Source organism: Salmo salar, unplaced genomic scaffold (assembly GCF_965601325.2).
Source record: "Salmo salar unplaced genomic scaffold, fSalSal1 ptg000691l, whole genome shotgun sequence".
Taxonomy (NCBI): Eukaryota; Metazoa; Chordata; class Actinopteri; order Salmoniformes; family Salmonidae; genus Salmo; species Salmo salar.
Genome location: NW_027675466.1, coordinates 1 through 144179, shown reverse-complemented (window position 1 = coordinate 144179; position 144179 = coordinate 1). Strand labels below are relative to the sequence as shown.

Here is a 144179-nt window from a genome sequence, read left to right as displayed (position 1 = left end):
CAACAGAGACAAACATTACATCTCTCATCTACTCTGATCTCAGATGGGAAACATAAGAAGAGTTCCAAAACGCAACATATCACTTTACAGAAATGAGCTTTTATTGTTTAAAGAAATTATGTATTAATTATTACATCTCTCACAGACAAGGATTTGTTTCAAATCTATCACTTGATGGTTTCATTTCAGAGAGACAAAAATCATGTTTTTTTATGCAAAATGCTATATATCTCCCTCACTCTCAAATGTGACCGACCGGCTCAATTTGGTAATTAACTAAATAACTACATATATAGTGATTTTGGTTTATGTCAGTTTAATTGTTTGTTATGGTATAAGTTGTTATTTTATGATTGTAAGTGATAAAATTAACTAGTAATTCTCAGTAATTACTACTTTAGTAAGGAATAACACATTTTTTCAGCACTACTGCAGTTGCTAAATAATTCCAATAGATGGGAACATAAGACCACAATGACATTTCAGAATATTAGTTTAGTTTTCTCCCTGGATACACCACCACTCCCCGCGCTTCCTGCAGAACCCCTGCAGTACCTCCGCAGACCCCGGATTGAGAACCCCTGATTTAGCAGATGCTCTTATCCAGAGAGATTTACAGTAACTGCATTCACCTTAAGATAGCTATTTATTTAGGAAATAAACTTAGTTAATTATTCATAAAATTGTCATCTTACCTCTTAGCTTTGGTGTTATGTCCGCCAGAGAGATGCATTTTGGAGGCAGGGCCCCCCTTCTCTCTCTCGCCAGAGAGACTCATTTTAGAGGCAGGGCCCCCCTCCTCTCTCTCCCCAGAGAGACTCATTTTAGAGGCAGGACCCCCCTCCTCTCTCTCCCCAGGGAGACTCATTTTAGAGAACTGACCCCTAAACAGAGATCCAGCATGTTGGTTGTGGTTAACACAGTAACAACTAAACAGAGATCCAGCATGTTGGTTGTGGTTAACACAGTGACGTCCTAAACAGAGATCCAGCATGTTGGTTGTGGTTAACACAGTGACAACTAAACAGAGATCCAGCATGTTGGTTGTGGTTAACACAGTAACAACTAAACAGAGATCCAGCATGTTGGTTGTGGTTAACACAGTGACAACTAAACAGAGATCCAGCATGTTGGTTGTGGTTAACACAGTGACAACTAAACAGAGATCCAGCATGTTGGTTGTGGTTAACACAGTGACTAATTCTTGAATGTCAATTGTTCTCATTCATTCATTATCTCTTTGAGAAATATATTTTTAACAACTTTCTCTTTTACTTCACTACATTCATGAAGAAAATGATGTACTTTTTACTCCATACATTTTCCCTGACACCCAAAAGTACTCGTTACATGTTGAATGCTTAGCAGGACAGAAAACGGTCCAATTTGAACACTTATCAAGAGAACATCCCTACTGCCTCTGATCTGGAGGACTCACTAAACAGAGAACATCCCTGGTCATCCCTACTGCCTCTGATCTGGAGGACTCACTAAACAGAGAACATCCCTGGTCATCCCTACTGCCTCTGATCTGGAGGACTCACTAAACAGAGAACATCCCTGGTCATTACTGCCTCTGACCTGGAGGACTCACTAAACACAAATGCTTCATTTTTAAATGATGTCTGAGTGTTGGAGTGTGACCCTGGCTATCCGTAAATTAAAATAACAAGAAAATTGTGCCGTCTGGTTTGCTTAATAAAATGATTTTTAAATGATCACTACTTTACTTTTACTTTTGATGCTTAAGTATATTTTAGCAATTACATTTACTTTTGATACTTAATTATATTTTAAACCAAATACTTTTAGACTTCTACTGAAGAAGTATTTTACTGGGTGACTTTCACTTTTAATTGAGTCATTTTCTATTAAGGTATCTTTACTTTAACTCCAGTATGAGAATTGAGTACTTTTTCCACCACTGTTCTAACGTTCTAGAGACATATGAGCCACAGTTTCAACAGACATTTTGTAACTGCGTGGGCTACAAAGTTACTTTCAGTTTCATATAAGGAAATAAAGTAACGGTCACTGGGTGAATTCGTTTTGCATTGCCCGGCTCCCCGGGTGCGCAGAGTTTACGCATTTTAGACCATTCCATTGTGCCTTAAAATAAAACTCCACTCACCTGTAGCACCGGGCCATGCAAAACGAACTTCCCACTGTCGCAGGGCACTGAGACACAGAGTTCTAAACCCAGAGGCATTTACAACAGTAACCAGAGGTAACAGTCAGTTGCATGCGACAGCAGCAAATCATGACATTGTACCGAATCTTGCTTCAGTTTTTTTATTATAGTCCTTCTTATGTTATTTTTGCTAAACATATAATTTACTCGTAACCAAGTTTAGCTGTGTTTTTTTCCTCCAAAATATGAATTACTGTAGGACTTTAATAATTGTAAACAGGCCTACAAACCCAAAAGGTTTTAATGATGCCTTAAATCTATCTTCAAATATATATTTGATGATTAGTTGAATCCGGTGTGTAAGTGCTGGTAAGAACAAAAGGATTGAGAAACCCTGAGATAAACATAAAACTATATAATGTAAAAGCTCCTCCACCATCTTTACCAGACGTTTTACTGATAACATGTAGACCTACTGATTAGTTTCCACTTTGAAAACTGCTGTCAGCAAGTCAGCTCAAGAAACAGTTCTACTAACTAGTAATATCTTATTCCAGGTATTTATTCTCTTACTCTGTCCAGTAGAATCAATTATTGTTCAGAAATTCTTACTTTATTATTTAATTTAATAATTTTTATTTTATACTTTACTTTACCCTCAAAACACCAGTCTCAACGTCAACAGTGAAGAGGCAACTCCGGGATGCTGGCCTTCTAGGCAGAGTTGTAAAGAAAAAGCCATATCTCAGACTTGCCAAAAAAATTTAAATATTAAGATGGGCAAAAGAACACAGACACTGGACAGAGGAACTCTGCCTAGAAGGCGAGACGTTGAGACTGGTGGTTTGTGGTTACTATTCAATGAAGCTACCAGTTGAGGACTTGTGAGGCGTCTGTTTCTCAAACTAGACACTCTGATGTACTTGTCCTCATGCTCAGTTGTGCATCGGGGCCTCCCACTCCTCTGTCTATTCTGGTTAGAGCCAGTTTGCGCTGTTCTGTGAAGGGAGTAGTACACAGTGTTGTATGAGATCTTCAGTTTCTTAGCAATTACTCGCATGGAATAGCCTTACTTTCTAAGAACAAGAATAGATTGATGAGTTTCAGAAGAAAGTACTTTGTTTCTGGCCATTTTGAGCCTGTAAACAAACCCACAAATACTAATGTTCTAGATACTCAATTAGTCTAAAGAAGGCCAGTTTTATTGCTTCTTTAATCAGAACAACAGTTTTCAGCTGTGCTAACATAATTGCAAAAGGATTTTCTAATGATCAATTACCCTTTTAAAATTATAAACTTGGATTAGCGAACACAACGTGCCATTGGAACACAGGAGTGATGGTTGCTGATAATGGGCCTCTGTACGCCTATGTAGATATTCCATAAAAAATCAGTGTTTTCCAGCTACAATAGTCATTAACCTCTTGGGTATGTGGGACGTGACTGTCCCAACTGCGGGACACACTATTCAACAGCCAGTGAAATAGCAGGGCGCCAAACTCAAAACAACAAAAATCTCATAATTCAAATTTCTCAAACATACAACTATTATATCCCATTTTAAAGATAAACTTCTCGTTAATCCAACCACAGTGTCCGATATCAAAAAGGCTTTACGGCGAAAGCATAGCATTAGATTATGTTAGGACAGCACCTAGACAAGAAAAACCACACAGCCATTTTCCAAGCAAGGGGAGGCGTCACAAAAACCAGAAATACAGCTAAAATTAATCACTAACCTTTGATGATCTTCATCAGATGGCACTCATAGGACTTCATGTTACACAATACATGTATGTTTTCCTCGATGAAGTTCATATTTATATCCAAAAACCCCATATTACATTGGCGTGTAATGTTCAGAAATGTCCCAAAACTTCTGGTGAATGAGCACATCAATTTACAGAAATACTCATCATAAACGTCGATAAAATATTAAACTGTTATTCAAAGAATTATAGATACACTTCTCCTTAATGCAACCACTGTGTCAGATTTCAAAAAAACTTTACAAGAAAACACACTTTGCAATAATCTGAGTACGGCGTTCAGACACGAAACCAAACCCGCCATTTTGTGGAGTCAATAAAACTCAGAAATAATATTATAAATATTCCCTTACCTTTGATGATCTTCATCAGAATGCACTCCCAGGAATCCCAGGTCCACAATAAATGTTTGTTTTGTTCGATAAAGTTCTTCATTTATGTGCAAATACCTCCTTTTTGTTCGCGCGTTCAGTCCACTCCTCCAAATGCAGGAAGCGCGCAAAAAAGTCACGAAGAAAAGTAAAAAGAAGTTCTATTTACGTTCGTAGAAATATGTCAAATGATGTATAGCATCAATCTTTAGGATGTTTTTAACATAAATCTTCAGTAATATTCCAACCGGACAATTCCAATGTCTTCAGAAAAGAAAAGGAACACAGCTCACACTCACGTGAGAGCGCACCTCTGAGCTCATGTCATTTCGTCACTCATCTGACTCAATATTCACAGTAGAAGCATGAAACAACGTTCTAAAGACTGATGACATCTAGTGGACGCCTTAGGAAGTGCAAAATTAACCCTAAGTCACTGTGTAGGCAATAGGCAATCACTTGAAAAAACTACAACCCTCAGATTTCCCACTTCCTGGGTGGATTTTTCTCAGGTTTTTGCCTGCCATATGAGTTCTGTTATACTCACTGACATCATTCAAACAGTTTTAGAAACTTCAGAGTGTTTTCTATCCAAATCTACTAATACTATGCATTTCCTACCTTCTGAGCCTGAGTAGCAGGCAGTTTAATTTGGGCATGCCTTTCATCCGGACGTCAAAATACTGCTCCCTACCCTAGAGAAGTTAACAATGTGTACACTGTATTTCTGATCAATTTGATGTTATTTTAATGGACACATTTTTTTACTTTTCTTTCGAAAATATGGACATTACTAAGTGACTCCAAACTTTTGAACGGTAGTGTACATGTAGGTAGGGGTAAAAGTGACTAGGCAATCAGGATAGAGATTACATCTCCTCATCCAGGGAGTGCACACACACACACACGGAGGGAATGTTGTGTTTGTTTAATATTGTTTAAGGACTATGAAAATGGAAAAAAAGATTAGCCTACGGATTATGAAAACAACAAAAAGAAATGGGAAAATGGGAGAGGAGAAATGACTAGAGACAGTGTTGTTTAACTCACTGACCATGACCCATGAGTTCTTCTTACCTTTGTTCAGTAGAAAAGTCTCCCTCTCTAAAGGATATAGGTAGATACATAGACTGGTCACTCTTCATGGACACACAGCTGGGAACAGGGGAGGCTGGTGTCTCCTGCTTGATTGGACTTCAACACAACAGAGACAAACATTTCATCTCTCATCTGCTCTGAGCTCAGATGGGAAACATAAGAAGAGTTTTATTCCAAAACGCTATATATAACTTTTCAGAAATGTTCGTAAATTAGCTTTTATTGTTTAAAGATATTATGAAAGAGATTGGTGTGATTTTTCACTATCTAATCATGGCATTGGATTATTCAATGACAGACATGTATTAGTTTAAAATCTATCACTTGATGGTTTCATTTCAGAGTCAAATGTTTTTTTTTGCAAAATGCTATATATCTGCCTCACTCTCAGAGAAATCGGTAGTACTGCTAGGTTTTACACAGTAATAATATATATCTGCCTCTCTCTCAGAGAAATCAGTAGTATTGCTAGGTTTAACACAGTAATAATATATATCTGCCTCACTTTCAGAGAAATCAGTAGTACTGCTAGGTTTTATACAGTAATACTATATATCTGCCTCACACTCAGAGAAATAAGTAGTACTGCTAAGTTTTACAAAGTGAAATGTAACAAATAACTACATTTTTAATAAAGAACTGTACAAATGATACACTTGTGACATCAATATTAAAACATTTAAATATAATAATCCAATACAGAAATATGAGATCAGTTTGTAAAACATTTACATTTGACATTTTAGTCATTTAGCAGATGTTTTTATTCAGGGTCTGGTTTCCCAAATGCATTTTAAGGAAAAGTTAATAATTTGAATATTCGCAGGAGCATTGTTAAATCTCTGAGCTGTTTAAAAAAAAACATTGTTATTAACGTTGAAAGCATCGTCGGAAAAGGAGGACCAATATGCAGCAGAATTGTTTTGGCTCATCTTGAACATTTATTAGACTCAAAATTAACATACAAAATAACAAAACAAACTCACGATATAGACAGTCTTCTCAGGCTCACATACGCTAGACAAGAAACAATCTCCCACAAATGACAAACACACCCTAATATATGGAACTCTCAATCAAAGGCAAAGAGAAAACACCTGCCTTCAATTGAGAGTCCCAACCCCAATTAACCAAACATAGAAACACACTCACTAGACTCCACATAGAAATATATAAACATAGACCATAAACCAAAAACCCGGAAATACTAAATCAAACGCCCTTTTACCAAAACACCACCCCGAACCACATAAAACAAATACCCTCTGCCACGTCCTGACCAAACTACAATGACAATTAACCCTTATACTGGCCAGGACGTGACAGTACCCCCCCCCCCCCCTAAAGGTGCTAACCCCGGAAGCACCTCAAGAAAAACAAAAACCCCAAACAACAACAAAAATCCCCCTAAAGTAAAGGGAGGGAAGGGAGGGTGGCTGCCGTCACTGATGGCACTTGTGCTACACCCCCCCTCCCCAACCCACCTATGCAAGTGGTGGTTCAGGCTCCGGCCTATTGTCCTCCAGAGTGCCGACCCCGATCAGCCTCGGACCGTAGGCAGACTCCCCTTGCTCTGGATCCTGGGCAGACCTCCTCCTCTCCACCCTGTATACAGACTCATTAATTGAACAGTTAATCATTTTAAGTTCTGGATTGTCAGGCTTACTCAGTTCAGGGTTGCTGCTCGACTCCCTTGGTTCTTCGTAATCGGCAGACTCTGGGCCGATGGGGCAGTCTGGCAGCTCCGGGCAGTCTGGCCACTCTGGCAGCTCCGGGCAGTCTGGCCACTCTGGCATCTCTGGGCAGTCTGGCCACTCTGGCATCTCCGGGCAGTCTGGCCACTCTGGCAGCTCCGGGCAGTCTGGCCACTCTGGCATCTCTGGGCAGTCTGGCCACTCTGGCATCTCCGGGCAGTCTGGCCACTCTGGCATCGCCGGGCAGTCTGGCCACTCTGGCATCTCCGGGCAGTCTGGCCACTCTGGCATCTCCGGGCAGTCTGGCCACTGGCATCTCTGGGCAGTCTGGCCACTCTGGCATCTCCGGGCAGTCTGGCCACTCTGGCATCTCCGGCCACTCTGGCAGCTCCTGACTAGTGGGTGGCTCTGGTGGCTCTTGACTGGCGGGCGGTCTGGCGACTCTTGACTGACGGGCAGCTCTGGCGACTCCGGACTGACGGGCAGCTCTGGCGACTCTTGACTGACGGGCGGCTCTGGCGACTCTTGACTGACGGGCAGCTCTGGCGACTCCTGACTGACGGGCGGCTCTGGCGACTCTTGACTGACGGGCAGCTCTGGCGACTCTTGACTGACGGGCAGCTCTGGCGACTCTTGACTGACGGGCAGCCCTGGCGACGTCGGACTGGGATGACGCACTTGAAGCCTGGTGCGTGGTGCTGGTACTGGACTTACCAGACTGGGAACACGTACCTCCAGGCTAGTGCGGGGAGCGGGAACAGGACGAGTCGGACTGGGCTGACGCACTTCCGGGTCCGCACGAGAGACAGGAACTGGAAACACCGGGCTATGGAGGCGCACAGGCGGTCTTGATCTTACCTCCTGCACAACCTGTCCTGGCTGGATGGAACTAGTAGCCCTGTATGAGCGGGGTGCTTGTACAGGGCGGACTGGGCTGTGCAGGGGCCTGATGGTAGCCGTGCGTAGAGCGGGAGTTGGGTAGCCTGGTCCTCGGAGGCGTACCGGCGACCAGATGCGCTGCGCAGGCATCCTCCTACCAGGCTGGATGCTCACTCTAGCACGGCACCTGCGAGGGGCTGGAATAACGCGCACCGGACTGTGCGTGCGTATGGGTGAGATATTGCGCTCTTCAGCGAAACATGGCGCCCTCCACCTCATACGCTCCTCCATATAACCACGGGTAGCTAGCTTCCGGCTCTTCCTAGGCCTAGCCAAACTACCCGTGTGCCCCCCCCCAAAAAAATTATTGGGGGTGCCTCTCGTGCTTCAACGCCAGTCGTGTTCCTCGGAAACGTTCCCGGTCCTTACCAGCCATTCTCCATGGGCCCTCTCCGGCCATAACTTGCTCCCATGTCCATCTCTCCCGTTTGTCCAATTCAAAATCCCTCTGCTCCTTCCTCTGCTGCTTGGTCCTGGTTTGGTGGGAGATTCTGTCAGGGATTTCGTCGTCGTCAGACGATATGGCGAAATCATCGTCGGAAAAGGAGGACCAATATGCAGCAGAATTGTTTTGGCTCATCTTGAACATTTATTAGACTCAAAATGAACATACAAAATAACAAAACAAACTCACGATATAGACAGTCTTCTCAGGCTCACATACGCTAGACAAGAAACAATCTCCCACAAATGACAAACACACCCTAATATATGGGACTCTCAATCAAAGGCAAAGAGAAAACACCTGCCTTCAATTGAGAGTCCCAACCCCAATTAATCAACCATAGAAACACACTCACTAGACTCCACATAGAAATATATAAACATAGACCATAAACCAAAAACCCGGAAATACTAAATCAAACGCCCTTTTACCAAAACACCACCCCGAACCACATAAAACAAATACCCTCTGCCACGTCCTGACCAAACTACAATGACAATTAACCCTTATACTGGCCAGGACATGACAGCAAGATGCAGTAGATGGTATAGAGTACAGTATATACATATGAGATGAGTAATGTAGGGTATGAAAACATATAAAGAGGCATTGTTGAAAGTGGCTAGTGCTAAATTACATCAAGATGGCAAGATGCAGTAGATGGTATAGCGTACAGTATATACATATGAGATGAGTAATGTAGGGTAAGTAAACATTATATAATATAAAGTGGCTAGTGATGAATTGAATACATCAATTTTTTATTATTAAAGTGGCTTGAGTTGAGTCAGTATGTTGGTAACAGCCACACACACAGACCTCACTTCCCTCTGGAGAGCCTTACGGTTATGGGCGGAGCAGCTGCCGGACCATTTCAGTTTGTCCGTGATGTGTACGCCTAGGAACTTAAAACTCTCCACCCTCTCCACTACTGTCCCATCAATGTAGATAGGGGGCTGCTCCCTCTGCTGTTTCCTGAAGTCCACGATCATCTCCTTGTTGACATTAAGTGCGAGGTTATTTTCCTGACACCACACTCCGAGGGCCCTCACCTCCTCCCTGTAGGCCGTCTTGTCGTTGTTGATAATCAAGCCTACCACTGTAGTGTCGTCTGCAAACTTGATGATTGAGTTGGAGGCGTGCATGGCCACGCAGTCGTGGGTGAACAGGGAGTACAGGAGAGGGCTGAGAACGCACCCTTGTGGTGCCCCAGTGTTGAGGGTCAGCGGGGTGGAGATGTTGTTACATACCTTCACCACCTGGGGGCGGCCCGTCAGGAAGTCCAGGACCCAGTTGCACAGGGCGGGGTCGAGACCCAGGGTCTCGAGCTTAATGACGAGTTTGTAGGGTACTATGGTGTTAAATGCTGAGCTGCAATCAATGAACAGCATTCTTACATAGGTATTCCTCTTGTCCAGATGGGTTAGGGCAGTGTGCAGTGTGATGGCGATTGCGTCGTCTGTGGACCTATTGGGTCGGTAAGCAAATTGGAGTGGGTCTAGGGTGACAGGTGATATGGTCCTTGACTAGTCTCTCAAAGCACTTCATGATGACAGAAGTGAGTGCTACAGGGCAGTAGTCATTTAGCTCAGTTACCTTAGCTTTCTTGGGAACAGGAATAATGGTGGCCCTCTTGAAGCATGTGGGGACAGCAGACTGGGATAGGGAGAGATTGAATATGTCCGTAAACACACCAGCCAGCTGGTCTGCGCATGCTCTGAGGACGTGGCCGGGAATGCCGTCTGGGCCTGCAGCCTTGCGAGGGTTAACACGTTTAAATGTTTTACTCACGTTGGCTACGATGAAGGAGAGCCCGCAGTTTTTGGTAGCGGGCCGTGTCAGTGGCGCTGTGTTGTCCTCAAGGTGAGTAAAAAAGCTGTTTAGTCTGTCTGGGAGCAAGGCATCGTGATCAGCGACGGGGCTGGTTTTTCTTTTGTAGTCCGTGATTGACTGTAGACCCTGCCACATACCTCTCGTGTCTGAGCCGTTGAATGAGGCTATAAGGAGTACCAGTACTGAGTCAATGTGCAGGGGTACCAGGTAGTTGAGGTAATAATGAGACTATAAGGAGTACCAGTACTGAGTCAATGTGCAGGGGTACCAGGTAGTTGACGTAATAATGAGACTATAAGGAGTACCAGTACTGAGTCAATGTGCAGGGGTACCAGGTAGTTGAGGTAATAATGAGACTATAAGGAGTACCAGTACTGAGTCAATGTGCAGGGGTACCAGGTAGTTGAGGTAATAATGAGACTATAAGGAGTACAGGTACTGAGTCAATGTGCAGGGGTACCAGGTAGTTGAGGTAATAATGAGACTATAATTGAGGTAATATGTACATGTAGGTAGTGGCAAAAGTGACTAGGCAATCAGGATAGAGATTTCATTTCCTTGTCCAGGGAGTGCAAACACACACACTTTCACACACACACACACACAGGGAGGGAACGTTGTGTTTGTTTAATATTGTTTTAGGACTATGAAAATGGACAGAAGGATTAGCCTACGGATTATGAAAACAACAAAAAGGAATGTGAAAATGGGAGAGGAGAAATGACTAGAGACAGTGGTGTTTAACTCACTGACCATGACCCATGAGTTCTTCTTACCTTTGTTCAGTAGAAAAGTCTCCCTCTCTAAAGTATATAAGAGGATCCATAGACTGGTCACTCTTCATGGACACACAGCTGGGAACAGGGGAGGCTGGTCTCTCCTGCTTGATTGGTCTTCAACACAACAGAGACAAACATTACATCTCTCATCTACTCTGATCTCAGATGGGAAACATAAGAAGAGTTTCATTCCAAAACGCAACATATCACTTTACAGAAATGTTGGTAAATGAGCTTTTATTGTTTAAAGAAATTATGAAAGAGATTGGTGTGTTTTTCACTATCTAATTATGACATGGTGTTGTTCAATGACAGACATGAATTTGTTTATAAACTATCACATGACGGTTTCATTTTAGAGAGTCAAATGTTTTCTTTGCTCAATGCTATATATCTGCCTCACTCTCAGAGAAATCAGTAGTACTGCTAGGTTTTACATAGTAATAATATATATCTGCCTCACTCTCAGAGAAATCAGTAGTACTGCTAGGTTTAATACAGTAATAATATATATCTGCCTCACTCTCAGAGAAATCAGTAGTACTGCTAGGTTTTACATAGTAATAATATATATCTGCCTCACTCTCAGAGAAATCAGTAGTACTGCTAGGTTTTACACAGTAATAATATATATCTGCCTCACTCTCAGAGAAATCAGTAGTACTGCTAGGTTTTATACAGTAATAATATATATCTGCCTCACTCTCAGAGAAATCAGTAGTACTGCTAGGTTTTACACAGTAATAATATATATCTGCCTCACTCTCAGAGAAATCAGTAGTACTGCTAGGTTTTATACAGTAATAATATATATCTGCCTCACTCTCAGAGAAATCAGTAGTACTGCTAGGTTTTATACAGTAATAATATATATCTGCCTCACTCTCAGAGAAATCAGTAGTACTGTGAGGTTTTATACAGTAATAATATATATCTGCCTCTCAGAGAAATCAGTAGTACTGCTAGGTTTAACACAGTAATAATATATATCTGCCTCTCTCTCAGAGAAATCAGTAGTACTGCTAGGTTTTATACAGTAATAATATATATCTGCCTCACTCTCAGAGAAATCAGTAGTACTGCTAGGTTTAACACAGTCAAATGTAACCGCCCGGCACGATTCGGTCTTATTTTAGAAACATTTTCAAATGTGTTTTTTACACTGGATAAAAGTAGAGACTCAGGGCTAGAAAATGGTATATCATACAAAACAGTTGATGAACAATGGGAAAGTAATTCTTCTTTGAACGTTGATGAACTTGTAACCTCACTTTTGAGAAAATGGCCTTTGAATGTTTTGGTACCTACTGGAGAGCTCTTCTTTGTCTACAGGGCTGTTACTTTGGCTGATAATGTCTCCCATCTAATAAATAGTTTTTCATATATATAATTAACTAAATATATTATGTTTTTGGTTTCGTCAGTTTCATTGTTTATTATGCAATAAATTGTTATTTTATGGTTGTAAGTTGTAAAATTAACTAGAAAATATTCAATTTTGCAATTCTGAGAAATTACTACTTTAGTAAGGAATTACACATTATTCAATATTACTGCAGTTTCTAAATCATTTCATTAGATGGCAGCATAACACCACGAATGACTTATCAGAAGATTAGTTTAGTTCTCCCTGGATACACCACCACTCCCCACGCTTCTTTCTGTCCCTTTCCACACTGCTAACACAAGAGGAAGGACTGAAAAAGCATTTAACAGATTACTGTTTAGTAATATAATGATGATTCATGTTTATTATTACCTGTTTTTATGCTCATGTTTGAAATTATACTTCATTAATATAACGATTATCAATAAGCCTGAACATTAATTCCGTCACCTCTAGTTGAGAAGAATGTATTTTCCCAGTACATTCATTGTCAAATTCATCAACCAGCATCAACCCGCGATGCCTTCTCGCGCATGAAGTCAGCTCAAGGAGATATATAGCTAACTAAAGTAATGAGTGACCATTTTAGAAAATCATGGGACATATAGTCTGTGGTTGCATGCTATTTTATGTCAATCATATTGCTGCTTGTAGCCTATAACTGATGCTTCGTGGTCTTATGCTGCCATCTATTGGAAATATTTACCAATTAAAAGTCAGTCATTCATAGACAGACATTAGTGAGACACCTGAGAAGAAAAAAAAACATTGTTAATTCCTTAGATTAGTCTCAAACCTGCCCTGTCTATCCCACGCCAATTGCTGGACATTCACAAAGAGGTTACTAGGTCTCCCAGTTCAAACCACATTTGAAAAATAAAAACACATGTGGCTTGTTGTGTGCCTTGCAATAATAGATATTAGAAAAAAACGAATAACAAAATAAAAACAGCAAAAGGCTTAGACAGGTTTGATTAACAAAATAATCAACATGCTGTTTGGTACTATACTTGTATTTACTAACATAATATTATTACTAAAATAGTTTCTAAAAGTGTTCTAGGCTACCCTACCCTAGAATTAGGGTTAGGGGTTAAGGCTAAAATAGGTAATACACAGGATTAGGGGTTAAGGCTAAAATAGGTAATACGTAGGGTTAGAATTTCTGTACAGCACTTTGTGACATCTGCTGATGTAAAAAGGGCTTCATAAATACATTAGATTGATTGTTAGGTTTAAGGGTTTTAAGGCTAAAAACGTTATGGGTTTATAGCTCTCTAGCTCCTCCCTGTGGTCTTCTGTGGGTACTACATAACTCATTCACCACACTTGCAAGGCTCAACTGCGTCAGATCTACAAATCAATGAGCTAGACCTATCCATTTGGGTTGTAACTCAGTGAACCTGTGCAGCATTTGCTCAATTCAATGCCTACAAACGAAGATTTCGATGCATATCAAATTACCCAGTAGCCATTCAGAAACAATAACTCCTCAAAAAAAGTGTTATATCTTAATTACATTTTTTATTATGTCTGTATAAATCGGCCACATCTTGAAAAAGAGGGCAGGGACATGTGTTCTGTTTAGGTTGTATACATTTTTCTGAAAACAAAATTGGTTAACTATGACCAGAAAATGCTTAACGTTTGATCGGTTTGCGCCAGCCATCACTAGTACTGTGGGTCACCACAACGTGTACCCAGGTGAAGTGTGCACCAAGTAGCTGTGATAATATTAGTAATAATACTAATAATAATACTTGAGGTCAGCCTACAATGTTAACGCAGGCAGGTCTCATTGATAACAATAGCGAAGCTGGCATTGTGACGCAGAACAATGGGCAATGGTATAGAACGTTCAGAATGTCAGGTGGTGCCACAGTGCTCAATTAAACTAATAGGAGCTGGAAGGGTGAAAAATGACCTAAAATAAGGCCGGTTTTTTCGCTATAACTTCATAACTAGGGACATAAGGTAATATTATGAAACTGAGCTCCATGGCGGATGCAATGAACTAGTTTTATCAGAAAAAAAAACATTGTTAAAAATGGAATGTGTCCAGACTACTTGAGGCGTCACAATTTTTTTTTTTAAACTTCGGTCATTGGACACAGAGGGGTTAAACACTAAAGTTACCGTCCATCTAGTGAAGAGAGGAGAACCGGACAGAGGTAGCCAGCATCCGTCAACGAGAGAGACGGAAGCCTTCCATGGGATTTAACTGGTGGATGAAACAACCAGGGAGCTCCATCGGTCCACAAGTAATGCGGGCAGCTAGTGATGATGTAGTGGTAGCTAGGAAAAATGAGGATGCTGCTGGTAGAGTAGCTAGCTTACCTAGCTGTACTGACTAGCTTGGCTAGCTAGCAGGTCGTTCGTCTGTCCCTCGTCTCGAGGATGAGGACGAATCCAGTGAACCACAAAATGAAACAAGGATAGAGAGTGAAAAGGATCTGGCTACACTCATACTGTCCCTGACCGTAAAGCAAAAAGCTAATTGAACAATAAACTTTGGCGTCTCAACAATGTAGCGAACTCCGTCGTTATTCCCCAAGATCACCTCAGCCCACTCTGCACGTAACCTGACAATATCCTTGGTGCCACACCGTACGTGGACGCGGGCAGTTCCAGAACGCAGACATGAGCAGTGCAACACAATCAACTAAACCCAGTCTTTACAGTGGGTTACATTAGTAATATTGTGTCCCATCTACTGGCAGATATTTAGGACCTCAGCAGGTATCTGGATAATAGCCTCATGAGCTGTCCTAACCAGTTAAGAGGTACCAGCAGGTATCTGGATAATAACCTCATGAGCTGTCCTAACCAGTTAAGAGGTACCAGCAGGTATCTGGATAATAACCTCATGAGCTGTCCTAACCAGTTAAGAGGTACCAGCAGGTATCTGGATAATAACCTCATGAGCTGTCCTAACCAGTTAAGAGGTACCAGCAGGTATCTGGATAATAACCTCATGAGCTGTCCTAACCAGTTAAGAGGTACCAGCAGGTATCTGGATAATAACCTCATGAGCTGTCCTAACCAGTTAAGAGGTACCAGCAGGTATCTGGATAATAGCCTCATGAGCTGTCCTAACCAGTTAAGAGGTACCAGCAGGTATCTGGATAATAGCCTCATGAGCTGTCCTAACCAGTTAAGAGGTACCAGCAGGTATCTGGATAATAACCTCATGAGCTGTCCTAACCAGTTAAGAGGAACCAGCAGGTATCTGGATAATAACCTCATGAGCTGTCCTAACCAGTTAAGAGGTACCAGCAGGTATCTGGATAATAACCTCATGAGCTGTCCTAACCAGTTAAGAGGAACCAGCAGGTATCTGGATAATAACCTCATGAGCTGTCCTAACCAGTTAAGAGTTACCAGCAGGTATCTGGATAATAACCTCATGAGCTGTCCTAACCAGTTAAGAGGTACCAGCAGGTATCTGGATAATAACCTCATGAGCTGTCCTAACCAGTTAAGAGGTACCAGCAGGTATCTGGATAATAGCCTCATGAGCTGTCCTAACCAGTTAAGAGGTACCAGCAGGTATCTGAATAATAGAAACATGCAGCCAGTCAGTGGTTCCTGTGCCACATGTAATTGCTTTGGAGCAGTGGCAACCTGTTATTCAAGGCAGATTTTTAAATTTTTTTAAATTTATTTCACCTTTGTTTAACCAGGTAGGCTAGTTGAGAACAAGTTCTCATTTACAACTGAGACCTGGCCAAGAAAAAGGCAAAGCAGTGTGACACAGACAACAACACAGATTTACACATGGAATAAACAAACATACAGTCAATAATACAGCATAAAAAGTATATATACAGTGTGTGCAAATGAGGTAAGATAAAGGAGGTAAGGCAATAAATAGACCATGGTGACGAAGTAATTATAATATACCAAATAAACACTGGAGTAATTGATGTGCAGAAGATGAATGTGCAAGTAGAGATTTACAGTGAGGGAAAAAAGTATTTGATCTCCTGCTGATTTTGTACGTTTGCCCAATGGCAAAGAAATTATCAGTCTATAATTGTAATGGAAGGTTTATTTGAACAGTGAGAGACAGAATAACAACAAAAAAATCCAGAAAAACGCATGTCAAAAATGTTGTATATTGATTTGCATTTTAATGAGGGAAATAAGTATTTGACCCCTCTGCAAAGCATGACTTAGTACTTGGTGGCAAAACCCTTGTTGGCAATCACAGAGGTCAGACGTTTCTTGTAGTTGGCCACCAGGTTTGCACACATCTCAGGAGGGATTTTGTCCCACTCCTCTTTGCAGATCTTCTCCAAGTCATTAAGGTTTGACGTTTGGCAACTCGAACTTTCAGCTCCATCCACAGATTTTATATGGGATTAAGGTCTGGAGACTGGCTAGGCCACTCCAGGACCTTAATGTGCTTCTTCTTGTGCCACTCCTTTGTTGCCTTGGCCATGTGTTTTGGGTCATTGTCATGCTGGAATACCCATCCACAACCCATTTTCAATGCCCTGGCTGAGGGAAGGAGGTTCTTACCCAAGATTTGACGGTACACGGCCCCGTCCATCGTCCCTTTGATGCGGTGAAGTTGTCCTGTCCCCTTAGCAGAAAAACACCCCCAAAGCATAATGTTTCCACCTTCATGTTTGACGGTGGGGATGGTGTTCTTGGGGTCATAAGCAGCATTCCTCCTCCTCCAAACACGGCGAGTTGAGTTGATGCCAAAGAGCTCCATTTTGGTCTCATCTGACCACAACACTTTCACCCAGTTGTCCTCTGAATCATTCAGATGTTCATTGGCAAACTTCAGACGGGCATGTATAGGTGCTTTCTTGAGCAGGGGGACCTTGCGGGCCCTGCAGGATTTCAGTCCTTCACGGTGTAGTGTGTTACCAATTGATTTCTTGGTGACTATGGTCCCAGCTGCCTTGAGATCATTGACAAGATCCTCCCATGTAGTTCTGGGCTGATTCCTCACCGTTCTCATGATCATTGCAACTCCACGAGGTGAGATCTTGCATGGAGCCCCAGGCCGAGGGATATTGACAGTTCTTTTGTGTTTCTTCCATTTACGAATAATCGCACCAACTGTTGTCACCTTCTCACCAAGCTGCTTGGCGATGGTCTTGTAGCCCATTCCAGTCTTGTGTAGGTCTACAATCTTGTCCCTGACATCCTTGGAGAGCTCTTTGGTCTTGGCCATGGTGGAGAGTTTGGAATCTGATTGATTGATTGCTTCTGTGGACAGGTGTCTTTTATACAGGTAACAAACTGAGATTAGGAGCACTCCCTTTAAGAGTGTGCTCCTAATCTCAGCTCGTTACCTGTATAAAAGACACCTGGGAGCCAGAAATCTTTCTGATTGAGACGGGGTCAAATACTTATTTCTCTCATTAATATGCAAATCAATTTATAACATTTTTGACATGCGTTTTTCTGGATTTTTTTTGTTGTTATATAAAAGATGACTGCTATGGTGTGTGGGCATCCACACCCCCTCCCAAAATGGCTGCTGTGCCATTTCTTCCCCATGCATTACTTGACTGTTCAAATAAACCTACCATTAAAATGATAGACTGATCATCTCTTTGTCAGTGGGCAAATGTACAAAATCAGCAGGGGATCAAATACTGTTTTCCCTCACTGTATGGAGTGTGCCACTCTCCTTATTTTTATAGCTTATAGTTTATTAGCCATTAGTCAGAACTTCCACATAAAAAAATAAAAATCTTTGGGTGTGCGCCAGCTCATGTGTTTTATTGGAAATACTATTGGAACCATTTCCCTGTTTGACCGCTAGGTGTTATGGGTATTATGACACCTCCACTGTGGGGCTCTATAAAACTATTGGATCCATTTCCCTGTTTGACCGCTAGGTGTTATGGGTATTAGGACACCTCCACTGTGGGGCTCTATCAAACTATTGGAACCATTTCCCTGTTTGACCGCTAGGTGTTATGGGTATTAGGACACCTCCACTGTGGGGCTCTATCAAACTATTGGAACCATTTCCCTGTTTGACCACAAGGTGTTATGGGTATTATGACACCTCCACTGTGGGGCTCTATAAAACTATTGGAACCATTTCCCTGTTTGACTGCTAGGTATTATGGGTATTATAACACCTCCACTGTGGGGCTCTATAAAACTATTGGAACCATTTCCCTGTTTGACCGCTAGGTGTTATGGGTATTATAACACCTCCACTGTGGGGCTCTATAAAACTATTGGAACCATTTCCCTGTTTGACCACTAGGTGTTATGGGTATTATGACACCTCCACTGTGGGGCTCTATAAAACTATTGGAACCATTTCCCTGTTTGACCGCTAGGTGTTATGGGTATTATAACACCTCCACTGTGGGGCTCTATAAAACTATTGGAACCATTTCCCTGTTTGACCGCTAGGTGTTATGGGTATTATAACACCTCCACTGTGGGGCTCTATAAAACTATTGGAACCATTTCCCTGTTTGACCACAAGGTGTTATGGGTACTATGACACCTCCACTGTGGGGCTCTATAAAACTATTGGAACCATTTCCCTGTTTGACCGCTAGGTGTTATGGGTATTATGACACCTCCACTGCGGGGCTCTATAAAACTATTGGATCCATTTCCCTGTTTGACCACTAGGTGTTATGGGTATTATGACACCTCCACTGTGGGGCTCTATAAAACTATTGGAACCATTTCCCTGTTTGACCGCTAGGTGTTATGGGTATTATGACACCTCCACTGTGAGGCTCTATAACACAAATGAAATGTGAGAATCTGGTGAATGCAGAATCTAGAGAATGCAACAATATTTGTTTCATCTTGCTGTGATGTTCTCAGTAAAATGTCATAAGCTAAAATCTATGAATTTAAAATCTTAGAACAGTAATATTTTACACACTCATAAGCCTCCATTTCTGATGAAAAAACACAAATGTGAAAAAATGGTGGATATAGCATTTTGTGTATAAACTCTTCATAAATTCTTTAAAAAATTGTCATCTCACCTCTTAGATTTGGTGCCATGTTCCCCAGAGACACTCCTTTTCGAGGCAGGGCCCCCCTCCTCTCTCTCCCCAGAGAGACTCATTTTAGAGACAGGACCCCTGTAAACAGAGATCCAGCATGTTGGTTGTGGTTAACACAGTGACAACTAAACAGAGATCCAGCATGTTGGTTGTGGTTAACTCAGTGACAACTAAACAGAGATCCAGCATGTTGGTTGTGGTTAACACAGTGACAACTAAACAGAGATCCAGCATGTTGGTTGTGGTTAACACAGTGACAACTAAACAGAGATCCAGCATGTTGGTTGTGGTTAACACAGTGACAACTAAACAGAGATCCAGCATGTTGGTTGTGGTTAACTCAGTGACAACTAAACAGAGATCCAGCATGTTGGTTGTGGTTAACACAGTGACAACTAAACAGAGATCCAGCATGTTGGTTGTGGTCAACACAGTAACAACTAAACAGAGATCCAGCATGTTGGTTGTGGTTAACAGTGACAACTAAACAGAGATCCAGCATGTTGGTTGTGGTTAACACAGTAACAACTAAACAGAGATCCAGCATGTTGGTTGTGGTTAACACAGTAACAACTAAACAGAGATCCAGCATGTTGGTTGTGGTCAACACAGTGACAACTAAACAGAGATCCAGCATGTTGGTTGTGGTTAACACAGTGACAACTAAACAGAGATCCAGCATGTTGGTTGTGGTTAACACAGTGACAACTAAACAGAGATCCAGCATGTTGGTTGTGATTAACACAGTGACAACTAAACAGAGATCCAGCATGTTGGTTGTGGTTAACAGTGACAACTAAACAGAGATCCAGCATGTTGGTTGTGGTTAACACAGTAACAACTAAACAGAGATCCAGCATGTTGGTTGTGGTTAACACAGTGACAACTAAACAGAGATCCAGCATGTTGGTTGTGGTTAACACAGTGACAACTAAACAGAGATCCAGCATGTTGGTTGTGGTTAACACAGTAACAACTAAACAGAGATCCAGCATGTTGTTTGTGGTTAACACAGTGACCCCTAAACAGAGATCCAGCATGTTGGTTGTGGTTAACACAGTGACAACTAAACAGAGATCCAGCATGTTGGTTGTGGTTAACACAGTGACAACTAAACAGAGATCCAGCATGTTGGTTGTGGTTAACACAGTGACAACTAAACAGAGATCCAGCATGTTGGTTGTGGTTAACACAGTGACAACTAAACAGAGATCCAGCATGTTGGTTGTGGTTAACTCAGTGACAACTAAACAGAGATCCAGCATGTTGGTTGTGGTTAACACAGTGACAACTAAACAGAGATCCAGCATGTTGGTTGTGGTCAACACAGTAACAACTAAACAGAGATCCAGCATGTTGGTTGTGGTTAACAGTGACAACTAAACAGAGATCCAGCATGTTGGTTGTGGTTAACACAGTAACAACTAAACAGAGATCCAGCATGTTGGTTGTGGTTAACACAGTAACAACTAAACAGAGATCCAGCATGTTGGTTGTGGTCAACACAGTGACAACTAAACAGAGATCCAGCATGTTGGTTGTGGTTAACACAGTGACAACTAAACAGAGATCCAGCATGTTGGTTGTGGTTAACACAGTGACAACTAAACAGAGATCCAGCATGTTGGTTGTGATTAACACAGTGACAACTAAACAGAGATCCAGCATGTTGGTTGTGGTTAACAGTGACAACTAAACAGAGATCCAGCATGTTGGTTGTGGTTAACACAGTAACAACTAAACAGAGATCCAGCATGTTGGTTGTGGTTAACACAGTGACAACTAAACAGAGATCCAGCATGTTGGTTGTGGTTAACACAGTGACAACTAAACAGAGATCCAGCATGTTGGTTGTGGTTAACACAGTAACAACTAAACAGAGATCCAGCATGTTGTTTGTGGTTAACACAGTGACCCCTAAACAGAGATCCAGCATGTTGGTTGTGGTTAACACAGTGACAACTAAACAGAGATCCAGCATGTTGGTTGTGGTTAACACAGTGACAACTAAACAGAGATCCAGCATGTTGGTTGTGGTTAACACAGTGACAACTAATTATTGACTGTCAATTGTTCTCATTTATTAATTATCTCTTAGAGAAATAAAACATTTACTAACAGACATAGAAACAGTCAGGTGATTTAAAGCATCACATGAACATGTAGTTGTGACATTTCATCTCCATGGTAACTGTCAATAATAATAATAAGTCACTGTTTGTTAAGGTAGTTATAGACAGAACAACAACAACAACAACAACAATAATAATAATAATAATAATAATAATAATAAGTCACTGTTTGTTAAGGTAGTTATAGACAGTACAACAACAATAACAACAATAATAATAATAATAACAATAATAATAATATTAATAATAATAAGTGACTGTTTGTTATGGTATTTCTACACAGTACAGCAACAATAATAATAACAATAATAATAATAATAATAATAATAAGTCACTGTTTGTTAAGGTAGTTATAGACAGTACAGCAACAATAATAATAATAATAATAATAAGTAGGACAGAGAATGTACTGTATATAACCTACATATCATAGATGACCAGTCTAAACCTGTTCAGATCAACATAATGTTATAGTCCTACCAGTAGCAGGACAGAGAATGTACTGTATATAACCTACATATCATAGATGACCAGTCTAAACCTGTTCAGATCAACATAATGTTATAGTCCAGTAGCAGGACAGAGAATGTACTGTATATAACCTACATATCATAGATGACCAGTCTAAACCTGTTCAGATCAACATAATGTTATAGTCCTACCAGTAGCAGGACAGAGAATGTACTGTATATAACCTACATATCATAGATGACCAGTCTAAACCTGTTCAGATCAGTTCACATAAACTATCAGTAGCAGGACTGACCACCTACAAATCAGTTTTCAGTCTAAATACCAGAGCATGTTGCCTAGACCTGATATGTTCACAACATTTCCTACAGAGACCTTCAGGTCAGTCAGCATGATAAAGGATCATATCTCAAGCTTTGTCTGACCACAACCTAACTTTATAATAGTTATATTTAGCCTACAGTAGACTTACCAGTCTGCCCGTCTTTCCTTCAAATCAACACATTTATCCCACTTCTAATGTTGTTGACAAATGTTTGCGATAGTTTCAACAGCCGTTTTGAAACTGCGTAGGCTTCAAACACGCTTTTAATTTCCTATGAGGAAATCACATAACTTCAGTCACGGGATGTGGACGACTGGTTTTCTTGCAGAGGAAGTAGCCTCTATTACAATCTCCAAAAGCCTTTTTAAATCTCAAATACAATACAAGTTTAAAATTAACTGCATTGCAGCAACGTTGTCCTGCAACAGGATGATCAAATTAAGATCCTACATTTGTACAGAGATTGTCTTTATCTGAATAAGGCAGTTTAAGTTATTAGCAATGATGGTACAACTGTCAGCTGCTGTAAACCTCTGTGATTGGATGTTATGACCCCCATCTAAACAGTTTCTTTCCTTATGCTGTGGCCCTCAATAACTGGCCCATAGAGACTAAAGGACTATGCTGCACACCGCAAAAAGCCATCTCTAAACTGGGGGAAGGAATTGGGAAGGCTGAAAGATAACAGTGAATATGACACATGGATGACGGTAGAAAGATAACAGTGAATATGAGACATGGAGGAAGGTAGAAAGATAACAGTGAATATGAGACATGGGGGAAGGTGGAAAGATAACAGTGAATATGAGACATGGGGGAAGGTAGAAAGATAACAGTGAATATGAGACATGGGGGAAGGTAGAAAGATAACAGTGAATATGAGACATGGGGAAGGTAGAAAGATAACAGTGAATATGAGACATGGAGGAAGGTAGAAAGATAACAGTGAATATGAGACATGGGGGAAGGTAGAAAGATAACAGTGAGACATGGAGGAAGGTAGAAAGATAACAGTGAATATGAGACATGGGGGAAGGTAGAAAGATAACAGTGAGACATGGAGGAAGGTAGAAAGATAACAGTGAATATGAGACATGGAGGAAGGTAGAAAGATAACAGTGAGACATGGAGGAAGGTAGAAAGATAACAGTGAATATGAGACATGGGGGAAGGTAGAAAGATAACAGTGAGACATGGGGGAAGGTAGAAAGATAACAGTGAATATGAGACATGGAGGAAGGTAGAAAGATAACAGTGAATATGAGACATGGGGGAAGGTAGAAAGATAACAGTGAATATGAGACATGGGGGAAGGTAGAAAGATAACAGTGAATTTGAGACATGGAGGAAGGTAGAAAGATAACAGTGAATATGAGACATGGGGGATGGTAGAAAGATAACAGTGAATTTGAGACATGGAGGAAGGTAGAAAGATAACAGTGAATATGAGACATGGAGGAAGGTAGAAAGATAACAGTGAATATGAGACATGGAGGAAGGTAGAAAGATAACAGTGAATTTGAGACATGGAGGAAGGTAGAAAGATAACAGTGAATATGAGACATGGAGGAAGGTAGAAAGATAACAGTGAATATGAGACATGGGGGAAGGTAGAAAGATAACAGTGAATATGAGACATGGAGGAAGGTAGAAAGATAACAGTGAGACATGGAGGAAGGTAGAAAGATAACAGTGAATATGAGACATGGGGGAAGGTAGAAAGATAACAGTGAATATGAGACATGGAGGAAGGTAGAAAGATAACAGTGAATTTGAGACATGGAGGAAGGTAGAAAGATAACAGTGAATATGAGACATGGAGGAAGGTAGAAAGATAACAGTGAATATGAGACATGGGGGAAGGTAGAAAGATAACAGTGAATATGAGACATGGGGGAAGGTAGAAAGATAACAGTGAATATGAGACATGGAGGAAGGTGGAAAGATAACAGTGAATATGAGACATGGGGGAAGGTAGAAAGATAACAGTGAATATGGGACATGGGGGAAGGTAGAAAGATAACAGTGAATATGAGACATGGGGGAAGGTAGAAAGATAACAGTGAATATGAGACATGGAGGAAGGTAGAAAGATAACAGTGAATATGAGACATGGAGGAAGGTAGAAAGATAACAGTGAATATGAGACATGGAGGAAGGTAGAAAGATAACAGTGAATATGAGACATGGAGGAAGGTAGAAAGATAACAGTGAATATGAGACATGGGGGAAGGTAGAAAGATAACAGTGAGACATGGAGGAAGGTAGAAAGATAACAGTGAATATGAGACATGGAGGAAGGTAGAAAGATAACAGTGAATATGAGACATGGAGGAAGGTAGAAAGATAACAGTGAGACATGGAGGAAGGTAGAAAGATAACAGTGAATATGAGACATGGGGGAAGGTAGAAAGATAACAGTGAATATGAGACATGGGGGAAGGTAGAAAGATAACAGTGAATATGAGACATGGAGGAAGGTAGAAAGATAACAGTGAATATGAGACATGGGGGAAGGTGGAAAGATAACAGTGAGACATGGAGGAAGGTAGAAAGATAACAGTGAATATGAGACATGGGGGAAGGTAGAAAGATAACAGTGAATATGAGACATGGAGGAAGGTAGAAAGATAACAGTGAATATGAGACATGGAGGAAGGTAGAAAGATAACAGTGAATATGAGACATGGAGGAAGGTAGAAAGATAACAGTGAATATGAGACATGGAGGAAGGTAGAAAGATAACAGTGAGACATGGGGGAAGGTGGAAAGATAACAGTGAGACATGGAGGAAGGTAGAAAGATAACAGTGAATATGAGACATGGGGGAAGGTAGAAAGATAACAGTGAATATGAGACATGGGGGAAGGTAGAAAGATAACAGTGAGACATGGAGGAAGGTAGAAAGATAACAGTGAATATGAGACATGGGGGATGGTAGAAAGATAACAGTGAATATGAGACATGGGGGAAGGTAGAAAGATAACAGTGAGACATGGAGGAAGGTAGAAAGATAACAGTGAATATGAGACATGGAGGAAGGTAGAAAGATAACAGTGAATATGAGACACGGGGGAAGGTAGAAAGATAACAGTGAATATGAGACATGGAGGAAGGTAGAAAGATAACAGTGAATTTGAGACATGGAGGAAGGTAGAAAGATAACAGTGAATATGAGACATGGGGGAAGGTAGAAAGATAACAGTGAATATGAGACATGGGGGAAGGTAGAAAGATAACAGTGAATATGAGACATGGGGGAAGGTAGAAAGATAACAGTGAATATGAGACATGGGGGAAGGTAGAAAGATAACAGTGAATATGAGACATGGAGGAAGGTAGAAAGATAACAGTGAATATGAGACATGGGGGAAGGTAGAAAGATAACAGTGAATATGAGACATGGAGGAAGGTAGAAAGATAACAGTGAATATGAGACATGGGGAAGGTAGAAAGATAACAGTGAATATGAGACATGGGGGAAGGTAGAAAGATAACAGTGAATATGAGACATGGGGGAAGGTAGAAAGATAACAGTGAATTTGAGACATGGGGGAAGGTAGAAAGATAACAGTGAATATGAGACATGGGGGAAGGTAGAAAGATAACAGTGAATATGAGACATGGGGAAGGTAGAAAGATAACAGTGCATTTGACTGCAACACAAAGCTGTGTTCTGTGGTTTATCAGCTGGTTTACTGAAACTGTCACGTCTCCTCCAGCTCCCCCCCCCCCCCCCCCCCCCCCCGGCGCGTGCATCACTCCTATCATCCATTACGCACGCCTGCTTTCCCTCGTCACGCACATCAGCGTTATTGGACTCACCTGGACTCCCTCATCACCTGTTTATTTCCTCCCCTGTATTTGTCAGTTCCCTGCTCTGTTCCCCGCTGCTGTATTCATTGTTTTTGTCTGTTGCTCGTTTTCTGACGCTGTTCCTGTCTCGTTCCATATTAAGTGTTTGACTCCCCGTACCTGCTTTTGTCTCTCCAGCGTCATCCCATGTGACAGAAACTCTGGTTAGTAGAAGGTGAAGACAATGAATGATCTCAGTTCCTTAAACTATTCAGCTTTAACCAGTATTGCCCATGTTGCCATGGAGACAAATGATGTGCCCAAAAAACGAATAACTTTCAGTCAACAGTCTCTTCTGTGTAGCTTCACTCCGTAGCCCACATTCTAGTCTGTATAACACAGTGAAGTAGAGGTGGGATAGGGTCAGAAAGGTCAGTATGTTTGATATGCTTGTTATGTCACCTCTGTCCATTATAACACAGTGAAGTAGAGGTGGGCGCTAAAAGCAGACATGGACAGTGAGACGGTGTGAGGAGGTCAGGGGTCAAACACTAGATCAGGACAGGTAGAAATGGCAGGGCTGGAAATAGACAGAGACACATTCTGATCATGGCAAGACACATCTCCTTCGCATAGAGAGGATCAGGCTGTTGATTGTGGCCTGTGGAATGTTGTCCCACTCCTCTTCAATAGCTGTGAGAAGTTGCTTGATATTGGTGGGAATTGGAACACGCTGTCGTACTCGTCGATCCAGAGCATCCCAAACATGCTCAATGGGTGACATGTCTGGTGAGTACTCAGGCCATGGAAGAACTGTTTTTTTTCAGATTCCAGGAATTGTGTTCAGCGACATCGGGCCCGTGCATTATCATACTTAAACATGAGGTGATTGGTGTGGATGAATGGCACGACAATGGGATCTCATCACGGTATCTCTGTGCATTCAAATTGCCCTCGATTAAATGCACTTGTTTTTTGTTGTCCGAAGCTTATGCCCATTCCATAACCTCACCACCACCATAGGGCACTCTGTTCACAAAGTTGACATCAGCAAACCGCTCGCCCACATGATGCCGTACATGTGGTCTGCTTTTTTTAGGCCGGTTGGACGTACTGCCAAATTCTATAAACCAACGTTCAAGGTGATTTAGAGAAATTAGCTTTCAATTTTCTAGCAACATCTCTGTTGGACATTCCTGCAGTCAACATGCCAACTGCACACTCCCTCAAAACAGAGACATCTCTGGTATTGTGTTATGTGAAAAAACTGCACATTTTAGAGTGGCCTTTTATTGCCCTCAGCACAAGGTGCACCTGTGTAATGATCACGCTGTTTAATCAGATTGTTGATATGCCACAGCCTGTCAGGTGGTGGATTATCTTGGCAAAGGAGAAATGCTCACTAACAGGGATGTAAAGAAATTTGTGCACAACATTTGACAGAAATAAGCTTTTGTGTGTATGGAACATTTCTGGGATCTTTTATTTCAGCTCATGAAACATGGGACCAACACTTTACATGTTGCCTTTATATTTTAATTCAGTGTATTTACAGGAATAAGCTGGTCCAAACTGGTGTGTGTGTGTCATGTGTGTGTTGGTCCAGTGTGTGTGTGTGTGTGTCCAGTGTGTTGGTGTGTGTGTGTGTGTGTGTGTGGGTCCAGTGTGTGTGTGTGTCCAGTATGTGTGTGTGTGTGTGTGTGTGTGTGGGTCCAGTGTGTGTTTGTGGGTCCAGTGTATGTGGGTCCAGTGTGTGTGTGTGTGTGTGTGTGAGAGTGTGCGTCCTGTGTGTGTGTGTGTGTGTGTGTGTCCAGTTTGTGTGTCCAGTGTGTGTGTCCAGTGTGTGTGCCTGTCCGTGTGTGTGTGTGTGTGTGTGTGTGTGTGTGTGTGTGTGTGTGTGTGTGTGTGTGTTTGTCCAGTGTGTGTGTCGAGTTTGTGTGTGTTTTTCTGTCCAGTGTGTGTGTGTGTGTGTGTCTGTCCAGTGTGTGTGTGTGTGTGTGTGTGTGTGTGTCCTGTGTGTGTGTACTGTGTGTGTGACCAGTGTGTGTGTGTGTGTGTGTGTGTGTGTGTGTGTGTCCTGTTTGTCCGGTGTGTGTGTGTGTGTGTCAAGAATGTGTGTGTCAGTGTGTGTGTGTGTGTGTGTTTCCAGTGTGTGCGTGTGTGCCCTGTTTGTCCGGTGTGTGTGTGTGTGTGTTTGTCAAGAATGTGTGTGTGTCAGTGTGTGTGTGTGTGTGTGTGTGTGTTTTTCTGTCCAGTGAGTGTGTGTGTGTCTGTCCAGTGTGCATGTGTGCCCTGTGTGTGTGTGTGTGTGTGTGTGTGTGTGTGTGTGTGTGTGTGTGTGCGTGTGTGCGTGTGTGTCTGTGCCCTGTTTGTGTGTCCAGTGTGTATGTGTGTGTGTGTGTGTGTGTGTCGGTATGTGTGTGTGCCCACTGTGTGTGTCCTGTCTGTGTGTCCTGTGTGTGTGTCCAGTGTGTGTGTGTGTGCCCAGTGAGTGTGTGTGTCCTGTGTGTGTGTCCTGTGTGTGTGTGTGTGTGTGTGTGTGTGTGTGCCCAGTGAGTGTGTGTGCCCTGTGTGTGCATGTGGTCTGTGTGTGAGGAGTCCCACATTTCTGAGGTCCAGCAGGGGCCTGAAGGTATGTTATGTTCTGAACAAATAGAGCAGAAACTGAAACGGACAACCAGAAAAAGCTCAAACCAAGTTTATTCAACCCACAAGCATGTATGTATACCTTCTGACTAGGAGTTTATTTAACCTTGCATATCTAAGATAAACACACCTTCTCTGTTGTTAGGCAGAAACACAATAGGTTCCTCTCACTGGTATTAAGTCTAGAACCCTGATGGGTGGTGTGTCTGTGTTGGATAGGACTGTAGTCAGATGGTTTTCAGGGTGGGTGTGTGTGTGTGTCCAGTTTGTGTGCCTGTCCGTGTGTGTGTGTGTGTGTGTGTGTGTGTGTGTGTGTGTGTGTGTGTGTGTGTGTGTGTGTGTTTGTCCAGTGTGTGTGTCGAGTTTGTGTGTGTTTTTCTGTCCAGTGTGTGTGTGTGTGTTTGTGTGTCTGTCCAGAATGTGCGTGTGTGTGTCTGTCCAGTGTGTATGTGTGTCCATTGTGTGTGTGTGTCCAGTGTGTGTGTGTGTGTGTGTGTGTGTGTGTGTGTGTGTGTGTGTGTGTGTGTGTGTGTGTGTGTCCAGTGGGTGTGTGTGTGTCCACTGTGTGTGTCCTGTGTGTGTGTGTGTGTGTGTGTGTGTGTGTGTGTGTGTGTGGTGTGTGTGTGTGTGTGTGTGTGTTTGTCCAGTGTGTGTGTCGAGTTTGTGTGTGTTTTTCTGTCCAGTGTGTGTGTGTGTGTTTGTGTGTCTGTCCAGAATGTGCGTGTGTGTGTCTGTCCAGTGTGTATGTGTGTCCATTGTGTGTGTGTGTCCAGTGTGTGTGTGTGTGTGTGTGTGTGTGTGTGTGTGTGTGTGTGTGTGTGTGTGTGTGTGTGTGTGTGTGTGTGTGTGTGTCCAGTGGGTGTGTGTGTGTCCACTGTGTGTGTCCTGTGTGTGTGTGTGTGTGTGTGTGTGTGTGTGTGTGTGTGTGTGTGTGTGTGTGTGTGTGTGTGTGTGTGTGTGTGTGCGTGTGTGTGTGTGTGTGTGACACAGTGTGTGACACAGGGACACTGAGGAGTCCCACATTTCTGAGGTTCAGCAGTGGCCTGAAGGTATGCTAGGTTCAGGAGTGGCCTGAAGGTATGTTAGGTTCAGGAGTGGGATGTTGAGGTTCAGCAGTGGCCTGAAGGTATGTTAGGTTCAGGAGTGGGTTGCTGTGGTCCAGCAGTGGTCTGAAGGTATGTTAGGTTCAGGAGTGGCCTGAAGGTATGTTAGGTTCAGGAGTGGCCTGAAGGTATGCTAGGTTCAGGAGTGGGATGTTGAGGTCCAGCAGTGGCCTGAAGGTATGTTAGGTTCAGGAGTGGGATGTTGAGGTCCAGCAGTGGCCTGAAGGTATGTTAGGTTCAGGAGTGGGATGTTGAGGTCCAGCAGTGGCCTGAAGGTATGTTAGGTTCAGGAGTGGCCTGAAGGTATGTTAGGTTCAGGAGTGGGTTGCTGTGGTCCAGCAGTGGTCTGAAGGTATGTTAGGTTCAGGAGTGGCCTGAAGGTATGTTAGGTTCAGGAGTGGCCTGAAGGTATGCTAGGTTCAGGAGTGGGATGTTGAGGTCCAGCAGTGGCCTGAAGGTATGTTAGGTTCAGGAGTGGGATGTTGAGGTCCAGCAGTGGTCTGAAGGTATGTTAGGTTCAGGAGTGGGATGTTGAGGTCCAGCAGTGGCCTGAAGGTATGTTAGGTTCAGGAGTGGGATGTTGAGGTCCAGCAGTGGTCTGAAGGTATGTTAGGTTCAGGAGTGGCCTGAAGGTATGTTAGGTTCAGGAGTGGGATGTTGAGGTCCAGCAGTGGTCTGAAGGTATGTTAGGTTCAGGAGTGGGATGTTGAGGTCCAGCAGTGGCCTGAAGGTATGTTAGGTTCAGGAGTGGGTTGCTGAGGTCCAGCAGTGGTCTGAAGGTATGTTAGGTTCAGGAGTGGCCTGAAGGTATGTTAGGTTCAGGAGTGGGTTGTTGAGGTTCAGCAGTGGCCTGAAGGTATGTTAGATTCAGGAGTGGCCTGAAGGTATGTTAGGTTCAGGAGTGGGTTGGTGAGGTCCAGCAGTGGTCTGAAGGTATGTTAGGTTCAGGAGTGGCCTGAAGGTATGTTAGGTTCAGGAGTGGGTTGGTGAGGTCCAGCAGTGGTCTGAAGGTATGTTAGGTTCAGGAGTAGCCTGAAGGTATGTTAGGTTCAGGAGTGGGTTGGTGAGGTTCAGCAGTGGCCTGAAGGTATGTTAGGTTCAGGAGTGGGTTGTTGAGGTCCAGCAGTGACCTGAAGGTATGTTAGGTTCAGGAGTGGGTTGCTGAGGCCTGAGTCTGATGGTTTTCAGGGTGGGCCCCTATGGACCCCCTCCCAGCAGACTCTGTATGGGATAGGACTGTAGTCAGAAGGTTTTCAGGGTGGGCCCCTTTGGCCCCCCTCCCAGCAGTGTCTGTATGGGATAGGACTGTAGTCAGAAGTGTTTCAGGGTGGGCCCATATGGCCCCCCTCCCAGCAGTGTCTTCTCTCTTCAACTGCTGACCTCATCTGGAGTTGAGTTCCACATCCCTCATTGTCCTGGTACCATAGCAACTGGCCTGCCTTATCAGGAACTGAAACCATATGCTACCCTTTGCCTCCTTACTTAGAAATATGAATTTTCACCAATAACATGTTTGAACAGAATATGATCTTTCTGCACTTCCCCTTGTCTCACTCAGTAACTGTCCATCCCCAAAGTTCCTCTTCAACCTTCATTGAGCCCCTTAACATCTCCATGTATTATTCAGTATGTGATTCAGATTGTTGTGTAATTGTGAGTTGTAATGGAGTCCTTGTTCTCAATGGGACTGCTAAAACAGATAGATAAAGGTGTTAATAAATAAATGCATTCAGCACTAACAGCTCTGAGTGTCTTTCCATCCCTTCCCTAGTATGAATGTATGATTGTGATGTAATAAATATGTGTTGGTGCAGCAGGCCGTTGCTGCTCCTTGCAACATTGTATGTTCAACATCATCTTTCTAAAATGTCACTTGCCAAATCTAACAGTAGCATATCGCTATCTAACAGGAGCCTATCACTATCTAACAGTAACCTATCACTATCTAACAGTAGCCTATCACTATCTAACAGGAGCCTATCGCTATCTAATAGTAGCCTATCACTATCTAACAGCAGCCTATCGCTATCTAACAGTAACCTATCACTATCTAACAGTAACCTATCACTATCTAACAGTAGCCTATCACTATCTAACAGTAGCCTATCACTATCTAACAGGAGCCTATCGCTACCTAACAGGAGCCTATCGCTATCTAATAGTAGCCTATCACTATCTAACAGTAGCCTATCACTATCTAACAGTGGCCTATCACTATCTAACAGGAGCCTATCGCTATCTAACAGTAGCCTATCACTATCTAACAGGAGCCTATCACTATCTAACAGGAGCCTATCGCTATCTAACAGTAGCCTATCACTATCTAACAGGAGCCTATCGCTACCTAACAGGAGCCTATCACTATCTAACAGTAGCCTATCACTATCTAACAGTAGCCTATCACTATCTAACAGTGGCCTATCGCTATCTAACAGTAGCCTATCGCTATCTAACAGGAGCCTATCGCTATCTAACAGTAGCCTATCACTATCTAACAGTAGCCTATCACTATCTAACAGTAGCCTATCACTATCTAACAGTGGCCTATCACTATCTAACAGTAGACTATCACTATCTAACAGTGGCCTATCACTATCTAACAGTAACCTATCACTATCTAACAGGAGCCTATCACTATCTAACAGTAGCCTATCACTATCTAACAGTAACCTATCACTATCTAACAGTAGCCTATCACTATCTAACAGTAGCCTATCGCTATCTAACAGTAGCCTATCACTATCTAACAGGAGCCTATCACTATATAACAGGAGCCTATCACTATCTAACAGTAGCCTATCACTATCTAACAGTAGCCTATCACTATCTAACAGTAGCCTATCACTATCTAACAGTAGCCTATCACTATCTAACAGGAGCCTATCACTATCTAACAGGAGCCTATCACTATCTAACAGTAGCCTATCACTATCTAACAGTAGCCTATCACTATCTAACAGTGGCCTATCACTATCTAACAGGAGCCTATCACTATCTAACAGTAGCCTATCACTATCTAACAGTAGCCTATCACTATCTAACAGTAGCCTATCGCTATCTAAAAGGAGCCTATCACTATCTAACAGGAGCCTATCACTATCTAACAGTAGCCTATCACTATCTAACAGGAGCCTATCACTATCTAACAGTAGCCTATCACTATCAAACAGGAGCCTATCACTATCTAACAGTAGCCTATCACTATCTAACAGTAGCCTATCACTATCTAACAGTAGCCTATCGCTATCTAACAGGAGCCTATCACTATCTAACAGGAGCCTATCACTATCTCACAGGAGCCTATCACTATCTAACAGGAGCCTATCACTATCTAACAGGAGCGTATCACTATCTAACAGTGGCCTATCACTATCTAACAGGAGCCTATCACTATCTAACAGTAGCCTATCACTATCTAACAGGAGCCTATCACTATCTAACAGTGGCCTATCACTATCTAACAGTAGCCTATCACTATCTAACAGTAGCCTATCACTATCTAACAGTAGCCTATCACTATCTAACAGTAGCCTATCACTATCTAACAGTAGCCTATCACTATATAACAGTAGCCTATCACTATCTAACAGGAGCCTATCACTATCTAACAGTAGCCTATCACTATCTAACAGTAGCCTATCACTATCTAACAGTAGCCTATCACTATCTAACAGGAGCCTAACAGTAGCCTATCACTATCTAACAGTAGCCTATCACTATCTAACAGGAGCCTATCACTATTTAACAGGAGCCTATCACTATCTAACAGTAGCCTATCACTATCTAACAGTAGCCTATCACTATCTAACAGGAGCCTATCACTATCTAACAGGAGCCTATCACTATCTAACAGTGGCCTATCACTATCTAACAGTAGCCTATCACTATCTAACAGTAGCCTATCACTATCTAACAGTAGCCTATCACTATCTAACAGTAGCCTATCAATATCTAACAGTAGCCTATCACTATCTGACAGTAGCCTATCGCTATCTAACAGTAGCCTATCGCTATCTAACAGTAGCCTATCGCTATCTAACAGTAGCCTATCACTATCTAACAGTAGCCTATCACTATCTAACAGTGGCCTATCACTATCTAACAGTAGCCTATCACTATCTAACAGTGGCCTATCAGGAGCCTTTCGCTATCTAAGGGTAGCCTATCTAACAGGAGCCTATCGCTATCTAACAGGAGCCTATCGCTATCTAACAGTAGCCTATCGCTATCTAACAGTAGCCTATCACTATCTAACAGTGGCCTATCAGGAGCCTATCGCTATCTAACAGGAGCCTATCTAACAGGAGCCTATCGCTATCTAACAGGAGCCTATCGCTATCTAACAGTAGCCTATCGCTATCTAACAGTAGCATATCGATATCTAACAGTGGCCTATCGCTATCTAACAGTGGCCTATCACTATCTAACAGGAGCCTATCACTATCTAACAGTAGCCTATCACTATCTAACAGTATCCTATCGCTATCTAACAGTAGCCTATCGCTATCTAACAGTAGCCTATCGCTATCTAACAGTAGCCTATCGCTATCTAACAGTGGCCTATCGCTATCTAACAGTGGCCTATCGCTATCTAACAGTGGCCTATCGCTATCTAACAGGAGCCTATCGCTATCTAACAGTAGCCTATCGCTATCTAACAGGAGCCTATCGCTATCTAACAGTAGCCTATCGCTATCTAACAGTAGCCTATCGCTATCTAACAGTAGCCTATCGCTATCTAACAGTAGCCTATCGCTATCTAACAGTAGCCTATCGCTATCTAACAGTAGCCTATCGCTATCTAACAGTAGCCTATCGCTATCTAACAGGAGCCTATCGCTATCTAACAGTAGCCTATCGCTATCTAACAGTAGCCTATCGCTATCTAACAGTAGCCTATCGCTATCTAACAGCAGCCTATCGCTATCTAACAGCAGCCACTCACTATCTAACAGGAGCCTATCGCTATCTAACAGGAGCCTATCGCTATCTAACAGGAGCCTATCGCTATCTAACAGGAGCCTATCGCTATCTAACAGGAGCCTGTCACTATCTAACAGTAGCCTATCACTATCTAACAGTAGCCTATCACTATCTAACAGTAGCCTATCACTATCTAACAGTAGCCTATCACTATCTAACAGGAGCCTAACAGTAGCCTATTACTATCTAACAGTAGCCTATCACTATCTACAGGAGCCTATCACTATCTAACAGGAGCCTATCACTATCTAACAGGAGCCTATCACTATCTAACAGGAGCCTATCACTATCTAACAGTAGCCTATCACTATCTAACAGTAGCCTATCACTATCTAACAGTAGCCTATCACTATCTAACAGGAGCCTAACAGTAGCCTATCACTATCTAACAGTAGCCTATCACTATCTAACAGGAGCCTATCACTATCTAACAGGAGCCTATCACTATCTAACAGTAGCCTATCACTATCTAACAGGAGCCTATCACTATCTAACAGGAGCCTATCACTATCTAACAGTGGCCTATCACTATCTAACAGTGGCCTATCACTATCTAACAGGAGCCTATCACTATCTAACAGGAGCCTATCACTATCTAACAGTAGCCTATCACTATCTAACAGTAGCCTATCACTATCTAACAGGAGCCTATCACTATCTAACAGGAGCCTATCACTATCTAACAGTAGCCTATCACTATCTAACAGGAGCCTATCACTATCTAACAGGAGCCTATCACTATCTAACAGGAGCCTATCACTATCTAACAGTAGCCTATCACTATCTAACAGTAGCCTATCACTATCTAACAGGAGCCTATCACTATCTAACAGGAGCCTATCACTATCTAACAGGAGCCTATCACTATCTAACAGTAGCCTATCACTATCTAACAGTAGCCTATCACTATCTAACAGGAGCCTATCACTATCTAACAGGAGCCTATCACTATCTAACAGTAGCCTATCACTATCTAACAGGAGCCTATCACTATCTAACAGTAACCTATCACTATCTAACAGGAGCCTATCACTATCTAACAGGAGCCTATCACTATCTAACAGTAGCCTATCACTATCTAACAGTAGCCTATCACTATCTAACAGTAGCCTATCACTATCTAACAGGAGCCTAACAGTAGCCTATCACTATCTAACAGGAGCCTATCACTATCTAACAGTAGCCTATCACTATCTAACAGGAGCCTATCACTATCTAACAGGAGCCTATCACTATCTAACAGTAGCCTATCACTATCTAAGAGGAGCCTATCACTATCTAACAGGAGCCTATCACTATCTAACAGTGGCCTATCACTATCTAACAGTAGCCTATCACTATCTAACAGTAGCCTATCACTATCTAACAGGAGCCTATCACTATCTAACAGGAGCCTATCACTATCTAACAGTAGCCTATCACTATCTAACAGGAGCCTATCACTATCTAACAGTGGCCTATCACTATCTAACAGTAGCCTATCACTATCTAACAGGAGCCTATCACTATCTAACAGGAGCCTATCACTATCTAACAGTAGCCTATCACTATCTAACAGGAGCCTGTCACTATCTAACAGTAACCTATCACTATCTAACAGGAGCCTATCACTATCTAACAGGAGCCTATCACTATCTAACAGTAGCCTATCACTATCTAACAGTAGCCTATCACTATCTAACAGTAGCCTATCACTATCTAACAGTAGCCTAACAGTAGCCTATCACTATCTAACAGTAGCCTATCACTATCTAACAGGAGCCTATCACTATCTAACAGGAGCCTATCACTATCTAACAGTAGCCTATCACTATCTAACAGGAGCCTATCACTATCTAACAGGAGCCTATCACTATCTAACAGGAGCCTATCACTATCTAACAGTGGCCTATCACTATCTAACAGTAGCCTATCACTATCTAACAGTAGCCTATCACTATCTAACAGGAGCCTATCACTATCTAACAGGAGCCTATCACTATCTAACAGTAGCCTATCACTATCTAACAGGAGCCTATCACTATCTAACAGTGGCCTATCACTATCTAACAGTAGCCTATCACTATCTAACAGGAGCCTATCACTATCTAACAGGAGCCTATCACTATCTAACAGTAGCCTATCACTATCTAACAGGAGCCTGTCACTATCTAACAGTAACCTATCACTATCTAACAGGAGCCTATCACTATCTAACAGGAGCCTATCACTATCTAACAGTAGCCTATCACTATCTAACAGTAGCCTATCACTATCTAACAGTAGCCTATCACTATCTAACAGTAGCCTAACAGTAGCCTATCACTATCTAACAGTAGCCTATCACTATCTAACAGGAGCCTATCACTATCTAACAGGAGCCTATCACTATCTAACAGTAGCCTATCACTATCTAACAGGAGCCTATCACTATCTAACAGGAGCCTATCACTATCTAACAGTGGCCTATCACTATCTAACAGTAGCCTATCACTATCTAACAGTAGCCTATCACTATCTAACAGGAGCCTATCACTATCTAACAGGAGCCTATCACTATCTAACAGTAGCCTATCACTATCTAACAGGAGCCTATCACTATCTAACAGTAACCTATCACTATCTAACAGGAGCCTATCACTATCTAACAGTAGCCTATCACTATCTAACAGGAGCCTATCACTATCTAACAGGAGCCTATCACTCGATTTTATGTTTAACTTTAAATCAGTTAACGGTGTATCAATGAAAATCTGATACAGAGTGGAATGTACTGTTGACCAACCCATATATTTCAGCAGGGAAGTGTTCCTCACACCATCATTTCAAATGGTAGGACATGTGTCCTGTTGAAGCTAACTGGCTGATGGTAGGACATGTGCCGTTTGAAGCTAACTGGCTGATGGTAGGACATGTGTCCTGTTGAAGCTAACTGGCTGATGGTAGGACATGTGTCCTGTTGAAGCTTACTGGCTGATGGTAGGACATGTGTCCTGTTGAAGCTTACTGGCTGATGGTAGGACATGTGTCCTGTTGAAGTAAACTGGCTGATGGTAGGACATGTGTCCTGTTGAAGCTAACTGGCTGATGGTAGGACATGTGTCCTGTTGAACCTTACGGGCTGATGGTAGGACATGTGTCCTGTTGAAGCTTACTGGCTGATGGTAGGACATGTGTCCTGTTGAAGCTTACTGGCTGATGGTAGGACAATAACCTAGTATGCCTATTTACAGCAGCATATTAGTAACGGTTGTTGTCGTGTTGAATGGACCAAACTGCAGACGGAATGTGGATACTCATCTTTTTAATATATACGAGCAAAGCATCCACAGGAAAAACAATAACTACTAACTACAGGCTAACAGGCTACATACAAACAAAAGACTAGCGGTGTTAGCACAACCACCCACAAACCCAAGTGACAAACATACTCCTAAATATATGACTAACAATCAGGAACAACGATCCCCAGCTGTTCCTGATCAGGAGTCACAAGACTAACACAGAAACAGACATACTAGACAACACATACAGACTTCTTCTGCCACGTCCTGACCAAAATACTACACCACTACTCCCTCTACTGGTCAGGACGTGACAGTACCCCCCCCCTAAAGGTGCAGACCCCGGAATGCACCTTAAAAGAAAACACAAAAATCCCCAATACCACAACAAAAAATAATACCCCCTAAACAAAAAAAGGGAGGGAAGGGAGGGTGGCTGCCGTCAACGACAGCACTGTGCTACACCCTCCCTCCCCAACCCACCTATCCTGGAGGTGGCTCTGGTTCCGGCCTCCTGCCCTCCAGGTTGTAGGCAGACTCATTGGGGTCCTGGTCGTAGACAGACTCAATTTGTTGTGGCTCGTGGGCAGGTTCCCTCATTTCCACACTGTAGGCAGACTCATTTACAACACAGTTAGTCAATTTCAGTTCCGGGTCGCAGGCAGACTCACCCGGTTCCGGGTCACAAGCAGACTCCCTCGGTTCCGGGTTGCAGGCAGGCTCCCTCGGTTCCGGGTCACAGGCAGACCCCTCTGGTTCCGGGTCGCAGGCAGTCTCCCTCGGTTCCGGACTAGACACTGTTGCCGGATACTCTGGACTGCACACTGTTGCCGGATACTCTGGACTGCACACTGTTGCCGGATACTCTGGACTGCACACTGGTGCCGGATACTCTGGACTGCACACTGGTGCCGGATACTCTGGACTGCACACTGGTGCCGGGCTCTTGAGGCTGGGCCGACGCACTGGAGGCCTGGTGCGTGGGGCTGGTAGAGGTGGTACCAGGCTGAAAACACGCACCCTAGGGCTAGTGCGAGGAGCGGGAACAGGCTGAATAGGACTAGGCCGACTCATGCTCTATTTGGATAGACAGTGAGAATTCAGTACATAACTGTCTTGTTATCAGAAATATGCTGTGCTGAACACCATGGTAATAGAGGTGAGGTTATGGACATTGTGTGGATAATGGATATAGGAGGTTGAATGGCCATATAAAGGGTGTAGAATGTTTTAGTTGTATATTTCCCAGGTCCTCAAGGCTCCAAAATCAATATAAAACAGTTTTTATAAACATTTACATACATACACTTGTTTTCTGCCATGAAGCTCTATACACCCCTAGAAAACCTTATATTTTAACAAGCCTTTTCTGGTCATGGAATCCCCCAAATTATTTGTTTTGTTTTTGGGAGCTCAGACTTGTGGCTTGGCACAAAATATATTTGGGGTGAATCAGACATATTTGTGCAATCCCATCCCCCTGGTGGCTATGGGGTACATATCAATTTACAGGCATATTATTATGATATTGGCAAATATATTTGATAAGAATCCAATTAGGGTTCGAAAAATAAACTACAAAATGTGGCCATATTTGTAGTTCCCAGTCAATGATGATTTCAGAAAACACAGATATTGCAAATGCAAACGTCAAAGTGATTCAAATGAATGACAGATGCAGCTACAACAATTGATGAAGACTATCAGACAGGTGCAGCTACAATAATTGATGAAGACTATCAGACAGATGCAGCTACAATAATTGATGAAGACTATCAGACAGATGCAGCTCCAATAATTGATGAAGACTATCAGACAGGTGCAGCTGCAATAATTGATGAAGACTATGAGACAGATGCAGCTACAATAATTGATGAAGACTATGAGACAGGTGCAGCTACAATAATTGATGAAGACTATGAGACAGATGCAGCTACAATAATTGAAGACTATCAGACAGGTGCAGCTACAATAATTGATGAAGACTATGAGACAGGTGCAACTACAATAATTGATGAAGACTATCAGACAGATGCCGCTACAATAATTGATGAAGACTATCAGACAGGTGCAGCTACAATAATTGATGAAGACTATGAGACAGATGCAGCTGCAATAATTGATGAAGACTATGAGAAGGATGCAGCTACAATAATTGATGAAGACTATGAGACAGATGCAGCTACAATAATTGATGAAGACTATGAGAAGGATGCAGCTACAATAATTGATGAAGACTATGAGACAGATGCAGCTACAATAATTGATGAAGACTATGAGACAGATGCAGCTACAATAATTGATGAAGACTATGAGAAGGATGCAGATACAATAATTGATGAAGACTATGAGACAGGTGCAGCTACAATAATTGATGAAGACTATCAGAAAGTAATAATACAAATCTGATACCTTTCCAACAAAGGAAGTATCAATGTCACGCAACATAACCTTAGCAGGGATCCAAACCTGCATGTTGACCATTCTCCCTCTTTATATGTCAGATAACCTTAGCAGGGATCCAAACCTGCATGTTGACCATTCTCCCTCTTTATATGTCAGATAACCTTAGCAGGGATCCAAACCTGCATGTTGACCATTCTCCCTCTTTATATGTCAGATAACCTTAGCAGGGATCCAAACCTGCATGTTGACCATTCTCCCTCTTTATATGTATTGTATTCTACCACCTGATAGAATGGTAATGTATTGTATTATTACACCTGATAGAATGGTAATGTATTGTATTCTACCACCTGATAGAATGGTAATGTATTGTATTCTACCACCTGATAGAATGGTAATGTATTGTATTCTACCACCTGATAGAATGGTAATGTATTGTATTCTACCACCTGATAGAATGGTAATGTATTGTATTATTACACCTGATAGAATGGTAATGTATTGTATTCTAACACCTGATAGAATGGTAATGTATTATATTCTACCACCTGATAGAATGGTAATGTATTATATTATTACACCTGATAGAATGGTAATGTATTATATTATTACACCTGATAGAATGGTAATGTATTATATTCTACCACCTGATAGAATGGTAATGTATTATATTCTACCACCTGATAGAATGGTAATGTATTATATTCTAACACCTGATAGAATGGTAATGTATTGTATTCTAACACCTGATAGAATGGTAATGTATTGTATTCTACCACCTGATAGAATGGTAATGTATTATATTCTACCACCTGATAGAATGGTAATGTATTGTATTCTACCACCTGATAGAATGGTAATGTATTATATTCTACCACCTGATAGAATGGTAATGTATTGTATTCTACCACCTGATAGAATGGTAATGTATTATATTCTACCACCTGATAGAATGGTAATGTATTGTATTCTACCACCTGATAGAATGGTAATGTATTGTATTATTACACCTGATAGAATGGTAATGTATTATATTCTACCACCTGATAGAATGGTAATGTATTGTATTCTACCACCTGATAGAATGGTAATGTATTGTATTATTACACCTGATAGAATGGTAATGTATTGTATTCTACCACCTGATAGAATGGTAATGTATTGTATTCTACCACCTGATAGAATGGTAATGTATTATATTCTACCACCTGATAGAATGGTAATGTATTGTATTCTACCACCTGATAGAATGGTAATGTATTGTATTATTACACCTGATAGAATGGTAATGTATTGTATTCTACCACCTGATAGAATGGTAATGTATTTTAGTCGTTGCCTCAGACATAGCAATACATGCTGTTGATAACTTGGTTGACTTTCACTGTCATTGCTGGTACATTAATAAACAACTAAGATAACATGCTGTACTATAGAGATGGCAGCCCAGACTAGCATTGTGGACAGTGACAAATGGAAGATAGGTCCATGTACCTTTGCACTCATTTGGTTTCTGTCTTTCTGGCCCTCTGCAGTGCCAGTGTCCTCCTCCATGTTATTTGGTTTCTGTCTTTTCTGTTCCTCTGCAGTGCCAGTGTCCTCCTCCATGTTATTTGGTTTCTGTCTTTCTGGCCCTCTGCAGTGCCAGTGTCCTCCTCCATGGTCACAATGGACCCCTGCTTCTCTTCCACTGTGAACTTCAACCTGAATGAACACACACAGACATGATTGGTATTGAAACTCTTAGGTGGCACATACAAATTATTTGCTGGTCCAAATTAACACCCTTCCCCTCCTCCTTGGCCCTGACTTAACCTTTAGATTATTCTGAAGGGTCTGGATAGGTATAATCAGGAAAGTGGTGGAGCTTACACCATATTGCTTACACCTTTCACATATACAAACATCTAAGGGTTAGGGCCAAGGGAAAGAGTTAGGTAGTGAACTGGGAACAGCTGATTCTCTATGGGCAAAGAGTTAGGTAGTGAACTGATTCTCTATGGGCAAAGAGTTAGGTAGTGAACTGATTCTCTATGGGTAAAGAGTTAGGTAGTGAACTGATTCTCTATGGGTAAAGAGTTAGGTAGTGAACTGATTCACTATGGGTAAAGAGTTAGGTAGTGAACTGATTCTCTATGGGTAAAGAGTTAGGTAGTGAACTGATTCACTATGGGTAAAGAGTTAGGTAGTGAACTGATTCTGTATGGGTAAAGAGTTAGGTAGTGAACGGATTCTCTATGGGTAAAGAGTTAGATAGTGAACTGATTCTCTATGGGTAAAGAGTTAGGTAGTGAACTGATTCTCTATGGGTAAAGAGTTAGGTAGTGAACTGATTCTCTATGGGTAAAGCCCAAACCACACGGGGAGCCTTTTTTATACGTGTGTGAACAAGCATGGTAATAGAATGCATGGGAGTCAATGAGAGAAGACAGACAGGCTGTGAGCGTTACTCTGGTAATAGAATGCATGGGAGTCAATGAGAGAAGACAGACAGGCTGTGAGTGTTACTCTGGTAATATAATGCATGGGAGTCAATGAGGGAAAATAGACAGGCTACGGGCATCAACGGCATCACAAATATATAGAAAGCCAAATTAGAAAGCTATTTTTCTCGTGGCGCAATGCTGGTAAAATGAGCTGATGAACTCACAGAAAATAGACTGTTTCTGCATTGTTACCGAGTCTGGAATTGTGAAGTGCAGGTTTGCCGTTTTCATCAGGAATCTTGTTCCAAAGGCAGCTCTGCAGAGTGGTGACTAGCTGCCACAGACACAAAGTCATAAAATCTGTTTTTAAACCCTAACCACAATGCTAACCCTAATGCCTAACCCAGGGTTCTCCAACTGGCGGCCCGCGGGCCAAATCTGGCCGCCAACAATATTATTTGGCCCCTACAAAGCCCACCAAATAAATTAATATTTTGTTCATTCAAAAAATCAATTAAAAATGTTTTATCTTGCACCTGAGATGCAAAAAGTCCCAAAAGCAATGTCCCAAGAAGGATGTGACCTCACTACATTATGCAAAAGTTACATTTTTAACTTTATTCATGAGGGGCGGCAGGATAGCCTAGTGGTTAGAGCATTGGACTAGTAACCGAAAGGTACAAATCTGTTGTTCTGCCGCTGAATAAGGCAGTTAACCCACATTTCCTAGGCCGTCATTGAAAACAAGAATGTTCTTAACTGACTTGCCTAGTTAAATAAAAAAATGGAGAGAGAATGCAGGAGACAGTCAACTAATAAAGCAGGCCATTTAGTGGTGTTGAAATGTAAAGCTGCAACCACAGCGTAATCAATAGGAGGTGAACAGTGCCTGGTGCTGAAAATATAGATAACTTGTTATGCAAGTGGCGCCAATCAACAGGTGGAGAAAAACTACACCAGTCGAGTAATTCATTTCAACAATAATCTTCATTTTAATTTGACTTTACAAACAACAAGAGGGCTTAATTTGAGTCAATGTCTTCAGAGCGAAGGCCCATATAAATAACTGGCTGAGCTAGGCTGTGTGGGGACGAAGGCCCATATAAATAACTGGCTGAGCTAGGCTGTGTGGGGACGAAGGCCCATATAAATAACTTAACTGTCTGAGCTAGGCTGTGTGGGTACGAAGGCCCATATAAATAACTTAACTGGCTGAGCTAGGCTGTGTGGCTGAACAGCATCTTTCACAAGACAACAACATGGCCTAATAGAAGAGGGATTTGTATTTATTTATTAGGCCGACTTACAACTGCATCTGGCCAAAAAGGCAGCATCCTACATAAAACAATAATTTAAGAAAAACAGGTGATGTCTGTGTCTGAGTGTCTGTAGCCCTGTATCAGGAGTCTGGGATAACCTGAGTGTCTGTAGCCCTGTATCAGAGTGACCAGAGTAACCTGAGTGTCTGTAGCCCTGTATCAGAGTGACCAGAGTAACCTGAGTGTCTGTAGCCCTGTACCAGAGTGACCAGAGTAACCTGAGTGTCTGTAGCCCTGTATCAGGAGTCTGGGATAACCTGAGTGTCTGTAGCCCTGTACCAGAGTGACCAGAGTAACCTGAGTGTCTGTAGCCCTGTATCAGAGTGACCAGAGTAACCTGAGTGTCTGTAGCCCTGTACCAGAGTGACCATAGTAACCTGAGTGTCTGTAGCCCTGTATCAGAGTAACCTGAGTGTCTGTAGCCCTGTACCAGAGTAACCTGAGTGTCTGTAGCCCTGTATCAGAGTGACCAGAGTAACCTGAGTGTCTGTAGCCCTGTACCAGAGTGACCATAGTAACCTGAGTGTCTGTAGCCCTGTATCAGAGTAACCTGAGTGTCTGTAGCCCTGTACCAGAGTAACCTGAGTGTCTGTAGCCCTGTATCAGAGTGACCAGAGTAACCTGAGTGTCTGTAGCCCTGTACCAGGAGTCTGGGGATAACCTGAGTGTCTGTAGCCCTGTACCAGGAGTCTGGGGATAACCTGAGTGTCTGTAGCCCTGTACCAGGAGTCTGGGATAACCTGAGTGTCTGTAGCCCTGTATCAGAGTAACCTGAGTGTCTGTAGCCCTGTATCAGGAGTCTGGGATAATCTGCTCCTGTAACGATAAAACAAACAGAAAATACTGTCAGCATGAGACCTAAAATAGCCATTGATAAGCACTAATAATCACAATAATAATAATAACAATAATAACAGTTATAATAATAATAATAATAATAATTACTATAATGTTAGTAGCCTATATGACTGTTTATTAAATACTAAGTTATTTACTTAATGGGAAAAGTTGCATTTCCCCTTGGACACGATCTTGTGGATGTCAGGTGAGAGGGATGTGATGTTGATGAGCAGGCAGTCCTCGGTTGCCTTATGTGAAAGCCGGTTCCTGTCGTGAGTCGATTGCATTCATAGAGGAAAAGGAGGACTCACAGGTGGAAGTTGATCCAAACATTGTTAGCACATAAAAGGAATTCCTCCATTTCCAAAATACGAAGGTGGTCAGCTGCTGCCCTCATTGGGTATAGCGAGCACCATTCCCCTCTCTCTCCCTCCATCCCCCTCTCTTACACCCAGGTTCTGTTATCTCAGGTCATAAATTCCTGGAGGAGACTCTCTCCCTCGTGCAGTATAGAGAGAGGGTTTCACACTCTGATGGATGAGACAATGCAAGCCATTCATTAGTGGGGCGATTTCCTTCAACCTGCTGACCAGGCCAATGTGTCTGTCCACCATAGCAGGAGCCCTGACGGTGACCACAAAGTTGTCTTTTTCGAATGACAGGCCATGCTACGTAAACAATTGTTCCAGCTTTGTGAATAGGATGTCCCCGGCGGTGTGTCCTTCCAGGGGAACGTCCCCGGCGGTGTGTCCTTCCAGGGGAACGTCCCCGGTGGTGTGTCCTTCCAGGAGAACGCCCACGGTGGTGTGTCCTTCCAGGGGACCGTCCCCGGAGGTGTGTCCTTCCAGGGGAACGTCCCCGGTGGTGTGTCCTTCCAGGGGAACGTCCCCGGCGGTGTGTCCTTCCAGGGGAACGTCCCCGGCGGTGTGTCCTTCCAGGGGAACGTCCCCGGCGGTGTGTCCTTCCAGGGGAACGTCCCCGGTGGTGTGTACTTCCAGGGGAACGTCCCTGGTGGTGTGTCCTTCCAGGGGAACGACCCCGGTGGTGTGTCCTTCCAGGGGAACGTCCCCGGTGGTGTGTCCTTCCAGGGGAACGTCCCCGGTGGTGTGTACTTCCAGGGGAACGTCCCCGGTGGTGTGTCCTTCCAGGGGAACGCCCACGGTGGTGTGTCCTTCCAGGGGACCGTCCCCGGAGGTGTGTCCTTCCAGGGGAACGTCCCCGGTGGTGTGTCCTTCCAGGGGAACGTCCCCGGCGGTGTGTCCTTCCAGGGGAACGTCCCCGGCGGTGTGTCCTTCCAGGGGAACGTCCCCGGTGGTGTGTCCTTCCAGGGGAACGTCCCCGGCGGTGTGTCCTTCCAGGGGAACGTCCCCGGCGGTGTGTCCTTCCAGGGGAACGTCCCCGGTGGTGTGTCCTTCCAGGGGAACGTCCCCGGTGGTGTGTCCTTCCAGTTGAATCAGTGCCAGTAGCTCTTCTTTAAAGTCATTCCCATGAAAATAACGGACATATACACACAACTGTGCTACATCAGTGTTATCAGTTCTCTCATCAATAGCCAGGGGAAAATGCTCAGCCTGACTGAGCCCCTCCAGAACAATCCTATGCACATCATCCGCCAGAGCACAGACACGCCGTCCGGCTGATGTCACAGACAGGGGCACCTGTTAGACAGACGCAATTATGCTATCCATAGACTGGTCTGTAGCCAATTCCTCCAAAACTGTCACCATGCAGTTTTTAACCAGCTCTGCGTCTGTGAAGGGCATGTTGTGTTTGGTTAGAACCCAGGATGCTTTTAGGAAAGCACTTGTGACCTTCTGTTGTTGGGTCAAGCCATGAAGGAGGATTCTACTGCCGTGTTTGTAGGTTGTAGTTAATGCTTCAGTGTTTCTGCGTCGGGCCTCTGTCTGGGGCGGGAAGGCCACTTTGAAAGTATTACGCTTAGATTCATAATGCCGTCTGAGATTGAATTATTTGCAAACAATGACATTTTCATTGCAAACAAGACACTCTGGCTTGGCATTGGAGAAAGATGGTAAGATGAATGGATATCTCTCTGTCTGTTCTTCCCTGAAACTTTGATTTTCATTATCCACCTTTTGTTACTTTTTCAGAACGACATGTTCTCTTGCTATCAAGCTCATTGTTCTGCATGAATGTTGACATTAATAAAGTAGTGTAGACTACAGTAGGCTACGTAGACCTGTTTTTCCCCACCAATCAACACACAGAGAAATAAACAAAAAGTTATAATTGAATAGAGATATTGGTGATTTTATGAACTTAATCAGATCTAAATTATTTTATTGTCACTGAATGTACTATGTACTAATCAAATGTGTTAAACATGTTGTTAAATTTGTAGTGTTGGCGTATTAATTGTGCTAATATTATATGCTAATTATGTTCTGGCCTGCCGACTTTAACTCAGAAAAAAATTCTCCCGATGTCACGTCCTGACCATAGAAAGCTGTTCTTTTCTATGGTAGAGTAGGTCAGGGCGTGACAGGGGGGTTTTCTAGTTTCGTTTTTCTATGTTGTTTTCTAGTTTTGTATTTCTATGTTGGGTTTTGTTTGGGATGATCTCCAATTAGAGGCAGCTGGTCATCGTTGTCTCTAATTGGAGATCATACTTAAGTAGGTGTTTTTCCCACCTGGGTTTGTGGAAGATTGTTTTTGAGTAGTGTATGTTTCACCTCTGCATCACGGTTTGTTGTTTTTTTGTTCTTTAGTTTATGTGTATGTATTGCATAGTTTCACAGTTCAATAAAATATGTGGAACGATAATCACGCTGCACTTTGGTCCGCTCCTCTCTATGACAACCGTGACACCCGAAGCCAAATCTAGTTGACAAACCCTGTTTTATAGTATGTCATGGCCTTTTCTGGCCAACTGCTGTTATGTTTATAATATACTATGGTGTTGTGTCACTAGACTTTGACCAGATATTATTGCATCCAAAGATCAACTGTACCTAGAACATAGATACAGAGACACTTGTTATCAGGAAGCTGCTCTCTCAGCCCAACGGAAAATATCTCAATAACTTGACATGTTCTGGTTGTGAATTCAGGCTACAAGGTAAGAATCTTCCCAGGGATTATTGGAAAGTGTGTAGAGAAATTAAATGTATGGTGTTATTTTAGTATAGTGACTGACAGTAAAACACTCAGATTTAAAAGTCCATTTCACCTGGGACAGTTATGTGACAGTTCAATCATACAAAATGGCGCTAACTGGGCGTAGGCAAGTCAAATTCAAAAACATATTGTTCATATATTCGTATATTGTGGTTATTTTACAATTTGTATATTTTTATGTATAAGTTGTAAATCGTCTTTTCAAAATATCGTAAAATTTGTTTTCAAACTTACAATGAGCTCCTCTTTCCTGTGTAATTTGGTATGAAACCACTGAACATACTTTTCTTAACATTGTTATTATGAACTGAATTCAGTAACAGCATAATAATATCATACCTGTTGAACAAAGCAACACACTAGAATGAGAGGAATTATTAAAAGAGAAAGTGACTTATTAATATTATGTTATTATTATTATTATTACTATTAGTTCCACTACATGGAGAAAAGGTGAAAAATATCAGTCACGACTACATGTTCATGTGATGCATTAAATCACCTGACTGTTGGGATGTATCTGTTAGTAAATGTTTTATTGCTAAGAGATAATTAATAAAATACAACAATTGACATTCAATAATTAGTTGTCACTGTGTTAACCACAACCAACATGCTGGATCTCTGTTTAGTTGTCACTGTGTTAACCACAACCAACATGCTGGATCTCTGTTTAGTTGTCACTGTGTTAACCACAACCAACATGCTGGATCTCTGTTTAGTTGTCACTGTGTTAATCACAACCAACATGCTGGATCTCTGTTTAGTTGTCACTGTGTTAACCACAACCAACATACTGGATCTCTGTTTAGTTGTCACTGTGTTAACCACAACCAACATGCTGGATCTCTGTTTAGTTGTTACTGTGTTAACCACAACCAACATGCTGGATCTCTGTTTAGTTGTCACTGTGTTAACCACAACCAACATGCTGGATCTCTGTTTAGTTGTCACTGTGTTAACCACAACCAACATGCTGGATCTCTGTTTAGTTGTCACTGTGTTGACCACAACCAACATGCTGGATCTCTGTTTAGTTGTCACTGTGTTAACCAACATGCTGGATCTCTGTTTAGTTGTTACTGTGTTAACCACAACCAACATGCTGGATCTCTGTTTAGTTGTCACTGTGTTAACCACAACCATCATGCTGGATCTCTGTTTAGTTGTCACTGTGTTAACCACAACCAACATGCTGGATCTCTGTTTAGTTGTTACTGTGTTAACCACAACCAACATGCTGGATCTCTGTTTAGTTGTCACTGTGTCAACCACAACCAACATGCTGGATCTCTGTTTACAGGGGTCAGTGCTCTAAAATGAGTCTCTCTGGGGAGAGAGAGGAGGGGGGCCCTGCCTCTAAAATGAGTCTCTCTGGGGAGAGAGAGGAGGGGGGTCCTGCCTCTAAAATGCATCTATCTGAGGGACATGACAACAAAGCTAAGAGGTGAGATGACAATGGACTTTGTTTCTTAAACATTATTTCCAACATTTGTTATTTTTAATCGGAAATGATTTCTTACGGGTACCTTCATGTGTCTGTAAAATATTGTTGTTGTAAGATTTTAATTCATAGATTTTTGTGTATTAATTTTTGTTTTGCAAAACGCTATATAGCTGGAATGAAATGTTTGTATCCTGTATATTTCACTGTGATATGTGGTTGTCTCACCAGCACACACACACACACACACACACACACACACACACACACACACACACACACACACACACACACACACACACACACACACACACACACACACACACACACGCACACACACACACACACACACACACACACACACACACACACACACACACACACACACACACACACACACACACACACACACACACACACACACACGCACACACACACACACACACACACACACACACACACACACACACACACACACACACACACACACACACACACACACACACACACACACACACACACATCTTTACCAGTATACACACACATATCTATAGAATTTTAGCATGACACAATCATTTAGTCTACTCTTAATTATTGCCTAATATGTTGGCAGGCATAACTTTATTGTTCTTACTAATTCTGATCGTTGTTACAAGCTGAATTTGGACAATATATCCGTTATATCAACCCACTTCACTCCTGTTTAAACCAAAAAGGGTTCTATCTTTCTTAATATACGGAACCACTAAAGTTCTACATAGAACCCTTTATAGGAGGTTAGCCTGTCTGAGTATACAGTATATATATAATATATATAGAACCCTTTATAGGAGGTTAGCCTGTCTGAGTATACAGTATATATAGAATATATATAGAACCCTTTATAGGAGGTTAGGAAGTGTCTGAGTATACAGTATATATATAATATATATAGAACCCTTTATAGGAGGTTAGGAAGTGTCTGAGTATACAGTATATATATAATATATATAGAACCCTTTATAGGAGGTTAGGAAGTGTCTGAGTATACAGTATATATATAATATATATAGAACCCTTTATAGGAGGTTAGGAAGTGTCTGAGTATACAGTATATATATAATATATATAGAACCCTTTATAGGAGGTTAGGAAGTGTCTGAGTATACAGTATATTTAATATATATATATAGAACCCTTTATAGGAGGTTAGGAAGTGTCTGAGTATACAGTATATATATAATATATATATAACCCTTTATAGGAGGTTAGCCTGTCTGAGTATACAGTATATATAATATATATATATAGAACCCTTTATAGGAGGTTAGGAAGTGTCTGAGTTTTCAGTATATATAGAATATATATAGAACCCTTTATAGGAGGTTAGGAAGTGTCTGAGTATACAGTATATATATAATATATATAGAACCCTTTACAGGAGGTTAGCCTGTCTGAGTATACAGTATATATATAATATATATAGAACCCTTTATAGGTTAGCCTGTCTGAGTATACAGTATATGTATATATATAATATATATAGAACCCTTTACAGGAGGTTAGCCTGTCTGAGTATACAGTATATATATAATATATATAGAACCCTTTACAGGAGGTTAGCCTGTCTGAGTATACAGTATATATATAATATATATAGAACCCTTTATAGGAGGTTAGCCTGTCTGAGTATACAGTATATATAGAATATATATAGAACCCTTTATAGGAGGTTAGGAAGTGTCTGGGTATACAGTATATATATAATATATATAGAACCCTTTATAGGAGGTTAGGAAGTGTCTGAGTATACAGTATATATAATATATATAGAACCCTTTATAGGAGGTTAGGAAGTGTCTGAGTATACAGTATATATAATATATATATAGAACCCTTTATAGGAGGTTAGCCTGTCTGAGTATACAGTATATATAATATATATAGAACCCTTTATAGGAGGTTAGGAAGTGTCTGGGTATACAGTATATATAGAATATATATAGAACCCTTTATAGGAGGTTAGCCTGTCTGAGTATACAGTATATTTAATATATATATATAGAACCCTTTATAGGAGGTTAGCCTGTCTGAGTATACAGTATATATATAATATATATAGAACCCTTTACAGGAGGTTAGCCTGTCTGAGTATACAGTATATATAGAACCCTTTATAGGAGGTTAGGAAGTGTCTGAGTATACAGTATATATAATATATATATAGAACCCTTTATAGGAGGTTAGGAAGTGTCTGAGTATACAGTATATATAGAACCCTTTATAGGAGGTTAGGGAGTGTCTGAGTATACAGTATATATATAATATATATAGAACCCTTTATAGGAGGTTAGGAAGTGTCTGGGTATACAGTATATATAGAATATATATACAACCCTTTATAGGAGGTTAGCCTGTCTGAGTATACAGTATATATAGAATATATATAGAACCCTTTATAGGTTAGGAAGTGTCTGAGTATACAGTATATATATAATATATATAGAACCCTTTATAGGAGGTTAGGAAGTGTCTGAGTATACAGTATATTTAATATATATATATAGAACCCTTTATAGGAGGTTAGGAAGTGTCTGAGTATACAGTATATATATAATATATATATATAACCCTTTATAGGAGGTTAGGAAGTGTCTGGGTATACAGTATATATAATATATATAGAACCCTTTATAGGAGGTTAGGAAGTGTCTGAGTATACAGTATATTTAATATATATATATAGAACCCTTTATAGGAGGTTAGCCTGTCTGAGTATACAGTATATATATAGAACCCTTTATAGGAGGTTAGGAAGTGTCTGAGTATACAGTATATATATAATATATATAGAACCCTTTATAGGGGGTTAGCCTGTCTGAGTATACAGTATATATAATATATATAGAACCCTTTATAGGAGGTTAGGAAGTGTCTGAGTATACAGTACATATAGAATATATATAGAACCCTTTATAGGGGGTTAGGAAGTGTCTGAGTATACAGTATATATATAATATATATAGAACCCTTTATAGGAGGTTAGGAAGTGTCTGAGTATACAGTATATATAATATATATAGAACCCTTTATAGGAGGTTAGGAAGTGTCTGAGTATACAGTATATATATAATATATATAGAACCCTTTATAAGGCTCTTTGATCAGAACTCTAGAGGTTCTTCTTCACTGAATTGATCTTCATTATATCCAAACACACTGGTGGTCAGGGAGGCTTCTCTTTGTTTGAACGATGGCCCACGTCAACTCTGGCTGACTTTTTTACAATATGATATAATACAATACAATACAATACAATACCTTGCAATACAATACCTTGCAATACAATACCTTGCAATACAATACCTTGCAATACAATACATTGTAATACAATACATTGTAATACAATAAATAAATCACTTAGGAAGACAGACAACAACTGACTTTTTTTCAATACTATACATTACTATACAATACTATACATTACTATACATTACTACACAATACTATACATTACTATACAACACTATACATTACTACACAATACTATACATTACTATACAATACTACACAATACTATACAATACATTACTATACAATACTATACAATACATTACTATACATTACTATACAATACTATACATTACTATACAATACATTACAATATATTACAATACATTGCAATACCCCCCCATATACCTATAAGAGTAAATTGTCTTCATTGTCAGCACTTCTAAAATCAATCTCAAAATATTGTTTTAAAAAATGAATAATTTAGTTTTTCATAATAATAATAAAAAATGAATATTACTAATGTAACCCACTGTAAAGACTGGGTTTAGTTTATTGTGTGGCACTGCTCATGTCCGCGTTCTGGAACTGTCCCCGTCCCCGTACAGAACTGTCCGCGTCCGGTGCGGCGCCAAGCATATTGTCACGGTTACGCGCAGAGTGGCTGAGGTGATCTTGGAGAATAACGATGGAGTTCGCTACAGTGTTGAGACGTCGAAGTTTATTGTTGAATTTGCTTTTTGCTTTACGGTCAGGGACAGTATGAGTGTCGCCAGATCCTTTTCACTCTCTGTCCTTGTTTCATTTTGTGGTTCACCGGATTCATCATCATCCTCGAGACGAAGTACAGAACAACCTGCTACCTAGCCAAGCTAGTCGGTACAGCTAGGTAAGCTAGCTAGCTACTCTACCAGCAGCATCCTAGTTATCCTAGCTAGTCGGTACAGCTAGCTAGCTACTCTACCAGCAGCATCTTAGTTATCCTAGCTAGTCGGTACAGCTCGGTAAGCTAGCTAGCTACTCTACCAGCAGCATCCTAGTTATCCTAGCTAGTCGGTACAGCTCGGTAAGCTAGCTAGCTACTCTACCAGCAGCATCCTAGTTATCCTAGCTAGTCGGTACAGCTAGGTAAGCTAGCTAGCTACTCTACCAGCAGCATCCTAGTTATCCTAGCTAGTCGGTACAGCTAGGTAAGCTAGCTAGCTACTCTACCAGCAGCATCCTAGTTATCCTAGCTAGTCGGTACAGCTAGGTAAGCTAGCTAGCTACTCTACCAGCAGCATCCTAGTTATCCTAGCTAGTCGGTACAGCTAGGTAAGCTAGCTAGCTACTCTACCATCAGCATCCTAGTTATCCTAGCTAGTCGGTACAGCTAGGTAAGCTAGCTAGCTACTCTACCAGCAGTATTTTAGTTATCCTAGCTAGTCGGTACAGCTAGGTAAGCTAGCTAGCTACCAGCAGCATCTTAGTTATCCTAGCTAACACTACATCATCACCGGCTGCCTGTACTTCTTGTGGACCGTTGGAGCTCCCCAGTTATTTCTTCCACCTGTTAAATCCCGTGGAGGGCTTCTCCCTCTCTCGTTGATGGATGCTGTAATGCGTTGCGTGCTGGTGGCAGGGAAGTCAGGCGCAGGAGAATGAACTTGGTAAAAATGGAGCTGTTTAATAAACATCAAAACCTCAGAAAACCAAAGTATACAAAATAACAAATAGAGGGTGCAAAACCCGTCGCACACCAGAATAACAATAAACACCTACATACAACAAACAATCTCCGACAAGGACATGAGGGGAAACAGAGGGTTAAATACACAACATGTAATTGATGGGATTGGAACCAGGTGTGTAGGAAGACAAGACAAAACCAATGGAAAATGAAAAGTGGATCAATGATGCCTAGAAGGTCGGTAGTGTCGATCGCCGAACACCGCCCGAACAAGGAGAGGGACCGACTTCGGCAGAAGTTACCTCTGTCCGATTCTCCTCTCTTCACTAGATGGACTGTAACTTTAGTGTTTAACCCCTCTGTGTCCAAGGACCGAACTTTTGAATATTATTTTCGGGCGCCTCAAGTAGGCTGGACACATGACATTTTTAACAATGTTTTTTTTCTGATGAAAACTAGTTCATTGCATCCTCCATGGAGCTCAGTTTCATAATATTACGTTATGTTATGAAGTAATCGCTAAAAAACAGACCTTATTTTAGGTCATTTTTGTCACAATTGTCTTCGTCTTCTGACGATAATGCGAAATCGTCATCAGAAAATGTGGACCAAAACGCAGCAGGTACGTGAATGCTCATCTTGATTTTTAATTAATCTCAAAAATGAACATACAAAATAACAAAACACAAAAAACGAACACTCGACAAATAAACAGTCTGGTAAGGCACAAGGCTATACACAGAACAATCACCCACAAATCACACATACAAACACACCCTAATATATGGGACTCTCAATCAAAGGCAGATAGACAACACCTGCCTTCAACTGAGAGTCCCAACCCCAATCAACCAAACATAGAAACACACAACCTAGACTAACCATAGAATTAACTAAACATAAACCAAAACCCGGAATTACTAAATCAAACACCCTTTACACAAACACACCACCCCGAACCACATAAAACAAATACCCCCTGCCACGCCCTGACCGAACTACAAAACAATTAACCTTATATACTGGCCAGGACGTGACAGTACCCCCCCCTTAAAGGTGCTACCCCAGAAGCACCTTAACAAAAAATAACCCCAAGCAACACCAAAAAAAAATTCCCCTTTTCTAAAGGGAGGGAAGGGAGGGTGGCTGCCGTCAACGACGGCACTGTGCTACACCCCCCCTCCCCAACCCACCTATTTCTGGAGGTGGCTCTGGCTCCGGCCGTTCCAGGCTGTCGGGCCACTCTGGCATCGCCGAGGGGCAGTCGGACCAGTCTGGCATCGCCGGGGGGCAGTCGGGGCAGTCTGGCAATTCGGGACAGTCTGGGCAGTCTGGCCACTCGGGACATTCTGGGCAGTCTGGCCACTCGGGACAGTCGGGGCAGTCTGGCCACTCGGGACAGTCGGGGCAGTCTGGCCACTCGGGACAGTCGGGGCAGTCTGGCCACTCGGGACAGTCGGGGCAGTCTGGCCACTCGGGACAGTCGGGGCAGTCTGGCCACTCGGGACAGTCGGGGCAGTCTGGCCACTCGGGACAGTCGGGGCAGTCTGGCCACTCCGGCAGTTCAGGGCAGTCTGGCCACTCCGGCAGTTCAGGGCAGTCTGGCCACTCCGGCAGTTCAGGGCAGTCTGGCCACTCCGGCAGTTCAGGGCAGTCTGGCCACTCCGGCAGTTCAGCGCAGTCTGGCCACTCCGGCAGTTCAGCGCAGTCTGGCCACTCCGGCAGTTCAGCGCAGTCTGGCCACTCCGGCAGTTCAGCGCAGTCTGGCCACTCCGGCAGTTCAGCGCAGTCTGGCCACTCCGGCAGTTCAGCGCAGTCTGGCCACTCCGGCAGTTCAGCGCAGTCTGACCTCTCTGGCGACTGTTGACTGGCGGGCAGCTCTGACGACTGTTGACTGGCGGGCAGCTCTGACGACTGTTGACTGGCGGGCAGCTCTGACGACTGTTGACTGGCGGGCAGCTCTGACGACTGTTGACTGGCGGGCAGCTCTGACGACTGTTGACTGGCGGGCAGCTCTGACGATGACTGTTGACTGGCGGGCAGCTCTGACGATGACTGTTGACTGGCGGGCAGCTCTGACGATGACTGTTGACTGGCGGGCAGCTCTGACGATGACTGTTGACTGGCGGGCAGCTCTGACGATGACTGTTGACTGGCGGGCAGCTCTGACGATGACTGTTGACTGGCGGGCAGATCTGATGAAGACTGTTGACTGGCGAGGCTGGGTTGACGCACTTGTAGCCTGGTGCGTGGTGCTGGTACTGGGCTTACCAGATTATGTACACGCACCTCCAGGCTAGTGCGGGGAGCGGGAACAGGACGAGTCGGACTGGGTTGACGCACTTCCGGGTCCGCACGAGAGACAGGAGCTGGAAACCCAGGGCTATGGAGGCGCACAGCCGGTCTAGATCTTACCTCCTGCACAACCCGCCTTGGCTGGATGGAACTAGTAGCCCTGTACGAGCGGGGTGCTCGTACAGGGCAGACTGGGCTGTGCAGGGGCCTGATGGTAGCCGTGCGTAGAGCGGGAGTTGGGTAGCCTGGTCCTCGGAGGCGTACCGGCGACCAGATGCGCTGCGCAGGCATCCTCCTACCAGGCTGGATGCCCGCTCTAGCACGGCACCTGCGAGGGGCTGGAATAACGCGCACCGGACTGTGCGTGCGTATGGGTGAGATAGTGCGCTCCTCAGCGAAACATAGCGCTCTCCACCCCATACGCTCCTCCATATAACCACGAGTAGCTGGCTTCCGGCTCTTCTTACGCCTAGCCAAACTACCCGTGTGCCCCCCCCCAAAATTTTCTTGGGGGTGCCTCTCGTGCTTCTCCTTCAGCGCGTACTTGGCCTCGTACCACCGCCTCTCTGCCTTGGCTGCCTCAATTTCCCACTGCGGGCGTCGATAATCCCCAGCCTGATGCCAGGGTCCGGCCCCGTCCAGAACTTCCTCCCAAGTCCACTTCTCCCGCCAGTCCAACTCGAACTCCGTCTGCTCCTTCCTCTGCTGCTTGGTCCTTTGGTGGTGGGTGATTCTGTCACAATTGTCTTCGTCTTCTGACGATAATGCGAAATCGTCATCAGAAAATGTGGACCAAAACGCAGCAGGTACGTGAATGCTCATCTTGATTTTTAATTAATCTCAAAAATGAACATACAAAATAACAAAACACAAAAAACGAACACTCGACAAATAAACAGTCTGGTAAGGCACAAGGCTGGCTATACACAGAACAATCACCCACAAATCACACATACAAACACACCCTAATATATGGGACTCTCAATCAAAGGCAGATAGACAACACCTGCCTTCAACTGAGAGTCCCAACCCCAATCAACCAAACATAGAAACACACAACCTAGACTAACCATAGAATTAACTAAACATAAACCAAAACCCGGAATTACTAAATCAAACACCCTTTACACAAACACACCACCCCGAACCACATAAAACAAATACCCCCTGCCACGCCCTGACCAAACTACAAAACAATTAACCTTATATACTGGCCAGGACGTGACAATTTTTCAGCTTTTCTAGTTGAATTGAGCACCGTGACGCCAACTCACCTTCTGAACATTCTATTCCCAGCTCATTGTTCTGCGTTAAAATGGCAGCTTCTCTATTGTTATCAATGAGACCTGTCGGCAATAACCGTGAACGCCGACCTCGGGTAAATTACTATTAACCTTGTAGGCTGACCTCAATTATTATTATTATTATTATTATTATCAGGTAACTTATTATTATTAACAGGGTTCTGGCTACTTTATGAGTGCTATCCCTGTTCGCTTGGGTACATATTGTGGTGGCCCACAGTCCTAAACGTTAACCATTTTCTGGTCATGGTTAACCATATTTGTTTTCAGAAAAAGGTATACCACCTAAACAAAACGCATGTCCCTGTCCTCTTTGTCAGATGTGGCCGATTTAAACATCCAGAATACATTTTTTAATTAAGAAATAACACTTTTTTTGATGACTTGTTGTTTCTAAATGGCTGCTGGGTAATTTGATATGCATTGTACTAAATAGCATTTTGATTATTTTGTTATTCAAAACCTGTCTAAGCATTTTGCTGTTTTTGTTTTGTTATTTTATTATATATATTATTGCAAGGCAGAACACTTGATAAACAAGCCACATTCGTTTTATTTTTTCAATGTGGTTTGAACTGGGGCGGCAGGTAGCCTAGTGTTTAGAGTGTTGGACTAGTAACCAAAAGGTTGCAAGATTGAATCCCCGAGCTGATGAGGTAAAAATCTGTCATTCTGCCCCTGAACAAAGCAGCTAACCCACTGTTCCTAGGCTGTCATTGAAAATAAGTATTTGTTCTTAACTAACTTGCCTAGTTATATAAAGGTAAAATATATATTTTTTAAACTGGGTGACCTAGTAACCTCTATGTGAAAGTCCAGCAAATGAGGTTTGAGATCTAAGGAATTAAGAAGAATAATACACTTTATTTCTCAACTGCCTCACCAATGTCTTGTCGTGTCTTTGGCTATGCCGGATTAAGTGATATGACAGGCTAACTTATAAAATGATTTCTCTGTAATTAATATTACCTGATTAAGCTAATCATGTAAATGTAATTAACTAGAAAGTCGGGGCACCACGGAAGAACGTTTATAGAGCTGTTATCTTCCGAATAAACTCTTAAAATACTTAGTAATATTTTACATCGATAGCAGTCAATATTAACCCTTACCTTATTTTCAGTCGCATAATGAAAGTTGTAAATTCTTGGCTATCTTCACGAACCCTGGCTATCAAGTTGAATCAGCAATACAACATTGGGTTTAATTATTTATTTACTAAATACCTAAACTAATCACACAGAATTACAAATACACAGAATACAAATGATGTCATACAGAAAACATCCCTGGTGGACGGAACCTGTATGAAAGCTGGTTACACAAAGGAAAGGGGGTTGGGCTTGAATGAAAGAGCGGGAAGATTTAGGAACACAGAAACAGCAGCTATGCTATCGTAAATACAGTATCTTATGCATTCTAAATTACCGCCCATTTGGAAAAGGAAAATGCAATAAATATTTACTCTGAGCTGCGCTTCGGTAGATTGGTCGTAGATGCTGGCCGGGTTGGCCAACAGATCTTCCTGTCCTCGGAAGAATGTCTCTGGTGGTAAATTGGATACGTGGTGGTATCTTCATCTGTTTGTTAGACTGGATGCGTCGTCCGTCCTTTCCTAGCCCACGTCTACAGCGGCTGCTGCTAACTCAACGGCTAGGAAGTATCACTTTTGTAGTGAATAAGCTCAAAGTTCATACCATTCGCTACCAAAGCTCACGCCGAGGTTGGCTTAGTTCTGTACTTGACGTGTGTCCTTCTAACGTAGAGGCTGCAGACCTCACGTACTGGAACATGAGGCTATCTTTTCGTCAAAGGCTTATATAGTGGAGAGGGGGAAGGATGTGTTTCATCGTTTATAACCCCTGTCTCTTCACAGGGGTGGGCCACTGATCAAGCAGGGCACTTTCCTTATGAAAACCCAATTCTCTCATTTGGAAGCTAAAATTACATTTAATCTTTTAATCTCCTAACAAACAATTTCAATATCAAACATTTCAATTGCATAACAATTCCATGTGACTCTGATAACTAGAGTGTGTATACTTTCTCAGGTACAGTTTATGTCGTCCTGTCATCAGTCATAATGTCTCAGATGACAACCGAACTGACATCCATACTCATTACGTTCCCAAGCATATTTCCAACTGGTTTTATTACCAAAATATGGTTCCTTTTCCCCATTTGTTTGATGTTCCCAGACTCTCTATATTTAACACAGGCTATTCAAGTCCTTCAGTAGGGTCAGAGAGGGGAAGGGAGAAAGGTATTTATGGGGGGGGGGGTCATAAACCTTACCCACAGGCCAACGTCATGACACAAGGATGACAAAAAGGCAGAGAATACCGTTAACAGGGAATGTATTCCTTCACACGGTAAATTTGGGAAAAAGGGGCTGGACGGAACCAAAGCAAAGAAAGTAAATATCAGCCCCCCTCTCCTACCTTACCTGCCTACCCACTACTTACCTAACTAGCACCACCTGGTGAACTAACCAAAATAGAGGGGGTGGTCCGCCCAGGTCTTTCCTAGTGTGCATAGACAGTAAATACTACGGGTATATGTATGCCCGCGGGCCTCTTGCCTAAACACTCCCTAGGTGCCTTCCCCTTCCCCCCTGGGAACAAATGAAACAGAATAACAAACAATTTCACAACTAAACTGAGAAAAACTCAGGACACTAAAGAAGCTCTCTCTCTCTGAGCAACAAACTAACACAGAACATAATAAGGTTTCTCAGCAAAAACGAACTAAGTACATACCAAATTCTCTTTCTGAGAAACAACCAACATATATATAACCCTCTGCCATCAACCTCCTCTCTCAGCAAATATCTCTCTGCAATCATCTCTTTTTTTCCTGAGCAACAGCACACTGGCTTTAGGTGGGGTTGTTAATTGGAGACAGCTGCGTCCTGACGAGGGGGCGGGGTCAGCTCTCCAATCAGCAATGGGGCCAACCAATCAGCTGCTTGGAGAACTTCAGGAAGCCATTACCTGAAACACACTCACAAATACACAAACTACAACACAGAAACTGGGGAACGTGACTGTGTGTTTGTCCAGTGTGTGTGTGTCCACTGTGTGTGTGTCCACAGTGTGTGTGTGTGTGTGTGTATGTCCACTGTGTGTGTGTGTCCACTGTGTGTGTGTGTCCACTGTGTGTGTGTGTGTGTGTGTGTGTGTGTTTGTCCACTGTGTGTGTGTGTGTGTGTGTGTGTGTGTGTGTGTGTGTGTTTGTGTCCACTGTGTGTGTGTGTCCACTGTGTTTGTGTGTGTGTGTGTGTGTGTGTGTGTGTGTGTGTGTGTGTGTGTGTGTGTGTGTGTGTGTGTGTGTGTGTGTGTGTGTGGCCACTGTGTGTGTGTGTCCACTGTGTTTGTGTGTGTGTGTGTGTATGTGTGTGTGTGTGTGTGTGTCCGTCCACTGTGTGTGTGTGTGTCCACTGTGTGTGCGTCCACTGTGTGTGCGCGTGTTTTTGTCCAGTGTGTGTGTGTGTGTCCAGTGTGTTTGTGTGTGTGTCTGTGTCTGTGTGTGTGTGTGTGTGTGTGTGTGTGTGTGTGTGTGTGTGTGTGTGTGTGTGTGTGTGTGTGTGTGTGTGTGTGTTGGTTTGTCCAGTGTGTGTGTGTTTGTCCAGTGTGAGCTTGTCCAGCGTGTGTGTGTGTTGGTTTGTCCAGTGTGTGTGTGTTTGTCCAGTGTGTGTGTGTGTGTCCAGTGTGAGCTTGTCCAGCGTGTGTGTGTGTTTCCAGTGTGTGTTTGTGTGTCCAGTGTGTGTGTTTGTTTGTCCAGTGTGTGTGTGTGTGTTTGTCTAGTGTGTGTGTGTTTGTCTAGTGTGTGTGTGTGTGTGTGTGTTTGTCTAGTGTGTGTCCTGTGTGTCCAGCATGTGTGTATCCACTGTGTGTGAATGTCCAGTGTGTGTGTCAGGTTATTATTTCCACTGAGGAATCATCATAATGAACCCTAAACCCTGGATAGAGGGGCTTAGTGAATGTGGAGGTGAATGTGATCAGGTGGGTCAGTGTGTCAGAGGAGGCTCTATAGAAGGACAGAGTGCCGGCTGGCCAGTCCAGATACACTCCTATTCTGTGGGAGCTGGAGGAGGGGACGTCTATGGTAGTGAGATTATTATCGTGACAGGAAGAGTAACTGTTGTCAAAGCAGATCAGACTCCAGGACTTGTCATTACATCCAAGACAACAGTCCTTAACCCATCCTCTCCTGTTGATTCCTTTATATGTCACTCCTATATCAGCCCCTCTCCCACTCCACTCTACCTCCCAGTAACAGCACCCAGTCAGACCCTCTCTACACAGCACCTGTCTCCAGACCTCAAATCTCTCTGGGTGATCAGGATGCCGCTGCTCCTCTCTCCTACAGGTCACCTTTCTGTTCTCCTCAGACAGAGAGAGGCGTCTGTCTACTGTGTTTGGGTCCAGTGTGAGATCACAGACATCTGATGGATGAAACCAGACACAATATTAGAAATCATCATCATTCACATTAGAATGTTAACTCACTTTTCACTAATTCATTTAATGTAGATGTTTCTAGGTATCAAAAGGAGAAGTTAAGGTAACTTGAGACTTGTTGAATGATCACACACACACACACACACACACACACACACACACACACACACACACACACACACACACACACACACACACACACACACACACACACACACACACACACACACACACACACACACACACACACACACACACACAGCAACTCTTTGTAAATGTTGGTGTCCCTGATTTGTGCTTCTGTAGAAATACAGATGATATTTAATATGACCAAGTAAGTAATGATGGTGGTCTTTGACTTAACTTGAATTAAGACTTATTCTTAGTCATATTCTTCACAGCAGTCAACACTCACATTTTCTAAGTCCAGGTTTCATTCTGTTCTCTCCACCAAGTTCCACACTGTAGCGGTAAGCAGAAAAACAGACAGTCATTGAGGGATACACCTGAACACACACACACACACACACACACACACACACACACACACACACACACACACACACACACACACACACACACACACACACACACACACACACACACACACACACACACACACACACACACACACACACACACAGACACACACACAGACACACACACACACAGTCAGCATATAACTTTGTCCAAGTGGTGGTAAGAATGTTTGTATTAACTAGCCTGAAAAGTCAAACATGTCTGATATGAACATTGACATAAACCCTCTACATACTTGAGTTTCTCCAGTTTGCAGTGTGGATCCTCCAGTCCAGCAGAGAGCAGTCTGACTCCTGAGTCTCCTGGGTGATTGTAGCTCAGGTCCAGCTCTCTCAGGTGTGAGGGGTTTGACCTCAGAGCTGAGACCAGAGAAGCACAGCCTTCCTCTGTGACTAGACAGCCTGACAGCCTGCAAAGAGTCAAATCATTTTAAATCCACACTGCTATTCTTTGGTGGTGAAAATAGTGGCAGTATATTTCTTCAACATATTCAGATATATCAGTGTCCTGAAACCTGCCATATCTATTCAGAAATTAATGTATCATCATTATTATAAACGATCACAATATTACTTGTAGAAAGAAAAATGTATAGTACAAATATTTGAGTAGACTGACCACACCAGTTTAAAAGCAATATCAGTCAAAAGACAGGCAGTGAGGTATCAGATTTAGATTGTATTGAGTCCAATACACGGCTGTTCATGTTCACAGTATAGGCATTTCCATGAGTGTAGTGTATTCAACTGGATGTACTTGAATCCACTCTGAGTTTCCCGCTCTTGAGCGGTCTCCACCCCCTTTCCTTTGTCTACCAAGCAGTCACATCGGTTTCGTCCGCTAGGGACTTTTCCGTTGTGTCATGTAGTAACCAATATATGACGTATTGTGTGTGTGTAATTATGTAATTCTGTGATTCATTAAGTTAGATATTAAATAAATAATTAAGCCAATTTGTATATTGCTGATTCATGATCTATGTTAGGTTTTGTGCAGATATCCAAGGGTTTGCTACGTTCAGTAATGCAACTGATGAGGTAATACAATTCATTAATAAGTGACTGTAATCGATAAGATATGTGAAAATATCTGAAGAATTATATTCTGGAAATTGACACTCTATAAACATCATGTTCCCGTGGTGCCCCGACTTCCTAGTTAATTAAAGTTACAAGATTAGTTTAATCACGTAATTCAACTACAGATAGAGAATTTATTTGATAATATACAGTCTACACATTTAATGATAGTCAACGCTACGACAGCACCATTTGGCATGTCACCACTTTCAGATACAACATGTGGAACTCTCACAGTGACCAAAGAGGAGATGGTAACAACGTACTTCCATGTAATGATAACATTTTCCTCACATCAATTTAGTTGACCAAGAACCTTTCCAATGTTTGATGACAACACCCGGGAGCCATTCTCACCCAGGTGAATTCCATCTTCCACAAAGTAGTTAGGCCTATTCCAGAAGGAGTCAAAATAGTCGACGAAGGACATACCCGAGTCCTTGGTCAGATGCATTAATCACTGGTGAAGAGACCAAAGACGGCTAAAACACTCAGTCCCACAACGGAGATGGAATTGGGCCCGAGACAATTATATGTTCTGCTAATTTCTGAGCATTCTCCAAGAGTTGTAAGAAATGGTCTCTTAGCTTTACTGATTGCACATGATGTCATTAGACCCAAAATGCAACACAACTATTTTCAGAGCAGGAATCTGTTTCTTGATGGTGGGGGACTTCTGATAACTCCAATATCCTAGCTCCAAGAAAACAAAGTATACTGGGACTCCGATCTATGAAACGTTCTATCCAAAATGCAAAATGCTGGAGCATAGCATCACATTTAAAACTATAAGCTTCACTGTCCAAACACATATGGTGTGGACTATGTGTGTCTGGTAAACACATGTGGATCCGGTGAACAGTTATCACTTGTTGACCAACTACAGGAATACTGACCTCAGAGTCTCCAGTTTACAGTGGGGATTCCCCAGTCCAGCAGAGAGCAGCTTCACTCCTGAATCCTTCAGGTCATTGTTACTCAGGTCCAGCTCTCTCAGGTGTGAGGGGTTTGACCTCAGAGCTGAGACCAGAGAAGCACAGCCTTCCTCTGTGACTAGACAGCCTGACAGCCTGCAAAGAGTCAAATCATATTAAAATCACACTGCTATTCTTTGTGGTGAAAATACTGGGGTACATATTTTTTCAACCTATTCAAATGCATCAGAGTCCTGAAACCTGCCATATCTATTCATAAATCAATGTATCATTACTATAAATTATCATAATATTACTTGGAGAGAGAAATGTATTGTACGAATATTTGAGTAGACTGACCAGACCAGTTTAACCTCTATGGGCTACTCAACAGCCAGTGTAATCCTGTGGCGCAATATTCAAATACCTTAGAAATGCTATTACTTCAATTTCTCAAACATATGACTATTTTACACCATTTTAAAGACAAGACTCTCGATAACCTCTCTAGGGTAGGTGGCACCAAATCGTCCCACCTACGTAACAGCCAGTGGAATCCTGTGGCGCGTTATTCAAATACCTTAGAAATGCTATTACTTCAATTTCTCAAACATATGACTATTTTACACCATTTTAAAGACAAGACTCTCGTTAATCTAACCACACTGTCCGATTTCAAAAAGGCTTTACAACGAAAGCAAAACATTAGATTATGTCAGCAGAGTACCCAGCCAGAAATAATCAGACACTCGTTTTTCAAGCTAGCATATAATGTCACATAAACCCAAACCACAGCTAAATGCAGCACTAACCTTTGATGATCTTCATCAGATGACACACCTAGGACATTATGTTATACAATACATGCATGTTTTGTTCAATCAAGTTCATATTTATATAAAAAACCAGCTTTTTACATTAGCATGTGACTACCATGTGACTAGCATTCCCACCGAACACTTGCGGTGAATTTACTAAATTACTCACGATAAACGTTCACAAAAAACATAATTATTTTAAGAATTATAGATACAGAACTCCTATATGCACTCGCTATGTCAGATTTTAAAATAGCTTTTCGGTGAAAGCACATTTTGCAATATTCTAAGTAGATAGCCCGGCATCACAGGGCTAGCTATTTAGACACACAGCAAGTTTAGCACTCACCAAAGTCAGATTTACTATAAGAAAAATGTTATTACCTTTGCTGTTCTTCGTCAGAATGCACTCCCAGGACTTCTACTTCAATAACAAATGTTGGTTTGGTCCCAAATAATCCATAGTTATATCCAAATAGCGGCGTTTTGTTCGTGCGTTCAAGACACTATCCGAAGTGTAAATAAGGGTCACGCGCACGACGCATTTCGTAACAAAGAATTTGTAAATATTCCATTACCGTACCTCGAAGCATGTCAACCTCTGTTTAAAATCCATTTTTATGCCATTTTTCTCGTAAAAAAGCGATAATATTTTGACCGGGAGTGGTGGTTTTGGTTCAAAGAGAGAGAAAGTAAACATTGAGTCGACTCGGGCGCGCACGCCCCGTCCCATTGTCCTCAGATCGGCCACTTACAAAATGCGCTAATGTTTTTCAGCCATGGGCTGCAAAGCCACGATTCAGCTTTCTGGCGCCTTCTGAGAGCCTATGGGAGCGTTAGAAAACTTCACGTCATGCCAGAGATCCCCTGTTTTTGTTAGAGATGATCAATAAGGCCATGAAATGGTCAGAGAGAGCGCTTCCTGTTTGGAATCTTCTCAGGTTTTGGCCTGCCAAATTAGTTCTGTTATACTCACAGACACCATTCAAACAGTTTGAGAAACTTTAGGGTGTTTTCTAACCAAATCAAACAATTATATGCATATTCTAGTTACTGGGCAGGAGTAGTAACCAGATTAAATCGGGTACATTTTCTATCCGGCCGTGCAAATACTGCCCCCTATCCCAACAGGTTAAAAAGCAGTATCAGTCAAATGACAGACGGTGAGGTATCAGATTAGATTGTATTGAGTATACAGTCCACACCATACCTATTTTGACAGTGAAGCTAACATTTTAAATGTGGCTCTATACTCCAACTGTCACGTCCTGGCCAGTATAAGGGTTAATTGGTATTGTAGTTTGGTCAGGACGTGGCAGAGGGTATTTGTTTTATGTGGTTCAGGGTGGTGTTTTTGTTGTAAGGGCATTTGATGTAGTATTCCGGGGTTTTTGGGCACTGTTTGAGTTTCACGTATTTCTATGTTGATCTAATTAGTTGTATGTCTATGTTTGGTTAATTGGGGTGGACTTCCAATTGAAGGCAGCTGTGTGGTGTTGCCTTTGATTGGAAGTCCTATATTAGTTGGGTGTGTTTGTCTGTTTAATTGTGGGAGATTGTTCTGTGTTTAGCATTGCGCCTTACCAGACTGTTTGTTGATCGTTCGTTCTCTTGTTTGTTATTTTTGTATGTTCGTTTTTTGAGTTTATTAAAGGTTCAAAAATGAACTATCACAACCCTGCTGCATTTTGGTCCTCCTTCACCGACGACAACCATGACACCAACATTTTAGAATTGAGATAAAATTATTTATATCTGACAGTATATAATGTCACCTTTTATTTGAGGATATTTCCCCATTTAGAGAAATAAAAGCACTTTATGTTGTTAAGTTGTAAATAATACGAGTAATAAACTCAGGGAGGATTATTAGCTCAAACCAAGTTTATTCACCCACTGTGCCATACAGCTGCATAAGACAAAGTTATTCACACGAGCACCAGTATTTAACCCTTTCTCCTACGCTGAGTCTCCTCCTACACACCTGAACAGCCAATACACCTCTGTTGCTAGACAGAAGATTAGTGATATATGTTCTTCCTCACTTAATCTAACCTGACCTCTGCCCACATTCCTCACATCACGGCTGTCATGGTGACTTGTACCAGACTGTGTCTCTTCTCCTCCCAGAGGATCCCTGATGGCTAACAATAACATATCCCGACATAATGAAAACATTATACATTACCCTCTCTCCCTCAGTGACATATCCTGACAGAATGAAAACATTATATATTACCCTCTCTCCCTCAGTGACATGAATAAGTATACTTCATGATTTCAAAAGTTAAGGAATCAGAACCCATCAATGTATCGAGTCCCCCTATTTGAAGAAGTCATAAGTATTCTGACGAATTCATTTATTGTGTATTGAAGTAGTCAAAAGTTTAGTATTTGGTCCCATATTCTTTGAACGCAATGACTACACCAAGCCGGTGACTGCCATGATTGAGAAAGATCATGAATGAATCATGAATAATAATGAGTGAGAAAGTTTACAGAGGCCACAACAAAACATGCTAACCGCTCACCATTACGAATAACAGAGGATACAAAAAAACATGCTAACCTCTCACCATTACCAATAACAGAGGCTACAAGAAAACATGCTAACCTCTCACCATTACCAATAACAGAGGATACAACAAAACATGCTAACCTCTCACCATTACCAATAACAGAGGATACAACAAAACATGCTAACCTCTCACCATTACCAATAACAGAGGCTACAACAAAACATGCTAACCTCTCGCCATTACCAATAACAGAGGATACAACAAAACATGCTAACCTCTCACCATTAATCTCAAATAAAAATGTGATAATCTGTACTGTCACCTAATATGAAACATTATATCTCAAATCCAAAATGCTGGAGCATAGCACCAAATTGAAAACTGTAAGCTTCACTGTCCAAAGACATATGGTGTGGACTATGTGTGCCTGGTAAACACATGTGGATCTGGTGAACAGTTATCACTTGTTGACCAACTACAGGAATACTGACCTCAGAGTCTCCAGTTTACAGTGGGGATTCCCCAGTCCAGCAGAGAGCAGCTTCACTCCTGAATCCTTCAGGTCATTGTTACTCAGATCCAGCTCTCTCAGGTGTGAGGGGTTTGACCTCAGAGTTGAGTCCAGAGAAGCACAGCCTTCCTCTGTGACTAGACAGCCTGACAGCCTGCAAAGAGTCAAATCATTTTAAAACCACACTGCTATTCTTTGGTGGTGAAAATAGTGGCAGTATATTTCTTCAACATATTCAGATAAAGCAGTGTCCTGAAACCTGCCATATCTATTCATAAATTAATGTATCATCATTATGATAAACGATCACAATATTACTTGTAGAAAGAAAAATGTATAGTACAAATATTTGAGTAGACTGACCACACCAGTTTAAAAGCAGTATCAGTCAAAAGACAGGCAGTGAGGTATCAGATTTAGATTGTATTGAGTCCAATACACGGCTGTTCATGTTCACAGTATAGGCATTTCCATGAGTGTAGTGTATTCAACTGGATGTACTTGAATCCACTCTGAGTTTCCCGCTCTTGAGCGGTCTCCACCTCCTTTCCTTTGTCTACCAAGCAGTCACATCGGTTTCGTCCGCTAGGGACTTTTCCGTTGTGTCATGGAGTAACCAATATATGATGTATTGTGTGTGTGTAATTATGTAATTCTGTGATTCATTAAGTTAGATATTAAATAAATAATTAAGCCAATTTGTATATTGCTGATTCATGATCTATGTTAGGTTTTGTGCAGATATCCAAGGGTTTGCTACATTCAGTAATGCAACTGATGAGGTAATACAATTCATTAATAAGTGACTATAATCGATAAGATATGTGAAAATATCTGAAGAATTATATTCTGGAAATTGACACTCTATAAACATCATGTTCCCGTGGTGCCCCAACTTCCTAGTTAATTAAAGTTACAAGATTAGTTTAATCACGTAATTCAACTACAGATAGAGAATTTATTTGATAATATACAGTCTACACATTTAATGATAGTCAACGCTACGACAGCACCATTTGGCATGTCACCACTTTCAGATACAACATGTGGAACTCTCACAGTGACCAAAGAGGAGATGGTAACAACGTACTTCCATGTAATGATAACATTTTCCTCACATCAATTTAGTTGACCAAGAACCTTTCCAATGTTTGATGACAACACCCGGGAGCCATTCTCACCCAGGTGAATTCCATCTTCCACAAAGTAGTTAGGCCTATTCCAGAAGGAGTCAAAATAGTCGACGAAGGACATACCCGAGTCCTTGGTCAGATGCATTAATCACTGGTGAAGAGACCAAAGACGGCTAAAACACTCAGTCCCACAACGGAGATGGAATTGGGCCCGAGACAATTATATGTTCTGCTAATTTCTGAGCATTCTCCAAGAGTTGTAAGAAATGTTCTCTTAGCTTTACTGATTGCACATGATGTCATTAGACCCAAAATGCAACACAACTATTTTCAGAGCAGGAATCTGTTTCTTGATGGTGGGCATGACTTCTGAAAACTCCAAAATCCTAGCTCCGGGAAAACAAGTGCACGGGTATTTCGACCTCCACTGATCTATGATGAAAAATGCTGGAGCATAGCATCACATTTAACACTGTAAGCTTCACTGTCCAAACACATATGGTGTGGACTATGTGTGCCTGGTAAACACATGTGGATCTGGTGAACAGTTATCACTTGTTGACCAACTACAGGAATACTGACCTCAGAGTCTCCAGTTTACAGTGGGGATTCCCCAGTCCAGCAGAGAGCAGCTTCACTCCTGAATCCTTCAGGTCATTATTACTCAGATCCAGCTCTCTCAGGTGTGAGGAGTTTGACTTCAGAGCTGAGACCAGAGAAGCACAGCCTTCCTCTGTGACTAGACAGCCTGACAGCCTGCAAAGAGTCAAACCATAGTAAAACCACACTGCTATTCTTTGGTGGTGAAAATAGTGGCCGTGTATTTTTCAACATATTCAGATATATCAGTGTCCTGAAACCTGCCATAGCTATTCATACATAAATGAATCTATCATTTTTATAATGATCATAATTTTACTTGTAGTGAGACAAATGTATAGTACAAATATTTGAGTAGACTGACCAGACCAGTGAAAAAAGCAGTTTCAGTCAAAAGACAGGCAGTGAGATATCAGATTTAGATTGTATTGAGTCCAATACACGGCTGTTCATGGTCACAGTGTAGGCATTTCCATAAGTGTAGTGTATTCAACTGGATGTACTTGAATCCACTCTGAGTTTCCCCGCTCTTGAGTGGTCTCCACCCCCTTTCCTTTGTCTACCAAGCAGTCATATCGGTTTCGTCCGCTAGGGAATTTTCCGTTGTGTCATGTAGTAACCAATGTATGACCAATTGTGTGTATGTGTTTATGTAATTCTGTGATTGATCAAGTTAGTTAGTAAATAAAAAAATGTGCCAATTTGTATATTGCTGATTCATGATCTATGTTAGGGTTTGTGCAGATAGCCAAGGGTTTGCTACGTTCAGTAATGCAACTGACGATGTTATACAATTCATTAATAAGTGACTGTAATCGATAAGATATGAAAATATCTGAAGAGTTATATTCTGGAAATTGACACTCTATAAACATCATGTTCCCGTGGTGCCCCGACTTCCTAGTTAATTAACCTGTTTGGGATAGGGGTCAGTATTTTCACGGCTGGATGAAAAAAACGTACGCGGTTTAAACTGGTTACTACTCTTGCCCAGAAATGAGAATATGCATATTATTAGTAGATTTGGATAGAAAACACTCTAAAGTTTCTAAAACTGTTTGAATGGTGTCTGTGAGTATAACAGAACTCATATTGCAGGCAAAAACCTGAGAAGATTCCAAGCAGGAAGTGGCCTGTCTGCGAATTTGTAGTCCTTCTTTTGCTTCTCTATCAAAACTACAGTATCTGTGCTGTTACGTAGCACTTTCTAAGGCTTCCATTGGCTCTCTAAAGCCTCCAGAAAGCGGATTGAGGCGTCTCCTGTCTCTGGGCATTGTATGGTAGCTCAGTTTGTTAGTGGTCTGCCTGGTGACTAAGAGATTGGAGATACGCTTTCACGAGACCACGCTCTTTTTTTTTTCCTCTTTGAATCAATACACTATTGTCCGTTTGGAATATTATCGCTATTTTACGAGAGAAATACCATACAAATTTATTTTAAACAGCATTTGACATGCTTCTAAGTACGGTAAAGGAACATTTTGAATTTCTTGGTCTTGATATGCGCTCGCGTGTTACCCTTTGGATAGTGACCTGAACGCACGAACAAAATGGAGGAATTTGGACATAACTATGGATTATTTGGAATAAAAACAAAATTTCTTGTGGAAGTAGCAGTCCTGGGAGTGCATTCTGATGAAGATCAGCAAAGGTAATACCATTTTTCTAATAGTAATTCTGAATGTAGTGTGCGCCGAAGTTGGCCAGTGTCAAAATAGCTAGCCGTGATGGCTAAGCTATGTACTCAGAATATTGCAAAATGTGCTTTCGCCGAAAAGCTATTTTAAAATCTGACATAGCGATTGCATAAAGGAGTTCTGTATCTATAATTCTTAACCTTTTATGGCTAGGTGGCAGTATTTTCACGGCCGGATAAAAAACGTACCCGATTTAATCTGGTTATTACTCCTGCCCAGAAACTAGAATGTGCATATAATTATTAGCTTTGGATAGAAAACACTCCAAAGTTTCTAAAACTGTTTGAATGGTGTCTGTGAGTATAACAGAACTCAAATGGCAGGCCAAAACCTGAGAAGATTCTGTACAGGAAGTACCCTGTCTGACCATTTCTTGGCCTTCTTTGCCATCTCTATACAAAACAAATGATCTCTGCGGTAACGTGACACTTTCTGATGCTCCCATAGGCTCTCAGAAGGCGGCAGAACTTTGAATTATGACTCTGCTCTCTCTGGCTGAAAAACAGTAGCGCATTTTGTAAGTGGCCATCTGAAAACGATGAGACTGGCGCGAGCGTGCCCGTGAAGAGTCCATTTTACTTCTTTCAGTCTTTGAACGAAAACAACGACTCCCGGTCGGAATATTATCGCTTTTTTATGAGAAAAATAGCATAAAAATTGATTTTAAACAGCGGTTGACATGCTTCAAAGTACGGTAATGGAATATTTAGAAATGTTTTGTCACGAAACGTGTCGGGCGCGTCACCCTTCGTCACCCTTGGATAGTGTCTTGAACGCACGAACAAAACGCCGCTATTTGGATATAACTATGGATTATTTTGAACCAAACCAACATTTGTTATTGAAGTAGAAGTCCTGGGAGTGCATTCTGACGAAGAACAGCAAAGGTAATACAATTTTTCTTATAGTAAATCTGACTTTGGTGAGGGCTAAACTTGGTGGGTGTCTAAATAGCTAGCCCGTGATGGCTGGGCTATGTACTCAGAATATTGCAAAATGTGCTTTCACCGAAAAGCTATTTTAAAATCGGACACCTGGATTGCATAAATGAGTTCTGTATCTATAATTCTTAAAATAATTGTTATGTTTTTTGTGAACGTTTATCGTGAGTAATTTAGTAAATTCACCGGAAGTGTTCGGTGGGAATGCTAGTTCTGAACGTCACATGCTAATGTAAAAAGCTGTTTTTTGATATAAATATGAACTTGATTGAACAAAACATGCATGTATTGTATAACATAATGTCCTAGGTGTGTCATCTGATGAAGATCATCAAAGGTTAGTGCTGCATTTAGCTGTGGTTTGGGTTTATGTGACATTATATGCTAGCTTGAAAAATGGGTGTCTGATTATTTCTGGCTGGGTACTCTGCTGACATAATCTAATGTTTTGTTTTCGTTGTAAAGCCTTTTTGAAATCGGACAGTGTGGTTAGATTAACGAGAGTCTTGTCTTTAAAATGGTGTAAAATAGTCATATGTTTGAGAAATTGAAGTAATAGCATTTCTAAGGTATTTCAATATCGCGCCACAGGATTACACTGGCTGTTGAGTAGGTGGGATGCAAGCGTCCCACCTAGCCCATAGAGGTTAAAGTTACATGATTAGTTTAAATCGGGATATTCAATTACAGATAGAGAATGTATTTAATAATATACAGTCTTCACATTTAATGATAGCCAACACTACAACAGGACCATTTAATGATAGACAACGCTACGACAGCACCATTTAACTTCTCAGGGCTAAGTGGGATGCTACCGTCCCACCCACGGTTCACACTATTCAACAGCCAGTGAAAAGTCAGAGCGCCAAATTCAAAACAACAAAATGTCATAATTCAAAGTTCTCAAACATACAACTCTTTTACACCATTTTAAAGATAAACCTTTCCTTAATCCAACCACATTGTCCGAGAGGGGTCACAAAAAACAGAAATTCAGCTAAAATTAAGCACTAACCTTTGACGATCTTCATCAGATGACACTCCTAGAACTCAATGTTACACAATACATGTATGTTTTGTTCGATAAAGTTCATATTTATATCCAAAAACAGCATTTTACATTGGCGCGTGATGTTCAGAAAATATTTTTCCTCCAAAATTGCCGGTGAATCAGCACAACAATTTACAAAAATACTCATAATAAACGTTGATAAAATATTAAACTGTTATTCAAAGAATTATAGATAAACATCTCCTGAATGCAACCGCTGTGACAGATTTCAAAAAAGCTTCACGGGGAAAGCACACTTTGCAATAATCTGAGTACGGCGCTCAGAAAAATACATCAGGCAATACAGATACCCGCCATTTTGAAGTTATCTAAAATCATAAATAGCATTATAAATATTAACTTACCTTTGATGATCTTCATCAGAAGGCACTTCCAGGAATCCCAGGTCCACAATAAATGTTGTTTTGTTCGATAAAGTCCATAATTTATGTCCAAATACCTCCTTGTTGTTTGCGCATTCCAGGAAGCTACTCCAAATGTAGGAAGCGCACCGAAAATATCACGACGAAAAGTCAAAAAAAGTTATATTTACGTTCGTTGAAACATGTCAAACGTTGTAAAGCATCAATCCTTTGGGCCTTTTTAACATAATACTTCAATAATATTCCAACTGGACGATTCCAATGTCTTGAAAAACGTTATGGAACACAGCTACCACATCACGTGAATGCGCGCCACTAAACTCATGTCATTTTCTGGGTCACCAACTTCCCGGCCTTCTTGTTCGCTCTCTGTTCACTGCAAAAGGCTGAACGAAGGTTCTAAAGACTGTTGACATCTAGTGGGAGCCTTAGGAAGTGCAAAATGAACCCTAAGTCACTGTGTGTTAGATAGGCAATGACTTGAAAAGACTACAAGCATCAGATCTCCCACTTCCTGGTTGGATTTTTCTCAGGTTTTTGCCTGCCATATGAGTACTGTTAAACTCACAGACATCATTCAAACAGTTTTAGAAACTTCAGAGCGTTTTCTGTCCAAATCTACTAATAATATGCAAATATTTGACTCTGGGCCCGAGTATTAGGCAGTTTACTCTGGGCACGCTTTTCATCCGAAATCGAAAATACTGCCCCCTAAACCTTAAAAAGTTAATGATAGTCAACACTACAACAGCACCATTTAATGATAGACAATGCTACGACAGCACCATTTAATGATAGTCAACGCTACGACAGCACCAATTAATGATAGTCAACGCTACGACAGCACCAATTAATGATAGTCAACGCTACGACAGCACCATTTAATGATAGTCAATGCTACGACAGCACCATTTAATGATAGTCAATGCTACAACAGCACCATTTAATGATAGTCAACACTACAACAGCACCAATTAATGATAGACAACGCTACGACAGCACCATTTAATGATAGTCAATGCTACGACAGCACCATTTAATGATAGTCAACACTACAACAGCACCAATTAATGATAGACAACGCTACGACAGCACCATTTAATGATAGACAACACTACAACAGCACATTTTAGTCATTTAGCAGACACTCTTATCCAGAGCAACTTACAGTAGTGAATGCATACATTTCATTTCATTAATTTCATACATTTCTTTTCTGGCCCCCCATGGGAATCGAACCCACAACCCTGGCGTTGCAAACACCAGGCGTTGAAAACACCATGCTCTACCAACTGAGCTACAGGGAAGGCTATTTCCCATAGGGATGGCTGAACAAACCAGAGGTAACTAATTTCCGGGTTTCACGACTATCTGATGAGCTCTATTATAAACAGATCACATTGTGATGTCATGATGTGGGCCAAAAGTTCCATACCACCTGAACAGCCTTAAATTCCAGGTATTTTTTTTTATATATATTTTTTTTTACACAGAAAGGGCATTATCATTATTCAATCATTTTCACAATGTCAGGGTGTTATTTCGACCTCGTAGTATGTAAATATCATTTAAAAAACAGGAAACTCACATTTAAACTGCCCCTTTAAAGAGAAAATATTGTATAGGAGGTGCAGGTTCGGTGAGCATCGGCCCAATGATAGTCAACGCTACGACAGCACCATTTAATGATAGTCAACACTACGACAGCACCATTTAATGATAGTCAACACTACGACAGCACCATTTAATGATAGTCAACACTACGACAGCACCATTTAATGATAGTCAACACTACGACAGCACCATTTAATGATAGTCAACACTACGACAGCACCAATTAATGATAGTCAACACTACGACAGCACCATTTAATGATAGTCAACGCTACGACAGCACCATTTGGCATGTCACCACTTTCAGGTACAACATGTGGAACTCTCACAGTGACCAAAGAGGAGATTGTAAAAACGTACTTCCATGTAATGCTAATATTTTCCTCACATCAATTTAGTTGACCAAGAACCTTTCCAATGTTTGATGACAACACCCGGGAGCCATTCTCACCCAGGTGAATTCCATCTTCCACAAAGTAGTTAGGCCTATTCCAGAAGGAGTCAAAATAGTCGACGAAGGACATACCCGAGTCCTCGGTCAGATGCATTAATCACTGGTGAAGAGACCAAAGACGGCTAAAACACTCAGTCCCACAACGGAGATGGAATTGGGCCCGAGACAATTATATGTTCTGCTAATTTCTGAGCATTCTCCAAGAGTTGTAAGAAATGGTCTCTTAGCTTTACTGATTGCACATGATGTCATTAGACCCAATATGCAACACCACTGTTTTCAGAGCAGGAATCTGTTTCTTGATGGTGGGCATGACTTCTGAAAACTCCAAAATCCTAGCTCCGGGAAAACAAAGTGCACGGGTATTTCGACATCCACCGATTTTTGAAACGTTCTATCTAAAATGCAAAATGCTGGAGCATAGCACCACATGTAAAACTGTAGGCTTCACTGTCCAAACACATATGGTGTGGACTATGTGTGACTGGTAAACACATGTGGATCTGGTGAACAGTTATCACTTGTTGACCAACTACAGGAATACTGACCTCAGAGTCTCCAGTTTACAGTGGGGATTCCCCAGTCCAGCAGAGAGCCGCTTCACTCCTGAATCCTTCAGGTCATTGTTACTCAGGTCCAGCTCTCTCAGGTGTGAGGGGTTTGACTCCAGAGCTGAGACCAGAGAAGCACAGCCTTCCTCTGTGACTCCACAGCCTGACAGCCTGCAAAGAGTCAAATCATATTAAAATCACACTGCTATTCTTTGGTGGTGAAAATAGTGGCAGTAAATGTTTTTCAACATTTTCAGATACATCAGTGTCCTGAAACCTGCGGTATCTATTCATTAATGAATGTATCATATTATAAATTACAAATTATCAAAGTTTTGCCTGCAGATAGAAACATGTATAGTACAAATATTTGAGTAGACTGACCAGACCAGTTTAAAAAGCAGTATCAGTCAAAAGACAGACAGTGAGGTATCAGATTTAGATTGTATTGAGTATACAGTCCACACCATATCTATTTTGACAGTGAGGATAACATTTTAAATGTGGCTCTATACTTCAACATTTTGGAATTGAGATAAAATGTTTTATATGTGACAGTATATAATGTCACCTTTTATTTGAGGACATTTCCCCATTTAGAGAAATAAAAGCACTTTATGTTGTTAAGTTGTAAATAATACGAGTAATAAACTCAGGGAGGATTATTAGCTCAAACCAAGTTTATTCACCCACTGTGCCATACAGCTGCATAAGACAAAGTTATTCACACGAGCACCAGTATTTAACCCTTTCTCCTACGCTGAGTCTCCTCCTACACACCTGAACAGCCAATACACCTCTGTTGCTAGACAGAAGATTAGTGATATATGTTCTTCCTCACTTAATCTAACCTGACCTCTGCCCACATTCCTCACATCACGGCTGTCATGGTGACTTGTACCAGACTGTGTCTCTTCTCCTCCCAGAGGATCCCTGATGGCTAACAATAACATATCCCGACATAATGAAAACATTATACATTACCTTCTCTCCCTCAGTGACATATCCTGACAGAATGAAAACATTATACATTACCCTCTCTCCCTCAGTGACATGAATAAGTATACTTCATGATTTCAAAAGTTAAGAAATCAGAACCCATCAATGTATCTAGTCCCCCTATTTGAAGAAGTCATAAGTATTCTGAACAATTCACTTATAGTCTATTGAAGTAGTCAAAAGTTTAGTATTTGGTCCCATATTCTTTGAACGCAATGACTACACCAAGCCATGATTGAGAAAGATCATGAATAATAATGAGTGAGAAATGTTACAGAGGCTACAACAGCACATGCTAACCTCTCACCATTACCAATAACAGAGGATACAACAAAACATGCTAACCCCTCACCATTACCAATAACAGAGGTTACAACAAAACATGCTAACCTCTCACCATTACCAATAACAGAGACCACAATAAAACATGCTAACCTCTCACCATTACCAATAACAGAGGCTACAACAAAACATGCTAACCTCTCACCATTACCAATAACAGAGGCTACAACAAAACATGCTAACCTCTCACCATTACCAATAACAGAGGCTACAACAAAACATGCTACCCTCTCACCATTACCAATAACAGAGGATACAACAAAACATGCTAACCTCTCACCATTACCAATAACAGAGGCTACAACAAAACATACTAACCTCTCACCATTACCAATAACAGAGGCTACAACAAAACATACTAAACTCTCACCATTACCAATAACAGAGGCTACAACAAAACATACTAAACTCTCACCATTACCAATAACAGAGGCTACAACAAAACATGCTAACCTCTCACCATTACCAATAACAGAGGATACAACAAAACATGCTAACCCCTCACCATTACCAATAACAGAGGTTACAACAAAACATGCTAACCTCTCACCATTACCAATAACAGAGCCCACAATAAAACATGCTAACCTCTCACCATTACCAATAACAGAGGCTACAACAAAACATGCTAACCTCTCACCATTACCAATAACAGAGGCTACAACAAAACATGCTAACCTCTCACCATTACCAATAACAGAGGCTACAACAAAACAGCTAACCTCTCACCATTAATCTCAAATAAAAATGTGATAATCTGTACTGTCACCTAATATGAAACATTCTCTCTCAAATCCAAAATGCTAGAGCATAGCAACAAATGTAAAACTGTAAGCTTCACTGTCCAAACACATATGGTGTGGAGTATGCGTGTCTGGTAAACACATGTGGATCTGGTGAACAGTTATCACTTGTTGACCAACTACAGGAATACTGACCTCAGAGTCTCCAGTTTACAGTGGGGATTCCCCAGTCCAGCAGAGAGCAGCTTCACTCCTGAATCCTTCAGGTGATTGTAGCTCAGGTCCAGCTCTCTCAGGTGTGAGGGGTTTGACCTCAGAGCTGAGACCAGAGAAGCACAGCCTTCCTCTGTGACTAGACAGCCTGACAGCCTGCAAAGAGTCAAATCATATTAAAATCACACTGCTATTCTTTGGTGGTGAAAATAGTGGCAGTATATTTTTCAACATATTCAGATACATCAGTGTCCTGAAACCTGCCATATCTATTCATAAAAAAATGAAGGTATCATTATTATAAACGATCATAATATTACTTGTGGAAAGAAAAATGTATAGTACAAATATTTGAGTAGACTGACTAGACCAGTTTAAAAGCAGTATCAGTCAAAAGACAGACAGTGAGGTATCAGATTTAGATTGTATTGAGTATACAGTCCACACCATATCTATTTTGACAGTGAAGATAACATTTTAAATGTGGCTCTAAACTCCAACATTTTGGATTTCAGATCAAATGTTTCATATGAGGTGACAGTATATAATGTCACCTTTTATTTGAGGATATTTTAATACATATTTGTTTCACCACTTAGAAAAATAAAAGCACTTTATGTATGTAGTCGCCCTATTTGAAGAAGTCATAAGTATTCTGACAAAGTCACTTAAAGTGTATTAAATTAGTCAAAAGTTTAGTATTTGGTCACATATTCTTTGACTGCAAAGATTGAGAAAGATCATGAATAATAATGAGTGAGAAAGTTACAGAGGCTACAAGAAAACATGCTAACCTCTCACCATTACCAATAACAGAGGCTACAACAAAACATGCTAACCTCTCACCATTACCAATAATGAGGCTACAACAAAACATGCTAACCTCTCACCATTACCAATAACAGAGGCTACAACAAAACATGCTAACCTCTCACCATTACCAATAACAGAGGATACAACAAAACATGCTAACCTCTCACCATTACCAATAACAGAGGCTACAACAAAACATGCTAACCTCTCACCATTACCAATAACAGAGACTACAACAAAACATGCTAACCTCTCACCATTACCAATAACAGAGGCTACAACAAAACATGCTAACCTCTCACCATTACCAATAACAGAGGATACAACAAAACATGGTAACCTCTCACCATTACCAATAACAGAGGCTACAACAAAACATGCTAACCTCTCACAATTACCAATAACAGAGGCTACAACAAAACATGCTAACCTCTCACCATTACCAATAACAGAGGATACAACAAAACAAGCTAACCTCTCACCATTAACAATAACAGAGGCTACAACAAAACATGCTAACCTCTCACCATTACCAATAACAGAGGCTACAAAAAACATGCTAACCTCTCACCATTACCAATAACAGAGGCTACAACAAAACATGCTAACCTCTCACCATTACCAATAACAGAGGCTACAACAAAATATACTAACCTCTCACCATTACCAATAACAGAGGCTACAACAAAACACGCTAACCTCTCACCATTACCAATAACAGAGGCTACAAACAAAACAAGCTAACCTCTCACCATTACCAATAACAGAGGCTACAACAAAACATACTAACTTCTCACCATTACCAATAACAGATGCTACAACAAAACATGCTAACCTCTCACCATTAACCTCAAATAAAGGAGACATTCTGTACTGTCACCTAATATGAAACATTCTATCTCAAATCCAAAATGCTGGAGCAAAAACTGTAAACTTCACTGTCCAAACACATATGGTGTGGACTATGTGTGCCTGGTAAACACATGTGGATCTGGTGAACAGTTATCACTTGTTGACCAACTACTGGAATACTGACCTCAGAGTCTCCAGTTTACAGTGGGGATTCCCCAGTCCAGCAGAGAGCAGCTTCACTCCTGAATCCTTCAGGTCATTGTTACTCAGATCCAGCTCTCTCAGGTGTGAGGGGTTTGACCTCAGAGCTGAGACCAGAGAAGCACAGCCTTCCTCTGTGACTCCACAGCCTGACAAGCTGACAAAGAGATGACAAACTTCACAAACACACTGTTGATTTAACGAGTAGTGTAGAAGGACAATGGCAGATGCATTTGGTTTATTCTCTCAAACAACATTTAGATTCATCTTCCGTCTCCTAGAATTGTATGTTCATAATGTTATACTAGTGTGAAAATCAATGCATTTCTTCAATATGTTTATCAATATAATATTATATACATATTATAATAAATATTTAATACTAATAATAATACATATTTTTCTATAAACTTAATATTTCTTCCTGATGATTAGTTCTTATATGTCATTTTATTTACTCACAGAGCAGCTCTGGAGGCTTTGAACACTGGCAGCAGCCTCAGAAGACCTTCCTCTGATCTGGAGTATTTCTTCAGGTCAAACACATCCAGCTCCTTTTCTGAAGTCAGCAACACAAAGACCAGAGCTGACCACTGTGCAGGTGACAGGTTGGGTTCTGAGAGACTTCCTGAGCTCAGGAAGCTTTGGATCTCCTGCACTAGAGAATGGTCATTCAGTTCATTCAGACAGTGGAACAGATTGATGCTCCTCTCTGGAGAGGGATTCTCCCTGATCTTCTCCTTGATGTACTTGACTGTCTCTTCATGGCTCTGTGAGCTGCTTCTTGTCTTTGTCAGTAGACCTCGTAAGTGCTTCTGATTGGACTCCAGTGAGAGGCCCAGAAGGAAGCGGAGGAAAAGGTCCAGGTTTCCTGTCTCACTTTGTAAGGCTAAATCCACAGCACTCTTGTAGAGAGTAAGTTCAGTAACTTGCGGTTCGGACATTAGATTCTCATTGTTGTTGATGAATGAGAGGAACACATACACAGCAGCCAGAAACTCTTGAATGCTCAGATGTACAAAGCAGAACACCTTGTCCTGGTACAGCACACATTCCTCTTTAAAGAGCTGTGTGCACAATCCTGAGTACACTGAGGCTTCATTGACATCAATGCCAGCCTCTTTCAGGTCTTCTTCATAGAAAATCAGATTGCCATTCAGAAGCTGCTGAAAAGACAGTTTTCCCAGTGACAGAATGCTCTCTTTATTCCAGTGTGGACCTGTCTCTTCTTTCCCAAGATACTTTTCATTCTTCTGTTTGGTATGAAACACCACAAGGTGTGTGTACATCTCAGTCAGAGTCTTGGGCATCTCTTCTCTCTTATGTTTCAGCATGTGTTCGAGGACTGTTGCAGAAATCCAACAGAAGACTGGAATGTGGCACATGATGTGGAGGCTCCTTGAAGTCTTTATGTGTGAGATGATTCTGCTGGCCAGGTCCTCATCACTGAATCTCTTTCTGAAGTACTCCTCCTTCTGTGGGTCATTGAACCCTCGTACCTCTGTCACCTGGTCAACACACTCTGAAGGGATCCTATTGGCTGCTGCAGGTCGGGTAGTTATCCAGAGGAGAGCAGAGGGAAGCAGATTTCCCTTGATGAGATTTGTCAGCAGAACATCCACTGAGGTTGACTCTGTGACGTCCCAACAGATCTTGTTCTTCTGGAAGTCCAGGGGCAGTCGACACTCATCCAGACCATCAAAGATGAACAGAACTTTGTACTTGTCGAAGTTTGAGATTCTTGATTGTTTGGTTTCCATTGAGAAGTGATAGAGAAGTTCAATCAAAGTGTGTTTTTCCCCTTTCATCAAATTCAGCTCCCGAAAAGGGAATGAAAACACAAATTGAACATCCTGATTGGCTTTTCCTTCAGCCCAGTCCAGAATGAACTTCTGCACAGAGACTGTTTTTCCAATGCCAGCGACTCCCTTTGTCAGCACAGTTCTGATAAGTTTGTCTTGTCCAGTTAAGGGTTTGAAGATGTCGTTACATTTGACTGCAGTCTCTGGTCTTGCTTGTTTCCTGGTTGTTGTCTCAATCTGTCTCAGCTCATGTTCATTATTGACCTGTCCTGTTCCACCCTCTGTGATGTAGACCTCTGTGTAGATCTTATTGAGAAGTGTTGGGTTTCCTTGTTTAGCGATCCCCTCAAATACACATTGAAACTTCTTCTTTAGATTAGATTTGAGTTCACGTTGGCAAATCACAGCAAGCTCATCTGAATGAAGAAATAACACAGAGGATATTAATATTACGTCTGTTTTAATGTCTACAGTATTGAAGGACTGTTAAAGTTTTAAAATAATAATTTATTCTCTTAAGTGACTGTATAAATGTATCAATGTTTTCTTAATGCATTACAGACTGGTGTGACTGATTATATTATTATTGGTATTATTGATGGTATTATTAATGTTGTCTCTCTCTGTCTCTCTCTCTAAATTAATCACCACATCACATCCCTTCTGCTACTTGATGAGGTCACAAGGTGTTGTGTTAAGGTTGCTACAATATCATTGAGTTACACAGCTACTTTAGCTGTACTTTAGCTACAGCTTTTAAATGTTATAAAACAGCATTCAACATGTGGCAGACAGATCTTACATTTCTCCAGTGTCTCAGCAAGCTCCTTCTGGTTCATTTTCCTCAGGACGTGCAGTGTGATCTTCAGAGCCCCCTCTCTGGCACTGCTCTCCTGCTTCTCATCTTCAGCATCCACCACTTCCTCATCCTGCTTCTGACTCTCAAAGCCTTCTGGGAGTTCTGGACTAAGAATCCTCTTGAACATCTTCAGCTCGTTCTTCACAAATGTCATAATTTTCTCTTCAAGCATCTGAAATAAATCATGTAAATAAGTTAAGCAAGAGAAGACATGCTTTCTCATTAACACATTAATGAATGATTGACAGATCAACTTTACTTGAGGTAAACAAAAACAAATGTACATAACAGGACCACATACACTGAATATGGAGTCCATGTCTGTTTGATGACTCTGGGAAGACTGACCACTGAGAATCTCTGACTCTGATCTCTCCTGTTGGTTTCTGTGGACGAAACATGAGATTACAGTACACACACACACACACACACACACACACACACACACACACACACACACACACACACACACACACACACACACTGTTTTAGGACTATGAAAATGGACTAAAGGATTAGCCTATGGATTATGAAAACAACAAAAAGAAATGTGAAAATGGGAGAGGAGAAATGACTAGAGACAGTGTTGTTTAACTCACTGACCATGACCCATGAGTTCTTCTTACCTTTGTTCAGTAGACAAGTCTCCCTCTCTAAACTTTATAGGACGATCCATAGACTGGTCACTCTTCATGGACACACAGCTGGGTACAGGGGAGGCTGGTCTCTCCTGCTTGATTGGTCTTCAACACAACAGAGACAAACATTACATCTCTCATCTACTCTGATCTCAGATGGGAAACATAAGAAGAGTTCCAAAACGCAACATATCACTTTACAGAAATGAGCTTTTATTGTTTAAAGAAATTATGTATTAATTATTACATCTCTCACAGACAAGGATTTGTTTCAAATCTATCACTTGATGGTTTCATTTCAGAGAGACAAAAATCATGTTTTTTTATGCAAAATGCTATATATCTCCCTCACTCTCAAATGTGACCGACCGGCTCAATTTGGTAATTAACTAAATAACTACATATATAGTGATTTTGGTTTATGTCAGTTTAATTGTTTGTTATGGTATAAGTTGTTATTTTATGATTGTAAGTGATAAAATTAACTAGTAATTCTCAGTAATTACTACTTTAGTAAGGAATAACACATTTTTTCAGCACTACTGCAGTTGCTAAATAATTCCAATAGATGGGAACATAAGACCACAATGACATTTCAGAATATTAGATTAGTTTTCTCCCTGGATACACCACCACTCCCCACGCTTCCTGCAGAACCCCTGCAGTACCTCCGCAGACCCCGGATTGAGAACCCCTGATTTAGCAGATGCTCTTATCCAGAGAGATTTACAGTAAGTGCATTCACCTTAAGATAGCTATTTATTTAGGAAATAAACTTAGTTAATTATTCATAAAATTGTCATCTTACCTCTTAGCTTTGGTGTTATGTCCGCCAGAGAGATGCATTTTGGAGGCAGGGCCCCCCTTCTCTCTCTCGCCAGAGAGACTCATTTTAGAGGCAGGGCCCCCCTCCTCTCTCTCCCCAGAGAGACTCATTTTAGAGGCAGGGCCCCCCTCCTTCCTCTCGCCAGAGAGACTCATTTTAGAGGCAGGGCCCCCCTCCTCTCTCTCCCCAGAGAGACTCATTTTAGAGAACTGACCCCTAAACAGAGATCCAACATGTTGATTGTGGTTAACACAGTGACAGCTAAACAGAGATCCAGCATGTTGGTTGTGGTTAACACAGTGACAACTAAACAGAGATCCAACATGTTGGTTGTGGTCAACACAGTGACAACTAAACAGAGATCCAGCATGTTGGTTGTGGTTAACACAGTGACAACTAAACAGAGATCCAGCATGTTGGTTAACACAGTGACAACTAAACAGAGATCCAACATGTTGGTTGTGGTTAACACAGTAACAACTAAACAGAGATCCAGCATGTTGATTGTGGTTAACACAGTGACAACTAAACAGAGATCCAGCATGTTGGTTGTGGTTAACACAGTGACAACTAAACAGAGATCCAGCATGTTGGTTGTGGTTAACACAGTGACAACTAAACAGAGATCCAGCATGTTGGTTGTGGTTAACACAGTGACAACTAAACAGAGATCCAGCATGTTGGTTGTGGTTAACACAGTGACAACTAAACAGAGATCCAGCATGTTGGTTGTGGTTAACACAGTGACAACTAAACAGAGATCCAGCATGTTGGTTGTGGTTAACACAGTGACAACTAAACAGAGATCCAGCATGTTGATTGTGGTTAACACAGTGACAACTAAACAGAGATCCAACATGTTGGTTGTGGTTAACACAGTAACAACTAAACAGAGATCCAGCATGTTGATTGTGGTTAACACAGTGACAACTAAACAGAGATCCAACATGTTGGTTGTGGTTAACACAGTAACAACTAAACAGAGATCCAGCATGTTGGTTGTGGTTAACACAGTGACAACTAAACAGAGATCCAGCATGTTGGTTGTGGTTAACACAGTAACAACTAAACAGAGATCCAGCATGTTGGTTGTGGTTAACACAGTGACAACTAAACTGAGATCCAGCATGTTGGTTGTGATTAACACAGTGACAACTAAACAGAGATCCAACATGTTGGTTGTGGTTAACACAGTAACAACTAAACAGAGATCCAGCATGTTGGTTGTGGTTAACACAGTGACAACTAAACAGAGATCCAACATGTTGGTTGTGGTCAACACAGTGACAACTAAACAGAGATCCAGCATGTTGGTTGTGGTTAACACAGTGACAACTAAACAGAGATCCAGCATGTTGGTTGTGGTTAACACAGTGACCCCTAAACAGAGATCCAGCATGTTGGTTGTGGTTAACACAGTGACAACTAAACAGAGATCCAACATGTTGGTTAACACAGTGACAACTAAACAGAGATCCAGCATGTTGGTTGTGGTTAACACAGTAACAACTAAACAGAGATCCAGCATGTTGGTTGTGGTTAACACAGTGACAACTAAACAGAGATCCAGCATGTTGGTTGTGGTTAACACAGTGACAACTAAACAGAGATCCAGCATGTTGGTTGTGGTTAACACAGTAACAACTAAACAGAGATCCAGCATGTTGGTTGTGGTTAACACAGTGACAACTAAACAGAGATCCAACATGTTGGTTGTGGTTAACACAGTGACAACTAATTATTTAATGTAAATTGTTCTCATTTATTCATTATCTCTTAGAAATAAAACATTTCCTAACAGACATATCCAAACAGTCAGGTGATTTAATGCATCACATGAACATGTAATCATGACTGATATTTGCCACCTCATCTCCATGTTTAGTGTCAATAATAATAATAATAATAATAATAATAATAATAATAATAATAATAATAACAATAATAATAATAACAATAATAATAATAATAATAATAACAATAATAATAATAACAATAATAATAATAATAATAATAATAACAATAATAATAACAATAATAATAATAATAATAACAATAATAACAATAATAATAACAATAATAATAATAATAATAACAATAATAATAATAACAATAATAATAATAATAATAATAATAATAATAATAATAACAATAATAATAATAATAATAACAATAATAATAATAATAATAACAATAATAATAATAATAACAATAATAATAATAATAATAACAATAATAATAATAATACTAACAATAATAATAATAATAATAATAATAATAACAATAATAATAATAATAATAACAATAATAATAATAATAATAATAATAATAATAATAATAATAATAACAATAATAATAATAATAATAATAATAATAATAATAATAATAATAACAATAATAATAATAATAATAATAATAATAATAATAATAACAATAATAATAATAATAATAATAATAATAATAATAATAACAATAATATAATGTGTCACTCTTCGTTAAGGCAGGGGTTCCCAGATGTGCTTGGTGACCCACCAACGGAGGTGTTTTTGAGTTGGGTTGAACGGTGAAAACCAAACCATCTGACATGGATAATCCTGTGTTCTGATGCTCTAACATGATAACAACATCAGTGGGGGCCTAATTGTCTAGCTTTTATTCAGCTGATTGAAAATTATCAAAGATTATATGCTATAATTGAAAAAGTCCATTATCTTTTCTACATACTTTCTATTTGGTTTTAGTCGTTTAATAAGTTAATACTGAAAATATTTGTTTTTGGCAATGTCATCCCTCGACCCACCTGTACCCCTGCCGTGATCCACAAGTGGTCCTGACAGAGTTCACATAGGCTACCAGTAGCAGGACTCATCACCTTCAAGTCAGTTTCATTCTAAATAACTGAGCATGTAGCAATATTATCTAAACATTTCCTACAGAGACCATCAGGTCATCATCAATATAAAGGATATTTAAAAACATTTCCTACAGAGACCATCAGGTCATCATCAATATAAAGGATATTATCTAAACATTACCTACAGAGACCATCAGGTCATCATCAATATAAAGGATATTATCTAAACATTTCCTACAGAGACCATCAGGTCATCATCAATATAAAGGATATTATCTAAACATTTCCTACAGAGACCATCAGGTCATCATCAATATAAAGGATATTATCTAAACATTTCCTACAGAGACCATCAGGTCATCATCAATATAAAGGATATTATCTAAACATTTCCTACAGAGACCATCAGGTCATCATCAATATAAAGGATATTATCTAAACATTTCCTACAGAGACCATCAGGTCATCATCAATATAAAGGATATTATCTAAACATTTCCTACAGAGACCATCAGGTCATCATCAATATAAAGGATATTATCTAAACATTTCCTACAGAGACCATCAGGTCATCATCAATATAAAGGATATTATCTAAACATTTCCTACAGAGACCATCAGGTCATCATCAATATAAAGGATATTATCTAAACATTTCCTACAGAGACCATCAGGTCATCATCAATATAAAGGATATTATCTAAACATTTCCTACAGAGACCATCAGGTCATCATCAATATAAAGGATATTATCTAAACATTTCCTACAGAGACCATCAGGTCATCATCAATATAAAGGATATTATCTAAACATTTCCTACAGAGACCATCAGGTCATCATCAATATAAAGGATATTATCTAAACATTTCCTACAGAGACCATCAGGTCATCATCAATATAAAGGATATTATCTAAACATTTCCTACAGAGACCATCAGGTCATCATCAATATAAAGGATATTATCTAAACATTTCCTACAGAGACCATCAGGTCATCATCAATATAAAGGATATTATCTAAACATTTCCTACAGAGACCATCAGGTCATCATCAATATAAAGGATATTATCTAAACATTTCCTACAGAGACCATCAGGTCATCATCAATATAAAGGATATTATCTAAACATTTCCTACAGAGACCATCAGGTCATCATCAATATAAAGGATATTATCTAAACATTTCCTACAGAGACCATCAGGTCATCATCAATATAAAGGATATTATCTAAACATTTCCTACAGAGACCATCAGGTCATCATCAATATAAAGGATATTATCTAAACATTTCCTACAGAGACCATCAGGTCATCATCAATATAAAGGATATTATCTAAACATTTCCTACAGAGACCATCAGGTCATCATCAATATAAAGGATATTATCTAAACATTTCCTACAGAGACCATCAGGTCATCATCAATATAAAGGATATTATCTAAACATTTCCTACAGAGACCATCAGGTCATCATCAATATAAAGGATATTATCTAAACATTTCCTACAGAGACCATCAGGTCGTTCAGCAATATAAAGGATCATATCTCAAGCCTGCTCTCTCTATTGAATGTTTGACGACTTAACTTCATAATAATTAGCCTAGACTTACCAGAGTCTGTCTGTCTTTCCTTCAAATCAACACATTTATCCGACTTCTAATTGTACTGAGAAATATGTGCCACAGTTTCTACAGCCATTTTGTAACTGCGTGGGCTACAAACTTATTTATAATTTAATGTGAGGAAATCACATATTTTCTGACGCTCTTGCAGAGGAAGTAGTCTATATTACAAACTTCAAAATCCTTTTTATATTAATCTCAAATACACTACAAGTTTTAAATTCCCTACATTGCAGGAAAGTTCTCATGCAAAAGGTTATACAATTCAGATCCTGTACAGGGTTTGTCTTTGGTTTCGGGAAGGCTGAAAGATAACATTGAAATCCCCCCAAGTATTGCAAACAGGATGTTAACTTAGTCACAAGGTTGCGCCAACTACAGTAGTGTTGCAAAATCCTTTACACCCCACTCTTCCCCATCAGTCTTAAGAACAAAACATGTGGTTTAATGTAGATACATTTAGATACAACAGAAACAATATGTGGTATTCTCAACTTCTCTTTTAACAGAACAGAGACATTTCAGAGAAAAGGCTGGTGGTAAGTGTTATAGGAGGACGGGTTCATTTTTATGGCTGAAATGGAATAAATAAATGAATTCCATTTATTCCATTCCAGTCTTTACACTGAGCCTGTCCTCATATTGCTCCTCCACCAGCCTCCTCTGGTTTGTATGTGAAAGTATGCAGGTATTCATGTTGTTGTGGAGACAAATTATATTTAAACAAAATACTTTTAAAAGGTACAATGCAGCCGTAAAAATAAAATAAAATCAGATGTGAAAATGGTGCATTTCTAAGTTTTGTAGAAAAAATATGAAGTTAAAAAGTTCTACCTGATGACATCATCAAAAGTTGAATCATTTTAAAAGCAGTGATTTTTCAAACACAATTAGATTGTCAGTGGTGTGGGGAGCAATAAAATGCCCTCTACTGGGCTAGAAACTCATTGCAGGTTTTGAAAATCACCGTTTTTAAAGAGTTTTTTTCTCATTTTTTTAAACTACAGATCATAGAAATGTGAAAGGTGCTGTTTTCAGAAATATATATACTGTTTTGGTGCTGGAGAGGATGAATATGAGGTTGAAAAGTGCAGGACTTGCCTTTTAACACTAGAATCAGACCTGCTCCCTGACTTTTAACACTAGAATCAGTCCTGCTCCCTGACTTTTAACACTAGAATCAGTTCTGCTCCCTGACTTTTAACACTAGAATCAGACCTGCTCCCTGACTTTTAACACTAGAATCAGTCCTGCTCCCTGACTTTTAACACTAGAATCAGTCCTGCTCCCTGACTTTTAACACTAGAATCAGTCCTGCTCCCTGACTTTTAACACTAGAATCAGTCCTGCTCCCTGACTTTTAACACTAGAATCAGACCTGCTCCCTGCCTTTTAACACTAGAATCAGTCCTGCTCCCTGACTTTTAACACTAGAATCAGACCTGCTCCCTGACTTTTAACACTAGAATCAGACCTGCTCCCTGACTTTTAACACTAGAATCAGTCCTGCTGTCACAGGATCCAACGAAAGTGGCGCCCCTCCTCGGTCGGGCGGCGCTCGGCCTATTAGCTGCCACCGATCGTGGTTTCTGTGTCTTTTAGTTTTGTCTGTCTGTTCCGCACCTGTTTTGTGTCTGTCATTAGTGGGGGCTTATTTAGTGTGTGTTTTCAGTTGGGGTTTTGTGTTGATTGTCCACTCAGGACGGTGGTCCGTGTTTTATTACGGGTTTGTTTCTGACAGTTTCACGAAGAGAGGATTTACCGGGCTGTGCCCCGTGCCTTTTTGTGCCGCTCATATATATATTTTGTTCGCAATATTGGGATACCTGCCGCCTCTACACTCTAACCACTAGGCTACCTGCCGTCCTTCCACTCTAACCACTAGGCTACCTGCCGCCCCTCCACTCTAACCACTAGGCTACCTGCCGCCCCTCCACTCTAACCACTAGACTACCTGCCGCCTCTACACTCTAACCACTAGGCTACCTGCCGCCCCTCCACTCTAACCACTAGACTACCTGCCGCCCCTCCACTCTAACCACTAGGCTACCTGCCGCCTCTACACTCTAACCACTAGGCTACCTGCCACCCCCCTCCACTCTAACCACTAGGCTACCTGCCCCCCCTCCACTCTAACCACTAGGCTACCTGCCCCCTCTACACTCTAACCACTAGGCTACCTGCCCCCCCTCCACTCTAACCACTAGGCTACCTGCCACCCCTCCACTCTAACCACTAGGCTACCTGCCACCCCTCCACTCTAACCACTAGGCTACCTGCCGCCTCTACACTCTAACCACTAGGCTACCTGCCGTCCCTCCACTCTAACCACTAGGCTACCTGCCACCCCTCCACTCTAACCACTAGGCTACCTGCCGCCCCTCCACTCTAACCACTAGACTACCTGCCACCCCTCCACTCTAACCACTAGGCTACCTGCCACCCCTCCACTCTAACCACTAGGCTACCTGCCGTCCCTCCACTCTAACCACTAGACTACCTGCCGCCTCTACACTCTAACCACTAGGCTACCTGCCGCCCCTCCACTCTAACCACTAGGCTACCTGCCCCCCCTACACTCTAACCACTAGGCTACCTGCCCCCCCTCCACTCTAACCACTAGACTACCTGCCACCCCTCCACTCTAACCACTAGGCTACCTGCCGCCCCTCCACTCTAACCACTAGGCTACCTGCCGTCCCTCCACTCTAACCACTAGGCTACCTGCCGCCTCTACACTCTAACCACTAGGCTACCTGCCGCCTCTACACTCTAACCACTAGGCTACCTGCCGCCCCTCCACTCTAACCACTAGGCTACCTGCCGCCCCTCCACTCTAACCACTAGGCTACCTGCCGTCCCTCCACTCTAACCACTAGGCTACCTGCCGCCTCTACACTCTAACCACTAGGCTACCTGCCGCCTCTACACTCTAACCACTAGGCTACCTGCAACCTCTACACTCTAACCACTAGACTACCTGCCGCCCCTCCACTCTAACCACTAGGCTACCTGCCGCCCCTCCACTCTAACCACTAGACTACCTGCCGCCTCTACACTCTAACCACTAGGCTACCTGCCGCCCCTCCACTCTAACCACTAGACTACCTGCCGCCCCTCCACTCTAACCACTAGGCTACCTGCCGCCTCTACACTCTAACCACTAGGCTACCTGCCACCCCTCCACTCTAACCACTAGGTTACCTGTCGTCCACTAATGAGGCCTAATTGAATGATAAGAAGGATGAAGGGGTTGATGTAATGTAGAAAGACAATAGTGTAATGATGAGTTTGTGTTCTGCCTATTTATCAGCAGCAAATCATTTGACCACACCCCCTTGTGGGTTAATAATATTCTCTTTTATGTTTTACTTTCCACAAATAAACTGTTGTGGGTCTGTTTTATTGACTGTAACTCGAACACTAATCACATGTATTGTAAGGAAATGAACACATGCTATGAGTTACAGTAGGCCTTTAGAGTGATGTAAAACATGTCCTGGACTCTGTCCAAGTTAATGAGCGGGAAACAAATGATAATAGTCAACCTTCACAGCCGGCCCATCGACACTACTCCTAAACTACACCAAAACTAATTTCACACATGATAAGAGTTATCCTGATCAGCTGGCCCATCGACACTACTCCTAAACTGTACCAAAACTAATATCACACATGATAAGAGTTATCCTGATCAGCTGGCCCATCGACACTACTCCTAAACTATACCAAAACTAATTTCACACATGAAAATAGTTAGCCTGTAGACAAGGTTACGTTTACAATAATCTGATGAGTGACAATATTAGGCCTATCAGTTGTCATATTGAACATGAAGAGATGTGAGCATCTTGTAATTGACAGATGCAGTGAAATGAGCATCTCTTTATCAAATCCTCCTTCAGAGTCACATGCAGGTAAAACATTGTGATTTCTATATAATACTGTATCTGAAAGAGCAGATTCTGCAGGTAACACATTGTGTTTCTATATAGTACTGTATCTGAAAGAGCAGATTCTGCAGGTTAAACATTGTGATTTCTATATAGTACTGTATCTGAAAGAGCAGATTCTGCAGGTTAAACATTGTGATTTCTATATAATACTGTATCTGAAAGAGCAGATTCTGCAGGTTAAACATTGTGTTTCTATATAGTACTGTATCTGAAAGAGCAGATTCTGCAGGTAACACATTGTGTTTCTATATAATACTGTATCTGAAAGAGCAGATTCTGCAGTTTTCTTGACACTTACCTTTATCAAATAACTCTCAACATTCAAGAGGTGCAGCTTTATTTCCAAAGTTCAATTTTTCTTCAACAATATCCGTGTTGTCCATGTTTTAATCACATGACCACTCCAGCAGCAGCATTGATCTGGCGACTAAGCAAAAACTAGTAACACAATCAAATTAAAATCTGCTATTCTGTCGTCAATGGATGAACGGCCAATAGAAACCAGATAGAAACTGATCGTGGTGCATGTGACTTCAGGTCTGGTTAGCCACAGATGTAGAAACCAACTTGCTCAAGGTCTTTCCATGTCTGGGGAAAGATGAAACCAGGCCAGCGGGTGACTGTCTGAGACTGTCTGAGACTGTGGTTTTGAGTCACGTGGAGCCTTACATGGGCAAATGCAGAAATGTGACCATGGACAGCTTCTTCACATCAATTCCCTGTCAGACAAGTTGATTGCAAAGAAGACTAGCCTGCTATGAACAGTGAACACACAAAGTTGACTAGCCTAGCCAGGTCATTATAGTATATACAGTATCTCTACCTTAAACAGACACCAACTACTATCCCCTTCTATTATGTTACTTTCACATTAGATGGCAAGACTCTGTAAATGGTACTAATACGGTACTTGCTGCTGGACTGTTGCAGTGTTCTACAATGTGCTCGACATGGCTGCTATCAACACGTGTTGTACAAGCAATGCCTTGTCAAGACAGTCAGCAGGAGAGATTTCATGATGGATCTGGCATGTGAGCTTTGTGAGAACCACATGAACGCAGAGAAAGAAGCTACAGTCACCAAGCAGGAAGCAGGTCCTGTTCTCTCTCTTCCCCCAGGCACCACATCTCCCTCGGGGGAGAAAGAAGCTACAGTCACCAAGCAGGAAGCAGGTCCTGTTCTCCCTCTTCCCCCAGGCACCACATCTCCCTCGGGGGAGAAAGAAGCTACAGTCACCAAGCAGGAAGCAGGTCCTGTTCTCCCTTTTCCCCCAGGCACCACATCTCCCTCGGGGGAGAAAGAAGCTACAGTCACCAAGCAGGCAGCAGGTCCTGCTCTCTCTCTTCCCCCAGGCACCACATCTCCCTCGGGGGAGAAAGAAGCTACAGTCACCAAGCAGGAAGCAGGTCCTGCTCTCCCTTTTCCCCAAGCACCACAGCTCCAAGCAGGCAGCAGGTCCTGCTCTCTCTCTTCCCCAAGCACCACAGCTCCAAGCAGGCAGCAGGTCCTGCTCTCACTCTTCCCCAAGCACCACAGCTCCAAGCAGGCAGCAGGTCCTGCTCTCACTCTTCCCCAAGCACCACAGCTCCAAGCAGGCAGCAGGTCCTGCTCTCACTCTTCCCCAAGCACCACAGCTCCAAGCAGGCAGCAGGTCCTGCTCTCACTCTTCCCCAAGCACCACAGCTCCAAGCAGGCAGCAGGTCCTGCTCTCTCTCTTCCCCAAGCACCACAGCTCCAAGCAGGCAGCAGGGCCTGCTCTCCCTCTTCCCCAAGCACCACAGCTCCAAGCACCACAGTCTTGTCATCAATACATTTCCACGAATATTTATTTATGAAATTAATCGTAATTGTTCATAATAATTGTTCATGCAGTGGTGCTTTTGTTTAGGAACAAAGAATACATTTCACCTGGCTGGTTTTATTATTATTATATATTTTATTGTTTCTAACTTGTCAAAAGAAGCTGTAACTGGACTTTATTAAGTACTATAACTCTATTACTAATTGAATCTACAAATAAAGTTGATCAAATGGATTACACTGTAATGTTTATATTGTAAGGGAAACGGAAATGGGCTGTAGGACGATTTATTTTCTACTTAGTAGATTGAACAATTGTTGTTATGTTATTGCTATATTTCCACTAATATTTCTTCATGTAATTAATCCTTAACAATAGTTTATACACTATTTATCAAGTGTTGATTTCTGCACCTTGCTGGTTGATATTCATCTGATGCATATGATAAAGTGGACGCCTGGCAACTTTCTCTAGCGGGGACGTATAGGCTGATAGACCAGGTGGTTCTAGTGTTAAGGACTGGTAGATGGGTGTTCTGATAGGCTGATAGACCAGGTGGTTCTAGTGTTAAGGACTGGTAGATGGGTGTTCTGATAGGCTGATAGACCAGGTGGTTCTAGTGATAAGGACTGGTAGATGGGTGTTCTGATAGGCTGATAGACCAGGTGGTTCTAGTGTTAAGGACTGGTAGATGGGTGTTCTGATAGGCTGATAGACCAGGTGGTTCTAGTGTTAAGGACTGGTAGATGGGTGTTCTGACAGGCTGATAGACCAGGTGGTTCTAGTGTTAAGGACTGGTAGATGGGTGTTCTGACAGGCTGATAGACCAGGTGGTTCTAGTGTTAAGGACTGGTAGATGGGTGTTCTGATAGGCTGATAGACCAGGTGGTTCTAGTGTTAAGGACTGGTAGATGGGTGTTCTGATAGGCTGAAAGACCAGGTGGTTCTAGTGTTAAGGACTGGTAGATGGGTGTTCTGATAGGCTGATAGACCAGGTGGTTCTAGTGTTAAGGACTGGTAGATGGGTGTTCTGATAGGCTGATAGACCAGGTGGTTCTAGTGTTAAGGACTGGTAGATGGGTGTTCTGATAGGCTGATAGACCAGGTGGTTCTAGTGTTAATTAATGACTGGTAGATGGGTGTTCTGATAGGCTGAAAGACCAGGTGGTTCTAGTGTAAGGACTGGTAGATGGGTGTTCTGATAGGCTGATAGACCAGGTGGTTCTAGTGTTAATTAAGTACTGGTAGATGGGTGTTCTGATAGGCTGATAGACCAGGTGGTTCTAGTGTTAAGGACTGGTAGATGGGTGTTCTGATAGGCTGATAGACCAGGTGGTTCTAGTGTTAATTAAGGACTGGTAGATGGGTGTTCTGATAGGCTGATAGACCAGGTGGTTCTAGTGTTAAGGACTGGTAGATGGGTGTTCTGATAGGCTGATAGACCAGGTGGTTCTAGTGTTAAGGACTGGTAGATGGGTGTTCTGATAGGCTGATAGACCAGGTGGTTCTAGTGTTAATTAATGACTGGTAGATGGGTGTTCTGATAGGCTGAAAGACCAGGTGGTTCTAGTGATAAGGACTGGTAGATGGGTGTTCTGATAGGCTGATAGACCAGGTGGTTCTAGTGTTAAGGACTGGTAGATGGGTGTTCTGATAGGCTGATAGACCAGGTGGTTCTAGTGTTAAGGACTGGTAGATGGGTGTTCTGATAGGCTTATAGACCAGGTGGTTCTAGTGTTAAGGACTGGTAGATGGGTGTTCTGATAGGCTGAAAGACCAGGTGGTTCTAGTGATAAGGACTGGTAGATGGGTGTTCTGATAGGCTGATAGACCAGGTGGTTCTAGTGTTAAGGACTGGTAGATGGGTGTTCTGATAGGCTGAAAGACCAGGTGGTTCTAGTGTTAAGGACTGGTAGATGGGTGTTCTGATAGGCTGATAGACCAGGTGGTTCTAGTGTTAAGGACTGGTAGATGGGTGTTCTGATAGGCTGAAAGACCAGGTGGTTCTAGTGTTAATTAAGGACTGGTAGATGGGTGTTCTGATAGGCTGATAGACCAGGTGGTTCTAGTGTTAAGGACTGGTAGATGGGTGTTCTGATAGGCTGATAGACCAGGTGGTTCTAGTGTTAAGGACTGGTAGATGGGTGTTCTGATAGGCTGAAAGACCAGGTGGTTCTAGTGTTAATGACTGGTAGATGGGTGTTCTGATAGGCTGATAGACCAGGTGGTTCTAGTGTTAAGGACTGGTAGATGGGTGTTCTGATAGGCTGAAAGACCAGGTGGTTCTAGTGATAAGGACTGGTAGATGGGTGTTCTGATAGGCTGATAGACCAGGTGGTTCTAGTGTTAAGGACTGGTAGATGGGTGTTCTGATAGGCTGATAGACCAGGTGGTTCTAGTGTTAAGGACTGGTAGATGGGTGTTCTGATAGGCTGATAGACCAGGTGGTTCTAGTGTTAAGGACTGGTAGATGGGTGTTCTGATAGGCTGAAAGACCAGGTGGTTCTAGTGATAAGGACTGGTAGATGGGTGTTCTGATAGGCTGATAGACCAGGTGGTTCTAGTGTTAAGGACTGGTAGATGGGTGTTCTGATAGGCTGAAAGACCAGGTGGTTCTAGTGTTAAGGACTGGTAGATGGGTGTTCTGATAGGCTGATAGACCAGGTGGTTCTAGTGTTAAGGACTGGTAGATGGGTGTTCTGATAGGCTGAAAGACCAGGTGGTTCTAGTGTTAAGGACTGGTAGATGGGTGTTCTGATAGGCTGATAGACCAGGTGGTTCTAGTGTTAAGGACTGGTAGATGGGTGTTCTGATAGGCTGATAGACCAGGTGGTTCTAGTGTTAAGGACTGGTAGATGGGTGTTCTGATAGGCTGATAGACCAGGTGGTTCTAGTGATAAGGACTGGTAGATGGGTGTTCTGATAGGCTGATAGACCAGGTGGTTCTAGTGTTAATTAAGGACTGGTAGATGGGTGTTCTGATAGGCTGATAGACCAGGTGGTTCTAGTGTTAAGGACTGGTAGATGGGTGTTCTGATAGGCTGATAGACCAGGTGGTTCTAGTGATAAGGACTGGTAGATGGGTATTGACCATTCACTCATGCTGACCGGCTCCAGTACTTTGTTCTTGACTAAAGCCTCCAAGTCAGCCTAGACTTTTGGTCTGATAGCAGAAGCTACAGGTCCTGCTTTCAGAACCTTTGGTTTGCTGTCTGGCTTAATGCCAAGCTTCCCTGTGATGTCGTTCATACAACCCTGCTGTCCATTAAATCCATCTGTTTCTTTAAGATGGCAGGTAGGTCTGTGTCTCCATGTGTCATTGTCTGCAGTGATGGCCAGTCCAGTGTGATTTTCTCCAACTATGAACATCCCAGTAGTGACGCATAGTCTCCTTTCAGGAGGTAGAGTGGCAGCTTTCAGTTTGTCTGTATACCTGAACTGTGACATCAGTGATGTCTCTCAAGGTGACAGATTCACCTGTGTAAGTCTTTAACACGAGGTGCGCTGGTTGAAGTGGAAGGTGTTTCAGTGTGATTTCCTGGTCTGATGAGTCACTCACCTCAGTGTTCTCTTACTCAACAGTGTGAACATGTTTCTTGTTTCCCGTTTTGCATTTTCTGTTCTCTTTTTGTTTGTAGAGGATTTGTCAAGTGTGTATTTTTTTACCACAGGCTGGACAATCCATGTCCTTACACCAGCATGTAGAATCCTGACATCCCTTTATACCACAGGCTGGACAATCCATGTCCTTACACCAGCATGTAGAATCCTGACATCCCTTTATACCACAGGCTGGACAATCCATGTCCTTACACCAGCATGTAGAATCCTGACATCCCTTTATACCACAGGCTGGGCAATCCATGTCCTTACACCAGCATGTAGAATCCTGACATCCCTTTATACCACAGGCTGGACAATCCATGTCCTTACACCAGCATGTAGAATCCTGACATCCCTTTATACCACAGGCTGGACAATCCATGTCCTTACACCAGCATGTAGAATCCTGACATCCCTTTATACCACAGGCTGGACAATCCATGTCCTTACACCAGCATGTAGAATCCTGACATCCCTTTATACCACAGGCTGGACAATCCATGTCCTTACACCAACATGTAGAATCCTGACATCCCTTTATACCACAGGCTGGACAATCCATGTCCTTACACCAGCATGTAGAATCCTGACATCCCTTTATACCACAGGCTGGGCAATCCATGTCCTTACACCAGCATGTAGAATCCTGACATCCCTTTATACCACAGGCTGGACAATCCATGTCCTTACACCAGCATGTAGAATCCTGACATCCCTTTATACCACAGGCTGGACAATCCATGTCCTTACACCAACATGTAGAATCCTGACATCCCTTTATACCACAGGCTGGACAATCCATGTCCTTACACCAGCATGTAGAATCCTGACATCCCTTTATACCACAGGCTGGACAATCCATGTCCTTACACCAGCATGTAGAATCCTGACATCCCTTTATACCACAGGCTGGACAATCCATGTCCTTACACCAACATGTAGAATCCTCACATCCCTTTATACCACAGGCTGGACAATCCATGTCCTTACACCAGCATGTAGAATCCTGACATCCCTTTATACCACAGGCTGGACAATCCATGTCCTTACACCAGCATGTAGAATCCTGACATCCCTTTATACCACAGGCTGGACAATCCATGTCCTTACACCAGCATGTAGAATCCTGACATCCCTTTATACCACAGGCTGGACAATCCATGTCCTTACACCAACATGTAGAATCCTGACATCCCTTTATACCACAGGCTGGACAATCCATGTCCTTACACCAGCATGTAGAATCCTGACATCCCTTTATACCACAGGCTGGACAATCCATGTCCTTACACCAGCATGTAGAAGAAGCCTGATGTCCCACCTTGCCACAGTGGAAGCATGTGACTTGATTTTCCCGTCTCTGATTTTCAGTTGAAACTCTGAGCACTTTTCCTTTTTTTGTGATCAACTTTTTTATTTATTATAAAGGAACACAGACAAGAACAAATAGCAGCAGGAATGGTTATACAGCTAGAGACACAATACTGTTAATATATATATCAGAACTAATAGCAGCAGGAATGGTTATACAGCTAGAGAAACAATACTGTTAAAATATATATCAGAACTAATAGCAGCAGGAATGGTTATACAGCTAGAGACACAATACTGTTAATATATATATCAGAACAAATAGCAGCAGGAATGGTTATACAGCTAGAGACACAATACTGTTAAAATATATATCAGAACAAATAGCAGCAGGAATGGTTATACAGCTGGAGACACAATACTGTTAAAATATATATCAGAACTAATAGCAGCAGGAATGGTTATACAGCTAGAGACACAATACTGTTAATATATATATCAGAACAAATAGCAGCAGGAATGGTTATACAGCTAGACACACAATACTGTTAAAATATATATCAGAACAAATAGCAGCAGGAATGGTTATACAGCTAGAGACACAATACTGTTAATATATATATCAGAACAAATAGCAGCAGGAATGGTTATACAGCTAGAGACACAATACTGTTAAAATATATATCAGAACAAATAGCAGCAGGAATGGTTATACAGCTAGAGAAACAATACTGTTAAAATATATATCAGAACAAATAGCAGCAGGAATGGTTATACAGCTAGAGACACAATACTGTTAAAATATATATCAGAACAAATAGCAGCAGGAATGGTTATACAGCTGGAGACACAATACTGTTAAAATATATATCAGAACAAATAGCAGCAGGAATGGTTATACAGCTAGAGACACAATACTATCAAAAAATATATATAAGTATAATATGTAAACCAGGTATTGCAGGTAAAAACAATTATAATTAACCACATATACAATCACTCACCTGAGCCGCATCAACCCCTCCTGGGACCACCCCAACCCACCCTCCATCCCCTCCTGGGACCACCCCACCCCCTCCTGGGACCACCCCATCCCACCCTCCAACCCCTCCTGGGACCACCCCAACCCCTCCTGGGACCACCCCAACCCACCCTCCATCTCCTCCTGGTACCACCCCACCCCAACCCACCCTCCATCCCCTCCTGGTACCACCCCAACCCACCCTCCAACCCCTCCTGGGACCACCCCAACCCCCCCTCCAACCCCTCCTGGGACCACCCCAACCCACCCTCTAACCCCTCCTGGGACCACCCCAACCCACCCTCCATCTCCTCCTGGTACCACCCCAACCCCCCCTCCAACCCCTCCTGGGACCACCCCAACCCCCCCTCCAACCCCTCCTGGGACCACCCCAACCCCCCCTCCAACCCCTCCTGGGACCACCCCAACCCACCCTCTAACCCCTCCTGGGACCACCCCAACCCACCCTCCATCTCCTCCTGGTACCACCCCAACCCACCCTCCATCCCCTCCTGGTACCACCCCAACCCACCCTCCAACCCCTCCTGGGACCACCCCAACCCCCCCTCCAACCCCTCCTGGGACCACCCCAACCCCCCCTCCATCCCCTCCTGGGACCACCCCACCCCAACCCACCCAACCTGATCGCTATGAAATAAAATACAAAATCAGTAAAAAATCAGTAAGGCCACATTTGCACTAAAATTAGAATGAACGTCAATCAGTTGGGTAAAAAACTAACTTGTATAGTTTCAGCTGCAGATAACCAGCTGTCAATTGTTTTATAAATGATATCTATAAAAGTGCTGATCCAATGAGGTGTGGTGGTAGACATCTTAGGTCCAACATCTGTTTAGCTGCTGTCAAACCTGACAACATTAAACCTATTTTCTGTAATGATAGTGGTGAATTATCATTAAGTGATAACAGTTTGGGGGAACAAGGTATGATGATATCCACTACAGCAGATAAGACAGAGGGTACCTCTTTCCAAAACATGTCCCCTGGTCACTCCCAGTTGATAAGAGAATTATCTAATAAAGGTAAATGAATCAATAACCATGATGAATTATTAGTCATACAGCATGGTTAATGAATAATCAATGTAATGATCAATGTAGGGATCGATCAGTCTGATTAGTTCCGGAAAGTCCAGGAACCACTGGAGAGGGAAAGAAATGTGTGTATGCAATTAGTATAGAGAGATAGAGAAACAGATGGTAAAGGGGGTGAAAGCTTCAAAGCATTTCTAACCTTGAGGGAAAGGAACAGGCTGAGCTCGGGATAGTGATAAACAGTGTGAGAAGTTTATGGGGGATGCAGGTGACCAACGGATTGTGTGTAAATGCATGTGCGTAAGTAAGCAAGAACTATATAATGACTGTTTTGTTATCCTGACGGCAGAACGTTCTCATGAATAAAGCTACAGAAACCTTTTGCAGAAAGCTGAGTCCTTGACTAATTATTTTAACCCATGGTCTTACAAACCTTGGGCATTAGTCAAGGCGAATTGATTATTGATTATTATCATCAAGATATAAAATTCCTTTAACAATTGGTCCTTCGAGCCGGATCTCAAACTGCCGCTGTCGTTCCAAGGAGACACTGAAACCGGGCGGATGAAATATCCGTAAATCACCTGGCCCTTTACTGTGGGTTCTTTACAAACTGGTACGCGACAGAGGTGGTGACGAGATTCAACGAACATTGAAAAACTCAGCTGCAAATAACAAGGTTAGTAAGCTTTATTCATTGTTTTGGGGAATAGCACCTGCATGATTACATTAAATAAGGAATGAGTGAGAGCACCTGAATGTCTGCGTTGCATGATGAGTGATACACCTGTAGGTCTGCATTACATGATGAAATGAGGAATACACCGGTATGTCTGCATTGCATGATGGAATAAGGGACACAATTGGGTGTTGGCATTAAATAGCTCAGTCTTATCACTCAATATGAGTCAAAATCTGTCACTTCCAGGAGTGCTCATTTTGTCAAAAATGAAAAAATAACAACTCACAGCTGTGTTAATAGACCCAACTCAAACATCTGCTATCTTGAAATGTCCAAAAAAGGTATTTAAATGGGCCTACCAGACATCTTCTTGAGAGAAGATAAGGTCAGGGACTCCTGTCTTACTCTCCGTCATGTTGAAATAGGTTCTCCTGTCTTACTTTCTGTCATGTTGAGATGGGTTTCCCTGTCTTACTTTCTGTCATGTTGAGATGGGTTAGTTCTTCTTGAGAGAACTAACCCAAAATTAGTCGAACTAACCCGAAATTAGTCGAAAGCCTAAGGGATTCTCTAAATAGCTCAGTCTTATCACTCAATATGAGTCAAAATCTGTCACTTCCAGGACTGCTCATTTTGTCAAAAATGAAAAAACAGGTAGAACTGGGATAGAAGCTGTTCTAGAACCTGTGGTCCAGAAACTGATTTAACAGGCAGATAGAACTGGGATAGAAGCTGTTCTAGAACCTGTGGTCCAGAAACTGATTTAACAGACAGATAGAACTGGGATAGAAGCTGTTCTAGAACCTGTGGTCCAGAAACTGATTTAACAGGCAGATAGAACTGGGATAGAAGCTGTTCTAGAACCTGTGGTCCAGAAACTGATTTAACAGGCAGGTAGAACTGGGATAGAAGCTGTTCTAGAACCTGTGGTCCAGAAACTGATTTAACAGGCAGATAGAACTGGGATAGAAGCTGTTCTAGAACCTGTGGTCCAGAAACTGATTTAACCCTTCACGCGTGAGTTCCAAATATCTCTATCGGTCGCCCCAGCGTGAGTTCCTAATATCTCTATCGGTCGCCCCAGCGTGAGTTCCAAATATCTCTATCGGTCGCCCCAGCGTGAGTTCCTAATATCTCTATCGGTCGCCCCAGCGTGAGTTCCTAATATCTCTACCGGTCGCCCCAGCGTGAGTTCCTAATATCTCTATCGGTCGCCCCAGCGTGAGTTCCTAATATCTATATCGGTCGCCCCAGCGTGAGTTCCTAATATCTCTATCGGTCGCCCCCAGCGTGAGTTCCTAATATCTCTATCGGTCGCCCCAGCGTGAGTTCCTAATATCTCTATCGGTCGCCCCAGCGTGAGTTCCTAATATCTCTATCGGTCGCCCCAGCGTGAGTTCCTAATATCTCTATCGGTCGCCCCAGCGTGAGTTCCTAATATCTCTATCGGTCGCCCCAGCGTGAGTTCCTAATATCTCTATCGGTCGCCCCAGCGTGAGTTCCTAATATCTCTATCGGTCGCCCCAGCGTGAGTTCCTAATATCTCTATCGGTCGCCCCAGCGTGAGTTCCTAATATCTCTATCGGTCGCCCCAGCGTGAGTTCCTAATATCTCTATCGGTCGCCCCAGCGTGAGTTCCTAATATCTCTATCGGTCGCCCCAGCGTGAGTTCCTAATATCTCTATCGGTCGCCCCCAGCGTGAGTTCCTAATATCTCTATCGGTCGCCCCAGCGTGAGATTTTTATACTCGTGATGTTAGAATGTTCTCTCCATTCCAGAATGTGATTGTTACGTCACAGTGCATTTAATCCGCGCTGCCCTCAAACCAAAGCACGCAGACTGTTTTTATTTATAGGCTGTTTTCAAACTTCAATTTCAAATGATTTTCTAACACGTTTTTATTTTCTAAGAACAGTTTGAATTGAGGTGTGTTCCGCCTCCTCATTCATTCACATAAAAAAATAGTCTTTTTTTTACTTTTGCGGACAATTTAATTTTTGGGACATTTCTGACCGGGACAAAATTCCCCAAGCATTTTCCAATTGTTTGTGCAGTTCAAGTCTGCAGACATTTGCTCATCTCCCGTCAGAACAGGATCTGCACACGTGTTGACATTTTCCATCTGTTGCCCTCATTGTTTTCCTTACTAATAATAACTTTGGAAATGTGTGCGTTTCTATCAAAGTAAGTGCATTATTACGTATGTCGTTTCTATTGTAGCATAATAGATTTGTGTATATTCTTTATAACCGCGGACACGTGAGGTAACGTTACTCATTTTATACCCTTTATGGTGTTATATTCAATCGTGCTTAGGTAGCTAGCTACATTTTTCTATCAGCTCTGTAAAACAATGCTAATTGCGTCAGAGAAGTATTATCTTGTGTTGTATTTTGAAGCTACATGGCCTTATGACTCCCTAGTGGCGCAGCGGTCAAAGGCACTGCACATCAGTGCTAGAGACGTCACTACAGACTCCCTGGTTCAAATCCAGGCTGTATCACAACTGGCTGTGATTGGGAGTCCCATAGGGCAGCGCACAATTGGCCCAGTGTTGTCCGAGTTTGGCTGGTGTAGGCCATCATAGGTAAATAATAATTAGTTGTTAAATGACTTGCCTAGTTAAATAAAATAAAACATATGACCATGGTTTGTTTATGTGGTCTATTCAGCATGGCTCTGTTCTGCCCTGCCTTGCCCCCTTGTGGAGCTCAAAAGTTACTTTCTTACTGTTAGAACTCAAATCTGGGATTTTGTCAATGCAATAAACTATTTTTATGTTATTTGTAATATTGTTTTATTGCTATATCCTTATATTGTATTCTAATGAATAATTCCTCTTTATTCTGTACTTTCAGAAACCACAAACAGTATTTGCCAATATCATAACTGGAACTGGACATCTTTCCAGCTGAAGATTGAGGACAGCTTTTGTATGCTAACGTTCTCTCCTTAACAGTTTTACTGGATGGAAACACAGCAAGAAAACACATAGGCCAATATGTAATAGTCGTCTATTTTATTGAAGTATTGGTAGTTGGTTCAACAACAACTTGTTTTACTAGACGACAAAAAAAATGGAATATGCATAACCCATATTTAATATTCATGCAGTGACTGAACAACAACTGCATTTCCACCCCCACCTCTAAAGGCATAGTATCATGGCAGGTCACCTGTCAAGTCACCTGTCAGGTCAGTCAGTCACTTATTGCTGCAGATGTGCTCAATAATGCTTGAGCATGTGATACTCCTCAAAGCATGGTGAAATACATAGAGGTGTATCACAAGCTAAACACATGTATTTTGTCATCTTCCTCTGCTTACTTCTCCTGGCGCCAGACAGGCAGACTTTGCAGTGCCTCCGTGTGCGACTACCTTGAGCAGCAGTTTGAGGGACTTTGCAGGGAAAATGCCGTGCAGTGAGGCGTAGGGGATTGTCTACAGCAGGGCGACCCCCCCCCCCCCCCCCCCCCCCCCCCCAGTGGAGGGGCGCCGAAGGGTGTGGTGCTCCTCCAACAGCTCTCTCATGAGGTTCTCTCTGTATTTTTGGTAGGTAATTACTTTACCTATGAGGGAGTGGGGAGGATGAGGAAAGTTAGAGGATGATGAGGCAGTGGGTAGGTTGGTGAGATATTGTCACTGTAATTGCATAATGGATTTGTATGTGAACTGTACATCCAATTACAAAGGGTGTGGTGCTCCTCTCTGTATTGAGCTAGGGCTGGGCGATATGGACCAGAAGTCATTTCCCGATATATTTAGTCTGAATATCGATATAAGATATATATCCTGATATTTCTTCCGCAAAGTGAGAGCAAATTTTCAGTCAAAGTCAAAGCCAGATATGACATGTCTCAAGTAGTTTTATTGAAAGCGGCTATTTCAGTGAACAGTTGAAAAATCAAATGAATAAATAATAAACAGGGCTCTTCACCTGGTTCAGATTAAATGCTCAGCTGTTCAAATAACAACAACATGTAAACATAAACACTGTAGAACAACAGGACGACCTTTTTGAAATCAAAGCTCCATAAGGTGCACATTTAAATAAATACAAATATCTTAAACAAAAATAGCCTATAAAATAAAATAGGCCTATCTTTTTCTGAAATAAATATTATATATATTTATGAGAAAAGTCAACTTTTTTTTTAGTTTGACAACTTTAAATGGCTTATTAAAATCAAATTACAGATTTCTTCTCCTTTCTAACAAATCCACAGATGCAAATAACGAACATTACAAAATAATAAACTATGACAAACCCTAGTAAGGGCAGCAATTATATATAAATAAAGAACAAAATAAAGTGCTCAGTTTGAGAAAATGTTTTTTAAACATCAGCCTGAGATTACCATTTGCTTTTTGTTAACTCAATTTCTTATCTGAACAGCCTCAACCAGTTGCACAAGAAACAGACTATCAACTCAATAAACATTTTCCCCCTCTTTTTTTACTTTGATAAACAGTAATGCTGTCTTGAGGTAGACATTAGAAGACAAGCGTGTCCTCCTTCGTTTAAAGATTTTGTGCGAGAAACACCAGCCTGTCAACGGCATCCGGCTTCAGAGATGCTCTGTGGCAGGTCACGATATTGCCACTGCAGCTGAAAACCCTTTCGGAGGGTGAACTGGTAGCTGGTACCAAGAGATACTTTTTTGCCAGGTGGCTCAGAGCTGGAAAGACAACTTCATGATCCTTCCACCACTTGAGGGGATCAGTGTCACTCTCCACACTTGCTGACTGCAAGTAACTTGACAGTTCATTTTCAATAGCCTCCCTCTTGGTTGGTGGCGCAGTGGTGGTGGCTGTGCGCTGCTTGAAGAAGCTTGCCAGTGTCTTAGCTTTTGGTGCCACTGCTGCTTCTCCATCTGCAGGCTCAGGCACAGTTGGCACACGTAGGTAAGGCGGTTGACAGCTGCTCTGATCAGCCAGTAGCGTCTCCACCTCCAAGACAGCTCTGTGCTTCAATGCATCAACTTTTTCACTTGGGATATAGGTGGCCCTGAAGCGTGGATCCACAAATGAAGCCATCTCCAATAGGTCAGTAGTGGCTGGGTCAGAATACTTGCGGTTGAGGTACTCAACAATGCTGGTCTTGATCGATTTGCAAAGCTCGCTATCACCCTCTTCACATGCCAGGAGACTTTCGTTAAAAAGGTGCAGCACAGGTTTTACATATGATAGAGTGACGTACTCCTCACCTGACAAAGCATCGGTAAAGTCCTGGAGAGGTTTCAGGACCTTTTGGACTGCTTCTAGGACCTCTAAGTCCTGCCAGGTAGGGACAAGGTGCCTGGTCTTTTTGTCATTAGACAGGACTTTGGCCAGTGCTCCTTCCTGCTCCAGGACTCTCTCTATCATCTGCTGCCTTGATCCCCAGCGTGTGGCAGACTCGGTTATGAGTTGGTGACTTGGCAGACCCAGCTGAATCTGGACTTCAGCAAGATGTCTCCTTTTCTTCCAGCTGTACCAAAAACAGCTTACAATTCTCTTGCACAGAGAAATGGCCCAGGTGACGCGCTTGTCGTTCATGCCATGTCCTGTCAGAATCATAAAAAAAAACTATTAAACAAATGTGCTTATGCGAGAAATTTGACTCTGTTTTCACTTTAACACACTCATACAACTAAGTGCTTTCCAAAATCAAGCTTTAGAAATATTCTACATTAATATTTTCTTGTTTCATAGTTTATTTTTTTTAATCAACGCCAGTCCTAATCATAAATATCAAATATTATATTCATTTATTTTGTGAATTTGAATCCTGTAAGTGATTTTTATGTATTATTATTTGTGTATAATTTATAAATGATGACTATACTGTATGTACATTTACTGATGTTTTGTTCTTGTTGTTGTTCTTAGTATTTATGCTTAGTATTTAATGCTACTTCATATTTCTACTCCACTAAAAACTCCACAATGTTTAGGCCTACCTACGTGTCAACATTAGTTTCTAGTTACTTTGCAGTTGGCTCTTCAATCCAGAGAAAAAACTATAGTCTATCATAATAACTAAATATGTTACCTTGATGATATCAACAGGCTAACCAGCATTTTAAAGTCATAATTACCTCACCTTTACCAGCTGTAACGTTAAAGTGGTAAACACATCAATGCATCACTAATTCTTATCCAATAACCTAATAAATATGGTTCTGATATCTACCATCCTGTATTGTAAGTGATTTTACTTTTAGCACTTTATGTTTTGTGTTTTATTAATCAATTTTTGGCCAAGACAGCAGCATAAAACAAAACAAGTTGCAGACAGACACAAAGCAAAATAATGAAAAACTAATATTTGAATATGTTTTTTTCTTTAAAGTAAAATATGTGAATACTCCTTAATAAAACACTGCACTCCCCAATAGCCAAGTGTAGTCTGACCGAAGCACTGCATCCTCATCGTTCAGCTCCACCGCTCTGACCACGTCGCTCCCGTTGGCGGTTGTTATAGCAACCGGATGCTTTTCTTGGAGTTTCCCAGCTTGCGTCCTGCGAGGCCTCAGCTATATGCTCACCGGTGTGATCCTGGGGGGAAATAACTTGTTTTGGAGACACGACGCTGTTTTCATCTCCCCCAGTCGTTGAATGAAGTGAACATGTCACGCTTCATGTAAAGGCTCACATTGTCCTGCTCGACCCACATATCGCTGGTCAACGCCAAAATGGGTCCCGTTAGCGAGCCGGTCAGCAAGGCTCTGCCTGACTTCAGTGGACATTTGTGGCAGTGCTTCTCGTGTAAAGTAGTTGGGAAGCTCATATCTCGGGTCCATAGTTTTCAGTAGCTTTTTTGAATCCGACTTGTTCCACAGTTGCAACAGGGACCATATCTTTAGCAATGTGATAGGACACCGCTGTAGTTATAGTACACCACTTGCCAATTTTCTTTTCATAAAGGCTCACTGCGGGAAAATGAAGTTTGCAGTGAGCTTTGTTTCGGGGCTTTTTCGGGTTGTCGACGGCTTGCGGCTGGGGCTTCTGCAGCGCGCAGTTTCACACACTCTTCGTATTGCAGTTTGTGCCACTGTTTTAGGTGGTGAAAAAGAGTTGTAGTGCTTCCACCCCTGGCTGTAACTTTTTTATGGCACTGCCTACATATAACGTGATTGTGTTGCTCATCTGATACTTTGAATCCGAACCATCTCCAAATTACTGAGCCAATGCTTTTTCTTTTACTAACCAATTCCTCGTCAAAACGCTCCGCAGACGCTGTTGCTTCCTCCATGTTTGTTGAAGTGTCTGTTCCTGCCCCTCCGCCCTCTGTGCATGAAAGAGGAGGCGCGGGGAGCAGCGCAGAGAGCTCCGGGTCTGCAGCTTGCTTGGAGCAAGGATCAAAGCGCAAATTTCAACTATATCGATATATGCGAAATGGTCTAATTTAATATCACATTTAAAATATATATCGATATATTTTTTATATCAATATATCGCCCAGCCCTAGTCAGGCTGATAAGAACAATTCTTATTTTGTATAACGGGTCATTTAGGATGGCAGTAGCATTGTTGACGAAATGCAGGCATCGCAGCAGAATTAGGAAGCGGTCTTGGGAAAAGAGGGTGGCAAAGAAGGGAGTTGCAAACATAGGATCTGTGCTCCAGTATTCTCTTAGGGAGTTCTTCTTTACTATCCCCATGGGGAGGACTGTCACCAGGAAGGTATACATTTCACTCATTGTGGTTGTCACCCATTTAGCGAGTTTCCCCCCTCACTCCTGGCTCTCTCTTCTCCTGTAGCTCCAAGGCATAGCGATTGGTCTCCTGTACTATGTTTCCCACCAGCTCCTCTGTCAGAAACAACTTGAAGCACTCTGCCTCAGATGGAAATGGACTCCAGACTGGGACTCATCAAAACAAACAGCAGGGCCAGGAGGGGTGAAATGACTGGCGGCCTTCCAGCTACCACAGAACTCCTGTACTTCATCCACTGTCGGTCTCCCTCCATCACCACCAGCATCTTCAAAGGGACCTGGTACTTGGTCAGTGGACAAGGGAACCTCAGATTCAGGGTTCTCAATGGCTACAAGGTTGGGGGGGGGGGGGGGGGCAGCTCCTCACTGTCAGAATCTGATTCCTGACTTTCAGACTCAGACTCATTGTCAGAATTTTAACAAAAATCTCCATAATTTCCACATTTGTGAGTTGTCTCCTTTTGAAAGACATTGCTAATGCTACAGCTTAGCTCACTAGCTACATACATAAACAACAACACTGAATGGCTCAGAGTGAGAGGGGACGTGATTGACTGCCGGCATCCGTCACTTGTATCAATAAATCACCATCAGAAAATGTTTTGTGAGGTAATTATTTGTGTATTTACTGTTTTATTCACATGTTTTCAATTCTGGGTGACAAATCATGCATTCCGATTCTTGCATGGATTGTAATGGGCACCTATTATGTGTGTAAAATACTTATTTGAAGGTTATACTGATTATGATGAGCTATGTGTATGGAGCCATGTTTGTTGACATCAATGCATTCTGGGTTTCACGTAATCATCCGTTTGACCAAAGATGTTATAACAAAATGAGGTGAGTAAGAGTTCACTCATTTTTTGAGGACTTCCGGAAATGAATGGTGGGATGTGAACGACGGTAGATGACACACCGCTTCAACACTATAAACAGACCGAACTCATCTTGTCTTTTATTATCTTCGGTTTCTGTGAGGGAAAAATGCATGGCTGCGCGCTGAAACTAATCGTCGGATTACTGTCGATTTCTAGAAAATGTTTTACCTAATTATTTCGATCAATGGTGAGCTCACCCCGTGATGTGATTAATTATACATAGTAATTGCAAATAGCTAATTCATATTGTAGTTTACGTCAGCCGAGAGTTAGAAAATATGACTGCTTGTGTTGGGTCAATCTTTCTTCAGTTAGCGCTACGACAAATGTAGCCTACATTTTTCCGGTTAGGATGATTGTGTTGTGCTATATATATATATATATATATATATATATACTTCTGTGAATATCTGAACCATTTGCATCCAAAAATAAACTGCTCACATTCTGGAGATAAACTTTGTAAGGACTGTGTGTGTTTTGTGTAAATAGTTTCTGAAAAAAGTGTGTCCAGCTCAAACGCTGATTGTTGCGTCATTGGAAACTGTCCGTTGTAAACGAGTGTTCTAAATGAGTGTTCTAAAGAGTGTTCTAAACGAGGGTTCTAAACGAGAGTTCTAAACGAGGGTTCTAAATGAGGGTTCTAAAGAGCGTTATAAATGAGTGTTGTCAATGAGCGTTCTAAATGAGCGTTCTAAATGAGTGTTCTAAAGAGCGTTCTAAATGAGGGTTCTAAATGAGCGTTCTAAAGAGCGTTCTAAATGAGCGTTGTAAATGAGTGTTCTAACTGAGTGTTCTAAATGAGCGTTCTAAATGAGGGTTCTAAAGAGCATTCTAAATGAGCGTTGTAAATGAGTGTTCTAAATGAGTGTTCTAAAATAGGGTTCTAAAAGAGGGTTCTAAAAGAGCGTTCTAAACGAGCGTTCTAAACGAGGGTTCGTATGAGGGTTCTAAATGTGTGTTCTAAATGAGTGTTCTAAACGAGGGTTCTAAATGAGGGTTCTAAATGAGGGTTTTAAAATAGCGTTCTAAATGAGGGTTCTAAAAGAGCGTTCTAAACGAGCGTTCTAAACGAGTGTTCTAAATTAGTGTTTGTAATGAGGGTTCTAAATGTGTGTTCTAAATGAGGGTTCTAATGAGTGTTCTAAATGAGGGTTCTAAATGAGGGTTCTAAATGAGTGTTCTAAAGAGCGTTCTAAAAGAGTGTTCTAAAAGAGGGTTCTAAAAGAGGGTTCTAAAAGAAGCGTTCTAAAAGAGGGTTCTAAAAGAGCGTTCTAAAAGAGTGTTCTAAATTAGTGTTCGTAATGAGGGATCTAACTGTGTGTTCTAAATGAGCGTTCTAAATGAGCGTTCTAAATGAGTGTTCTAAATGAGTGTTGTAAAAGAGCGTTCTAAATGAGGGTTCTAAATGAGCGCTGTAAATGAGTGTTGTAAATGAGCGTTGTAAATGAGCGTTCTAAAGGAGCGTTCTAAATGAGTGTTAGGCTATATAGTGCACTGTGTTTGACCAAGGTCCACAGTTAATTGTAGTGCACAATTTAGTGTTCTAATCACACAGCGCTTCAGGAACCACTGTAGAACGATCACACCCCGTGTGACAGGCAGCCAGGTTAGGGTTAGGAGGTGTTACTAGAGAGACAGACAGTCAGGTTAGGAGGTGTCACTAGACAGACAGACAGACAGATAGACAGACAGACAGGTTAGAGTTAGGAGGTGTCACTAGACAGACAGACAGACAGGTTAGGGTTAGGAGGTGTTACTGTACAGACAGACAGACAGACAGACAGACAGGTTAGGGTTAGGAGGTGTTACTGTACAGACAGACAGGTTAGGGTTAGGAGGTGTTACTAGACAGACAGACAGGTTAGGGTTAGGAGGTGTCACTAGACAGACAGACAGACAGACAGACAGGTTAGGGTTAGGAGGTGTTACTGTACAGACAGACAGGTTAGGGTTAGGAGGTGTTACTAGACAGACAGACAGGTTAGGGTTAGGAGGTGTCACTAGACAGACAGACAGACAGACAGACAGGTTAGGGTTAGGAGGTGTTACTATACAGACAGACAGTCAGGTTAGGAGGTGTTACTATACAGACAGACAGACAGGCAGGCAGACAGACAGGTTAGAGTTAGGAGGTGTTACTGTACAGACAGACAGACAGACAGGTTAGGGTTAGGAGGTGTTACTATACAGACAGACAGACAGACGGGTTAGGAGGTGTTACTAGACAGACAGACAGACAGACAGGTTAGGGTTATGAGGTGTTACTGAAAAGACAGACAGACAGGTTAGGAGGTGTTACTATACAGACAGACAGACAGACAGACAGGTTAGGGTTAGGAGGTGTTACTAGACAGACAGACAGGTTAGGGTTAGGAGGTGTTACTATACAGACAGACAGACAGGTTAGGGTTAGGAGATGTTACTAGACAGACAGACAGACAGACAGACAGACAGACAGACAGGTTAGGGTTATGAGGTGTTACTGAAAAGACAGACAGACAGACAGGTTAGGAGGTGTTACTATACAGACAGACAGACAGACAGACAGACAGACAGACAGACAGACAGACAGACAGACAGGCAGACAGACAGACAGACAGACAGGTTAGGGTTATGAGGTGTTACTATACAGAGAGACAGACAGACAGGTTAGGGTTAGGAGGTGTTACTGTACAGACAGACAGACAGACAGGTTAGGGTTAGGAGGTGTTACTGTACAGACAGACAGACAGACAGACAGACAGGTTAGAGTTAGGAGGTGTTACTAGACAGACAGACAGACACAGACAGACAGACAGGTTAGGGTTAGGAGGTGTTACTAGACAGACAGACAGACAGACAGGTTAGGGTTAGGAGGTGTTACTGTACAGACAGACAGACAGGTTAGGGTTATGAGGTGTTACTGTACAGACAGACAGACAGACAGGTTAGGGTTAGGAGGTGTTACTGAAAAGACAGACAGACAGACAGAGAGACAGACAGAGAGACAGGTTAGAGTTAGGAGGAAAAAAATGCATGGCTGCACGCTGAAACTAATCGTCGGATTACTGTCGATTTCTAGAAAGTGTTTTACCTAATTATTTCGATCAATGGTGAGCTCACCCCGTGATGTGATTAATTATACATAGTAATTGCTATTAGCTAATTCATATTGTAGTTCACGCCAGCCGAGAGTTAGAAAATATGACTGCTTGTGTTGGGTCAATCTTTTTTCAGTTAGCGCTACGACAAATGTAGCCTACATTTTTCCGGTTAGGATGATTGTATTGTGCTATATATACTGCTCAAAAAAATAAAGGGAACACTTAAACAACACATCCTAGATCTGAATGAAATAAATAATCTTATTAAATACTTTTTTCTTTACATAGTTGAATGTGCTGACAACAAAATCACACAAAAATAATCAATGGAAATCCAATTTATCAACCCATGGAGGTCTGGATTTGGAGTCACACTCAAAATTAAAGTGGAAAACCACACTACAGGCTGATCCAACTTTGATGTAATGTCCTTAAAACAAGTCAAAATGAGGCTCAGTAGTGTGTGTGGCCTCCACGTGCCTGTATGACCTCCCTACAACGCCTGGGCATGCTCCTGATGAGGTGGCGGATGGTCTCCTGAGGGATCTCCTCCCAGACCTGGACTAAAGCATCCGCCAACTCCTGGACAGTCTGTGGTGCAACGTGGCGTTGGTGGATGAAGCGAGACATGATGTCCCAGATGTGCTCAATTGGATTCAGGTCTGGGGAACGGGCGGGCCAGTCCATAGCATCAATGCCTTCCTCTTGCAGGAACTGCTGACACACTCCAGCCACATGAGGTCTAGCATTGTCTTGCATTAGGAGGAACCCAGGGCCAACCGCACCAGCATATGGTCTCACAAGGGGTCTGAGGATCTCATCTCGGTACCTAATGGCAGTCAGGCTACCTCTCAATTTAGAACACACATTTAGAACCCTCGTTTAGAACGCTCATTTAGAACCCTCGTTTAGAACGCTCGTTTAGAACGCTCATTTAGAACCCTCATTTAGAACCCTCGTTTAGAACCCTCGTTTAGAACCCTCGTTTAGAACCCTCGTTTAGAACCCTCGTTTAGAACCCTCATTTAGAACCCTCATTTAGAACCCTCATTTACAACAACAATCAGCATTTGAGCTGGACACACTTTTTTCAGAAACTATTTACACAAAAAACACACACAGTCCTTACAAAGTTTATCTCCAGAATGTGAGCAGTTTATTTTTTGAAGGAAATGGTTCATATATTCACAGAAGTATATATATTTAATCACTGAACAGTAGCAGACCTAACTTCATCTGTTCCTGACTCTGGATAGTGGATTAAAAAGACCACCTGTTGTTACATCAACACCAGACATCATGATTCATGGAAATGGACATTGGATTTTATCAAATATGAAAACCTTAAATCTCTTCAAATTCAAATCAGTCAGAAAATAAGGATCGTACATAAAACAGAGCAGAATAAATCATCACATCTGGGGACCATCACCACCAGCATGACTAGTATCTATGTGGACCCTACTACAGTTTAACCAGCTCAGCTATAGACTACACCAGCATGACTAGTATCTATGTGGCCCCTACTACAGTTTAACCAGCTCAGCTATAGATTACACCAGCATGACTAGTATCTATGTGGACCCTACTACAGTTTAACCAGCTCAGCTATAGACTACACCAGCATGACTAGTATCTATGTGGACCCTACTACAGTTTAACCAGCTCAGCTATAGACTACACCAGCATGACTAGTATCTATGTGGACCCTACTATAGTTTAACCAGCTCAGCTATAGACTACACCAGCATGACTAGTATCTATGTGGACCCTACTACAGTTTAACCAGCTCAGCTATAGACTACACCAGCATGACTAGTATCTATGTGGACCCTACTACAGTTTAACCAGCTCAGCTACAGACTACACCAGCATGACTAGTATCTATGTGGACCCTACTACAGTTTAACCAGCTCAGCTATAGACTACACCAGCATGACTAGTATCTATGTGGATCCTACTACAGTTTAACCAGCTCAGCTATAGACTACACCAGCATGACTAGTATCTATGTGGACCCTACTACAGTTTAACCAGCTCAGCTATAGACTACACCAGCATGACTAGTATCTATGTGGACCCTACTACAGTTTAACCAGCTCAGCTATAGACTACACCAGCATGACTAGTATCTATGTGGACCCTACTACAGTTTAACCAGCTCAGCTATAGACTACACCAGCATGACTAGTATCTATGTGGACCCTACTATAGTTTAACCAGCTCAGCTATAGACTACACCAGCATGACTAGTATCTATGTGGACCCTACTACAGTTTAACCAGCTCAGCTATAGACTACACCAGCATGACTAGTATCTATGTGGACCCTACTACAGTTTAAACAGCTCAGCTACAGACTACACCAGCATGACTAGTATCTATGTGGACCCTACTACAGTTTAACCAGCTCAGCTATAGACTACACCAGCATGACTAGTATCTATGTGGACCCTACTACAGTTTAACCAGCTCAGCTATAGACTACACCAGCATGACTAGTATCTATGTGGACCCTACTACAGTTTAACCAGCTCAGCTATAGAGTACACCAGCATGACTAGTATCTATGTGGACCCTACTACAGTTTAACCAGCTCAGCTATAGACTACACCAGCATGACTAGTATCTATGTGGACCCTACTACAGTTTAACCAGCTCAGCTATAGACTACACCAGCATGACTAGTATCTATGTGGACCCTACTACAGTTTAACCAGCTCAGCTATAGACTACACCAGCATGACTAGTATCTATGTGGACCCTACTATAGTTTAACCAGCTCAGCTATAGACTACACCAGCATGACTAGTATCTATGTGGACCCTACTACAGTTTAACCAGCTCAGCTATAGACTACACCAGCATGACTAGTATCTATGTGGACCCTACTACAGTTTAACCAGCTCAGCTACAGACTACACCAGCATGACTAGTATCTATGTGGACCCTACTACAGTTTAACCAGCTCAGCTATAGACTACACCAGCATGACTAGTATCTATGTGGACCCTACTACAGTTTAACCAGCTCAGCTATAGACTACACCAGCATGACTAGTATCTATGTGGACCCTACTACAGTTTAACCAGCTCAGCTATAGAGTACACCAGCATGACTAGTATCTATGTGGACCCTACTACAGTTTAACCAGCTCAGCTATAGACTACACCAGCATGACTAGTATCTATGTGGACCCTACTACAGTTTAACCAGCTCAGCTATAGACTACACCAGCATGACTAGTATCTATGTGGACCCTACTACAGTTTAACCAGCTCAGCTATAGACTACACCAGCATGACTAGTATCTATGTGGGCCCTACTACAGTTTAACCAGCTCAGCTATAGACTACACCAGCATGACTAGTATCTATGTAGACCCTACTACAGTTTAACCAGCTCAGCTATAGAGTACACCAGCATGACTAGTATCTATGTGGACCCTACTACAGTTTAACCAGCTCAGCTATAGACTACACCAGCGTGACTAGTATCTATGTGGACCCTACTACAGTTTAACCAGCTCAGCTATAGACTACACCAGCGTGACTAGTATCTATGTGGACCCTACTACAGTTTAACCAGCTCAGCTATAGACTACACCAGCATGACTAGTATCTATGTGGACCCTACTACAGTTTAACCAGCTCAGATATAGACTACACCAGCATGACTAGTATCTATGTGGACCCTACTACAGTTTAACCAGCTCAGCTATAGACTACACCAGCGTGACTAGTATCTATGTGGACCCTACTACAGTTTAACCAGCTCAGCTATAGACTACACCAGCGTGACTAGTATCTATGTGGACCCTACTACAGTTTAACCAGCTCAGCTATAGACTACACCAGCATGACTAGTATCTATGTGGACCCTACTACAGTTTAACCAGCTCAGATATAGACTACACCAGCATGACTAGTATCTATGTGGACCCTACTACAGTTTAACCAGCTCAGCTATAGACTACACCAACATGACTAGTATCTATGTGGACCCTACTACAGTTTAACCAGCTCAGCTATAGACTACACCAGCATGACTAGTATCTATGTGGACCCTACTACAGTTTAACCAGCTCAGCTATAGACTACACCAGCGTGACTAGTATCTATGTGGACCCTACTACAGTTTAACCAGCTCAGCTATAGACTACACCAGCATGACTAGTATCTATGTGGACCCTACTACAGTTTAACCAGCTCAGCTATAGACTACACCAGCATGACTAGTATCTATGTGGACCCTACTACAGTTTAACCAGCTCAGCTATAGACTACACCAGCATGACTAGTATCTATGTGGACCCTACTACAGTTTAACCAGCTCAGCTATAGACTACACCAGCATGACTAGTATCTATGTGGACCCTACTACAGTTTAACCAGCTCATCTATAGACTACACCAGCATGACTAGTATCTATGTGGACCCTACTACAGTTTAACCAGCTCAGCTATAGACTACACCAGCATGACTAGTATCTATGTGGACCCTACTACAGTTTAACCAGCTCAGCTATAGACTACACCAGCGTGACTAGTATCTATGTGGACCCTACTACAGTTTAACCAGCTCAGCTATAGACTACACCAGCGTGACTAGTATCTATGTGGACCCTACTACAGTTTAACCAGCTCAGCTACAGACTACACCAGCATGACTAGTATCTATGTGGACCCTACTACAGTTTAACCAGCTCAGCTATAGACTACACCAGCATGACTAGTATCTATGTGGACCCTACTACAGTTTAACCAGCTCAGCTATAGACTACACCAGCATGACTAGTATCTATGTGGACCCTACTACAGTTTAACCAGCTCAGCTATAGACTACACCAGCATGACTAGTATCTATGTGGACACTACTACAGTTTAACCAGCTCAGCTATAGACTACACCAGCATGACTAGTATCTATGTGGACCCTACTACAGTTTAACCAGCTCAGCTATAGACTACACCAGCGTGACTAGTATCTATGTGGACCCTACTACAGTTTAACCAGCTCAGCTACAGACTACACCAGCATGACTAGTATCTATGTGGACCCTACTACAGTTTAACCAGCTCAGCTATAGACTACACCAGCATGACTAGTATCTATGTGGACCCTACTACAGTTTAACCAGCTCAGCTATAGACTACACCAGCATGACTAGTATCTATGTGGACCCTACTACAGTTTAACCAGCTCAGCTATAGACTACACCAGCATGACTAGTATCTATGTGGACACTACTACAGTTTAACCAGCTCAGCTATAGACTACACCAGCATGACTAGTATCTATGTGGACCCTACTACAGTTTAACCAGCTCAGCTATAGACTACACCAGCATGACTAGTATCTATGTGGACCCTACTACAGTTTAACCAGCTCAGCTATAGACTACACCAGCATGACTAGTATCTATGTGGACCCTACTACAGTTTAACCAGCTCAGCTATAGACTACACCAGCATGACTAGTATCTATGTGGACCCTACTACAGTTTAACCAGCTCAGCTATAGACTACACCAGCATGACTAGTATCTATGTGTACCCTACTACAGTTTAACCAGCTCAGCTATAGACTACACCAGCATGACTAGTATCTATGTGGACCCTACTACAGTTTAACCAGCTCAGCTATAGACTACACCAGCATGACTAGTATCTATGTGGACCCTACTACAGTTTAACCAGCTCAGCTATAGACTACACCAGCATGACTAGTATCTATGTGGACCCTACTACAGTTTAACCAGCTCAGCTATAGACTACACCAGCATGACTAGTATCTATGTGGACCCTACTACAGTTTAACCAGCTCAGCTATAGACTACACCAGCATGACTAGTATCTATGTGGACCCTACTACAGTTTAACCAGCTCAGATATAGACTACACCAGCATGACTAGTATCTATGTGGACCCTACTACAGTTTAACCAGCTCAGCTATAGACTACACCAGCATGACTAGTATCTATGTGGACCCTACTACAGTTTAACCAGCTCAGCTATAGACTACACCAGCATGACTAGTATCTATGTGGACCCTACTACAGTTTAACCAGCTCAGCTATAGACTACACCAGCATGACTAGTATCTATGTGGACCCTACTACAGTTTAACCAGCTCAGCTATAGACTACACCAGCATGACTAGTATCTATGTGGACCCTACTACAGTTTAACCAGCTCAGCTATAGACTACACCAGCATGACTAGTATCTATGTGGACCCTACTACAGTTTAACCAGCTCAGCTATAGACTACACCAGCATGACTAGTATCTATGTGGACCCTACTACAGTTTAACCAGCTCAGCTATAGACTACACCAGCATGACTAGTATCTATGTGGACCCTACTACAGTTTAACCAGCTCAGCTATAGACTACACCAGCATGACTAGTATCTATGTGGACCCTACTACAGTTTAACCAGCTCAGCAGTACTATTATAATAGATATTAAACCCAGGATAGAGGGGCTGAGTGAATGTGGTCTGGACTCTGTGGAGGAGGGTCATTGTGTCAGAGACCCTGTAGAAGGACAGAGTACCTGCCTTGTGATCCAGGTACACTCCTACTCTGGAGGACTGAGGGTCTGATACTTTAGTCACAACATTATTGTGTCTGAAATAATAACCATCACTACAGCACAGTAAACTCCAGGACTTGTTATTGTATCCAAATCCATTACCTGACCCTGTTCTGCTGATGTCTTTATATGAGACTGCTGTATCAACATCATCACCAGTCCTCTCCACCTCCCAGTAACAGCGTCCAGTCAGACCCTCTCTACACAGAACCTGCCACTCGTTGGTGAATCTGTCTGGATGGTCAGGATATGGTTGGACTTGGCCTGTACAGGTCACCTTTCTGTTCCCTTCAGACAGAGAGAGGTGTGTGCCTGCTGTGTTTGGGTCCAGTGTGAGCTGACAGGAATCTGGGAGAAGAGCAGAGACCAATGAGGGGAGTCAGAACAATAAGTTAAGTCAGATACTGTATCTACCCTGTCTTTGATTAGAGCACAGCAGAGATCAAATCAGAGAAATATGAGGAGTCAGATAGATACCCAGTCTTTGATTAGATCTACTATTGCTATATATTTCTAGAGGGATTGTTAGGAGTGGCAGTAAAAAGAGACTGTTAGTTACTTCACAATAAAGAGACTCACATTGTAACAACTGTTCTCTGGTCTTGGGCTCTGGAGGCAGAACAACCTCCACTATATTCACTACAGACACACAAACACATTGACAGAGAGAGGGAATGTTATCATCATACCATATTCCACATGTATATGACTAGTAGGGAACTTTCAATGGTCTAAAGTTGATGTTCTGATTGTTTTCAACACACCTGTAGTGGAGATCTTGGTCCATTCTCCTTTAAGGAAGTCTTCTAGTTTCTCTCTCAGTTCAGACACAGTCTTACTCACATCTCCAAAGTACTGAAGAGGACGGACAACGATGCTGGGTAAGTCTGAAGATACACTGATACTGGAGAGAGACTGATAACTCTGGAGAGAGAGAGAGAGAGAGAGACAGAGAGAGAGAGAGAGAGAGACAGAGAGAGAGACAGAGACAGACAGAGAGAGAGACAGAGACAGACAGAGAGACAGAGACAGACAGAGAGAGAGACAGAGAGAGAGACAGAGACAGAGACAGACAGAGAGACAGAGACAGACAGAGAGAGAGACAGAGAGAGAGACAGAGACAGACAGAGAGAGAGACAGAGAGAGAGACAGAGACAGACAGAGAGAGAGACAGAGACAGACAGAGAGAGAGACAGAGAGAGAGACAGAGACAGACAGAGAGAGAGACAGAGAGGGACAGAGAGGCACAGAGGGACACAGAGGGCCAGACAGAGAGAGGGACACAGATAGAGGGACAGGGGGACACAGACAGAGGGACAGGGGGACACAGACAGAGGGACAGGGGGACACAGAAAGACACAGAGAGACAGAGGGAAAGAGAGAGAGGGACAGAGAGAGAGAGAGAGTGACAGAGAGAGAGAGAGGAGGGACAGAGAGAGAGAGAGGAGGGACAGAGAGGAGGGACAGAGAGGAGGGACAGAGAGAGACAGAGGGACAGAGAGAGACAGAGGGACAGAGAGAGAGACAGAGAGAGAGACAGAGGAACAGAGGGACAGAGAGAGAGAGGAGGGACAGAGAGAGAGAGAGGAGGGACAGAGAGAGAGAGAGGAGGGACAGAGAGGAGGGACAGAGAGAGAGAGAGAGAGAGAGAGACAGAGAGACAGAGGGACAGAGAGAGAGGGGGACAGAGAGAGAGAGAGAGAGAGAGACAGAGAGAGAGAGAGAGAGAGACAGAGAGAGAGAGAGAGAGAGAGAGAGAGAGGGACAGAGAGAGAGAGAGAGAGAGAGAGAGAGAGGGACAGAGAGAGAGAGAGAGAGAGAGAGAGAGAGAGAGAGGGACAGAGAGAGAGAGAGAGAGAGAGAGAGAGGGACAGAGAGAGAGAGAGAGAGAGAGAGAGAGAGAGAGAGGAACAGACAGGACAACATAAGATGAATAGTTTCACATGAAGTTCATTTCATATCACATGTAACAAGACAGTTTAGTTACCTGGAGGAAATGGATGTGATCCTCTGTGTGTGAGAGCTGCTCCAGCTCAGTGCTTCTCTTCCTCAGCTCAGCTATCTCCTGCTTCAGTTGCTCCAGGACTCCTTCAGCTTGACTCACTTGATCCTTCTCTTGGGCTCTGATCAGCTCCTTCACCTCAGAGCTCCTTCTCTCAATGGAGCGGATCAGCTCAGTAAAGATCTGATCACTGTCCTCCACTGCTGCCTGTGCAGAGCGCTGTTGAGAGAGAGAGAGAGAGAGAGAGAGGGACAGAGAGAAAGAGAGAGAGAGAGAGAGAGAGAGAGGGACAGACAGAGAGAGAGAGACAGAGAGAGAGACAGAGAGAGAGAGAGAGAGAGAGACAGAGAGAGAGAGACAGAGAGAGAGGGACAGAGAGAGAGACAGAGAGAGAGAGAGACAGAGAGAGAGAGAGAGAGACAGAGAGTGACAGAGAGAGAGACAGAGAGAGAGAGAGAGAGAGAGAGGGACAGACAGAGAGAGAGAGAGAGAGAGACAGAGAGACAGAGAGACAGAGAGACAGAGAGAGAGAGACAGAGAGAGAGGGACAGAGAGAGAGACAGAGAGAGAGAGACAGAGAGAGAGAGAGACAGAGAGAGAGAGACAGAGAGAGAGAGACAGAGAGAGAGAGACAGAGAGAGAGAGACAGAGAGAGATAGCAGTTAGTTAATACACAACCCCCTGTCACTGATGCCCCTTCCCTCCCGCTAAGCCCACCTCCGTACGGTACAGTAGCCTCTGTGCTGCTTTGAGTCAGAACGCTGCCACCCTGCTCTCCAGGTCCACCAAACCCAGTGATCAGTGGTTCCTCCCAGACCCACGGCCCAGGCACCACCCCCCCCTCCTCTCGTGTGGGTCTCAGCAGCTGCCAGGCCCTCAGTACTGCAGCGTAGAAATCAGAGACCCCTGTTGTATTGAGTCTCTCCGGCCGCATGATGAAGAGCTGCTGATCCAGCCACAAACCCAATTCAGTTTTCCCTAAATGGCACCAAAAAAACCTACCTTTTAATTTACCACTAAAACCTGTTCTTAGGACCAAGCCATAAAAACTGTATTATAATAATAACTGGTTTACGTTTTAACTACCAACAATTGGTAAAAACTTTCCCCTTTCGGAAACAATGGGACGACCTCAGAGTTGACAAGGTAAAACTCTGTTGTTCTGCCGCTGAACAAGGCAGTTAACCCACTGGTCCCCAGGAGGACGTCATTGTAAATAGAATTTGTTCTTAACTGACCTGCCTAGTTAAATAAAGGTTTCATTAAAAAGTCTGGCAATAACTTAACTTTTCATTATTTAGACAGACTCCTCTAAATAATAAATATAATAAAATAACAACAAAAAAACAGTTAAATGCTAAGTACTATACATAGGTTTTATTTAAAAAATAACAATAGAACCTATTTAGTACTATAATGGTATTTACTAACATAATATTATTACTATAATAGTTTCTAAAGGGGTTCTAGGCTACCCTACCCTAGAATTAGGGTTCAGGATAAAACAGGTTATACGTAGGGTTAGAGTTTCTGTACAGCACTTTGTGACATCTGCTGATGTAAAAAGGTCTTCATAAATACATTAGATTGATTGTTAGGTTCAGGGTATTTAAAGAGATAAACTGTATGGGTTTATATCTCTCTTGCTCCTCCCTGTGGTCTTCTGTGGGAACTACATACCTCATTCACCACACTTGATAGGCTCATAATCTGAGGTAGCAACTGAGTCAGAGCTACAAATCAATGATCTCCACCTATCCATTAGGTTTACAACTCAGTGAACCTGCGCAGCATTCTCTCTATTTGATGTCTACGAACCAACAGATTTCAACGATTATCATATTACCCAGCAGCCATTTAGAAACAAATAAAAAAGGTTATTTCTTTTTTTCCTTTCTTCTGACTGTTTAAATCGGACACATCTTGAAAAAGAGAACAGGGACATGCGATTTGTTGAGAATTTGAACCTTTTTATATATAAAAAAATTATATATACAGTTAACCATGACCAGAACATGTTTAACGTTTGAAGGTTTTGCGCCAACCATCCTGGTAGGGCACTACAATCTATAACCAGGTGAACAGTGAGCTTCCTCACCAAGTAGCTGTAACCAAGTTGATAATAAGTTACCTGAGGTAAACCTACAAGGATAGTTAATAATAAGTTACCTGAGGTAAACCTAATAGGATAGTTAATAATAAGTTACCTGTTGTAAACCTACAAGGATAGTTAATAATAAGTTTCCTGAGGTAAACCTACAAGGATAGTTAATAATAAGTTACCTGAGGTAAACCTACAAGGATAGTTAATAACAAGTTACCTGAGGTAAACCTACAAGGATAGTTAATAATAAGTTACCTGAGGTAAACCTACAAGGTTAGTTAATAATAAGTTACCTGAGTTAAACCTACAAGGATAGTTAATAATAAGTTACCTGAGGTAAACCTACAAGAATAGTTAATAATAAGTTACCTGAGGTAAACCTACAAGGATGGTTAATAATAAGTTACCTGAGGTAAACCTACAAGGATAGTTAATAATAAGTTACCTGAGGTAAACCTACAAGGATAGTTAATAATAAGTTACCTGAGGTAAACCTACAAGGATAGTTAATAATAAGTTACCTGAGGTAAACCTACAAGGATAGTTAATAATAAGTTACCTGAGGTAAACCTACAAGAATAGTTAATAATAAGTTACCTGAGGTAAACCTACAAGGATAGTTCATAATAAGTTACCTGAGGTAAACCTACAAGGATAGTTAATAATAAGTTACCTGAGGTAAACCTACAAGGATAGTTAATAATAAGTTACCTGAGGTAAACACACAAGGATAGTTAATAATAAGTTACCTGAGGTAAACCTACAAGGATAGTTAATAATAAGTTACCTGAGGTAAACATACAAGGATAGTTAATAATAAGTTACCTGAGGTAAACCTACAAGGTTAGTTAATAATAAGTTACCTGAGGTAAACCTACAAGGATAGTTAATAATAAGTTACCTGAGGTAAACCTACAAGGATAGTTAATAATAAGTTACCTGAGGTAAACCTACAAGGTTAGTTAATAATAAGTTACCTGAGGTAAACCTACAAGGATGGTTAATAATAAGTTACCTGAGGTAAACCTACAAGGTTAGTTAATAATAAGTTACCTACTACAAGGTTAACGCGGGCTGGAAGAGAATTACTTCAAAACCACAGCAAACAGCTGGGACATATAGTAATATTATATATATATAATATTATATCACTGGGCTCCTCTGTGCTAACAAACCCTGTGTACCACCCCTCCCCTGTTTAACCTTGAATTTCGTTCAGAAAAACACTTCCACATTTAGCAAAACGAACCAACTCTTTACGGATCTGTTCGGTGGTAATAAACGGAGGCAGATTAGACACCACTACTCTTGTCGAAATCAGCACCAACACAACCCCTCACATAAATCATACTGGTAACTAGCCGGGCAACAAGACTCACCTTTTACATTACCACAACCACCGCCTTGTTCATTCTGGATACAGAGTGTATATGTTCCTCTCCCACCTGTTCACCGACCAGGATCAATAATTCCTCCACACCATTCTCCACAACGCACCTGAAGAGACAGCGTTTCTTCTCCACTCGGTTGAGGACATCAAACTACCCTACTCCCTCCTCAACTCTAACCGATAAACAGCGGAAACCGATAAACAAACCCTCCCACCATGACAAAATACATTTGGAAAATAGGCAAAAGAATAGCTGCACTCTTCACGAACGACAAAACCTCACGTTACCAACTTCTTCTTCTATGGTATAATGGCGGTCCTCAAACCAACGTTAAAGGAGCGTGGCGCCTCCTACTGTGCTGGAGTGTGTTCAATCACAGTTTACACCATTTCTAAATCCTCCTACCTAACTCAGTACTTCTGAGAAAATAAAAAAGATCCCTACTAACTTCTAATAGACCCTCCCCCATCCCCCAAATCCCTTCCAAACCCCCCCAACCCCGTCCAACCTCAATGACCCTACACTTCAATCTTTCCCTCTCTTCAACATCCTTACAACAATATAACAACACATGCTCCACCATTTCATTGACAATACCCTCCATTTACATTTTACATTTTTGACAAAATACATTTGGAAAATAGGCTCTCAATTCTCCATAATAACATTAATACCTCCAATAGTAGGTCACTCCTAATAGATTTACCAGATGATAAACTATTCAATACAGACAGAGAATCTGAGGATACTATAATTCTAACAGGTTGTACGTCCTCCACCCACTGGAGGACAACTATTATCACCAACAGTTCAACTGAGTACACTGACAGTTCATCTGTTAGTCTTCTACATATCTGCACATCCCATTCAGGAAGGTAAACACCTGCTCCTGTGGGCCCACTATCTGGGCCCTTGGATCCATCTGTGAAAAGAGGTAAAAAAGCATAACAACTTCTACCAATGTAATTGTCAACCAGTTTCCCTTTATCACTGACTTCTGACCCAATCTTTCCTTTTCTCTTCCAAGGTTAGATCAACAACAGGATCTGGGAGTAACCATGGAGGAACATCCCCTATCACCACAGAAAGGGCCAACCTCCAACTCCCTGAAACTACTCTCATCAGCAAGCTTTCCAACTGTCCAACCAAAACCACTGCCTTGTCTACTAGTATATTCCCAACAGTCATCTAGAACAGTAGCAGTGGGATGCTCAACCTCACAGCCTTTCAACCCAATAAGCTAATGACAATTTATTACGTCGTATATCCAAAGGCATCTCACCTGCCTCAACTGGACTATAATATAAATACATGATATTATGGGATACAAAATGGGAAAAGGGGAAATTATGATAATACTAAAAAACACCCTTCTAACTAACCCTACACTCATTAAAACCCACTACCCCATTCCACTACTTTGACCCTATCTGCTCCTGCACCGGGCCAACTAACCCTACACTCATTAAAACCCACTACCCCATTCCACTACTTTGACCCTATCTGCTCCTGCACCAGGCCAACTAACCCTACACTCATTAAAAACCCACTACCCCATTCCACTACTTTGACCCTATCTGCTCCTGCACCAGGCCAACTAACCCTACACTCATTAAAACCCACTACCCCATTCCACTACTTTAACCCTATCTGCTCCTGCACCAGGCCAATTAACCCTACACTCATTAAAACCCACTAGCCCATTCCACTACTTTGACCCTATCTGCTCCTGCACCAGGCCAACTAACCCTACACTCATTAAAACCCACTACCCCCATTCCACTACTTTGACCCTATCTGCTCCTGCACCAGGCCAACTAACCCTACACTCATTAAAACCCACTACCCCATTCCACTACTTTGACCCTATCTGCTCCTGCACCAGGCCAACTAACCCTACACTCATTAAAACCCACTACCCCATTCCACTACTTTGACCCTATCTGCTCCTGCACCAGGCCAACTAACCCTACACTCATTAAAACCCACTATCCCATTCCACTACTTTGACCCTATCTGCTCCTGCACCAGGCCAACTAACCCTACACTCATTAAAACCCACTACCCCATTCCACTACTTTGACCCTATCTGCTCCTGCACCAGGACAACTAACCCTACACTCATTAAAACCCACTACCCCCATCCCACTACTTTGACCCTATCTGCTCCTGCACCAGGCCAACTAACCCTACACTCATTAAAACCCACTACCCCATTCCACTACTTTGACCCTATCTGCTCCTGCACCAGGCCAACTAACCCTACACTCATTAAAACCCACTACCCCCATTCCACTACTTTGACCCTATCTGCTCCTGCACCAGGCCAACTAACCCTACACTCATTAAAACCCACTACCCCCATTCCACTACTTTGACCCTATCTGCTCCTGCACCAGGCCAACTAACCCTACACTCATTAAAACCCACTACCCCCATCCCACTACTTTGACCCTATCTGCTCCTGCACCAGGCCAACTAACCCTACACTCATTAAAACCCACTACCCCCATTCCACTACTTTGACCCTATCTGCTCCTGCACCAGGCCAACTAACCCTACACTCATTAAAACCCACTACCCCCATCCCACTACTTTGACCCTATCTGCTCCTGCACCAGGCCAACTAACCCTACACTCATTAAAACCCACTACCCCATTCCACTACTTTGACCCTATCTGCTCCTGCACCAGGCCAACTAACCCTACACTCATTAAAACCCACTACCCCCATTCCACTACTTTGACCCTATCTGCTCCTGCACCAGGCCAACTAACCCTACACTCATTAAAACCCACTACCCCCATCCCACTACTTTGACCCTATCTGCTCCTGCACCAGGCCAACTAACCCTACACTCATTAAAACCCACTACCCCATTCCACTACTTTGACCCTATCTGCTCCTGCACCAGGCCAACTAACCCTACACTCATTAAAACCCACTACCCCCATTCCACTACTTTGACCCTATCTGCTCCTGCACCAGGCCAACTAACCCTACACTCATTAAAACCCACTACCCCATTCCACTACTTTGACCCTATCTGCTCCTGCACCAGGCCAACTAACCCTACACTCATTAAAACCCACTACCCCATTCCACTACTTTGACCCTATCTGCTCCTGCACCAGGCCAACGGCCTGGGAGGACGGGACACCACCACTCAACACACCCTGGAACTCTTCTGAAGTCAAATCTAGTATGACCAAATACTTCTCTGCAGCTGCCACCAAAACATATTTTTTTTCTGTGATTTACATTCCATTTCTGCGGTACAGTTGATAACCATTTCCTATGAACACTAAGAAGCCAACCTTACTGAAGCATATATCACTCGTTGGCCCATCCCTCTGTGCTGTCACAGATCTACTACTCACAGGGATCCTCTCAGGATCCCTCAGCCTTGACCCATCCTCCTTTACTTTCTTCACTGCCTCAGCAGTGACAACCTGTTCCCAACAGTGGGGTCAGTGGGATTGGATAGGGGCCCCTCTACCTCTCTCTCTCTCTCTGACTGGAGGAGACAGGTGAAATGGTGTGTCTCCTCTGGTCAACAATACTCACCTTGAGAGACTCCACAGCCTGTTGGAGCTCCTTCAGCTCCTTCTCTCTCTCCTGGAATCTCTGCTGGACCTTCTGCTGACTCATCCCCAGCTTCCTCTGTGGAGAATCACTCTTCAATGAGCTATCAAGCTTTATTAGTCCAGTAGATCAATAGTATAGTAATGTGACATAGGGCCCATAGAGAGGAAGGTCTAAAAAATGGATGATCCATTTACTAAATGATATTTATTTGTTGCTATGTGAATGATTATAGTTTTTATGGTAGGACTACATGTATCAACAGGTTGAGACTGAACTTTGGACTCATAAAAGGCCATTCAGAATGATAATAGTGTTAGACATTATAAAATGGTGATACATCTGGAGAATCTGGGTTGACATATCAATATACTCAAGGTTTGTGTTCATATTTGTTCTGCTGAGGATCCATTTCATTTGAATGATCTCATGTTCAAACAGCCTTAGTTCCTACTGTATCTTTAATTCTTTGTTTATCAGACAGTCACCAACAAGTTGTTCTGGTCTTACCTGTTTCTCAGTCCTCTCTGCTGCAGCTGACACTGTATCATGGCCTTTATGTTCATCCATCACACACAGCAGACAGATACACTGCTGATCGGTACGACAGTAAACCTCCAGCAGTTTGTCATGATGAGAGCAGATCTTCTCCTGTAGTTGTGTGGTGGCTTTGACCAGCTTGTGCTTCTTGAAAGCTGGAGATTCGTAGTGAGGTTGGAGGTGAGTCTCACAGTAAGAGGCCAGACACGCCAGACAGGACATGAGGGCTTTCTGCTTTCTGGTCCCAGTGCAGAAATCACACGCCACATCTCTAGGTCCAGCATAGCACAGAGCAGGAGGGGGAGCAGCCTGGAGTCCTGTCTTCTTCAGTTTCTCCACCAGCTCAGCCAACATGTTATTTTTACTCAGCGTCGGCCTCGGACTGAAGGTCTGTCTGCACTGAGGACAGCTATAGACCCCTTTCAGAACATCCTGATCCCAGCAGCCCTCAATACAGCTCCTACAGTAACTGTGTCCACAGGGGATGGCGACTGGTTCCTTCAGTAGATCCAGACAGACAGAACAACAGAACTGGTCCTGGTCCAGCAGAACTCCCTGTTGAGCCATTTGGACGGTTGTTCACTCTCACACAGACAGACGACACAGAGACTCAGATCAGTTTCGTTTCCTCAGAAGAGAGTTTGTGAAGGGGGATGGACTTCCTGGTTCTGCCAGAGGGGTGGGGTTAGAGGGAGGGAGGGAGGGGTTAGAGGAATGCAGGAAGAGAGAGAGGAACTGCAAGCAACATCAAGAGGGAGACAAATAGTTTTGTTCCAATGTTAGAGCCCTTAACATGGAACAAATGACATAATGAATCTTAAAATGTGAGTTGTTAGAATATATGAAGGGTAACAGTTTTCTATGAAGTATGTATGTATCATTATTTTAATCACCTTTATAATGCCTTATAAATCAATAAGTCCTGAGGAGGTGTGATATATGGTTATTATACAGTACCACGGCTAAGGGCTGTTCTTAGACAAGACACAACACGGATTGAGAATTATCTAACACTTTCAACAATACAATCACATTTTATTTTATTGGTTTCATACACATATTTATCAGATGTTATTGTGGGTGAAGTGAAATGCTTGTGTTCCTGGTTCCAACAGTGCAGTAATATCTAACAATGCTTGTGTTCCCAGCTCCAACAGTGCAGTAATATCTAACAATGCTTGTGTTCCCAGCTCCAACAGTGCAGTAATATCTAACAATGCTTGTGTTCCTGGCTCCAACAGTGCAGTAATATCTAACAATGCTTGTGTTCCCAGCTCCAACAGTGCAGTAATATCTAACAATGCTTGTGTTCCCAGCTCCAACAGTGCAGTAATATCTAACAATGCTTGTGTTCCTGGTTCCAACAGTGCAGTAATATCTAACAATGCTTGTGTTCCCAGCTCCAACAGTGCGGTAATATCTAACAATGCTTGTGTTCCTAGTTCCAACAGTGCAGTAATATCTAACAATGCTTGTGTTCCCAGCTCACAGAGGGCAAATCTAAAAAGTCAATGAAAATATTAGGACAAGCAATGATATATATATATATATATACACTGTGTACTGTGATGTGATGCATAGACAATTTGGAGTACATCTGTAGTATATCTGAAGAATAGTAGATGTACAGTAGTAGTTATATAGGATGAACCATGACTAGAATACAGTATATACATATGAAGTGGACAGCAGTAGTTATATTGGATGAACCATGACTAGAATACAGTATATACATATGAAGTGGACAGCAGTAGTTATATAGGATGAACCAGGACTAGAATACAGTATATACATATGAAGTAGACAGCAGTAGTTATATAGGATGAACCATGACTAAAATACAGTATATACATATGAAGTGGACAGCAGTAGTTATATAGGATGAACCAGGACTGGAATACAGTATATACATATGAAGTGGACAGCAGTAGTTATATAGGATGAACCAGGACTGGAATACAGTATATACATTTGTATTTATTTCACCTTTATTTAACCAGGTAGGCAAGTTGAGAACAAGTTCTCATTTACAATTGCGACCTGGCCAAGATAAAGCAAAGCAGTTCGACAACAAACAACAACACAGAGTTACACATGGAGTAAAACAAACATACAGTCAATAATACAGTAAAAAAATAAGTCTATATACAATGTGAGCAAATGAAGTGAAATAAGGGAGGTAAAGGCAAAAAGGCCATGGTGGCAAAGTAAGTACAATATAGCAAGTAAAACTCTGGAATGGTAGATTTGTAGTGGAAGAAAGTGCAAAGTAGACATAGAAATAATGGGGTGCAAAGGAGCAAAATAAATTTATAAATAAATAAATAAATACATTAGGGGAAGAGGTAGTTGGGCTAAATTATAGATGGGCTATGTACAGGTGCAGTGATCTGTGAGCTGCTCTGACAGCTGGTGCTTAAAGCTAGTGAGGGAGATATGTGTTTCCAGTTTCAGAGATTTTTGTAGTTCGTTCCAGTCATTGGCAGCAGAGAACTGGAAGGAGAGACGGCCAAAGGAGGAAATGGCTTTGTGGGTGACCAGAGAGATCCCTGGCCTTATCTTCTCTCAAGAAGATGTCTGGTAGGCCCATTTAAATACCTTTTTTGGACATTTCAAGATAGCAGATGTTTGAGTTGGGTCTATTAACACAGCTGTGAGTTGTTATTTTTTTCATTTTTTCATTTTTGACAAAAGGAGCACTCCTGGAAGTGACAGATTTTGACTCATATTGAGTGATAAGACTGAGCTATTTAAAAACACTTTTTCAACATTTCAAGATGCCAGTTAGTTCAGTTTGATCTTATTAAAGACAGCTGTATATTATTTTTTTTGACCCAAAAATATTCTATGTTCACGCCCACTTTTTTTGCACTATGTTTGAAGGCTGTCAACTTCTTGTCAGGAGGAGAATCACTTAGCCTTTCAACTAATTTTCAAATGATAGGATGCCTATTTTAAAACACTTTCTCTACATTTCAAGATAGCAGTTAGTTAATTTTGAGCATATCAAAGACAGCTGCAACTTTATTTTATTAATTTTCACAATGTTTTTTTTTTTTTACCCAAAATTATTCTAAGTCCACAGTCTCTGTCATTGAACTATGTTGAGCCGTGTGCCTGGTGATTGAACAGGTTACCAGGTGTGTTTTTGAATATAGTTCTTAATGGCTTCAGTGGTGTGCTGGGGTCCATTGCTTGCTAAGGGGGAACCTCCCACCCGGGTTCAGCCAACAGGGGGCGCACCCAACCCCTCTAGTAAAACTGAATGTCTCTCTCTCTCTCAGGCTATGAAAAAAGCCCCACCTCCTCTCGCTCAGCCATTCTAACAGTGGAAGCCAGGATCTGTGAGAAACTATGATAATAAACTGTGAACAATAATGAAGCCATGTTTGTCTGTGTGAGTGAGGATTTATTATTTAATTGTGTGATAACTTTAATTTTGTGATAACTTTATGTAATACATCCTGTTTTCTAACTGAATAAACATTTTAAGATAGCAGTTGGTTCAGTCTGATCATCTCATGTACTGTTGGAACTTTATTTTAATCCTTTTTCACTATTTTTATTTTTTTATGACAAATTCAAGAGCCTCTGTATACATTTTTACACATTTTTCCCCACTCTCTACTTTGTACAATGACAAAGAGGTGGGACTCTGTCGTTTTTTTCTGACAAGTTCTCTCATTGATCTCAGGTTCAGCCACCAGGGGGCACCCACCCTCCATGAAAACTTTCATAGGCTCTCTTTCACTCAGTAATCATGTAACAAGTCGACAGGCTCCCAGAGGCAGGGCGATCAAAGGCTCCAACTCACTGAAGTGCCCATCAGCCCAGTCATTGTTATTATTCATACTGTTTAAATAAAAACAGAGGTCTTTAAACTCTTGAATATCTGAACTTGATACAGAGAAAAACAGGATGAGAGAAAGGAGGTTATGAACAAGACAAAACTATTTTTTATAGCATCATAAAAAATGTTATTTTTATTTTATTTACAGTCAATTCTCTAAAAAACCAAAAGGGAATTGAGCACAAGGCAGATAAGCCGTTCTCCCTCCCAACAACATAATCCAATTATTTTTAGGGACTTTTCATCATATATATATATATATATATATATATATATATATATATATATATAAAATCAGTGGCGTGTGTTCATTTACAGGTCAGAGCTGTAAGGCAAGAGCCACATTCCAACACCTTTAAAATGTACCCCGCCCTCCCTCTCTTCCTTCCCTCTCTTCCTTCCTTCCCTCTCTCCCTCCTCTCTTCACTCATCCTTCCTCTTTTTCCCCTCGTTCCCTCCTTCCTTCCCTCTCTCCCTCCTCTCTTCACTCATCCTTCCTCTTTTTCCCCTCGTTCCCTCCTTCCTTCCCTCTCTGCCTCCTTTCTTGAAATAATCAATGAATCAGACATGACTGAAAAAATGGAGTTCAAGCTTTTACACTTTCAAGTTGTGTCAAGTCAGTGATGTCACAAAGGACAAGGAGAGTAAGAAGGAAGGAAGGAAGGAAGGAAGGAAGGAAGGAAGGAAGGAAGGAAGGAAGGAAGGAAGGAAGGGTGCTTCTTTATAGTGCTGGGGTGTGACCCCGGTGTTCATCTTGCTGTCCGGAGAGAAACTGAACCCATCTCAGAGGATAAGTCCCAAATGGCACCCTACTCCCTATATAGCGCACCACTTTTGATCAGATCCCCATGGGCCCTGGACACAAGTAGTGCACTATATGAAGGCAATAGGGTGCCCTTTTGGGACGCAAACATGGTAACACACACAGCCGGCCCACTTCTCCCTCCCCCATCTCCTCACCCACCCCGCTTAATAAAACCCAACATCAAAAAACAGGGAGAGAAAAATTCTAGATTAAGAGAGAAATGAATCAAAGAGAAAGAAGTCTGTCCATCCTCTCGTTCGCCCGGCCCTCCCTCTCGCACGTTAGAAGGTGTTCACATCTTCTTTCTCCATTAAACCCTCTTTTTATTCTTTATGTTCAGGTAATAGTTCTCAGTCCTCCCCTCCTCCCTCCGGTTTCATTTCAGAATACAAGAGGAGTTCACATATCTGTTTATCCATAGGTATCCGGTTTCACCATTGCCCACGGCAACAACCAATCATCAACGATAAACGGGCAGTTAGACACAAAAAACGCATCTGAAATTGCAAAAAGTGGAAGTTGTACTCCCGGTCCCCACCGCTAAGGGGGGGGGCAGGCTTCTCCTTATTACTGTACCTCACCTCAGTCTCCTTCAAGTCTCTGGAGCTCACATCCTGGTCTGGGGTCTCTAATCAGAGGGAGGGAGGGAGGGCATCTCCTTATTACTGTACCTCACCTCAGTCTCCTTCAAGTCTCTGGAGCTCACATCCTGGTCTGGGGTCTCTAATCAGAGGGAGGGAGGGCTACTCCTTATTACTGTACCTCACCTCAGTCTCCTTCAAGTCTCTGGAGCTCACATCCTGGTCTGGGGTCTCTAATCAGAGGGAGGGAGGGAGGGCTACTCCTTATTACTGTACCTCACCTCAGTCTCCTTCAAGTCTCTGGAGCTCACATCCTGGTCTGGGGTCTCTAATCAGAGGGAGGGAGGGCATCTCCTTATTACTGTACCTCACCTCAGTCTCCTTCAAGTCTCTGGAGCTCACATCCTGGTCTGGGGTCTCTAATCAGAGGGAGGGAGGGAGGGCATCTCCTTATTACTGTACCTCACCTCAGTCTCCTTCAAGTCTCTGGAGCTCACATCCTGGTCTGGGGTCTCTAATCAGAGGGAGGGAGGGCTACTCCTTATTACTGTACCTCACCTCAGTCTCCTTCAAGTCTCTGGAGCTCACATCCTGGTCTGGGGTCTCTAATCAGAGGGAGGGAGGGCATCTCCTTATTACTGTACCTCACCTCAGTCTCCTTCAAGTCTCTGGAGCTCACATCCTGGTCTGGGGTCTCTAATCAGAGGGAGGGAGGGCATCTCCTTATTACTGTACCTCACCTCAGTCTCCTTCAAGTCTCTGGAGCTCACATCCTGGTCTGGGGTCTCTAATCAGAGGGAGGGAGGGAGGGCTACTCCTTATTACTGTACCTCACCTCAGTCTCCTTCAAGTCTCTGGAGCTCACATCCTGGTCTGGGGTCTCTAATCAGAGGGAGGGAGGGAGGGCATCTCCTTATTACTGTACCTCACCTCAGTCTCCTTCAAGTCTCTGGAGCTCACATCCTGGTCTGGGGTCTCTAATCAGAGGGAGGGAGGGAGGGCTACTCCTTATTACTGTACCTCACCTCAGTCTCCTTCAAGTCTCTGGAGCTCACATCCTGGTCTGGGGTCTCTAATCAGAGGGAGGGAGGGAGGGCATCTCCTTATTACTGTACCTCACCTCAGTCTCCTTCAAGTCTCTGGAGCTCACATCCTGGTCTGGGGTCTCTAATCAGAGGGAGGGAGGGCATCTCCTTATTACTGTACCTCACCTCAGTCTCCTTCAAGTCTCTGGAGCTCACATCCTGGTCTGGGGTCTCTAATCAGAGGGAGGGAGGGAGGGCTACTCCTTATTACTGTACCTCACCTCAGTCTCCTTCAAGTCTCTGGAGCTCACATCCTGGTCTGGGGTCTCTAATCAGAGGGAGGGAGGGCTACTCCTTATTACTGTACCTCACCTCAGTCTCCTTCAAGTCTCTGGAGCTCACATCCTGGTCTGGGGTCTCTAATCAGAGGGAGGGAGGGCTTCTCCTTATTACTGTACCTCACCTCAGTCTCCTTCAAGTCTCTGGAGCTCACATCCTGGTCTGGGGTCTCTAATCAGAGGGAGGGAGGGCATCTCCTTATTACTGTACCTCACCTCAGTCTCCTTCAAGTCTCTGGAGCTCACATCCTGGTCTGGGGTCTCTAATCAGAGGGAGGGAGGGAGGGCTACTCCTTATTACTGTACCTCACCTCAGTCTCCTTCAAGTCTCTGGAGCTCACATCCTGGTCTGGGGTCTCTAATCAGAGGGAGGGAGGGCTTCTCCTTATTACTGTACCTCACCTCAGTCTCCTTCAAGTCTCTGGAGCTCACATCCTGGTCTGGGGTCTCTAATCAGAGGGAGGGAGGGAGGGCTACTCCTTATTACTGTACCTCACCTCAGTCTCCTTCAAGTCTCTGGAGCTCACATCCTGGTCTGGGGTCTCTAATCAGAGGGAGGGAGGGAGGGCTACTCCTTATTACTGTACCTCACCTCAGTCTCCTTCAAGTCTCTGGAGCTCACATCCTGGTCTGGGGTCTCTAATCAGAGGGAGGGAGGGCTACTCCTTATTACTGTACCTCACCTCAGTCTCCTTCAAGTCTCTGGAGCTCACATCCTGGTCTGGGGTCTCTAATCAGAGGGAGGGAGGGAGGGCTACTCCTTATTACTGTACCTCACCTCAGTCTCCTTCAAGTCTCTGGAGCTCACATCCTGGTCTGGGGTCTCTAATCAGAGGGAGGGAGGGAGGGCTACTCCTTATTACTGTACCTCACCTCAGTCTCCTTCAAGTCTCTGGAGCTCACATCCTGGTCTGGGGTCTCTAATCAGAGGGAGGGAGGGCATCTCCTTATTACTGTACCTCACCTCAGTCTCCTTCAAGTCTCTGGAGCTCACATCCTGGTCTGGGGTCTCTAATCAGAGGGAGGGAGGGCTACTCCTTATTACTGTACCTCACCTCAGTCTCCTTCAAGTCTCTGGAGCTCACATCCTGGTCTGGGGTCTCTAATCAGAGGGAGGGAGGGAGGGCTACTCCTTATTACTGTACCTCACCTCAGTCTCCTTCAAGTCTCTGGAGCTCACATCCTGGTCTGGGGTCTCTAATCAGAGGGAGGGAGGGAGGGCTACTCCTTATTACTGTACCTCACCTCAGTCTCCTTCAAGTCTCTGGAGCTCACATCCTGGTCTGGGGTCTCTAATCAGAGGGAGGGAGGGAGGGCTACTCCTTATTACTGTACCTCACCTCAGTCTCCTTCAAGTCTCTGGAGCTCACATCCTGGTCTGGGGTCTCTAATCAGAGGGAGGGAGGGAGGGCATCTCCTTATTACTGTACCTCACCTCAGTCTCCTTCAAGTCTCTGGAGCTCACATCCTGGTCTGGGGTCTCTAATCAGAGGGAGGGAGGGCTACTCCTTATTACTGTACCTCACCTCAGTCTCCTTCAAGTCTCTGGAGCTCACATCCTGGTCTGGGGTCTCTAATCAGAGGGAGGGAGGGCATCTCCTTATTACTGTACCTCACCTCAGTCTCCTTCAAGTCTCTGGAGCTCACATCCTGGTCTGGGGTCTCTAATCAGAGGGAGGGAGGGAGGGCTACTCCTTATTACTGTACCTCACCTCAGTCTCCTTCAAGTCTCTGGAGCTCACATCCTGGTCTGGGGTCTCTAATCAGAGGGAGGGAGGGAGGGCATCTCCTTATTACTGTACCTCACCTCAGTCTCCTTCAAGTCTCTGGAGCTCACATCCTGGTCTGGGGTCTCTAATCAGAGGGAGGGAGGGAGGGCTACTCCTTATTACTGTACCTCACCTCAGTCTCCTTCAAGTCTCTGGAGCTCACATCCTGGTCTGGGGTCTCTAATCAGAGGGAGGGAGGGAGGGCTACTCCTTATTACTGTACCTCACCTCAGTCTCCTTCAAGTCTCTGGAGCTCACATCCTGGTCTGGGGTCTCTAATCAGAGGGAGGGAGGGAGGGCTACTCCTTATTACTGTACCTCACCTCAGTCTCCTTCAAGTCTCTGGAGCTCACATCCTGGTCTGGGGTCTCTAATCAGAGGGAGGGAGGGCATCTCCTTATTACTGTACCTCACCTCAGTCTCCTTCAAGTCTCTGGAGCTCACATCCTGGTCTGGGGTCTCTAATCAGAGGGAGGGAGGGAGGGCTACTCCTTATTACTGTACCTCACCTCAGTCTCCTTCAAGTCTCTGGAGCTCACATCCTGGTCTGGGGTCTCTAATCAGAGGGAGGGAGGGAGGGCATCTCCTTATTACTGTACCTCACCTCAGTCTCCTTCAAGTCTCTGGAGCTCACATCCTGGTCTGGGGTCTCTAATCAGAGGGAGGGAGGGCATCTCCTTATTACTGTACCTCACCTCAGTCTCCTTCAAGTCTCTGGAGCTCACATCCTGGTCTGGGGTCTCTAATCAGAGGGAGGGAGGGAGGGCTACTCCTTATTACTGTACCTCACCTCAGTCTCCTTCAAGTCTCTGGAGCTCACATCCTGGTCTGGGGTCTCTAATCAGAGGGAGGGAGGGAGGGCTACTCCTTATTACTGTACCTCACCTCAGTCTCCTTCAAGTCTCTGGAGCTCACATCCTGGTCTGGGGTCTCTAATCAGAGGGAGGGAGGGAGGGCATCTCCTTATTACTGTACCTCACCTCAGTCTCCTTCAAGTCTCTGGAGCTCACATCCTGGTCTGGGGTCTCTAATCAGAGGGAGGGAGGGAGGGCTACTCCTTATTACTGTACCTCACCTCAGTCTCCTTCAAGTCTCTGGAGCTCACATCCTGGTCTGGGGTCTCTAATCAGAGGGAGGGAGGGAGGGCATACTCCTTATTACTGTACCTCACCTCAGTCTCCTTCAAGTCTCTGGAGCTCACATCCTGGTCTGGGGTCTCTAATCAGAGGGAGGGCGGGAGGGCATACTCCTTATTACTGTACCTCACCTCAGTCTCCTTCAAGTCTCTGGAGCTCACATCCTGGTCTGGGGTCTCTAATCAGAGGGAGGGAGGGAGGGCTATCTCCTTATTACTGTACCTCACCTCAGTCTCCTTCAAGTCTCTGGAGCTCACATCCTGGTCTGGGGTCTCTAATCAGAGGGAGGGAGGGAGGGCATACTCCTTATTACTGTACCTCACCTCAGTCTCCTTCAAGTCTCTGGAGCTCACATCCTGGTCTGGGGTCTCTAATCAGAGAGGGAGGGAGGGCTACTCCTTATTACTGTACCTCACCTCAGTCTCCTTCAAGTCTCTGGAGCTCACATCCTGGTCTGGGGTCTCTAATCAGAGGGAGGGAGGGCATACTCCTTATTACTGTACCTCACCTCAGTCTCCTTCAAGTCTCTGGAGCTCACATCCTGGTCTGGGGTCTCTAATCAGAGGGAGGAGGGAGGGCATACTCCTTATTACTGTACCTCACCTCAGTCTCCTTCAAGTCTCTGGGAGCTCACATCCTGGTCTGGGGTCTCTAATCAGAGGGAGGGAGGGAGGGCTACTCCTTATTACTGTACCTCACCTCAGTCTCCTTCAAGTCTCTGGAGCTCACATCCTGGTCTGGGGTCTCTAATCAGAGGGAGGGAGGAGGGCATCTCCTTATTACTGTACCTCACCTCAGTCTCCTTCAAGTCTCTGGAGCTCACATCCTGGTCTGGGGTCCTCTAATCAGGAGGGAGGGAGGGCTATCTCCTTATTACTGTACCTCACCTCAGTCTCCTTCAAGTCTCTGGAGCTCACATCCTGGTCTGGGGTCTCTAATCAGAGGGAGGGAGGGAGGCATACTCCTTATTACTGTACCTCACCTCAGTCTCCTTCAAGTCTCTGGAGCTCACATCCTGGTCTGGGGTCTCTAATCAGAGGGAGGGAGGGAGGGCATACTCCTTATCTTACTGTACCTCACCTCAGTCTCCTTCAAGTCTCTGGAGCTCACATCCTGGTCTGGGGTCTCTAATCAGAGGGAGGGAGGGCAGGGCTACTCCTTATTACTGTACCTCACCTCAGTCTCCTTCAAGTCTCTGGGAGCTCACATCCTGGTCTGGGGTCTCTAATCAGAGGGAGGGAGGGAGGGCTACTCCTTATTACTGTACCTCACCTCAGTCTCCTTCAAGTCTCTGGAGCTCACCATTCCTGGTCTGGGGTCTCTAATCAGAGGGAGGGAGGGAGGGCATCTCCTTATTACTGTACCTCACCTCAGTCTCCTTCAAGTCTCTGGAGCTCACATCCTGGTCTGGGGTCTCTAATCAGAGGAGGGAGGGAGGGCTACTCCTTATTACTGTACCTCACCTCAGTCTCCTTCAAGTCTCTGGAGCTCACATCCTGGTCTGGGGTCCTCTAATCAGAGGGAGGAGGGAGGGCATACTCCTTATTACTGTACCTCACCTCAGTCTCCTTCAAGTCTCTGGAGCTCACATCCTGGTCTGGGGTCTCTAATCAGAGGGAGGGAGGGAGGGCATACTCCTTATTACTGTCCCTCACCTCAGTCTCCTTCAAGTCTCTGGAGCTCACATCCTGGTCTGGGGTCTCTAATCAGAGGGAGGGAGGGAGGGCTACTCCTTATTACTGTACCTCACCTCAGTCTCCTTCAAGTCTCTGGAGCTCACATCCTGGTCTGGGGTCTCTAATCAGAGGAGGGAGGGAGGGCATACTCCTTATTACTGTACCTCACCTCAGTCTCCTTCAAGTCTCTGGAGCTCACATCCTGGTCTGGGGTCTCTAATCAGAGGGAGGGAGGGCAGGCTACTCCTTATTACTGTACCTCACCTCAGTCTCCTTCAAGTCTCTGGAGCTCACATCCTGGTCTGGGGTCTCTAATCAGAGGGGAGGGAGGGGAGGGCTACTCCTTATTACTGTACCTCACCTCAGTCCTCCTTCAAGTCTCTGGAGCTCACATCCTGGTCTGGGGTCTCTAATCAGAGGGAGGGAGGGGCATACTCCTTATTACTGTACCTCACCTCAGTCTCCTTCAAGTCTCTGGAGCTCACCATCCTGGTCTGGGGTCTCTAATCAGAGGGAGGGAGGGAGGGAGGGCTTACTCCTTATTACTGTACCTCACCTCAGTCTCCTTCAAGTCTCTGGAGCTCACATTCCTGGTCTGGGGGTCTCTAATCAGAGGGAGGGAGGGAGGGCATACTCCTTATTACTGTGACCTGTCACCTCAGTCTCCTTCAAGTCTCTGGAGCTCACATCCTGGTCTGGGGTCTCTAATCAGAGGGAGGGAGGGGAGGGCTACTCCCTTATTACTGTACCTCACCTCAGTCTCCTTCAAGTCTCTGGAGGCTCACATCCTGGTCTGGGGTCTCTAATCAGAGGGAGGGAGGGAGGGCTACTCCTTATTACTGTACCTCACCTCAGTCTCCTTCAAGTCTCTGGAGCTCACATCCTGGTCTGGGGTCTCTAATCAGAGGGAGGGAGGGAGGGCTACTCCTTATTACTGTACCTCACCTCAGTCTCCTTCAAGTCTCTGGAGCTCTCACATCCTGGTCTGGGGTCTCTAATCAGAGGGAGGGAGGGCTACTCCTTATTACTGTACCTCACCTCAGTCTCCTTCAAGTCTCTGGAGCTCACATCCTGGTCTGGGGTCTCTAATCAGAGGGAGGGAGGGAGGGCTACTCCTTATTACTGTACCTCACCTCAGTCTCCTTCAAGTCTCTGGAGCTCACATCCTGGTCTGGGGTCTCTAATCAGAGGGAGGGAGGGGGAGGGCATCTCCTTATTACTGTACCTCACCTCAGTCTCCTTCAAGTCTCTGGAGCTCACATCCTGGTCTGGGGTCTCTAATCAGAGGGAGGGAGGGCATCTCCTTATTACTGTACCTCACCTCAGTCTCCTTCAAGTCTCTGGAGCTCACATCCTGGT

At 42.6% G+C, this 144179-nt stretch overlaps 4 protein-coding genes, 1 long non-coding RNA gene and 1 other non-coding gene across 6 annotated transcripts in view; 1 reads left to right on the top strand and 5 right to left on the bottom strand.

Moving 5' to 3' along the window:
- Positions 1-879, bottom strand: part of LOC123741818 (NLR family CARD domain-containing protein 3-like) — a 4501-nt gene extending 3622 nt beyond the window's left edge. The window contains exon 1 of the mRNA XM_082972481.1: positions 696-879. Within this exon, the coding sequence (XP_082828607.1) occupies positions 696-868 (173 nt within the window). The 5' untranslated portion in view covers positions 869-879. The remainder of the gene's footprint in view (positions 1-695) is intronic.
- A 204-nt stretch (positions 880-1083) lies between these two features.
- Positions 1084-22888, bottom strand: LOC145877152 (uncharacterized). The gene is made up of 4 exons (XM_082972440.1): positions 22535-22888; positions 19439-19537; positions 11057-11173; positions 1084-10444 (listed from the first exon to the last, which is right to left on the bottom strand). Exon 4 carries the CDS (start codon positions 8231-8233, stop codon positions 6854-6856), a length of 1380 nt encoding a protein of 459 aa, XP_082828566.1. The 5' UTR covers positions 8234-10444; positions 11057-11173; positions 19439-19537; positions 22535-22888; the 3' UTR covers positions 1084-6853.
- A 25207-nt stretch (positions 22889-48095) lies between these two features.
- Positions 48096-84472, top strand: LOC145877155 (uncharacterized). Its single transcript, XR_014391586.1, has 3 exons — positions 48096-48247; positions 49610-49753; positions 84372-84472. It is a non-coding gene; the product is annotated as an uncharacterized LOC145877155 (long non-coding RNA).
- Positions 76159-76250, bottom strand: trnae-uuc (transfer RNA glutamic acid (anticodon UUC)). The gene is given in 2 exon segments: positions 76159-76194; positions 76211-76250. It is a non-coding gene; the product is annotated as a tRNA-Glu (tRNA).
- LOC145877154 (NLR family CARD domain-containing protein 3-like) lies at positions 81348-86083 on the bottom strand. Its single transcript, XM_082972441.1, has 6 exons — positions 85829-86083; positions 85009-85125; positions 84684-84768; positions 84326-84554; positions 82184-83939; positions 81348-81878 (listed from the first exon to the last, which is right to left on the bottom strand). Exons 1-6 carry the CDS (start codon positions 86044-86046, stop codon positions 81689-81691), a joined length of 2595 nt encoding a protein of 864 aa, XP_082828567.1. The 5' UTR covers positions 86047-86083; the 3' UTR covers positions 81348-81688.
- Positions 86084-116548: 30465 nt separating this feature from the next.
- On the bottom strand, positions 116549-132383 carry LOC145877187 (tripartite motif-containing protein 16-like). The gene is made up of 6 exons (XM_082972479.1): positions 131611-132383; positions 131083-131178; positions 124005-124238; positions 122782-122941; positions 122597-122656; positions 116549-122365 (listed from the first exon to the last, which is right to left on the bottom strand). The coding sequence occupies exons 1-6, from the start codon at positions 132205-132207 to the stop codon at positions 121848-121850; spliced, it is 1665 nt and encodes a 554-aa protein (XP_082828605.1). The 5' UTR covers positions 132208-132383; the 3' UTR covers positions 116549-121847.
- Positions 132384-144179: the final 11796 nt, after the last annotated feature.

Bases quoted from the DNA above. Each gene is read 5' to 3' on its own strand.
- LOC145877187 (XM_082972479.1), bottom strand. From the start codon at position 132,207: ATGGCTCAACAGGGAGTTCTGCTGGACCAGGACCAGTTCTGTTGTTCT. The intron at 131,179-131,610 runs GTAAGACCAGAA...GATTCTCCACAG, and splicing joins CAGAGAGGACTGAGAAACAG to AGGAAGCTGGGGATGAGTCA. The intron at 124,239-131,082 runs GTGAGTATTGTT...CTCTCTCAACAG, and splicing joins AGGCTGTGGAGTCTCTCAAG to CGCTCTGCACAGGCAGCAGT.
- LOC145877152 (XM_082972440.1), bottom strand. From the start codon at position 8,233: ATGGAGGAGCGTATGAGGTGGAGGGCGCCATGTTTCGCTGAAGAGCGC.
- LOC145877154 (XM_082972441.1), bottom strand. From the start codon at position 86,046: ATGAGTCTCTCTGGGGAGAGAGAGGAGGGGGGCCCTGCCTCTAAAATG. The intron at 84,769-85,008 runs GTAAGAAGAACT...TTTCGTCCACAG, and splicing joins GACTTGTCTACTGAACAAAG to AAACCAACAGGAGAGATCAG. The intron at 83,940-84,325 runs GTAAGATCTGTC...TTCTTCATTCAG, and splicing joins TGCTGAGACACTGGAGAAAT to ATGAGCTTGCTGTGATTTGC.